At 41.8% G+C, this 139,905-nt stretch overlaps 3 protein-coding genes across 6 annotated transcripts; 2 read left to right on the top strand and 1 right to left on the bottom strand.

Annotated features, from left to right (window-relative positions):
• Positions 1 to 46,612: 46,612 nt before the first annotated feature.
• sirt3 (sirtuin 3) lies at positions 46,613 to 78,531 on the bottom strand. 3 transcript variants are annotated; one of them, XM_060940892.1, is made up of 9 exons: positions 78,504 to 78,526; positions 78,317 to 78,393; positions 77,981 to 78,086; positions 76,627 to 76,788; positions 76,258 to 76,490; positions 69,503 to 69,603; positions 69,211 to 69,372; positions 63,808 to 64,020; positions 46,613 to 47,002 (listed from the first exon to the last, which is right to left on the bottom strand). In XM_060940892.1, exons 2-9 carry the CDS (start codon positions 78,390 to 78,392, stop codon positions 46,979 to 46,981), a joined length of 1,077 nt encoding a protein of 358 aa, XP_060796875.1. In that variant the 5' UTR covers position 78,393; positions 78,504 to 78,526; the 3' UTR covers positions 46,613 to 46,978. The 3 variants fall into 3 exon arrangements, with proteins under 3 accessions (XP_060796875.1, XP_060796874.1, XP_060796876.1); XM_060940891.1 differs by having other exon boundaries at positions 78,317 to 78,531; XM_060940893.1 differs by lacking the exons at positions 78,317 to 78,393; positions 78,504 to 78,526 and adding an exon at positions 76,881 to 77,013 and having other exon boundaries at positions 46,614 to 47,002; positions 77,981 to 78,062.
• A 733-nt stretch (positions 78,532 to 79,264) lies between these two features.
• LOC132899190 (26S proteasome non-ATPase regulatory subunit 13-like) lies at positions 79,265 to 119,590 on the top strand. Its single transcript, XM_060940890.1, has 13 exons — positions 79,265 to 79,451; positions 79,746 to 79,824; positions 86,045 to 86,079; positions 94,322 to 94,377; positions 97,813 to 97,856; positions 97,946 to 98,032; positions 109,391 to 109,562; positions 109,689 to 109,768; positions 109,888 to 110,013; positions 110,129 to 110,191; positions 112,136 to 112,216; positions 116,446 to 116,562; positions 118,191 to 119,590. The coding sequence occupies exons 1-13, from the start codon at positions 79,351 to 79,353 to the stop codon at positions 118,284 to 118,286; spliced, it is 1,137 nt and encodes a 378-aa protein (XP_060796873.1). The 5' UTR covers positions 79,265 to 79,350; the 3' UTR covers positions 118,287 to 119,590.
• Positions 119,591 to 127,269: 7,679 nt separating this feature from the next.
• Positions 127,270 to 135,062, top strand: jph3a (junctophilin 3a). 2 transcript variants are annotated; one of them, XM_060940422.1, is made up of 7 exons: positions 127,270 to 127,651; positions 131,892 to 132,654; positions 132,860 to 132,984; positions 133,078 to 133,482; positions 133,753 to 133,871; positions 134,025 to 134,405; positions 134,637 to 135,062. In XM_060940422.1, the coding sequence occupies exons 1-7, from the start codon at positions 127,270 to 127,272 to the stop codon at positions 134,715 to 134,717; spliced, it is 2,256 nt and encodes a 751-aa protein (XP_060796405.1). In that variant the 3' UTR covers positions 134,718 to 135,062. The 2 variants fall into 2 exon arrangements, with proteins under 2 accessions (XP_060796405.1, XP_060796404.1); XM_060940421.1 differs by having other exon boundaries at positions 133,078 to 134,405.
• The last annotated feature ends 4,843 nt before the right edge of the window (positions 135,063 to 139,905 follow it).

Genomic DNA, 139,905 nt, shown 5'->3' with positions numbered 1-139,905 from the left:
GGCCTCTCTCACATTGGCTAATGTTCATGAATCCACCATCAGGAGAACACTGAACAACAATGGTGTGCATGGCAGGGTTGCAAGGAGAAAGCCATTGCTCTCCAAAAAGAACATTGCTGTTCGTCTGCAGTTTGCTAAAGATCACGTGGACAAGCCAGAAAGCTATTGGAAAAATGTTTTGTAGATGGATGAGACCAAAATAGAACTTTTTGGTTTAAATGAGAAGCGTTATGTTTGGAGAAAGGAAAACACTGCATTCCAGCATAAGAACCTTATCCCATCTGTGAAACATGGTGGTGGTAGGATCATGGTTTGGGCCTGTTTTGCTGCATCTGGGCCAGGATGGCTTGCCGTCATTGATGGAACAATGAATTCTGAATTATACCAGCGAATTCTAAAGGAAAATGTCAGGACATCTGTCCATGAACTTCTCAAGAGAAGGTGGGTCATGCAGCAAGACAACGACCCTAAGCACACAAGTCGTTCTACCAAAGAATGGTTAAAGGAGAATAAAGTTAATGTTTTGGAATGGCCAAGTCAAAGTCCTGACCTTAATCCAATCGAAATGTTGTGGAAGGACCTGAAATGAGAAGTTCATGTGAGGAAACCTACCAAAATCCCAGAGTTGAAGTTGTTCTGTACGGAGGAATGGGCTAAAATTCCTCCAAGCCGGTGTGCAGGACTGATCAACAGTTACCGGAAACGTTTAGTTGCAGTTATTGCTGTACAAGGGGGTCACACCAGATACTGAAAGCAAAGGTTCACATACTTTTGCCACTCATGGATATGTAATATTGGATCATTTTCCTCAATAAATAAATGACCAAGCATAATATTTTTGTCTCATTTGTTTAACTGGGCTCTCTTTATCTACTTTTAGGACTTGTGTGAAAATCTGATTGTGTTTTAGGTCATATTTATGCAGAAATATAGAAAATTCTAAAGGGCTTGCAAACTTTCAAGCACCACTGTATATAGCAGTGCCAGTTATTATGTACACTGACCATGAAGCTCTTCACACTGGCCATTTTTTCAGGTCTACATACCAATAATGTATTTACGGATATGCATAATTTGTCAGCTGCCCTTTACCTGCCTGCCTATAAATATTATTCACAGTGTAGCGGTGGTGATCGTCTTGTGGTGGTACTTCATTGATGCAGCAGAGGTTAAAATAGGGCTGACAGTTGTTCAAATATGTCGAAGGTTTACCTGATAAAATCATTCAAGTCTGTAAGAACAGAGCATCATCTTAGTGTAAGTAATCCCACTGCATTACTTTCTGTGTTCTACTTTTTCTGTATTGGACTGTTTTCAATACTTTATATGCCTTCAAAGACAAACTGTATACTTGGCCATTGAACTGAATGTGCCTAATATTTACCAAGTCCACATTTCATGTGGAGATCATTTTAATTAAAGATGCATATGATGTATACTCATCTGATGACTGATATTTGTTTGCTTTGATATGAGGTCCATGATACTACTCCAGCACAATTTTGGTTTGTAGTAATTAATAACTGATAGTAATTATCAGATTATCAACATGTGGGGTACTTCACTAACGGACTTTAATTAGGACAATTAAATAAGCATTTTATCACTTTTATTACAACCCCGATTCCAAAAAAGTTGGGACAAAGTACAAATTGTAAATAAAAATGGAATGCAATAATTTACAAATCTCAAAAACTGATATTGTATTCACAATAGAACATAGACAACATATCAAATGTCGAAAGTGAGACATTTTGAAATTTCATGCCAAATATTGGCTCATTTGAAATTGCATGACAGCAACACATCTCAAAAAAGTTGGGACAGGGGCAATAAGAGGCTGGAAAAGTTAAAGGTACAAAAAAGGAACAGCTGGAGGACCAAATTGCAACTCATTAGGTCAATTGGCAATAGGTCATTAACATGACTGGGTATAAAAAGAGCATCTTGGAGTGGCAGTGGCTCTCAGAAGTAAAGATGGGAAGAGGATCACCGATCCCCCTAATTCTGCACCGACAAATAGTGGAGCAATATCAGAAAGGAGTTCGACAGTGTAAAATTGCAAAGAGTTTGAACATATCATCATCTACAGTGCATAATATCATCAAAAGATTCAGAGAATCTGGAAGAATCTCTGTGCGTAAGGGTCAAGGCCGGAAAACCATACTGGGTGCCCGTGATCTTCGGGCCCTTAGACGGCACTGCATCACATACAGGCATGCTTCTGTATTGGAAATCACAAAATGGGCTCAGGAATATTTCCAGAGAACATTATCTGTGAACACAATTCACCGTGCCATCCGCCGTTGCCAGCTAAAACTCTATAGTTCAAAGAAGAAGCCGTATCTAAACATGATCCAGAAGCGCAGACATCTTCTCTGGGCCAAGGCTTATTTAAAATGGACTGTGGCAAAGTGGAAAACTGTTCTGTGGTCAGACAAATCAAAATTTGAAGTTCTTTATGGAAATCAGGGACGCCGTGTCATTCGGACTAAAGAGGAGAAGGACGACCCAAGTTGTTATCAGCGCTCAGTTCAGAAGCCTGCATCTCTGATGGTATGGGGTTGCATTAGTGCGTGTGGCATGGGCAGTTTACACATCTGGAAAGACACCATCAATGCTGAAAGGTATATCCAGGTTCTATAGCAACATATGCTCCCATCCAGACGACGTCTCTTTCAGGGAAGACCTTGCATTTTCCAACATGACAATGCCAAACCACATACTGCATCAATTACAGCATCATGGCTGCATAGAAGAAGGGTCCGGGTACTGAACTGGCCAGCCTGCAGTCTAGATCTTTCACCCATAGAAAACATTGCAAAAGTATTCATCCCCCTTGGTGTTTGTCCTGTTTTGTCGCATTACAAAGTGGAATTAAAATGTATTTTTGGAGGATTAGCACCATTTGACTTACACAACATGCCTACCATTTTAAAGGTGCAAATTGTTGTTTTATTGTGATACAAACAATAATCAAGATGAAAAAACAGAAATTTGGAGTGTTTTGGTATTCGCTCCCTTTCGTATGAAACCCCTAAATAAGAGCTGGTCCAACCAATTTACTTCATAAGTCACATAATTAGTTGATTAAAATCCACCTGTGTGCAATCAAAGTGCCGCATGATCTGTCACATGACATCTGTATAAATGAACCTGTTCTGGAAGGGCCCCAACTCTGAAATGCTACTAAGCAAGCAACATGAAAACCACGGAGCCTCCAAACAGGTCAGAGACAAAGTTGTGGAGAAGTACAGATCAGGGTTGGGTCATAAAAAATTTCCCAAACTTTGAATATCCCACGGAGCTCCATTAAATCCATTATAGCAAAATGGAAAGAATATGGCACCACTACAAACCTGAAAAGAGAAGGCCACCCACCAAAACTCATGGACCGGCAAGAAGGGCATTAATCAGAGATGCAACAAAGACACCAAAGATAACACTGAAGGAGCTGCAAAGACCCACAGCGAAGATGGGAGTATCTGTCCATAGGACCACTTTAAGCCGTACAATCCACAGAGCGGGGCTTTTTGGAAGAGTGGTCAGAAAAAAGTCATTGCTTAAGAAAACACATTTGGAGTTTGCCCAGCAGCATGTGGCAGACCCCCCAAACACATCGAAGAAGATTCTCTGGTCAAATGAGACTGAAATTGAACTTTTTGGCCATCATGGGAAATGCCATGTGTGGTGCAAACCCAACACCCTGAGAACACCATTCCTACAGTGAAGCATGGTGGTGGCAGCATCATGCTGTGGGGATATTTTTCATCTGCAGGGACAGGAAAGCTGGTCAGGACTGAAGGAAAGATAGATGGGACTAAATACAGGGCAATTCTGGAGGAAAACCTGTTTGAGTCAGCCAGAGGTTTGAGACTGGGATGAAGATTCACGTTCCAGCAGGACAATGACCCTAAACATACTGCTAAAGCTACACTGGAGTGGTTTATAGGGAAACATTTAAATGTCTTGGAATGGCCTAATGAAAGCCCTGACCTCAATCCAATTGAGAATCTGTGGCATAACTTGAAGATTGCTGTACACCAATGCAACCCATCTGACTTGAAGGAATTGGAGCAGTTTTGCCTTGAGGAATGGGCAAAAATCCCAGTGGCTAGATGTGCTAAGCTAATACAGACATACTCCAAGAGACTTGCAGGTGTAATTGCAGCAAAAGGTGGCTCTACAAAGTATTGACTTGGGGGTTAATACCTATGCACACTCCAGATTTCTGTTTTTTCATCTTAATTATTGTTTGTGTCACAAAACAACAATCTTCACATTTAATGTGGTAGGCATGTTGTGTCAATCAAATGGTGCTAACCCCCAAAAGATCCACTTTAATTCCAGCTTGTGATGCAATAAAACAGGACAAACACCAAGGGGGATGAATACTTTTGCAAGACACTGTAACCTTGGAAATGTGACTTTATGATCAAGGTGAACAATATATATTAAAAAAAAGGTCAAAGTCCCTTCCATGCCAGGATTTGGTCTTCCCATGCAGTCCCAGTACTAACCAGCTCTTTTGAGGCGCATGGGTGCAGCGCCGATCTCCGTTTCTATAGCCCTCGACCTCTTGCCTATACAGCTAGGGTTACAGTGGGGGGCTAGTCCTCTGGTAACTGTGAGTCTTTGACTGCGAGTTGGCCTAGTGGTTAGCATGTCTGCCTCTTGACTGGGAGATCACGAGTTCCACTTGCAGTTGGGTCATACCAAAGATCATCATAAAAATGGTACCTTCTGGCAAGGCATGCTGCAATACAGATGTGAGTAGGGAAGACAAACTCTCATGGAATTATATATATGCTACACATCAAAATATATTCTAGACACAACTGTTTTACTGGGAAATACACCACTCATATTTTTCATACCTACTCCATCCAGGACATGGAGATTCAAAACCGTGACATAAATCTCTCTTCATCACTCGTGAAGAAATTGAAGAATTGTTTTGATAAATTTGAGTACTTGTTGTTTGCAAATGTGTCTATATAGTAAAAAGAAAATTACACAGTGGCTTGAAGATATGAAGTTTATCTTCTCATGTTGAAAAACTCACATTTTTCATGTGAAATACACCACAGATCTGAGTGACATATTTAAATAATATTGGCTGGCTTTTTTCATGGTATATCAGATATATTCCATTCAGCTAGCATGATACTGAATGAGTCGAAGACAAGTAGCTTGTGGGTGCAATCAATTAATTATTGAAATTAAGTGATCAATCTCGTTAAATCAGTCTCATTAAATTTTGAAGGTCAATAATTAAAATGAATCAATCCCATTGAATCGTTTAATTTGACTCATTTGAATTGAATCATACCATAGAATCAGTCTCATTCAGTGAATCATTCAATGAATCGTTTAGTGAATCATTTAGTGAATCATACCATTAATCCTGGATAAATTACCAGACAGCTAGATTATGGTATATTTCCAAATTATTACGATCACTTACCATATTACATAACATATGCACCCTTTCTGAATTCTTTGAGAAGATTGGGGACTTCACATATTGTTCACCAACAAGATGAATACACACAGCTTTGATAAATGAATTTATTATACAAAGATAAAAAAAATGGATAATCAATATATACAAGCAGTGAGGTGTATATACATGTGTGGTGTGTGTGTATGGCCTAGCTTGTGGCTAGCTAAAACAGTGTGTGTTTGTGTGTGTGTAGGACTTGACCATGTGTTTAGCCTCGTGTAGCTAACTACACGTGGTGGAGGCCTAGATTAGCCTTGTGTTGCTAGTGTGTGTTTGCTAAAGGCCCTATGGCCTAGCTAAAGTGTTTGTTAGGCCTGGTGAGGCCTACTGAGCACGTGTTGCTAAAGACAAAGGGAAACTGTAGCTAACCCACTAGCTCATAACCATACTGAATCCACTGAAATCTTAATGAGATCAAGATATATAATAATGAAATTATAATGTTAGTAAGAATAAAAGAGAGAAGCATGCGCAGCCTATCTATTAAACAATTGAGAGAACATAGAACCAAAATAAATCAACACGCTGCGTGTCTAACAGTGTAACAGATAAACCTGGGTTTAAATTCACACTATTTCAAATAAAGCAAATTCCTAAGACTATCCTAATTATGCCCAAATGCCAAAATCTTACTTAATCCTGCCTTTAGCAAGATATGAAGAACTATTCGCCGGTGTAGTTTCGGGCCTCGCCGTGGGAGCACGTGAGCCGCTCGTGATAGAGGCGTAGAAAACTTTCGGGTCCAGCGGAGCACTTGGGTGGTTCCCGTGGAAAGCAGAGGATTCTTGGTCCGAACCTCAGCGTTCATGAGGAAAAGTCTCTGATCAGAATAAGATGCACAGCGCTCTTGAGTTAAAAAGGATTCAATCGCGCTGAGTGATGGATCTTGCAAGAAAGAAGACGTCTTTTTGGGTGGAGAGCGCCTCTTTATACGTCCAGATTCATCGGAAGCCAGACGAGAGAGACAAAGATGGAAGCGTTGTCCCATTGTTTTATGTTTCCTTGTATGATGACGTAGATGATCCCGCCCACGCGTGACGTAGGTCACACGGAAGTGGACTGGGAATTGTAGTTCTGACACAAGATGACGGCATGATACCTACAAGCTGAATGGAATATATCTGATATACCACAAAAAAAGCCAGCCAACATTATTATTATTATTATTATTATTATTATAATACATTCCTTTCGGGTGTTCAACGCGTCTTTCTCTTTCAAAATTCTCTCAAAATCTTCCGTATTTAACAAAGCAAACCAGGCGGCCATGTTTGTCACATCACAGTTGCTCGCTAGTGTGGAAGTTTTACATCTCCGACGTGTGACGTCATGTCTTGACAACCATGCAATATCGTAAACCATATTCAACGCTCATTCTCCACTGGGTAGAGTGACGTAATACACGTAGGATAAGCGATATGCTAAGAATATTGAATGCTATCGAACTAAATGAATGAAACCCGCTAGAAGGGAATAGAAGACAGTTTTATTCCATGGAAAAAGTGTCCTGTATGTATAATAAGTCCCAATATTTCACTCTGATGATGTCACTCCCAGTGTTTTCCCACTGACTAGATGCGTATTGTTAAAATGGCGGACTGGTTCAAAATTAAACTTCTTTTGATTAACTTGCGTATTTTTCTTTATTTATTTGTGTGTGTGTGTCCATATAATATAAAGAACATTGCATGGTGGGGTGAAGAGATGAAGTTGAAAAATATTTTCACTTGTTCACTTTCCTCACTCGTGAAATATACATTCACCATTCAAAGATAAACTTTATATCTTCATGCAACTGTGCAATATCCTCTCTATATTATCAGGTTATGTAAGGAATAAAATATTCAAGGACATGTTGTTATAAGAAAATAAATAACAATGGCTTGGTGTGATATGACCCAACACGAATTAATTTGAGTTAATTAAATGTATGAATTTATATTACATTACATTACATTCAATGTAATGTTGTGGAACATTTATAAAACTATGCAAGTCATTTCCTGTACATTATAACAGCTATAAACAGTCTTTCCCTCACCAGCTTCTCTTTTTTTCTCTCTTTTGAAGATGTATGCTACTGAGAAACCAGAAAGTACAAAGCCTTTTGTAATTCTGAACCTTTTCCAGTGGTGATAAATGTACTGGTTTTTACAAATTACTGACACTGGAGACTCCTTCCATGAACATTAAATAAAATGTCTCTTTATAGTAAGCTTAAGAATGATTATATATTTTCTGTTAAACAACTATGTTTTTTGTATCTGTATTGTATTAGTATTATTATTAGCCTTATATTATGTGTAGTGTCCACCATACGCCTTTCCGCCTGTGGAAGTTGTTGCTATAGAAACAATAACATGCAGTATAAGAACGAGTGCATTAATATAAATGTAATATATTAGTATATTAATATAACCTGGGATTTCAATTCCAGTCAGAGCTGCTTTTATCTAAACTTAACCCTTTTCTGACCCTTTTCAGATTTAAGAATTCTACAACGCAGTGGTATAAGCTTAATAGAGCAGTGGCTACAGTTATCAACAGTCCATAATTATCGACACCTTTTCAGATTTACCAATAAAAACAACTTTACAAAGTTGAGTTTCAGTTACAACAGTTGTTATTGGTTAATTAATCAACCAGAAGACCCGCCTTGCCCTTTGATCTTGTCATCTGATGAGAGCTCATTACCGGAGATGGAAATTTTTTTAGCACGATCAGCAATTTGAGGAAAACCCGGACGTTATCATTGCAGGTAAGCATGGTGGAAAGATCATGGACATGTTTTTACTGATCAATTCACTGATATTTCATGATCTCCTTGTCGAAACCTACTTTGTTTCTGACTGTTTCATTTGACAGTCGCCATTTTGTATCTAAATGCGTGTTTGAGAAGTCACGTGAGGTGTCAATAATAGTGACCACTTTCACTAGTGTCCACCATTATCGACACTCTGTGGAATTAAGTGACATTTACAATGGTTATGGATCTTTGTGTAACATTGTTGAAGTACAACCCCGATTCCAAAAAAGTTGGGACGAAGTACAAATTGTAAATAAAAACGGAATGCAATAATTTACAAATCTCAAAAACTGATATTGTATTCACAATAGAACATAGACAACATATCAAATGTCAAAGTGAGACATTTTGAAATTTCCTGCCAAATATTGGCTCATTTGAAATTTCATGCCAGCAACACATCTCAAAAAAGTTGGGACAGGGGCAATAAGAGGCTGGAAAAGTTAAAGGTACAAAAAAGGAACAGCTGGAGGACCAAATTGCAACTCATTAGGTCAATTGGCAATAGGTCATTAACATGACTGGGTATAAAAAGAGCATCTTGGAGTGGCAGCGGCTCTTAGAAGTAAAGATGGAAAGAGGATCACGATCCCCCTAATTCTGCACCGACAAATAGTGGAGCAATATCAGAAAGGAGTTCGACAGTGTAAAATTGCAAAGAGTTTGAACATATCATTATCTACAGTGCATAATATCATCAAAAGATTCAGAGAATCTGGAAGAATCTCTGTGCGTAAGGGTCAAGGCCGGAAAACCATACTGGGTGCCCATGATCTTCGGGCCCTTAGACGGCACTGCATCACATACAGGCATGCTTCTGTATTGGAAATCACAAAATGGGTTCAGGAATATTTCCAGAGAACATTATCCGTGAACACAATTCACCGTGCCATCCGCTGTTGCCAGCTAAAACTCTATAGTTCAAAGAAGAAGCCATATCTAAACATGATCCAGAAGCGCAGACATCTTCTCTGGGCCAAGGCTCATTTAAAATGGACTGTGGCAAAGTGGAAAACTGTTCTGTGCTCAGACGAATCAAAATTTGAAGTTCTTTATGGAAATCAGGGACGCCGTGTCATTCGGACTAAAGAGGAGAAGGACGGCCCAATTTGTTATCAGCACTCAGTTCAGAAGCCTGCATCTCTGATGGTATGGGGTTGCATTAGTGCGTGTGGCATGGGCAGCTTACACATCTGGAAAGACACCATCAATGCTGAAAGGTATATCCAGGTTCTAGAGCAACATATGCTCCCATCCAGACGACGTCTCTTTCAGGGAAGACCTTGCATTTTCCAACATGACAATGCCAAACCACATACTGCATCAATTACAGCATCATGGCTGCATAGAAGAAGGGTCCGGGTACTGAACTGGCCAGCCTGCAGTCCAGATCTTTCACCCATAGAAAACATTTGGCGCATCATAAAACGGAAGATATGACAAAAAAGACCTAAGACAGTTGAGCAACTAGAATCCTACATTAGACAAGAATGGGTTAACATTCCTATCCCTAAACTTGAGCAACTTGTCTCCTCAGTCCCCAGATGTTTACAGACTGTTGTAAAGAGAAAAGGGGATGCCTCACAGTAGTAAACATGGCCTTGTCCCAACTTTTTTGAGATGTGTTGTCATGAAATTTAAAATCACCTAATTTTTCTCTTTAAATGACACATTTTCTCAGTTTAAACATTTGATGCCATCTACGTTCTATTCTGAATAAAATATGGAATTTTGAAACTTCCACATCATTGCATTCTGTTTTTATTTACAATTTGTACTTTGTCCCAACTTTTTTGGAATTGGGGTTGTAGATGAAGTACTTTTAAAAAACAAAAGTGCTGTGATTTATAATAATTGTTTTTTTCTGATTCATAACAGAACAGAATGTTTATAGAGAATTTGGAATCCTATTGCAATAAATAGAATTACACCAGAATTAAATTCCTAGCATATAAAAAATTACATGCTTGAAATATTCAGATTTTTCTATTCCATTCAGAAAATATTTTTTTGCAGTTTGTTGTAAATAGACATTTTATATTTTGGTTTGAGGAATGACATGCGACCTTTGACCTGGATTTTCATGTGGTTACAATGTCAATTGCCTGTTGACATTTATTGGTAAACTAGAAAACTAGAAATTAATACAAACAGCAACGAATGATTAACAAAATGTGATCTAGGAAAATACTTCGAAAGTGGGTAGAAAGTGGAACAAAAAGATTTTCTGATGCAGGTTAAACATTATCAGTTCATTTCTTTACAAACATGAGAATTACTTCCTCATTTACATAAGCACCGACATCGATATATTTATATAAAATATATTTTGTACTAAATATAAGTCCATGTAAAACAAATTTTGAATAAAAACTGTTTTGTTAACTAAATACCACATGCCGATTTTTTTTTTTAATAAAAAATCATCTAGGGGTCGATAATTGTGGAACGGTGTCGATAACTGTGGACAAAGGTGTCGATACTTGTGGAATGGTGTCACGTGCTTTGATACGCTAAGTAATCAGGAATCAACTCTTTTTTTTTCCAGTGGAAGTTTGAGTAATTATTCATGTACAATTTGCGTATTGAAAGTCTTTTCTACTTTTGCAACGGCCAAAAGATCGTTAAGGTGTCGATAATTGTAGCCACCACTCTATATTGATGATTACAGGACTTTTGCTGATTGGATTAGGCATTGCCCTGGTTTATCGAGGAAATCAGAAAACGGTGGCAGCTGTTCAAAGCCCCATAAACCTGCCCGACATGATTGAAGCAGTGGGCAGAGCTATCGGCACTCAGACTGTGGCTATTCAGAACATTGGAGAAGCTTTCGGCTTTGCAGAGGAAAATGGATTTGAGAGACCAGTCTGGACTATCAGAGTAGTCGTAAAGGAATGCTTCTGCTCGACCCAAAGACCAAACAATCTTATCTGTTTTCAGCTCTCCCAGACAGCACTGGCCTTGGCCAAGGCTGTTGCTGGGACAACAATTCCCCCCGGAGGTCACTGCTGTTAGACTCTCTCGTATTCCTCCCCCCTCTTCCCACCGTCACTGCTTCACCCCCAGTGTGACAAGCGGGTGCGTGACCAGCGCCATCATGGCTGCAGGAGCGGACGGCTGCTTGCTTGTGCTGGGTTACCTCTACCTCCCCACCCACCCACCCCACCCCTTTTTTTACTCCCCACCCTAAGTCCCGAGTTTTCATGTTGTAAAGTGTACTTGTGTTATTTTGTGCTTATATGCTGAGATTTGTTTAATGTTCCCACACTGTACTCCTCACAGGAGCATAGTGTGGGGGTTGCTTTTTTCTCCTCCCCTCTCCTCATGTTACTCTGTATTTTTCTTTTCTCCCTGTCTTCCCATCCTGTCTACTCCCCCTCTGTCAAGTGTGTGTATGTGTGTATGTAAGGACAGGTTGATGGTCAATTTCACTGGTACAGTGATAATAAAGGGTTCATTCATTCATTCATTCATTCATTCATTCATTCATATTCAGTTACATGACTGAATCCAAGACTTGAACTATAACATTTTAGCTGCTCATACTGAGAGGAGAGAAAGCTGAAGGTGAAAAACAGTGAACGTATTTGGGCAGTTCTGACTGGTGATAACTGAATATTTCATTTTCATCAGCATGGCAATTAAACTAAAGAAACAAAAAAAAACTAGCTTGCTAATGATGTTTGAAATCGGGCTTCCTGCAGTACAGGAGAAGGCTTAACATATAATACATCAGAAACTGTCTAACTACTCTATGTCTGACACATTTCTAGTGGAGTGTGTTAAATGACATACCATATACGCTCTCTCTGTGTGTGTGTGTGTGTGTGTGTGTGTGTGTGTGTGTGTGTGTGTGTGTGTGTGTGTGTGTCAGTACAAGACTAGGCACCTTGGCAGAAGCCACACTTTTTCACTTCTTATTGAATAATAGATAAAATGTCTGATCAAGTGAAGCGCTGCCAGTTTGCTGAACTGCCAGGTTGGAGAAAATGTGATTCGAGCCTCATTTCATGGTTTCCTTGCAAATTGAAGAGCTGGAACATGTTCCAGGAGACTTTTGTATGTAACCTTCATCTATCTACAATATTACAATGCTATACTTTTACTGCATTACCAACACAGACATTCCCTGAGAGACGTTTTAGTATCGATTTAGCATGTGTTACTGACACAAAGCTCTCACGTGTTGGCTCCAAGCACCACACCCCAGTACACCATCTCAGCTGATGGGCTAAACCACGTGAGGGGATGGTGCCCACACTGCACTATTGGGCGGATGAGCTGCACCAGGCAGCCAACGGCCAGGGCGGAAGAGGTCTACCAGACCCAACGGCCACGTGAAAAGGAGAAAACCTTCCAAATCCAGAGTGGAGACTCGTAGGCGGTTCTGTGCTTTATGTAAACACCATTCCAGCAACTCCTGCAGCCAAGCTGACACCAAACATCATGCTCCGCATTCCTTTGGACTCCGTCAGTAAGGCCGAGAGGGGGATTCTGATGCTTGGGCCACCCAGGATCTCCATACTTCGGCTCAGGCTTCTCGCCCTGGAGAGGATACTCCAGCCCCGCTGCAAAGCGTGGATACAAATCGGAAGTTGTCAGTTACGGGTTATAAGCCCTTTTAAATTGGCACACAGGAAGGATGCCATGGGTCAACTTTGATGGTGGGAGGGACCATTGAAGTCCTATCGTCCGACTACCGCCCGCCTCAAGCCAGGCAGCCCCTGGCCACTTAGGTGTCGGTCCGCCAACGTCTGCTGCTCCAGAGGGTGCCTGGAGCTCAGTGTTTCAACCAAACATGAAGAGCGGACGGAAACCCAGTACCCAACAGTCACAGTAACATTAAAACAAAGAGAAAGACTCCAGTTTTGCATATTGCTACATGGAACGTGTGCACAATGTGCACAGGCTTCTCCGATGACCTGCGAGGGGTAGATAACATGAGGAAAACTGCAATTATTGACAGAGAACTGTCTAGACTAGACAGAAGCATAGCAGCCCTTCAAGAAACCAGGCTTGCCTCAAGTGGCTCCTTGAGAGAGGAGAACTGCATGTTCTTCTGGAAGGGCAGAGGACCTGATGATCCGCGCCAACATGGAGTTGGATTTGCTGTCAGAAACACTTTACTAACTGCAGTAGAACCTCCCACTGGAGGCACTGAATGCCTTCTCTCCATGTGCTTCAACACTGCTGCTGGACCTGTCAACATCCTCAGCGTCTACGCGCCTACTCTCAACTCCTCTGAAGACACTAAGGACCAGTTCTATGAGCAGCTGAATGAACTGATCACAAGTTGTCAGAAGGATGAGACATTCTTCCTACTAGGTGACTTTAATGCCAGAGTTGGCACAGACCATGAGTCCTGGCCTACCAGTCTTGGCCACCATGGCATTGGAAGGATGAATGGAAATGGACAGAGACTGTTGGAACTGTGTTCTTACCACAATCTCTGCATCACTAGCTCCTTCTTTGAGTGCAAACCACAGCATAAAGTGTCCTGGGAGCACCCAAGGTCTCACCGCTGGCATCAGGTTGACCTGATTATCACCAGGCGCACTGCTTTAAACAGTGTCCTCCTTACCAGAAGCTACCACAGCGCAGACTGTGACACAGACCATACCCTTGTGAGCAGTAAAGTACGCCTACAACTTCGAACTGTGCATCGCTCTAAGCCGAAGGGTTGGCCTCGCATACCGTAAATGTCGCACGTATGTCATTCCCCGACAGAGTCACAGAGTATGTGTCCAGGCTAGACCAAGCTTTCCAGCAAATGCCACATGACGCCCCTGATGCTACAACAAAATGGAAAGTCATGAAAGACGTTATTCACAACGCAGGAATTGCCATGTTTGGCAAGAAAGGCCGGCCTAGTCAAGACTGGTTCAACGCTCACATCTCCACAATGAAGCCAGTAATTGAGGCCAAATGCAGAGCCTTCTTAGTATACAAGAGCTGTCCCAGTGTTCAGACACTCACAGCACTCAGGAACGCTTGAAATACCACTCATCGTGCTGGCAGAGAGTGTGCAAACAACTACTGGCGGCAACTATGTGCAGGGATACAGTGGAGCACAGAGTCCGGAGACCTTCGGGGAATGTACAATGGCATCAAGAAGGCTCTAGGACCAACTGTGAAAAAGACTGCCCCTGAAATCTCTGTCAGGGGAAAAGATCACTGAGCGTAAGGAGCAAATGGCTAGATGGGTAGAACACTACTCTCAACTCTACTCACATGAGATGTCAGTCTCCAACACCGTCCTCAACAGTATGGAAGACCCTCCCATTATGGAGGAACTTGATGAAGTGCCAACTATTGAAGAACTGAAAGCCATCGACTCCCTCCCATGCGAGAAGGCACCAGGTAGTGACAACATCCCACCTGAAGCCATCAAGCGTGGGAAACCGGCCCTGCTTCAGCCACTGTATGAGCTACTCTGCCTCTGTTGGGAGGAAGGGGCCGTTCCCCAGGACATGCGTGATGCAACCATTGTGACGCTCTATAAAAACAAGGGAGATCGTGGGAACTGTAACAACTACAAGAGCATCTCACTCCTGAACATAGTCAGCAAGGTGTATGCTCGGATCCTTCTAAAGAGACTAAAAATCTTGGCTGATTGTGTTTATCCAGAATCTCAGTGTAGATTTAGGGTGGGAAGGTCAACAACCGACATGATTTTCTCCCTCCGTCAACTGCAGGAAAAGAGCAGAGAGCAAGGCCAACCCCTGTACATGCTGTTTATAGACCTTACCAAAGCCTTCGATCTAGTCAGTAGAACAGGCCTATTTGAACTCCTAAAGAAGATTGACTGCCCACCAAAACTGTGTAGCATGGTGGTCTCTTTCCACACCAACATGAAAGGAATAGTCTTGTACGATGGATCCTGCTCAGACCCTTTCTCCATAAATAGCGGGGTAAAACAAGGTTGCGTGCTGGCACTGACACTCTTTGGAATTTTCTTTTCCATACTTCTGTCGCACGCCTTCGACACATCCACAGACGGCATTTATCTGCACACAAGGTCCGACGGAAAACTGTTTAACTCCGACTCCGCTCCAAGACCAAGGTGAGGACAGTACTCCTAAGAGAGATGCTTTTTGCGGACGATGCAGTGCTCGTGGCCCATACAGTGGCTGCACTTCAGAGATTGAGCAACTGCTTTGGCACTGCATGTAAGCTGTTTAGACTCACCGTAAGCTTGGAGAAAACTTGCGTTTGTGCACAAGGGGTTAGCACACCCCCTGCTACCACCATGGACAATGTACTCTTAAAAACAGTGGACAGCTTCACTTACCTACCGTAGGCTCTACAGTTACCAACACACTGTCACTAGACACTCAACTAGACAAACGGATCGGGAAAGCTAATACCACGATGGTAAGACTCACCCAGAGGGTATGGGAAAACAGAGTTCTGTCACTGCACACAAAAATACAAGTATATCAGGCCTGCATACTCAGTGTCTTACTGTATGGAAGTAAGACATGGAGCACATATGTACGACAAGAACGTCGACTGAACGCCTTCCATATGCAATGTCTTCGGCGCATCTTAGGAATTAGTTGGAGGGATAAAGTACCCAACAGTGACATCCTGCAACAAGCAAAAGTACAGAGCATCTACGCCATCCTTAGCCAACGCCACCTTCGCTGGCTAGGACATATCAGATGTATGGAGGATGGAAGGATTCCTAAGTATGTGCTGTATGGTCAACTAATCTCTGGCTCTAGACGAGTTGGTCGTCCAGCTTTACGCTTCAAGGACACTTGTAAGAGAGACTTGAAAGCATACAACATCTCTACAGACATCTGGGAAGTGCAGGCTGAGGACAGAGCTGCCTGGCGCCGAGTTGTGCATAACGGTATCATGGAAGCAGACAAGAGAAGGGGAGAACTTGCAACGGAGAAACAGAGACAACAGAAGATTGTAGCATCAAACGCACCTTCAACTGCACAACACATATGCGCTGTGTGCAACAGGGCGTGCAGATCCAGGAGTGGACTCTTAAGCCACATTAGAAGCCACAACAGAAGTCACACCTCCAGAGGCATACAGATGGTCTCCTGAGACTGGACTGCCAAAGAAGACTGACACAAAACTTCACTTCACAGCCAGGGATGAAAGTGGAGAGAAAATCTGGCTAATTAGCCAAGCTAATCAACAATCTAAATTAATCTTAGTTACTTAAGAAAATAAATTATGATGAGCTAAGATGTATCCAAATACTGTATGATGTGTGAACATGTATGTTAATTATGTTAAATGTAAGACAACATGTTAACTTTTATCTTGGTGCAAGATAACTTAGCATCTACTGTAGAACAAGCAACGGTTTAATAGGCGAGTGTGGGTGTACAGGAATAAACAGACAAATCTTTTACAATAAATAATACAAAAAAATTTAGTCTCAATGAGGCTGTAACACACTGCTGTTGTGTGTGGGTTTGAAATCCGATCAATCCTGTGGGAGGAGTAGCGATTTTTGTGAAATTGCATATGACCCCTGTGTAGCTGCTCCATGACAGGTGGTGCCACCTGGTGAACAATTCTTGTTGGAATATGTCTTTAGAGTCTTCTGAGTGAGTTTCAGTGAAAACGTCCTAGCAGTTTACGAACAGGAATGTTTGGTGTGACGAGTCACCCCAAATTTTCAAACGCCCATAAAATCGTAAATATGGCAGGTGGCACCACCGTCTTGACAACTTTTATACAAAACAACCTGGGGAACATTCTTTGAGTTTGAGCAAAATCTAATCACTCCTGTAGGAGGAGTAGCGATTTTTGTGAAATTGCCCTGTAGCCTCATCCATGGTAGGTGGTGCCACCTGGTGAACAATTCTTGTTGGTATATGCCTTTAGAGTCTTCTGGGTGAGTTTCAGTGAAAACGTCCCAAGAGTTTACGAAGAGTAGCGTTTAATGTGACGAGTCACCCAAAAATTTCAGACGCCCATAAAATCATAATTATGACAGGTGGCGCCACCATCTTGACAACTTTTATGCACACCCACCTAGAGAACATTGTATGCGAGTTTGATCGAAATCCTATCAATCCTGTAGGAGGAGTAGCAATTTTTATAAATTGTGAATGGACGGACGACACGTGATCGCATAAGCTCATGCGACCTGGCCTATGGCCGGATGAGCTAACAACTAGAAGGGCACTTGGTAGAGTGCATACCTCTGCTGAACCACATATTATCAACATCAAAATCAAATTACTTGAACTTAGGATAATACTAAAGCTGTACACCAAATTTCATCAAAATCCGTTCACTAGTTTTGGAGTTACGTTGGGAACAGAGAAAAAAAAATCCTGGATCCACATACATATCTGGATTTACATCAAAATCTAATCAATTGTTCCTTGGCCCATGGCTTACCTTTCCTCCAAATTTCATCAAAATACATTAGCTATTTTTTGAGTTATGTTTGGAACAGGCAAACAAACAAATGAAAAGTTGTGCAGAGCACAATACTTGCGAAAATCACAAAGAAATGGAAGATTTGGAAGAAATGGAAGAAATGGAAGATTTGACCTTGGTGGGGGCGTCGTGGCTTGGGTGGCTGGGGCGTCGTGGCTTGGGTGGCTGGGGCGCCGTGCCGTGGGTCTGGGGACCCGGGTTCGGTTCCGGCCCGGGGTCATTTCCCAGTCCCTCCCCGTCTCTCTCTCCCGCTCGTTTCCTGTCCTGTCTTTGCACTGTCCTATCCGGTGGGGGTGAAAAAGGGCCCAAAAAATATCTTTAAAAAAAAAGATTTGACCTTGGTGACCTTGACCCACCAAAAACTAATGATGTCTTTGTGTGCCCCTAGTGAGTTGTCCTGTGCATTTTGGTGAAGACTGGTCAAGAAATGACAACGAGCACCAACAAACAAACAAATGAAAAGTTGTGCAGAGCACGATACTTGTGAAAATCACAAAGAAACGGAAGTTATGGCCGATTAGGTGTTTTTACAAGATTTGATGTTGGTGACCTTGGCCCACCAAAAACTAATGATGTCTTTGTGTGACCTTAGCGAGTTGTCCTGTGAATTTTGGTGAAGATTGGTCAAGAAATGACGACGCTAGAGCACCAACAAACAAACAGACAAACGGACAGATCAGCATACTTGCAAAAATCTCCGATTTTCGCAAGTAACAAATGGAGGCGAGAACATAACCTCCTCCAACAAAGTCAGTGGAGGTAAATATTTGGAGTTTAGGGTAAAAATTGTGAATTAGCAACAACACTTAACAACAACTAGCAAATCATTTCAGACTGAAGTCACAATGTTAGCAAGTTTGCATTTCATGAGTTTTTTCATATCTAAAAAAAAAAGTTCATTCTTCCATGAAACATAATTCACTGTTTAATGTTTGAAACAACAGAACTGTGAACTACAAACTGAGTTATTACTCAGCTGAAGGAAAGCATTTGCAGAATATTGCCTTCCTTAAATGTAGTTAAGGCATTTAATGTATTTTAAAGGGTACTTACTCTGCATTATGAACACACTGTTTTGGCATTTCATAACCAAAGATGGCTAGACCTAGACTGAATGATGATCATCAGTTACTGGATGTGTGTAACTATTTTTAGCCTTAGATCCATCTTGCCAACTGCACTTGGGCTATTAGTTTTATTCCTTCCACCATTATCTGTCACAGTATAACAGCTTGTTTAATATAATTAGTGTGTTTATGCACGTTTTCACACTTACACAGTGTAAAATAATATCTTGGAACATGAATACCGAGGTACATGTCTCATCTCTCATCTCATTATCTCTAGCCGCTTTATCCTTCTACAGGGTCACAGGCAAGCTGGAGCCTATCCCAGCTGACTACGGGCGAAAGGCAGGGTACACCCTGGACAAGTCGCCAGGTCATCACAGGGCTGACACATAGACACAGACAACCATTCACACTCACATTCACACCTACGGTCAATTTAGAGTCACCAGTTAACCTAACCTGCATGTCTTTGGACTGTGGGGGAAACCGGAGCACCCGGAGGAAACCCACGCGGACACGGGGAGAACATGCAAACTCCACACAGAAAGGCCCTCGCCGGCCCTGGGGCTCGAACCCAGGACCTTCTTGCTGTGAGGCGACAGCGCTAACCACTACACCACCGTGCCGCCCCGAGGTACATGTGTGTGCAAAAATAATCTACAATTAATCTATAGTTTTGATTATTCTAATGTGGTTATTTATTTATTTATTTATTTATTTTACTGAAGCAACCACCCATGTGTAATGACACACAGTGAAAGGGTTCCCCCAACTGGAACGGTCAACTTCTCGAGACCAATGCCCCCGTGTCACCTGCAGAATTCTGGGGCGAAAAAACACCGCGAAAAACAGACCAGAAAACCAGAGATTGGCTTCACCACTGTTTATTCACAGTTTTCTCGCCAAAGATGAAATTTTACAAACAACCTTTTATAACAAATTATAATCTCTCTAAACGGTCTATTGTGTCTGTCGAATATGTGTGTGTGTGTGTGTGTGTATGAAAGGGATGTGTGTGACCTCAGAGAGGGGTGGGTGTAAGATGTGTGTGTGTGTGTGTGTGTGTGGATATCTTGTGCTAAGTCAGCAAATCACATCTTAATTCCAATTCCTTAATTCCATTAAAGACCCACTGACACAACTTTTTACACCACGTAATATGTATATTTATTGTTTTATTGCTGTATTGTGAAATAAAATATCCAAAACTCAACTTGAATAAAGGGTCGTCTTTATAGAAAATCAAGAATTTCAGAGCCGATTTTGTGTTTTTTGCCCCGGCTTCTACAAGCGCCATGAGCCATTTACCCGTTTTTGCCGCTAGGGTGAGTGACGTCACATCAGTGTATGTCGTTCTGGATCACAAGTAATCTAAATCACAAAGTAATTCTTTTTAGAAATATTTTTGGTATGACATCACAACCATATAATTTAGATTCATGAATTTAAATTTACATTTTGATTTTCCAGGTAGATGGACTCTGGTCTTCTTATTTCTTCGTCCAATTTTGGGGTCTGTTTGGCTTGCAGTTTCTGTGAAAAAGTCTCTACAATTCTGAAATATAACAGCCAATATATCAAAATAATTCACAAGCTACATGCATGTGAAATAATTCAAAAGTATTTTGATGAGGCAATAGAGATGCCACAAAACAATTCAATTCAATTTTATTTAACACTTTCATGTACAACATACATGTTAACAACAAAATATTAATACAAAAATAAGAATAACATAAAGAGACAAAAGAACATTTGAACAATTTCATGGCATGTAGAAGTTGAAAACAATGTCTGCATGGTCTGTGACAAACCTCAGATTCAATATTTGGTATAACCTCCTCTGCATGATCTGGCACATGTACACTGGGTTCTGAGTCTTCTATTTCTTGGAGCGTCTAATTTGAAGAAAGTTACATTAGTCTGTCAGTATTTCGATTTCTATAATAAGACATGGAGGAGGGGGTGATGAAAGGAATTTGTTGTAATTTTTTTTATTTTATGGTATAGGAAAAAACATGCCGGATGACATCTATCACTCCACACATATATCATGTATATTATCCTAACTAAATATATGAAACAAGGTATTGGCCTTTCAGTTGTTGTACATTACTGGTATTAGCTGCTTTGGCCTATTGATAAGTAATATGCAATGGTACGCATTTGTGACGTTACAACAAATTTTAAACAACATACATGTATTGAATAACAACACATAGCCACGTACCCTGGCTCGTTCTCTTTTGGCAAAGGCACCACCGGACTTTCGCTTTTTGACCGCCCCTTCGGGGGGTCTGCTGTCATCTGTTTCTCTCAGGGTTCGAATTATAAATTTGACCCTATAGGGTCTCTATACTCGCTCTCCTGGACCAGCGCACTTTTGTGCACTGCAGTGCACAGCTTTCACACACAGGCGCGCGCATGCACGCACGCACACACACACACATACACACACACACACGGTGTTGCATATATATTGTTAAACAAATTATATATATATTGTGTGTGTATATCAGGGTTTGAATTATAAATTTGACCCTATGGGGGTCTCTATTTAAAAAAAAAAAAAAGCAATGCATACTCGCTCTCCTGGACCAGCGCACTTTTGTGCACTGCAGTTCACAGCTTTCACACACAGGCGCGCGCATGCACGCACGCACGCACGGTGTTGCATATACAGTGGTGCTTGAAAGTTTGTGAACCCTTTAGAATTTTCTATATTTCTGCATAAATATTACCTAAAACATCATCAGATTTTCACACAAGTCCTAAAAGTAGATAAAGAGAACCCAGTTAAACAAATGAGACAAAAATATTAGACTTGGTCATTTATTTATTGAGAAAAATGATCCAGTATTACATATCTGTGAGTGGCAAAAGTATGTGAACGTCTAGGATTAGCAGTTCATTTGAAGGTGAAATTAGAGTCAGGTGTTTTCAATCAATGGGATGACAGTCAGGTGTGAGTGGGCACCGTTTTATTTAAAGAACAGGGATCTATCAAAGTCTGATCTTCACAACACATGTTTGTGGAAGTCTATCATGGCACGAACAAAGGAGATTTCTGAGGACCTCAGAAAAAGCGTTGTTGATGCTCATCAGGCTGGAAAAGGTTACAAAACCATCTCTACAGAGTTTGGACTCCACCAATCCACAGTCAGACAGATTGTGTACAAATGGAGGAAATTCAAGACCGTTGTTACCCTCCCCAGGAGTGGTGGACCGACAAAGATCACTCCAAGAGCAAGGTGTGTAATAGTCGGCGAGGTCACAAAGGACCCCAGGGTAACTTCTAAGCAACTGAAGGCCTCTCTCACATTGGCTAATGTTAATGTTCATGAGTCCACCATCAGGAGAACACTGAACAACAATGGTGTGCATGGCAGGGTTGCAAGGAGAAAGCCACTGCTGTCCAAAAAGAACATTGCTGCTCGTCTGCAGTTTGCTAAAGATCACGTGGACAAGCCAGAAGGCTATTGGAAAAATGTTTTGTGGATGGATGAGACCAAAATAGAACTTTTTGGTTTAAATAAGAAGTGTTATGTTTGGAGAAAGGAAAACGCTGCATTCCAGCATAAGAACCTTATCCCATCTGTGAAACATGTTGGTGGTAGTATCATGGTTTGGGCCTGTTTTGCTGCATCTGAGCCAGGATGGCTTGCCATCATTGATGGAACAATGAATTCTGAATTATACCAGCGAATTCTAAAGGAAAATGTCAGGACATCTGTCCATGAACTGAATCTCAGGAGAAGGTGGGTCATGCAGCAAGACAACGACCCTAAGCACACAAGTCGTTCTACCAAAGAATGGTTAAAGAAGAATAAAGTTAATGTTTTGGAATGGCCAAGTAAAAGTCCTGACCTTAATCCAATCGAAATGTTGTGGAAGGACCTGAAGCGAGCAGTTCACATGAGGAAACCCACCAACATCCCAGAGTTGAAGCTGTTCTGTACGGAGGAATGGGCTAAAATTCCTCCAAGCCGGTGTGCAGGACTGATCAACAGTTACCGGAAACGTTTAGTTGCAGTTATTGCTGCACAAGGGGGTCACACCAGATACTGAAAGCAAAGGTTCACATACTTTTGCCACTCACAGATATGTAATATTGGATCATGTTCCTCAATAAATAAATGACCAAGTATCATATTTTTGTCTCATTTGTTTAACTGGGTTCTCTTTATCTACTTTTAGGAGTTGTGTGAAAATCTGATGATGTTTTAGGTCATATTTATGCAGAAATATAGAAAATTCTAAAGGGTTCACAAACTTTCAAGCACCACTGTATATTGTTAAACAAATTATATATATATATATATATATATATATATATATATATATATATATATATATATATATATATATATATATAGTTAAACAAAGGAAGATCGTTGTGAGATAGAGGACAATTCTTCTTCGGACTTAACTTCACATTCGATTTCGCAGGCTGCAAATTTCAGTTTGCGCGCATAATGGTGTGGTGGTGAAGTACAGCCGTACATGTTGTGGTTTAATAACACGTTCAATACAAAGTTATGGCTGCATGGTGATCGGAAATGAAACGAGTTTTATTTATATTTATATGGTGATATAGGCTATTCAAGCTTATTATGGTGATATATGACGTATTTGAGAGACTTCCACAGAAAATTAAGTTTGCTTCTTTCATGGGAGCCTGAGGGAATGGGAGCTCAGCTCCCATTGGCTCCCACGTAATTCGAACTATGGTTTCTCTTTTGACAGATTGATTCGGCCCGGGCCTGTCAAACAACGTCGGCACAGCTGACTCCTCCAACACCAGTGGATAAGTTGGATCAAACGTTCTTCGAGTTCCGGACAACAAAGTGAAACAGTGCTCCTCGAAATGTGCTGAACAGAGACGTGACCATTTTGTTGACTTCCAGTTCGCACGCGTTTTGGAAACGTTTCTTTCCCACTCTTTTGCTATTTCAGGGTGTTTTTTCCAAGGAAAGGAATGGAGTTTCACTCCTTCCGACGTGGTGTTAGAACACCCGTAAGCCACACATATAATCCCTTTTCGGTTAGACGCCATTTAACTTTTTCACGCAAGGAAATCACAACAAAACCACAGCTCAATATCACAAGACTTGTGAGAACTGAACCAACATAGTGACTTGTAAACAAAAACGACACACTGATGTGACGTCACTTCTTGCATCTCTGAATAAGCCCAGGTCAATCTCTGTGCACGAAATTTAAAATTACTTCTGATGTTTAAAACGGACAGTTAAACCAAGAATTAAAACCAGAATTTATCTTTGGAGTCATATATTGTTTGTTTAAAAATTAATACGAAATGACTGTCAGTGGGTCTTTAATATGTGTGTAAGTGAAAATATATCCTGTATACATTTCAGATGTTCTAACAGATATCAACATTTACCTCATGTTCTGATAGAATGTTCCAAAACACGTCTCGAGCAATGTGTCTAGCTTAGACAGAAGGTCACACAGTAATTTGCAAGTTACACAGAATTCAATGCCTTCTAACATACAATATTAAGAATAAGTATTAAGTATTAAGAATTACTGCCTTCTTGGTCAAGAATAAATATTTACAATTATTTATCCTTACAAAGGAATAAAACCTTTCAATATGTGTGTGTGAATGAAACCTTCAATCATAAGCAAAATAATATTCATATCAGCGATTCAGCAATTTCAGCATTTATGCACGTCAAAGCGTGCGAGATATTTTCACAACAATTTTAAACAAGACACCATGCTTATGTCTAGCAAAGAGGAAGGTCAGGTTAGTCTAAAACAATAAAGGATCTTAAAAGCTCTAAAATATTAAATCATAAAGTCTAACAATCCTAAATCACGTGTAGCTATAAAACTAACTTAAATCATGGCTTTAAATCTAACACAGTTTTTGAGCTTCTCACTGAAGTGTGAAGAAAGCAGGTCATGCTTTTGTAGCTCATTAAAACCTGACATATCTGAGAGTCAGTTATCTGTGAAAAGACAAACGCAGGTTTCTCACATCTCAAAGCTCAGCTGCTCCATCGAAGTGCTCCAGATAAATTTAGAGCGTTAGCTTGTGAAGTGCAAAGTTTTTATTGCCACTTGTTAATGTTTGATGTCAATGGTTTATCAGGTTCGTTTAAACTGCTAATACAAAAAGGGAAGTGTATTGAAGGACGTGATCTTAAGATTTTGGGTCTAAGGTAGTCAGTAACAGTGGAAATATTATAACCTGATAAGATGTGAGAGTAAAGATAGGAACTCTCTCTCTCTCTCTCTCTCTCTCTCTCTCTCTCTCCCTCCCTCCTGTAGACGTTGAAGGAATAAAAACTAAGGACATCCACTTCCATCAATGAAGAGTAATAACATCAACGAAACTGACTTCATGTTAAAACTGTTAATGTTATAATCACGTTGTCTGTTATCACCCAAATGAGGATGAGTTCCCTTTTGAGTCTGGTTTCTCTCGAGGTTTCTTCCTCATGTCGTCTGAGGGAGGTTTTCCTTGCCACTGTCGCCACAGGCTTGCTCATTGGGGATAGATTAGGGATAAAATTAGCTCATGTTTAAAGTAATTTAAATTCTGTAAAGCTGCTTTGCGACAATGTCTATTGTTAAAAGCACTATACAAATAAACTTGACTTGACTAAAACACTTGAGAGCATGCTGCTATAATAAAATAATCAACAACAAGGTGCAGCTTGATGCAAAGCGGAGTAACTACTGTCACTGTAACCTGCTACCATTCCTCCTTATACCACAGCAATTTAATTACATTTTATCTTAATTAAAGAATGACCCATCATACCTTTTATCCATTTATAGTTACATTTAATATTATGGAACATCTGTAAAACAAGTTAGTCTCTATTATCACTTATGTTATAGCAGTTATAAACAGTGTTTTAGTTTCCTCACCAAATTTGTTTCCTTTTCTTTCTCTTTTGAAGTTAATAAGGGCATTACATTACATTAAGCAGACACTCTTTTCCAGAGCAATGTACAACGAGTGCAAAAGTTAGGTACATGAAGTACTGAACTTCTAGACAAGAAAGTTCTAGTGCCAAATGAACAAGTAACAACAATACCTTGTGTAATATGCTGTTAAAGTATCAGTATTCAAACAGCCAAGGAAACAAACCAACCTTCTAAAGTACAACGAAATAAAGAACTCAAACGGCTAACCCCAGGCTAGACAGTACACAGCCTGGGTTGGTCAAGAACGAAACAGTTACACAGTGGGCAGGGAAGAAGGGGAGAGGTGCAGCCTGAAGAGGTGAGTCTTCAGTCTGCGCTTGAAGGTGGTCAGGGAGTCGACAGTTCTTACCTCAATAAAAGGGTCATTCCACCAATAGGGAACCAGGACAGAGAGTAGTCTTGAGCGGGCTGGGCAGGAGCAGAGAGGAGGAAGGGCCAGGTGACCAGTAGTAGCGGCGCATAAGGACCTGGTTGGTGTGTAGGGGTGGGACAGACTCTGGAGGTATGCTGGCCCTAACCCCTTGAAAGCCTGGTAAGCTAGCACCAATGTTGTAAATTTGATGCAAACTGCAGTAAGTAGCCAGTACAGGTCGGCTAGCAGAGGGGTGGCATGGGAACAATGAGGGAGGTTGTAGACCAGGTGAGCTGCAGCATTTATAAACCCTAGTTTATATTATTTTGGAACTGTAATTCACCAGCAGTAAGTCAGACCTGTTCCCAGTGCATGTTGGACTCCGGCAGGGCTGCCCTTTGTCACCGGTTCTGTTCATAATTTTTATGGACAGAATTTCTAGGTGCAGCCAGGGGCCGGAGGGAATCCTGTTTGGGAACCACAGGATTTCATCTCTGCTTTTTGCAGATGATGTTGTCCTGTTGGCTTCTTCAAACCAGGGCCTTCAGCATGCATTGGGGTGGTTTGCAGTCGAGTGTGAAGCGGCTGGGATGAGAATCAGCACCTCCAAGTCTGAGGCCATGGTTCTCGACCGGAAAAGGGTGGCTTGCCCTCTTCAGGTTGGTGGAGAAGCCCTGCCTCAAGTGGAGGAGTTTAAGTATCTTGGTAACTTGTTCACGAGTGAGGAAAGGATGGAGCGTGAGATCGACAGGCGGATCGGTGCAGCCTCTGCAGTGATGCGGTTGCTTTACCGGTCCATCGTGGTGAAGAAGGAGCTGAGCCAAAAGGTGAAGCTCTCAATTTACCGGTCAATCTACGTTCCAACTCTCACCTATGGTCATGAGCTTTGGGTAATGACCAAAAGAACAAGATCGTGGATACAAGCGGCCGAAATGAGTTTCCTTTGCAGGGTGGCTGGGCGCTCCCTTAGAGATAGGGTGAGAAGCAAAGTCACTCGGGAGGAGCTCGGAGTAGAGCCGCTGCTCATCCACATCGAGAGGAATCAGCTGAGGTGGCTCAAGCATCTCTTTCGGATGTCTCCTGGATGCCTCCCTAGGGAGGTGTTCCAGACATGTCTCCCCAGGAGGAGGCCCCGGGGAAGACCCAGGACACGCTGGAGGGACTATGTCTCTCGGCTGGCCTGGGAACGCCTCAGTGTTCTTCCCGAGAAGCTGGCCCCGAGGTGTCTGGGGAGAGGGAAGTTTGGGCTTCCATGCTCAGACTGCTGCCTCCACAACCCAGCCCCGGATAAGCGGATGAAAATGAGATGAGATGAGTTGAGATGTAATTCACAAACGAAGACTTTCCAGTGGCGGAGAAATTCACGCCAAATACTTTATCTCTATTACCCCTTTTCGCCCAACAGGGAATGGGTTACATTCTTGTTCTCACACCAAATTTTGAACCGTTCCAATAAATTGGTTCAGAAGCTGAAAAGTTGGTTCCCAGCTGGAACCAAAATATAGCTGGCTTTCCCAGCATGACCCATCATGACATCAGTGAGCGTGTCATTCATTTGGTGAGGAAGCAGAGCACAGTAATGGAGAATGGATACATCTTCAGAAAAAATGGACTGAAAACAAATATCTGCAGTAACAGAACAAAAGCTCTCAGGTAATCAATGCGCACCACCATCTCGCTACTACTGTTTACTCCCATTGTGAATTGTGCAATGCCCTCTGTTCATGACACATCCTTGATTACAACAGTTCCACTCAAACATGGGCTGGTTCACTAGCTGGTACCAAGGTTCAAAGAATCCTAAATGGAACCAGTTTAAGAACCTATTCTCTGTTGGTTGCAAAAGCAGTATGACTGTTACAAATGACATACACTGGAGACTCCTTCCAATTTTAAATAACTGTCTCCTTACAGAAAACATCACCATATCATCAATTAGTATAAATATGGAGGTGATTGGGGCGGCACAGTGGTGTAGTGGTTAGCACTGTCGCCTCACAGCAAGAAGGTTCTGGGTTCGAGCCCAGTGGTCGACGGGGGCCTTTCTGTGTGGAGTTTCCATGTTCTCCCTGCGTCTGCATGGGTTTCCTCTGGGTGCTCTGGTTTCCCCCACAGTCCAAAGACATGCAGGTTAGGCTAATTGGTGGCTCTAAATTGACCATGAGCATGAATGGTTGTTTGTCTCTGTGTGTCATCCCTGTGATGACCTGGCAACTTGTCCAGGGTGTACCCCGCCTCTCGCCCATAGTCAGCTGGGATAGGCTCCAGCTTGCCTGCAACCCTGCACAGGATGGATGTGATTATAGAAAATCATGCGCGCTGATTGGTCGAGAAATTCAGACTATTTCTCAATAATCACCTCAAGCAACTCAACAAAATGGCGGCCAATTGCTTTGTCACTGTGAGGAATAATTAGAAATCATGAAAGATAATGCTGTTCCTAAAAGCACTAAAGAATCAACACAGACTCCTCTATGCATTACTGCAGACCAGGTCAGAGGTCAACTGAGAAAACTTCACCCCAGGAAAGCAGCAGGCCAGGACAAGGTGTGTCCATGACTACTGAAGACCTGTGCTGCTGAACTGGGTGAACCACTCCAATGTATCTTCAACCTCAGCCTGCAGCTGGGGAGAGTGCCAACCCTCTGGAAGACATCATGTATTGTTCCAGTTCCCAAAAAGAATCGGCCCAGCGAGCTGAATGACTTCCGACCGGTGGCACTCACTTCACATCTGATGAAGACGTTGGAGCGGCTCTTCCTCAGCCTCCTCAGACCCCAGGTACAACATGCCCAGGACTGTCTGCAGTTTGCGTAATGGGCAGGTGTCGGTGTGGAAGACGCCATCCTCTACCTGCTACGCTGAGCCCACTCGCATCTGGATAAGGGAAATGGCACAATGAGGATCCTCTTCTTGGACTTCTCGAGTGCCTTCAACACCATCCAGCCCCTATTGCTTCAGGACAAACTGAACAGGATGCAAGTGGACCCCTGCCTGGTCACCTGGATCTCCAGCTACCTCACTGACAGGCCACAGTACGTCAGGCTGAAGGACATCACGTCTGACACTGTAATTAGCAGCACCAGAGCACCCCAGGGCACGGCGCTGGCCCCTCTTCTCTTCACCCTGTACACCGCGGACTTCTGCTACAACTCGGAGCTGTGTCACATTCAGAAGTTTGCCGATGACACAGCCATCATTGGGTGTATCAGTGACGACAGAGAGGAGGAGTATAGGAGCCTGGTGAGGGACTTTGCTGTGTGGTGCAACAGGAACCATCTGCAGCTCAACACCTCGAAGACCAAGGAGCTGGTCATTGACTTTGGGAGGTCCAGACCAAGGTCACGACCATTTCAGATCGAGGGAGTCGAGGTGGAGGCTGTGGATTCCTACAAGTACCTCAGGCTGTGGCTGGACAGCAAGCTGGACTGGACTTGCAACACCAATCACTTATACAGGAAGGAACAGAGCAGGCTATACTTCCTTTGGAGGCTGCGGTCCTTTAACATCTGCAGGAAACTCCTGTGGATGTTCCATCAGTCTGTGGTCGCCAGTGTCCTGTTTTACACCATGGTGTGCTGGGGGGGCAGCACATCCAAGAAGGACACATCCAGGCTGGACAAACTGATCAGGCGGGCCGGCTCTGTGGTCAGCATGAAGCTGGACTCTCTGGTGACGGTGGCAGAGAAGAGGTCTATGGACAAACTATTGAACATCATGGACAATGCCAGTCACCCTCTGCACACTGTCATCAGCAACCAGAGGAGCCTGTTCAGTGACAGAATGCTCCTTCCCAAGTGCAGGACGAACAGACTCAAAAACTCCTTTGTCCCTCATGCCATCAGACTGTACAACTCCTCTCTGGGGGGAGAAGGTGTAACAGGAGGACAGAGGACGCAAAGGAGCAGTAGCCTAGCCTAACAATAAGCAATACTGGACAATGTGCAATATAATGTGCAATATAAAGTGCAATATATTTCCTACTTCCCCCCCACACGCACACACACTTACCCTAACCCCACTTCTCCCCCCCTTTTCCCCTTCCTCTCTTCCCCATATCTTATTCTTTTATATTTGTATATGTAAATACTTAATTTATTTTAATTTATCTAGAAGTTTTTCTCTATTTCTTTTCTCTGTTTATCTGTAATGATGCTGCTAGAATCTTAATTTCCCTGAGGGAACCCTCCCAAAGGGATCAATAAAGTTTTATCTAATCTAATCTCTCATCTAAAGATGCTATGAAGTTTGGTCTAAAACTATTCAAAGGTAAGATGGAATTCTGATTTATTTTATCGGCTTCAAAACAAAGTATTTTATGTGACTTGGCATAGATAAGTGACACAAGTCTGTGCTGCACCTTTATTACATTTGCATGCCACTTTTGAAGTTTGAAATGATTTTTTAATACAATTTTTAAAAAATTTAAATAATCACCTGTGTATTGATACTAAAACAATTATCCACCTCAGGCTCAGTGAATCTCGGTGATTATTATACATCCAGGACACTTTTTCGATAGAATAAAAACATGTTCTATTCCCTTCTAGCGGGTTTCATTCATTTGGTTTGATAGTATGCAACACTGTTAGCATATCACTTATCCTACGTGTATTATGTCACTCTACCCAATGGAGAATGAGCATTGAATATGGTTTACGATATTGCATATTGTCAATACAACATGACGTGACACATCGGAGCTCATGCGAATATCTGATGACAAAACTTTTCTGTTGCGCATGCACACAATCATTTCTTTGTCTGCCGGGAAAGAGAGATGACGAGGCTGATCCAGTGCTACTGCTAGGATTAGCTATGCTATAATGAAGCACTAAATAAATAAACTAAAAACTGAAACTAAAGACATGCTGACTACCTGAAAGGCTACCAAAACTTCATTAGATATTCTTCATGCACAAGCGAAAAACATACCAACGGACATCGAAAAAATGGAAAAGAGACACGTTGGAAACGTAAAACTAGAGATAATGAGATGACAATGAAAGTGACCTTGTAGTTAACTATATAACTGAATCAGATCATCAGTTAGAATGTTTTACTCCCCTTAAAGAAACTGAATTACTTTCATTAATCTCGGCATCAAAAGCCTCAACTTGCGTACTAGATCCCTTACCTACACGTCTATTCAAACAGATAATACCTGAAGTAATTGAACCGCTTCTAAAAATAATAAATTCTTCTCTTATGATTGGCTATGTACCCAAATCCTTTAAACTAGCAGTTATCAAACCCCTGATTAAAAAAACCTGACCTTGATCCCTGTCAGCTGTCCAATTATCGGCCAATATCAAACCTCCCTTTTATCTCCAAGATCCTTGAAAAAGCTGTGGCACAACAGTTATGCTCATATTTACATAGGAATAACATCCATAAAATGTATCAGTCAGGATTTAGACCTCATCATAGCACAGAGACAGCACTGGTTAAAGTAGTAAACGACCTACTGTTGGCGTCTGATCAGGGCTGTGTCTTGCTACTTGTGTTGCTTGACCTTAGTGCAGCATTTGATACCATTGACCATTCCATTCTTCTGGATAGACTAGAAAATGTTGTGGGAGTTAAGGGAACGGCCCTCTCCTGGCTCAGGTCTTATTTAACTGATCGTTATCAGTATGTTGATATAAATGGTGATATTTCTAGACGTACTGAGGTAAAGTTTGGTGTTCCACAAGGTTCAGTCTTGGGTCCACTGCTTTTTTCTCTATATTACCTCTGGGTGATATTATTCGTAAACACTGTATTAGTTTCCACTGTTATGCTGATGACACACAGTTGTATGTCTCTGCAAAACCTGATGAGAGACACCAGCTTTATAGAATTGAGGAATGTGTTAAGGACTTTAGACATTGGATGCTTATTAATTTCCTTCTGCTTAACTCTGACAAGACTGAAGTACTTGTACTAGGACCACATGCAGCTAGAAGTAAGTTTTCTGATTACACAGTGACTCTGGATGGCCTTTCTGTTTCTTCACGTGCAGCAGTAAAAGACCTCGGAGTGATTATTGACCCCAGTCTTTCATTCGAAACTCACATTGATAACATCACCCGGATAGCTTTCTTTCATCTCAGAAATATTGCTAAGATAAGAAATTTAATGCCATTACATGACGCGGAAAAACTAGTCCATGCTTTCATTACCTCCAGGTTGGATTATTGTAATGCCTTACTGTCTGGATGTTCCAATAAGTGCATAAACAAGCTCCAGTTAGTTCAAAATACAGCAGCAAGAGTCCTTACTAGAACTAGAAAATATGACCACATCACCCCTGTCTTATCCACACTGCATTGGCTCCCAATCAAATTTCGTATTGATTATAAAATACTACTATTGACCTTTAAAGCACTAAATGGTCTCGCACCACAGTACCTGAGTGAACTTCTGCTCCTCTATGACCCGCCACGCCTACTTAGATCAAAAGGTGCAGGCTATCTGCTGGTACCTCGTATAGTGAAGGCTACATCAGGGGGCAGAGCCTTTTCTTACAAAGCCCCACAGTTATGGAACAGCCTTCCAAGTAATGTTCGGGAATCAGACACAGTCTCAGTGTTTAAGTCTAGGCTGAAAGCATATCTGTTTAGTCAAGCCTTTTGTTAATGGTGTTTATGAGGTAAAGGTGTAGATCTAGAGGGTCCTCAGACATAGAGTGTTTTGGTAAACTGGGATGTATGGATGCTGTCAGTCCCCACTCGCTTGCTCACTCAAGTTTGTTGACAGTGTAGTGGCTGCTGCTTTATGTCCCGGGGCTCCCTCATGCCTGTGTTACCTTCTGGCTCTCCCCTTTTAGTTATGCTGTGATAGTTAGTTGCCAGAGTCCCTGCTTGTACTCAGTGCAATATGTATACTGTTCCTACTTATTCAGGTGACATTGGGCATACCTAACAACCTGTGTTTTCTTTCCCTCTCCCCCCCCCCCCCCCCCCCCCAAATCTGTCCCTCTGAGTTACATGGAGTCAACAGGAAATCTTTTGGTGGAGAGGGTGGAGACCTTGACTGGCTATCGTAGCCTGCAGGGAATCGGTCGTCAGACATTCTGTCGCGTGTCCCAGACCCGGTGAAATGTAACTGAATTGTCTTGGCCAGCCCTAAGGGTCCCATCTGCATCTCATCATTGCTGAGGAGTGTGCTCCCATCACCCAATCAAGCATCCAGCCAGAGCAGGTCATGATATTTTTTAACCATATTAACATGCCATTGTTGTGTATTATGCCTGATGTCAAGACTCTCGTCTCTGCGAGCCTACCACACAGATTTAATACTTGTGTCATTTTAATTGTGTTTCATTTTCTCTCCCCCCCCAATCTGTCCCTCTGAGTTACATGTTGGTCCTGGGATTGATATGCTGGCCTCTTCTGCCCCTCAGACCTGCTTGATCCATCCTGGTGCCCTGTGTCTGGTCAGAGTTTTATCGCATCGCTCCTGTGAAGGACGGCCCCATGGGGACAGTTGAGGGTTACACCTGGAGGATGCTCTGGACTCTTACAGTAATGCTTTTACGGCTGAGGACTACAGTTGACTTGTTAACTTTAGGACTGCAGTTGTCATGAACAGTTTTGCACTCAAGTTTCCATCAATGAAGAGTTACAACATCAACGAAACTTCATGTTAAAACTGTTAATGTTATAGTCATGCTGTCTGTTGTTGCCCAAATGAGGATGGGTTCCCTTTTGAGTCTGGTTCCTCTTGAGGTTTCTTCCTCATGTCGTCTGAGGGAGTTTTTCCTTGCCACCATCGCCACAGGCTTGCTCATTGGGGATAGATTAGGGACAAAATTAGCTCATGTTTTATGTTGTTCAAATTCTGTAAAGCTGCTTTGCGACAATGTTTATTGTTAAAAGCGCTATACAAATAAACTTGACTTGACTAGATATGGCTTCTTCTTTGAACTATAGAGTTTTAGCTGGCAACGGCGGATGGCACGGTGAATTGTGTTCACAGATAATGTTCTCTGGAAATATTCCTGAGCCCATTTTATGATTTCCAATACAGAAGCATGCCTGTATGTGATGCAGTGCCGTCTAAGGGCCCGAAGATCACGGGCACCCAGTATGGTTTTCCGGCCTTGACCCTTACGCACAGAGATTCTTCCAGATTCTCTGAATCTTTTGATGATATTATGCACTGTAGATGATGATATGTTCAAACTCTTTGCAACTTTACACTGTCGAACTCCTTTCTGATATTGCTCCACTATTTGTCGGCACAGAATTAGGGGGATTGGTGATCCTCTTCCCATCTTTACTACCAAGAGCCGCTGCCACTCCAAGATGCTCTTTTTATACCCAGTCATGTTAATGACCTATTTCCAATTGACCTAATGAGTTGCAATTTGGTCCTCCAGCTGTTCCTTTTTTGTACCTTTAACTTTTCCAGCCTCTTATTGCCCCATCCCAACTTTTTTGAGATGTGTTGCTGTCATGAAATTTCAAATGAGCCAATATTTGGCATGAAATTTCAAAATGTCTCACTTTCGACATTTGATATGTTGTCTATGTTCTATTGTGAATACAATATCAGTTTTTGAGATTTGTAAATTATTGCATTCCATTTTTATTTACAATTTGTACTTTGTCCCAACATTTTTGGAATCGGGGTTGTATAATAATAACAGAGGTGGACAGCAATGAAGTACATTTACTTGAGTACTGTACTTAAATACACTTTTTGAGTATCTGTACTTTACTTGAGTATTTATTTTTTTGGAAACTTATGACTTTAACTTCACTACATTTGAAAGGCAAATATCGTACTTTACACTACACTACATTTCTATCAAGGTCCTCATTACGCGTTACTATGAAGCAGCTTTGAAATTGGATTCTTTTCTTTTCTTTTCTAAAACATGGTTGGCTTTTGTGCAGGTGACACTGAGACAGCTGATCAGTAATCACTAGGGTCACGTCATGCCCATAGACTGTATAAAATCAAGTTCAGTGATTTCTCAGCAGCATTATTTAACACAATCAATTGATGACAGAATGGAAGGAGGCAGTTCTGGGGAATGCATACACTCATGGCTATATCGAGAACCCATGTTTCAGTTTTCTGAAAGGATTAAAGATTCGCTTCGTTTTAAATGTTTGCTTTGTTTGCTGAAAACGAACCACATCATGGCCTACAAAAACTCGCCGTCCGAACTGCAGAAGCACATTGCGGTATAAAAACACTTTAGAGAAAGCTTGTAACTAAGTTGTCTGTGCTTTTAGAGCTAGCGATAACGTTGCAATAGCTATGCAGTCTGGCTAGTCAAATGACTAGCCCACCAAGTTGCCATAGCTTTGTCCACGGTTAACATTTACACATAGCTAGTTAACTTGAACACTGTTAGTTAGCATGTAAAAATGGAGTTACGCTAACATGAATAACTTATCTGAAGTCCTTTCAGAAATACAGTATGTTTTAGCATAATCTTGCCAAATAAACAGTGTAGAAATCTTTCTTTTCTAGTAGCGTTAGCTACCCAATATGATTTCGAGTTTGAAAAGAGTTTGCTAGCATGTCAGATGGAGTTTCACTGACTAGCTAGCTTAATGTTAAACCACCATGATGGCACAGCATGTGTTCATTTTATGAATTCACATTTCTGTCTTTGGTAACGGCGTTAGGTTTTGTAAGCGTTGTGGCAATAATACAACGATGCATTGACAGAAAATGTACTTTTAATACTTAATTATTTTTAAAAGCAAGTACTTCAGTACTTTAACTTAAGTAAAAATTTGACTGTAAACTTTCACTTGTATCAGAGTGTGGCAGCAAGGGGCGTGGTCAAGTGGCGGTCTGTGAATGGAGGGCGGAGTCAGGGAAGGTAAGTGGTGGAGTCATTGCACCTGAGGGGAATTAACCTGTGTTTGTGTGTCTTCCCCAGTGACCGTGCCCTATAAGAGGAGAGGGAGCGCGGAGGAAGGGGGCTACTCCCGAGCTGGATACCTGTGTACGTGCGTGCATGCGTGTATAGTTAAAAGCTGAAAAGCTATAATAAACAAGTTTTGAGAACTCAGTTCTGGCCTGCCGTGCTTCTGTGCTCCACCCACCTAGAACACTTGCTACAGTGGTGCCGAAACCCGGGATGGAGCGCAGGAGAGAACAGCCCCATGGAGTCCTCCCCCTTCAAGGACCTGATCCATGCCCTCGTCATGGCCCAACAGAGCCAGCACCAGGCACTGGTTGCCCTCCAGGAAGAACAGGAGCAAAGGTTTGAGGCCCTGGTGCTGGCGCAGCAGGAAGATCGCCGGGCGTTCCGGCACCTACTCACGTCGGCGGGGTCCACCACCTCCACTGCCGGGGGCCCTTCCCACCTCACCCTGACGAAGATGGGCCCGCACGACGACCCCGAGGCCTTCCTCGCTCTCTTTGAGCAGGCAGCAGAGGCGTGGGGTTGGCCGGTGGAACAGCGCGCGGCGCGCTTCCTCCCCCTGCTCACAGGCGAGGCGCAGCTGGCCGCGCTACAGCTCCCCGCCGACAGCTGGCTGGTCTACGCGGACCTCCGCAGGGCCGTCCTCCAGCACGTGCGTCGCACTCCGGAGCAGCAACGGCAGAGCTTCCGCGCGCTGCGCCTGGAGGAGGTCGGCCGACCGTTCACGTTTGGCCAGCAACTCTGGGACGCCTGCCGCTGGTGGCTGAGGGCCAACAACTGCAACACCGAGATCATTGATCTGGTGGTGCTGGAGCAGTTCGTCGCTCGACTTCCAGAAGGAACCGCGGAGTGGGTCCAGTGCCATCGCCCGGCGTCGCTGGATCAGGCCATTGAGCTGGCAGAGGACCAGATGGCGGCCATTCCAACAGCAGGACAGCGTGTCTCCCCTCCCCCCCCCTCCCCTCTCCCTCTCTCTCCCCTTCTGTTCCTCTCACTTGCCCCATTCCCCCACCGCAGAAGTGGGGGCCGGCTCCACCCCAGCCGGCCTGCCGCACCCGCGGTGTCCTACTGTTTCCTACTTCCATGTCTGTGTCTTCCCCCCCTCAGGTGAGTGATATCCGGAACACCGGTGCAGAGAGAGAGCCCGGGCCGGTGTGCTGGCGCTGTGGGGAGCCGGGGCACCTCCAGCATCAGTGCTCGGCGATGGAGGTGGGCACAGTGGTCCGGATCCCCGATGCGCCAGGAACCGCCCTCGATCAGGCCGGAGCGTATCGCATACCGGTGAGTATCCAAGGGGATACGTATCAGGCTTTGGTGGATTCCGGCTGTAATCAGACCTCAATCCACCAAAGCCTGGTGCAAAACAAGGCATTGGGGAGAGCACAATTGGTGAAGGTGTTGTGTGTGCACGGGGATGTTCACAACTATCCTTTAGTGTCGGTCCACATTCCGTTACGAGGGGAGAAATTTAGAGTTCAGGCGGCAGTTAATCCTCGCCTCACCCCCTCTATAATTTTGGGGACTGATTGGCCGGGATTTCAGGATTTAATGACGCACTTAGTGAAGAGTGGGTCCTGCTGTAGTTTAGCGGGGGGAGGTCCCGGAGTGGCGTTGGCGGGAGCAGCTGTCACAGAGCCGTCTACGTCGTCACCACGTCAGAGTGAGGAGCATCAGGCTCCTCCTCCCTCTCTCGGGGAATCCCACACGGATTTTCCGTTAGAGCAATCGCGAGTCGAGTCTCTGCGGCATGCGTTTGACCAAGTGAGAGTAATCGATGGTCAAACGCTCCAGCCAAACGCCACCCTGTCCTTCCCCTATTTTTCCATTATTAAGGATTGATTATACTGAGTGATGCAGGACACTCAAACTAAGGAACAAATAACCCAACTTTTGATCCCAAAGAGCTGCCGGGAATTGGTATTCCAGGCGGCTCACTTTAATCCCATGGCTGGACACTTAGGGCAGGATAAGACACTAGCCCGAATAATGGCCCAGTTCTATTGGCCAGGGATTCGCGGCAATGTCCGTAGGTGGTGTACGGCTTGCCGCGAATGCCAGTTAGTAAATCCAGCGGCCATCCCAAAAGCGCCTTTGCGCCCTCTACCATTAATCGAGACCCCATTCGAAAGAATTGGGATGGATCTTGTCGGGCCATTAGATCGGTCAACACGAGGGTATCGCTTTATTTTAGTTCTGGTGGACTATGCAACGCGATATCCGGAAGCAGTGCCGCTCCGCAATATCTCCGCACGTAGTATTGCGGAAGCGCTCTTCCACGTTATCTCCCGAGTCGGAATCCCCAAAGAGATTCTGGCTGATAAAGGCACTACGTTCATGTCACGCACACTGCGCGAACTGTATGGGTTATTGGGAATCAAGCCGATCCGCACCAGCATTTATCACCCACAAATGGACGGCTTAGTTGAACGGTTTAATCACACCCTCAAAAACATAATTAAAAAAATTGTAAGCGAGGACACACGTAACTGGGATAAATGGCTTGAACCCCTGCTTTTCGCAGTGCGAGAGGTCCCACAAGCCTCCACGGGGTTCTCCCCGTTTGAATTATTATATGGGCGTAAGCCACGCGGCATCCTAGATGTGCTGCGGGAAAATTGGGAGGAGGGACCTTCCCCGTGCAAAAATGAAATTCAATACATTATTGACCTGCATGCAAAACTCCACACACTCACACACCTAACCCAGGAGAATTTGTGGCAGGCTCAAGAACATCAAGTCCGCCTGTACAACAGGGGCACGCGCCTTAGGGAATTCACACCGGGAGACAAAGTACTCGTGTTATTGCCCACGTCGAGTTCTAAATTAATCGCCAGGTGGCAAGGACCCTTTGAGGTCACACGGCGAGTCGGGGACGTCGACTATGAGGTAAGGCGAACGGACAGGGGTGGGGCGTTACAGGTATACCACCTCAGTCTGTTAAAACGTTGGAGCGAGGAGGTCCCCATGGCCCTGGTGTCAGTGGTTCCTGAGAAGGCAGAGCTGGGGCTGGAGGTTCAAAAGGGAAAATTGGCATCACCCACCGCTCTGGTCCCCTGTGGAGCCCACCTCTCCCCGACCCAGCTCGCGGAGGTCGCCTGGTTGCAAACAGAATTTTCTGACGTGTTCTCGCCCCTGCCTGGCCGCACCCACCTCATAGAACACCACATTGAGACGCCCCCAGGGGTGGTAGTGTGCAGCCGCCCTTACAGACTGCCCAAACACAAGAAAAAGGTGGTTCGGGAAAAACTCGAGACCATGCTCGAAATGGGCATTGTTGAGGAGTCCCACAGTGACTGGAGCAGTCCGGTGGTCTTGGTTCCCAAGGCCGACGGGTCAGTCCGGTTCTGTGTGGACTATATAAAAGTCAACGCGGTGTCTAAATTTGACGCATACCCAATGCCTCGTATTGACAAGTTGCTCGATCGACTAGGCACGGCTCGTTTTTATTCGACACTGGATTTGACAAAGGGATATTGGCAGATACCCTTGACTCCACTATCCTGAGAGAAAACGGCCTTTTCCACACCGTTTGGCTTACACCAGTTCGTCACACTTCCGTTTGGGCTGTTTGGGGCGCCCGCTACATTCCAGCGGCTTATGGATAGGGTCTTCCGCCCCCACGCCACCTATACGGCCGCGTACTTGGATGACATTATTGTTTATAGTAATGACTGGCCGCGGCACCTAAAACACCTGAGAGCCGTCCTGGGGTCGCTGAGGCGAGCGGGTCTCACAGCCAACCCGAAGAAGTGTGCGATTGGGCGGGTGGAAGTACGGTATCTGGGCTTCCACTTGGGCAATGGGCAGGTGCGTCCCCAAATCAATAAGACAGCAGCGATTGCAGCCTCCCCGAGGCCCAAGACCAAAAAGGGGGTGAGGCAGTTCCTGGGGCTGGCTGGCTATTATCGTAGGTTTATACCTAATTATTCGGATGTCACCAGCCCGCTGACTGATCTCACTAAAAAGGGGGCACCAGATCCGGTCCAGTGGATGGAGCAATGCCAGCGGGCTTTCTCTAAGGTAAAGGCTGCACTGTATGGGGGGGGGGGCCACTGTTACACTCCCCTGACTTTTCTCTCCCCTTTGTTTTACAGACGGACGCATCGGACAGAGGGCTGGGGGCTGTGGTTGGTAGAAGAGAGCAACTGGATTTGCTTGAAGATTCTTGAAGACGCTTCGCCTCTCATCTGAAAGGCCTCCCCAGCTCCGTCCGACCAATAGAGAGTATCAAGCATTCATCCTCTCATGGATCATCATAGAATCCAAATCAGAATGCTGATGGCTGCATTGTAGGTGGCTGATAAAAGATGTCTTAGACACCCACCTCTGTTCAGTGATGGTCGTTCCAGGTTGACAAAAATGAACGATCCTCTCTGGCTAAGATGTCTGCCAGTTTTCTGGAAGTCCTCTCATACTCCCGCACCAGTCGAAGGGATCTCATCCCAAAGTGCGTAGAAACATATCTGTGAAGATACTCAGTCATCCAGGTACATAGTAATCTGTGGTTGGTAGAAGAGAGCAACTGGACTTGCTTGAAGATTCTTGAAGACACTTCGCCTCTCATCTGAAAGGCATCCCCAGCTCCGTCCGACCAATAGGGAGTATCAAGCATTCATCCTCTCATGGATCATCATAGAATACGAATCAAAATGCTGAATGTCTGTAAATGGAGGGCGGAGTCAGGGAAGGTAAGTGGTGGAATCATTGCACCTGACGGGAATTAACCTGTGTTTGTGTGTCTTCCCCAGTGACCATGACCTATAAGAGGAGAGGGAGCACGGAGGAAGGGGGCTACTCCCGAGCTGGATACCTGTGTGTGTGCGTGCGTGCATGTATAGTTAAAAGCTGAAAAGCTATAATAAACGAGTTTTGAGAACTCAGTTCTGGCCTGCCGTGCTTCTGTGCTCCACCCACCTAGAACACTTGCTACACAGAGTAACATTTGACCAGTGGGATCTGTACTTTGACTTAAGTAATGAAGTTGGGTACTTTGTCCACCTCTGAATAATAATAATGGCTGGCTTTTTTGTGGTCTTTTTTTTGTCTTCGACTCATTCAATATCATGCTTGCTGAACAGAATATATCTGATAGACCACACAAAGCCAGCCAATATTATTTAAATAATAACCTTGACTTCATCTCAATTATTATTCACCAATATTCACTTCACCTTCAGTGAATAACTGTTAATTATAGCTTGTTAAACAGCAACAGATTTATTATTAGTCTTAAATTACACTGAGTATCTGCCATAGAAGTCCCTGTGTAAATTGTTACCATAGAACTGATAATGTATTAAAATGACCACATTGTTATACACCTGTGATTTGGAACCAGAACAGCTTATGAGAGCTTCTGTTCTACGATAAATCAACACCTTCTCAACCAGCATCAAGAATTCAGTAGTGCTCTGGTTTAAGCACTTTTTCAACTGCCCTTTTGATCTCTTTCCTCCAGGAAAATCTACCAAGACACACTCTTTCCTCAAACTACACACTCACTGAATGGACAGATTGAAGAAGGTGATAGCATGTGGTGGCAGCATTCCTCACAGTTTAAGCTGTCTTCCTCAAATCCCAGTGATGTCCAAGGAGCTTTATCTCAAAGTAACAGAAAGAAGAACTGGTGATATTTATTGGTGTATGGACATTTTTTTTAATATACTGTTGAGTGCAAAAGTTTGCATCCCTACTTTGAAATGAACTAAATAAAATACCTTTAATGCCAGTTACATTATACTATACAGATATCTCTTCATTTTTACAAGTAAGAAAAAAAAAGATCAAAAAGTATATTCACCTGGAATGCTTTTCAATTAACAGGTGTGCCTCGTCAAAAGTTAATTAGTGGATTAATTTCTTGCCTTTGTAATGCGTTTGAGGTCAAGCATTAAATAGCATCCATCCATCCATTATCTGTCGCTGCTTATCCTGTCCTACAGGGTCATGGACAAGCTGGAGCTGACTATGGGCGAGAGGCGGGGTACACCCTGGACAAGTCACCAGGTCATCACAGGGCTGACACAGAGACAAACAACCATTCACACTCACATTCACACCTATGGTCAATTTAGAGCCACCAATTAACCTCACCTGCATGTCTTTGGACTGTGGGGGAAACCGGAGCACCTGGAGGAAACCCACACAGACACGGGGAGAACATGCAAACTCCACACAGATAGGTCCCCATCGGCCACTGGGCTCGAACCCAGAACCTTCTTGCTGTGAGGCAATAGTGCTAACCACTACACCACCGTGCCGCCCATTAAAGAGCAAATAATAAAAATACAAATAATAAAATAGCCCTATTCAACAACTGTAGTAATCCATACTACAGTATATTATGTCAAGAACTGCTCAACTAAGTAAAGAGAAATTACGTCCATTATTAGTGAGACATGAAGTGACTTAATTAACAAAAATAACGAACAGCCATTGAGTTAGAAGTTGTGTCCAGACTTTTGACTGGTACTGTAATGAGATATTATCAGTGCAAACTGATACATCTGAATGTGAGCTACATGTGGACTTTCATTGCACTTTAATCCTCTTAAATTTTATACTGTGTTGTTTTGGATTTTTGCAAATCCCTTCTTCCAATATTTAACGTGTTACTGCTTCTGTTTTTTCCTTTTCCCAATGACCGATTTCACTTATCATCTCTAAGTCTTCTGAAATATTTAATATATTTTATCCCTTTCTGAAGCTCTGTGAAAGGGGCAATATGTTCCATTTTAGTTTTTGTGATTTGTACTGACTCTTAACTAACTAAAAAAGCCTGTATGAACTTTTCATGCCTTAAGTAAAAAAATTTTTAAACAAGACCATCAATGACGGCATAGCTCACTTTGGCCCTGTCTAGTCCAGAAGGAACAATCTAAAGTGGGCCACCTTGCGCAATAAATGTTGCAAGCTATATACACTATATAGAAGCCAGGCTTATAGTACTCGAGTCCAGGACTCGGACTTGAGTCCGACTCGTGCCCTAATTTTAAGGACTCGTGACTCGACTTGGACCTGAGCACTGATGACTCAGACTTGGACTCAGACTTGTGCATTAATTGCATTCGGACTTATAAATTGGAGACAAGGACTCGGATTTTTTTCTTTAATTTTTGTAACATGCCATAATAATTTGGCATAAGATATTTATATCTACATTAATTTTGTACTAATTTCGTACAAGAGTGTCACACCTGCGTGTCTTGGCGCATGCATCAGATAGACTCTCAGGCACGCTCTGGACAGCACACGCGCCATGCAGACTCTTGTGCGCACACTGTAAATGACTCGCACTTGCACAGGATTAAGGCGCAATCAGCACGCCGATATAAAACTGTGAAAACGCACTTACTTTGCAAAGTATTGAGTTGTGTTGCTGACACGTTACCGAGCCTTATTTCCTTGTTTGGGCTCCTGATCCCTGATTTCCTGTTTCTTGTCTTTGATTCTGCCAAGTCTACAATAGCCTTTTTGTGCCTCACTCAACTTATTGCCCGTTTCACCGTTTTACGATTTTGCCTGCTGTTCTGGATTGTTTACCGTCTTCACTTGTATTAATAAACACACCTTCTGCACTTACATCCGTCTCCCAACCATCTCTGACAAAATACTTCACACTCCCTGACAAAGAGAAGCACATTCACCTGTTCATACGTCATGTTCAGAAACAAACTAATGTTAATGACGCTAAAACAGCCACCATCAAATGGTGCAGAAGGAGTCTTGTTCTCGGATCAGTAGTAGACTCGACTCGAATTTTTTTTTAAATGACTTGGACTTGAACACTGGGGACTCGAGACTAGATTCGGACTCGAGGTTTAGTGACTCAACTACAACACTGATACAAGCTACGGTATATATACAGTAGAAGCTATATCCACCCTAGGAATACCAACCCATTTGCCAGAAAGAATCCAAAACGGTGAGGAATTGACCGAGAAGAAGCAATTTTTTTTAACTGCTCATTAAGGCTTAATTAGTCCATAACTTAATTAATAATTATAATTAAGCAAATCTGGGTCGAAGTTATATGCACCCTAGGTACAAGTACCCCTACCTTCTTGCCAGAAAGAGTCAAAATCAGTGAAGAATTGAGGGAGAAGAAGCAATTTGTGTGGAAACTGCTCATTAGGGTTTAATTACTCCATATCTTCATTATTAATTGCAATTATGCAAATTTGGGTAGAAGCTATATGCACTGCAGGCAGACCTACCTTCCTGCCAAAAAGAATATAAATCGGTGAAGAATTGAGAGAGAAGAATTGATTTTCATGAAATGTGGACAACGCCAGATGGACGATGGACAACACATGATGGCATAAGCTCATTGCCTGTCAGCCAGACAAGGTAATAATTAGACAGACACTTTAATCAAGCACATTCAAATAAATTAACTAGAATGGCCCAAATTACAAATAAAGACTTGCTGACTGAGATAATTAATTGCTTTAATATTTACATTCTACACCATAATATTTGTGATTCAGTAGGAAAACATCATTAAATAAACGAACACAGATTTCTATTTTTCATGCAGAACACAAGGGAGCACAAACTTTTGCACTTTATCTCCATACAGACTAAAACAGTGAAAAAGTGATGCAATGAAGCAGTAAAAAATGTGCACAATGTACAGATAGATTACGCATCACTTGCTTCATTGCATGGCTTCAGTATTTTGCTCCTTGAAGTGACAGAAGTAGAGCTCCTGTTTGGTTTATTTTGGTTTTTTAGGGCAGTGCTGCAGATTTTGCTGATAGTGAGCTTCTTTTCTGAGTCCTTCCTAAATATAGGCCAAAATTCTGCCATGGGAGGGAAGAAAAATACAGAGCAACAACACAAAATTGACACCTTTTGAATGCTTTTAATATTAATAAGTAGGAATAAAAATGTTCAATCACCTGAAAAGAAAACCACGTTCAAACAGCTCATAGTTCATACCATTTACACAGATCAGCCATAACATTATGACCACTGACAGGTGACGTGAATAACATTGAATATCTCATTACAATGACACCTATCAAGGGGTGGGATATATTAGGCAGCAAGAGAATTTGAACACCATCAGAAATTCATATGCTGGGATGACCTGCAGAATAGTCCATGGAGGGCAGCTCACTGATGCCTTTGAGGTGAGAACTGGAGTTCATCAGGGGTGCCTACTCTCGCCTTTCCTCTTTTTGCTGGCTGTTGACTGGATAATGAACACGTCAACAGCACACACAAGAACAGGACTTCAGTGGACCTGGCACTTCTGTCCCATACCTGTCAACAGATGCAGGAGAAAACAAACAGAGTGGCAACCACCTCGGCTCAAATAGGCTTGAATATTAACAAGGGGAAGACCAAGATCCTGAAGGTCAACACCACAAGCAGTGACCTGATCAAGATGGAAGGAGAGGTGCTGGAAGAGGTGGAAGCCTTTACCTACCTGGGCAGTGTCGTCGACAAGCTGGGTGGAACCGATGCTGATGTGAAGGCACAGATAGGCAAAGCAAGAGCAGTATTCCTTCAGGTGAAGCACATTTGGAACTCAAAGGAACTGACTCTGCAAACGAAGATCAGGCTGTTCAACGTCAAGTCGGTTCTTCTACATGAAGCAGAAACCTGGAGGACAACTGTGGCAACAATGGAAAAAGTGCAGACTTTTATCAACAACACCAGTCTGCGAAGGATCCTCCGGATCCACTGGCCGAACACCATAAACAACCAGGACCTCTGGCAGAGAACCAACCAGCTTTCTGCGGAAGAGGAGATCCTGAGACAGCGCTGGAGGTGGATCAACTACACACTCTGCAAGCCAGCCTCCAACATCACCAAACAAGCACTCACCTGGAATCCCCAAGGCAAAAGGAATAGAGGATGGCCCAGAAACATGTGGTGCCAAGACCCTGAAGCTGACACCAAAAGAATTGGATACACCTGGAGCCAACTAGAGTGGATAACCCAAAATTGAGATGCCTAGAGATCACTTGTCGGTGGCCTATGCCCTAGGAGAGGTAGAAGGCGTAAGTAAGTAAGAGAATTTGAAGAGTTCCTGAAGTTGATGTGTTGGAAGCAGGAAAAATGGGCAAATGTAAGGATCTGAGTGACTTAGAAAAGGGCCAAATTGTGATGGCTAGATGACTGGGTCTGAGCATCTCCAAAATGGCACATCTTGTGGGGTGTTCCTGGTATGCAGTGGTTAGTACCCACCAAAAGTGGTCCAAGGAAGGACAACTGGTGAACCGATGACAGGGTCATGGGTGCCGATGTCGCATTGATTCGCACGGGGCACGAAAGCTAGCCCATGTGGTCCAATCCCATAGAAGAGCTACTGTGGCACAAGCTACTGAAAAAGTTCATGCTGAAACCTTTCTGTTTTAGCCAGCACGATCTTTTTCAGCAGTTTGTGCTACAGTAGCTCTTCTGTGGGATTGGATCATATGGGCTAGCCTTCAACACCCATAACCCTGTTGCTGGTTCACCAGTTGTCCTTCCTTGGGCCACTTTTGGTAGGTACTAACCACTGCATATTGGGAACACCCCACAAGATGTGCCATCTCTGTAGAGATGCTCAGACCCAGTCATCTAGCTATCACAATTTAGCCCTTGGTCCTTATGCTTGCTCATTTTTCCTGCTTCCAACACATCAACTTCAAGAACTGGCTGTTCTCTTGTTGCATAATATATCCCACCCCTTGACAGGTGGCATTGTAATGAGATAATCAGAGTTATTCACCTTTCACCTGTCAGTGGTTATAATGTTATGGCTGATCAGTGTATAATTCCCTATTAATATTAAAGCTATAAAACATTTATTAAGGCTAGAAAGGGAGTCTAACACGGTGAGCTGAGGCTCCAAGTGCCATGTTCATCACAGCGCAACTCCATCACGATTCTTAAAGTGCCACAGGCGTCAAGCCGAGACATCACAGCCACAAAATGACTGAGAGGATGCGAGAAATGAGGCTGGTCTCTTATGTCCAGATAGTCATTCCTCACTCTTCTTTGAAGCCTGCAGAAGAAATGGAAAACACTGTAGGTTCTTTGATATCGGACAGGCCTCTCTCATTTTCTGAGTTTCACAGCCATTATGCTTTTACAAGGATACGTCCGGAGTGAGGTGAAGCTGAGCCTTCAGATTCTGCCCCAATATCAGGAGCTTTTTGTTTTAAATTTGTGTTTATATATTTTTTTAAAGATGCATTGTGCTGTAAAGTCTGTCAAATTGTGCTAAGTATATATTCAATAAATTAACTGGAACTCTAACAGAATAAACTATTATTATTATTATTATTATTATCTCATCATCTCATCTCATTATCTCTAGCCGCTTTATCCTGTTATACAGGGTTGCAGGCAATACAATAATTAATTTAACGATGAAAACATGGAGATTTTTTTTTCCTCTTTTAAAACCTTTTTTTTAATTTAAAATCTGGTTACTTTCTGCAAGCATGTATCTAAAAGTTTGATATCTAACATACTATATGGTTATACATATTTTATCCCTTATAATAATTTACTTTTATTACAAAATATTGAAATGATAATTTAAAAGATAATTCAAGAAATTAATTGACAGTTTTTTTTTACTGAAGTACCAGTACAGAAGTTAATATCACTAATGCTTTTTATAACTGTTTATGAAACACTATTATAAAAATGAAAATATTGCAAGATAAAATCAATCAATCAATTAATCAATCAAGTGCAGTGAAATTCAAAGTTTAATTACTAATATTACTTGGTGTGTGTCAATAAAAAAAAAAAAAACACACATACATATATATATATATATATATATATATATATATATATATATACATATATATATATATATATATATATATATATATATATATATATACACACACACACAGGGTGCGATTTGTCAAAAAACCAGAAGGGGGGATGGTTTTTTTTTAATCATGAAACGTCACAAAATTAAGGTAACAATAGGCTAACAGCTCAATAACATCCGATGATATCAAATGAATAACACTAAATGAAAACGAACACTAAACCAGAGATAGTAAATTCATCTTCCTATCTCTCTGACTAAATACACGAACACTAACACAACAAAGTTCGCATTGCTTGTCGCGTTGCTGTGATGTTTCTCTCCCTCCGGATTAAATGGACAGTGACTCGAAAATCACTAAAATACATGAATACTAAATGAACAGTTTGCTCTGATGGCGCAGTTCACATTGTGCGCAGCACCCACGTGCAATGAACTGGTGCTACAGGTGCTCTAGCCCCTGCCCCTTTTCTGTTTGCTGTCCAAAGTGCCCTTTTCATAGGGACTGTTTTTTTAATATTTGTAAAAGATAAGTTAGCTCCAACATCAATATTCGCTACAATTTGACAATAATATATGAAATTATAGATTTATAAAATAACGTTTTTCTATGTAAATGCAGGCATCAATCTGTGACGTCATGCATTCAGTGAACCTCCGTGCAGAAAGCGCATGCAGGCGGTTGACAGTGGGAGACAGTGCGAGGAAAGGCATGGTAAGGTCACACTGAAAGTCTCCTTTCATTTCTTATCTGAACATGCAATATTGTGCAGCTTAGAACACAACAGTAAATGCGTAGGGTTGTTTATCATTTAATGAAGCCGCCTAGGCTATATTTAAACCGTTTGCTCCATCCATTTCATTAACGTGGCAGATTCGGAAACTTTAGTTTGAACGACGGCGTTAATAACATATTCTAGCAGCTTCGAAAACTTAAGGCTGAATAGTTTTGAATAAAGTTAACTTGTGTGAAAAATTTGTTAAGTGCCCTTTTTTGAATGTTGAGCCCCTGCCCCTCCAAAGGTCTTTGCACGGCCCTGGTGCGCAGCTTTCTGATTTAAAGTGTTTTTTTCTCATCCTTATACTTCCTGTTTCATGGACTGTAACGGATTTGCTTATTTAGTAATTTTAATACAGAATTTACTTTGAAATTATAATCAGACACTCCAACGTCCCCCCTAAAAAAAAAAAAAAAAACGGCCGTGAAAAAGGCGGCATCCGCCAAAAGGCGCACTGTTTGCATCCCTGCATGATAGAACGCAAAGATATTGTTATTATCTACAATGTATCTATTTGCTGGGGACGTTCGTGAACATCAAAGCTGCCACTTCGGGTCATTTTGAAAGTGAGTGCAATGTAGACCATAGAAAACTGTGTCACAACATGCCTGTCATGTCAACTTTTTTTTTTGGTTTGTTTGTTTTATTGACGGGGTTGTCCCCGAGGATTTTTTTTCAGCAGAGATAAAAACCAGAGGGGGGGATGATCCCCCCCCATCCCCCCCAGCAAATCGCACCCAGTATATATGTGTGTGTGTGTGTGTGTGTGTGTGTATATATATATGGGGGGCGGCACGGTGGTGTAGTGGTTAGCACTGTCGCCTCACAGCAAGAAGGTCTGGGTTCGAGCCCCGTGGCCGGCGAGGGCCTTTCTGTGTGGAGTTTGCATGTTCTCCCCGTGTCCGCATGGGTTTCCTCCGGGTGCTCCGGTTTCCCCCACAGTCCAAAGACATGCAGGTTAGGTTAACTGGTGACTCTAAATTGACCGTAGGTGTGAATGTGAGTGTGAATGGTTGTCTGTGTCATGTGTCAGCCCTGTGATGACCTGGCGAGTTGTCCAGGGTGTACCCCGCCTTTTGCCCGTAGTCAGCTGGGATAGGCTCCAGCTTGCCTGCGACCCTGTAGAAGGATAAAGCGGCTAGAGATAATGAGATGATATATATATATATATATATATATATATATATATATATATATATAAATAAAATTCTCTCTCTCTCTCTCTCTCTCTCTCTATATATATATATATATATATATATATATATATGGTGGGACAATAAAATCTGATACTACTACTGAAAATGGTTATTTTTCTTTTTTTTCTAATTCCAATGCAAAATATTTCATTACTAATTATAATATTATTAGCCATAAGTTGAGTGAAAAGTAGACTCATTAGTGTGCACTCAAGCTGGCCTGGACTCGATAAGTTTGTTTCAAATGAGATAATGCATTCGATTAAATGCATCAGAGTATCACCTGAACATGTGTTTCAATGGAAGGGAAGCGACTCAAGAATATCTGAAGTAACTTGTTCAAGATCACAAATACTATATATTCAAGATATTGATTGTTTCCTTTTTCTTGTTAAATTTCTTTATTTCCAGTTTAAATGAAAAAAAAAAAAATCCCAGATTCAGATATACAGTGCCTTGCAAAAGTATTCATACCCCTTGAACTTTTTCACATTTTTCCACCTCACAACCACGAACTTAAAAGTTTTTTTATTGAGAGTTTGTGATAGACCAACACAGAGTAGCACATAATTGTGAAGTGAAACGAAAATGATAAATGGTCTTCAAAATTTTAAACAAATAAAAATCTGAAAAATGTGGTGTGCATTAGTATTCAGCCCCCTGTACTCTGATATCTCTAAATACAATCCAGTGCAATCAATTGCCTTCAGAAGTCATCTAACTAGTTAATAGAGTCCTACTGTTTGTAATTTACTCTCAGCATAAATACACTTGTTCTGTGAAGGCCTCAGTGGTTTGTTAGAGAACACTGAAGAACAAACCGCATCATGAAGACCAAAGAACTCACCAGACAGGTCAGGGATAAAGTTCGGAGAAGTTTAAAGCAGGGTTAGGTTATAAAAAAATATCCCAAGCTCTGAACATCTCAAGAAGCACTGTTCAATCCATCATTCAAAAATGGAAAAAGTATGGCACAACTGCAAACCTACCAAGACATGCCCGTCCACCTAAACTGACAGAGCGAGCAAGGAGAGCACTGATCAGAGAAACAGCCAAGAGGCCCATGATCACTCTGAAGGAGCTGCAGAAATCCACAGCTCAGGTGGGAGAATCTGTGCACAGGACAACTATACCTAAGTCGTACACTCCACAAATCTGGCCTTTTTGGAAGAGTGGCAAGAAGAAAGCCATTGTTGAAAGATAGGCATAAGAAGCCATGTAGGGGACACAGCAAACATGTGGAAGAAGGTGCTTTGGTCAGATGAGACCAAAATTGAACTTTTTGGCCTAAATGCAAAGCGCTATGTGTGGCGGAAAACTAACACTGCTCATCACTCTGCACACACCATCCCTACTGTGAAACATGGTGGTGGCAGCATCATGCTATGGGGATGCTTTTCTTCAGCAGGGACAGGGAAGCTGGTCAGAGTTGATGGGAAGATGGATGGAGCTAAATACAGGGCAAGCCTGGAAGAAAACCTGTTGGAGGCTGCAAAAGACTTGAGACTGGGAAGGAGATTCACCTTCCAGCAAGACAATGACCCTAAACATACAGCCAGAGCTACAATGGAACGGTTTAAATCAAAGAATATTCATGTGTTAGAATGGCCCAGTCAAAGTCCAGACCTAAATCCCATTGAGCATCTGTGGCAAGACTTGAAAATTGCTGTTCACAGACGCTCTCCATCCAATCTGGCCGAGCTTGAGCTATTTTGCAAAGAAGAATGGGCAAAAATTTCAGTGTCTAGATGTGCAAAGCTGGTAGAGACATACCACAAAAGACTTGCAGCTGTAATTGCAGCAAAAGGTGGCTCTACAAAGTATTGACGCAGGGGGGCTGAATACTAATGCACATCACATTTTCCAGATTTTAATTTGTTTAAAATTTTGAAGACCATTTATCATTTTCATTTCACTTCACAATTATGTGCTACTCTGTGTTGGTCTATCACACAAAGTTTCAATAAAAAACGTTTAAGTTTGTGGTTGTAAGGTGGAAAAATGTAAAAAGTTCAAGGGGTATGAATACTTTTGCAAGGCACTGTATACAGATTGTACATACTGTGCAAAAGTATTAGGCCTCCTATTTTTTTCATATAAACTTTGTTATAGATTTCTATTTTATGACTTCTACGTTATTGAGTAAGTACAAAAACATTTTAGAGTCCAAACATTCTGTGGCAGCAGGGGCGTGGTCAAGCAGGGGCGTGGTCATTTTTTTCATATAAACTTTGTTATAGATTTCTATTTTATGACTTCTACGTTATTGAGTAAGTACAAAAACATTTTAGAGTCCAAACATTCTGTGGCAGCAGGGGCGTGGTCAAGCACCGGTCTGTGACAGGAGGGCGGAGTTGGGGAAGGTAAGTGGCAGAATCGCTTCACCTGAGTGTCATTAACCTGTGTTTTGTGTGTTCTCCCCAGTAAACCGCCCTATTTAAGGAGGGAGAGCGAGAGCAGAGAGAGACCCGGACGAGACGCTGTGTGTGTGTCTCTCGCGCTATTTTGAAAACAGTATTGTAACCCTGAAAAGTGTGGCAATAAAGCCGTTAGACAAACCTGATCTCTGTCCTGCCGTCCTCTGTGCTCCACCCACACGCGATTCTCGCTACAGTGGTGCCGAAACCCGGGATCGTGGAGCACCTGTCCTGCAGCCCCATGGAATCCTCCCCGTTCGCGGACTTGGTCCACGCCCTCGCCACGGCTCAGCAGAGCCAGCACCAGGCGCTCGTCACACTCCGGAAGGAGCAGGAGCGCCGCTTCGAAGCCCTGGTGCTGGCTCAACAGGAAGACCGTGAGGCGTTCCGGCGCCTCCTCGCGTCGGCGGGGTCCACCAGCGCCCCGGCCGCGGGCCCATCTCCCATCACCTTGACTAAGATGGGCCCGCAGGACGACCCCGAGGCGTTCATCGCGTTGTTCGAACAGGTCGCCGAAGCCTCGGGGTGGCCGATGGAACAGCGCGCGGCGCGCCTCCTCCCCCTCCTGACGGGAGAGGCGCAGTTAGCCGCACTACAGCTCCCCGCCGACCACCGGCTGGCCTACGCCGACCTTCGCCGGGCTGTCCTCCAGCGCGTGGGGCGCACGCCGGAGCAGCAGCGCCAGCGCTTCCGCGCGCTGCGAATGGAGGAAGTCGGCAGCCCGTTCGCGTTCGGCCAGCAGCTCCGGGACGCCTGCTGGCGGTGGCTGAGGGCCGAAGATCGCGACGCCGAGGGGATCATCGACCAGGTGGCGCTGGAGCAGTTCATCGCCCGCCTACCCGCCGGAACCGCGGAGTGGGTCCAGTGCCACCGCCCGGCGTCGCTGGATCAGGCCGTAGGACTGGCGGAGGATCATCTGGCGGCTGTCCCGGCGGCAGGACAACGGATGTCTTCTTCTCTCTCCTCCTCTCTCTCTCTTCCCCCTCCTCCCGTGTCCCGTCCTCGCCCCATTCCCCCACCACGGAGGCGGGGGCCGGCCCCACCCCAGCCGGCCCGCCGCACCCGTGGTGCCCTCCCGTTTCTCCCTTCTGTGTCTGTCTCTCCCCCCCCCAGGTGAGTGACCCTCAATCCACAGCTGCAGAGGGGAGGCCCGGGCCGGTTTGCTGGCGCTGCGGGGAACCGGGCCACCTGCAGCAACAGTGTGTCGCGATGGAGGTGGGGGCGGTGGTGCGGATCCCCGACGCGCCAGAGGCTGCCCTCGATCAGGCCGGAGCATATCGCATACCGGTAAGTGTACAAGGGGCGACCTATCAGGCGTTGGTGGATTCGGGTTGCAACCAGACCTCGATCCGCCAAAGCCTGGTGCAAGACGAGGCATTGGGGGGAGCACAAGGGGTGAAGGTGTTGTGTGTGCACGGGGATGTTCACTGCTACCCGTTGGTGTCGGTCCACATACATTTCAGAGGGGACAAATCTATAGTGAAGGCGGCGGTTAATCCTCGCCTTACCCACTCTTTAATCTTGGGGACTGATTGGCCGGGATTCCGGGGGTTGATGGCACACCTAGTAAAGAGTGGGTCCTGCCGGTTAGCCGGGGGGGGGTCCCGGTGTCGTTTTGGCTGGAGCTGCGGTCGCAGGGCCGTCTACGTCATCTCCGCGACAGAGTGAGGGGCCCCCGGCTCCTCCTCTTTCTATTGGGGAATCCCTCGCGGATTTCCCACTGGAACAATCGCGAGACGAAACTCTGCGACACGCGTTTGACCAAGTGAGAGTAATCGATGGTCAAACGCTCCAGCCGAATGCCACCCCGACCTTCCCCTATTTTTCCATTTTAAAAGATAGGTTATACCGAGTGACGCAGGACACTCAGACAAAGGAGCGTGTCACCCAGTTGTTAATTCCAAAGAGCCGTCGGGAATTGGTATTCCAGGCGGCTCACTTTAATCCCATGGCGGGACACCTCGGGCAGGATAAAACACTCGCCCGGATAATGGCCCGATTCTATTGGCCGGGGATTCGCGGCGACGTCCGTAAGTGGTGTACGGCGTGCCGTGAATGCCAGTTAGTAAATCCAGCGGCCATTCCAAAAGCGCCCTTGCGCCCCCTACCATTAATCGAGACCCCGTTTGAACGAATTGGGATGGATCTCGTCGGGCCATTAGATCGGTCAACACGAGGGTACCGCTTTATATTGGTTCTGGTGGACTATGCAACGCGATACCCGGAAGCGGTGCCTCTTCGCAATATCTCCGCACGTAGTATTGCAGAGGCCCTCTTCCACGTCATCTCCCGGGTCGGAATCCCGAAAGAGATTCTGACTGATCAAGGCACCTCGTTTATGTCACGAACACTGGCCGAACTGTATGGGCTACTGGGTATTAAGCCGATCCGCACCAGCGTGTATCACCCACAAACGGACGGTTTAGTCGAACGGTTCAACCGCACCCTCAAGAATATTATCAAAAAATTCGTAAGTGAGGACGCACGTAACTGGGATAAGTGGCTCGAACCCTTGTTGTTTGCAGTGCGAGAGGTCCCCCAAGCCTCCACGGGGTTCTCCCCATTTGAATTACTGTATGGGCGTAAGCCGCGCGGCATCTTAGATGTACTGCGGGAAAATTGGGAGGAGGGACCTTCGCAGAGCAAAAATGAAATTCAATACGTTATGGGTCTGCGCGCAAAACTCCACACGCTCACCCACTTAACTCAGGAGAATTTGCGGCAGGCCCAGGAACGGCAAACCCGCCTGTACAACAAGGGCACGTGCCTTAGAGAGTTCACTCCGGGAGATAAGGTACTCGTCCTGTTGCCCACGTCGAGCTCCAAATTAATCGCCAAGTGGCAAGGGCCCTTCGAGGTCACACGGCGAGTCGGGGACGTCGACTATGAGGTTAGGCGAACGGACAGGGAGGGGGCGCTACAGATCTACCACCTCAATCTGCTGAAGCTCTGGAATGAGGAGGTCCCCGTGGCGTTGGTGTCGGTAGTTCCGGAGAAGGCGGAGCTGGGGCCGGAGATCCAAAAAGGGTCATTGGCATCTCGCACCTCTCCGGTCCCCTGTGGAGACCACCTCTCCCCGACCCAACTCACGGAGGTCGCCCAGTTGCAGGCCGAGTTTTCGGATGTGTTCTCGCCCCGGCCCGGACGCACCAACCTCATAGAACACCACATAGAGACGCCCCCGGGGGTGGTAGTGCGTAGCCGTCCTTATAGATTACCCGAACACAAAAAAAAGGTGGTTCGGGAAGAACTTCAGGCCATGCTCGAAATGGGCATCGTCGAGGAGTCCCACAGTGACTGGAGCAGCCCGGTGGTCTTGGTTCCCAAGGCCGACGGCTCGGTCCGGTTCTGTGTGGACTATAGAAAAGTCAATGCGGTGTCTAAATTCGACGCGTACCCAATGCCTCGTATTGATGAGCTGCTTGATCGACTAGGCACGGCTCGCTTTTACTCGACACTGGATTTGACGAAGGGATATTGGCAGATCCCCTTGACTCCATTATCCCGGGAAAAAACGGCCTTTTCCACACCGTTCGGCTTACACCAGTTCGTCACACTTCCGTTTGGGCTGTTTGGGGCGCCCGCTACGTTTCAGCGGCTGATGGACCGGATCCTCCGGCCCCACGCCACCTATGCGGCCGCTTACTTAGACGACATAATCATTTATAGTAATGACTGGCAGCGGCACCTGCAACACCTGAGGGCCGTCCTTAGGTCGCTGAGGTGGGCGGGGCTCACTGCCAACCCGAAGAAGTGTGCGATTGGGCGGGTGGAAGTACGGTATCTGGGCTTCCACTTGGGTAACGGGCAGGTGCGTCCCCAAATTAATAAGACAGCAGCGATTGCGGCCTGCCCGAGACCCAAGACCAAAAAGGGGGTGAGACAGTTCCTGGGGCTGGCTGGCTATTATCGTAGGTTTATACCTAATTATTCGGACGTCACCAGCCCGCTGACTGATCTCACTAAAAAGGGGGCACCAGATCCGGTCCAGTGGACGGAGCAATGCCAGCGGGCTTTCTCTGAGGTAAAGGCTGCACTGTGTGGGGGGCCACTTTTGCACTCCCCTGACTTCTCTCTCCCCTTTTTGTTGCAGACGGATGCGTTGGACAGAGGGCTGGGGGCCGTTTTGTCCCAGCAGGTGGGGGGAGAGGACCGCCCAGTGTTGTACATCAGCCGGAAGCTGTCAGTGCGTGAGGGGCGCTACAGCACTATCGAGAAGGAGTGCCTGGCCATCAAGTGGGCGGTCCTCGCCCTCCGTTACTACCTGCTGGGGCGCTCTTTCACCCTCTGTTCGGACCACGCGCCCCTCCAGTGGCTCCACCGCATGAAGGATGCCAACGCGCGGATCACCCGTTGGTATCTGGCGCTCCAACCTTTCAACTTCAAGGTGGTCCACAGGCCGGGGGCGCAGATGGTCGTGGCGGACTTCCTCTCCCGTCAAGGGGGGGGGGAGTCGGCTGCAGGCCGGACGGGCGCCCGGCCTGAGTCGGGCGGTGGGGGTATGTGGCAGCAGGGGCGTGGTCAAGCACCGGTCTGTGACAGGAGGGCGGAGTTGGGGAAGGTAAGTGGCAGAATCGCTTCACCTGAGTGTCATTAACCTGTGTTTTGTGTGTTCTCCCCAGTAAACCGCCCTATTTAAGGAGGGAGAGCGAGAGCAGAGAGAGACCCGGACGAGACGCTGTGTGTGTGTGTGTCTCTCGCGCTATTTTGAAAACAGTATTGTAACCCTGAAAAGTGTGGCAATAAAGCCGTTAGACAAACCTGATCTCTGTCCTGCCGTCCTCTGTGCTCCACCCACACGCGATTCTCGCTACACATTCATTTTCCAGCACAAAAGATCAACTGTGAGCTACTGCTCACTTACGTACAGTGGTGCTGGAAAGTTTGTGAACCTTTTAGAATTTTCTATATTTCTGCATAACTATGATCTAAAACAACATCAGGTTTTCACACACATCCTACAAATAGATAAAGAGAACCCAGTTAAACAAATGAGACAAAATATTATACTTGGTCATTTATTTATTGAGCAAAATGATCCAATATTACATATCTGTGAGTGGCAAAAGTATGTGAACCTCTAGGATTAGCAGTTAATTTGAAGGTGAAATTAGAGTCAGGTGTTTTCAATCAATGGGATGACAATCAGGTGTGAGTGGGCACCCTGTTTTATTTAAAGAACAGGGATCTATCAAAGTCTGATCTTCACAACACATATTTGTGGAAGTGTATCATGGCATGAACAAAGGAGATTTCTGAGGACCTCAGAAAAAGTGTTGTTGATGCTCATCAGGCTGGAAAAGGTTACAAAACCATCTGTAGAGGCTCGTTCGTAGTGAGACCTTGAGAAAAGTGCTATAGCTTACGCTGACGAAGTCTCTGTCCCAAAGTAACTGTTTCCACTCTCCGTGTCCGTGTGCCTTGCAATAAATCCACTGGAAACGTCTTGAAAGTTGAACTTTAATCCTCGTTTAACTATTACAAAGGTTCTAAGATGCAGAGAGTCGGTGAGTAAATATCAGAGAGTCAGAGGGTCAGAGAGTCAGGTAAGAAAAACTGTTCGCTTCCACGGCTTCTCGAGATCTACCCTGAGAAGCGCGAGACCATTCTTATATAGCTGAATGACTTCTAATTCTAATTCTTGAGAAGTGTAAGACAGTTCTAATTCTTGTTCTAATTCTTCACATATGAATTCTTAAGAAGCGTGAGACAGTTCTAATTCTTAACATATGAATTCTGATTCTAATTCTTTTAACCTTGTCACATATTATTCATCATCTTAATCATGACATAAACTACTTATATGAAATTACACACTCAAATGAAATTATATATACCATGTAACATAAATTGTAATTCACATCTATATGAACTCCACCTTGGCCGTTACACCATCTTTAAAGAGTTTGGACTCCACCAATCCACAGTCAGACAGATTGTGTACAAATGGAGGAAATTCAAGACCATTGTTACCCTCCCAAGGAGTGGTCGACCAACAAAGATCACTCCAAGAGCAAGGCTTGTAATAGTCGGCGAGGTCACAAAGGACCCCAGGGTAACTTCTAAGCAACTGCAGGCCTCTTTCACATTAACTAATGTTAATGTTCATGAGTCCACCATCAGGAGAACACTGAACAACAATGGTGTGCATGGCAGGGTTGCAAGGACAAAGCCACTGCTCTCCAAAAAGAACATTGCTGCTTGTCTGCAGTTTGCTAAAGATCACGTGGACAAGCCAAAAGGCTATTGGAAAAATGTTTTGTGGATGAAAGAGACCAAAATAGAACTTTTTGGTTTAAATGAGAAGTGTTATGTTTGGAGAAAGGAAAAGACTGCATTCCAGCATCAGAACCTTATCCCATCTGTGAAACACAGTGGTGGTAGTATCATGGTTAGGGCCTGTTTTGCTGCATCTGGGCCAGGACGGCTTGCCATCATTGATGGAACAATGAATTTTGAATTATACCAGCGAATTCTAAAGGAAAATGTCAGGACATCTGTCCATGAACTGAATCTCAAGCGAAGGTGGGTCATGCAGCAAGACAATGATAACAGTCTGAAGTTATCTCAGATCATTATCTCATCTCATTCAAAATATGTCTGAGTAATAATATGCACCTCACCACACTACTGTATTAAACGTACATTCACATCAACTACTGCACAGAGCTTTATAAATGATCTCCCAGAGTTATCAACTTTGATTGGGTCACTGTCAGCCCCTGCAGAACTTGATCAGGCAACTGAATGCTTAGAGTCAACGTTCCGCCATACCTTAGATAATGTAGCTCCTCTTAAAAGGAAAATGGCCAGAGACAAAAAATTAGCACCCTGGTATAATGATGACACTCGCACATTAAAACAGACCACTCGAAAACTGGAACGTAAATGGCGTCAAACAAAATTGGTAGTGTTCAAATTAGCATGGAAGGAGAGCTTCCTAAAGTATAGAAAAGCTCTTAGTGCTGCTAGATTAACATATCTCTCCTCCCTAATAGAGGATAACAAAAATAATCCTAGATTCCTATTTAATACTGTAGCAAAATTAACCAGGAATAAGTCCACTATAGACACATGCACACCTGTAGTATGTAGTAGCAATGACTTCATGAAATATTTAAATGACAAAATTGAGAATATCCGACAAAAATTCTAACTACTAATTTAAGGTCAGACAATGTAGGTGACCCTGTAGTTAACAATATAACTGTATCAGATCAGCAATTAGAATGTTTTACTCCCCTAAGAGAACTGAATTACTTTCATTAATCTCAGCATCAAAAGCCTCAACTTGTGTACTAGATCCTTTACCTACATGTCTACTCAAACAGATAACACCTGAAGTAACTAAACTGCTTCTAAAAATCATAAATTCTTCTCTTACGATGGGCTATGTACCCAAATCCTTTAAACTAGCAGTTATCAAACCCCTGATTAAAAAACCTGAACTTGATCCATGTCAGCTGTCCAATTATCGGCCAATATCAAACCTCCCCTTTATCTCCAAGATCCTTGAAAAAGCTGTGGCACGGCAGTTATGCTCATATTTACATAGGAATAACATCCATGAAATGTATCAGTCAGGATTTAGACCTCATCATAGCACAGAGACAGCTCTGGTTAAAGTAGCAAATGACCTACTGTTGGCGTCTGATCAGGGCTGTGCCTCGCTGCTTGTGTTGCTTGACCTTAGTGCAGCATTTGATACCATTGATCATTCCATTCTTCTGGATAGACTAGAAAATGTTGTGGGAGTTAAGGGAACGGCCCTCTCCTGGCTCAGGTCTTATTTAACTGATCGCTATCAGTATGTTGATGTAAATGGTGATATTTCTAGACATACTGAGGTAAAGTTTGGTGTTCCACAAGGTTCTGTCTTGGGTCAACTGCTTTTTTTTTTATACATGTTACCTCTGGGTGATATTATTCGTAAACATTGTATTAGTTTCCACTGTTATGCTGATGACACATAGTTGTATGTTTCTGCAAAACCTGATGAGAGACACCAGCTTTATAGAATTGAGGAATGTGTAAAGGACATTAGACACTGGATGCTTATTAATTTTCTTCTGCTTAACTCTGACAAGACTGAAGTACTTGTACTCGGACCACATGCAGCTAGAAGTAAGTTTTCTGATTACACAGTAACTCTGGATGGCCTTTCTGTTTCTTCACAGCAGTATTTAAAGACCTCGGAGTGATTATTGACCCCAGTCTTTCATTCGAAACTCACATTGATAACATTACCCGGATAGCTTTCTTTCATCTCAGAAATATCGCTAAGATAAGAAATTTAATGTCACTACATGACGCGGAAAAACTAGTTCATGCTTTCGTTACCTCCAGGTTGGATTATTGTAATGCCTTACTGTCTAGATGTTCCAATAAGTGCATAAACAAGCTGTAGTTAGTTCAAAATGCAGCAGCAAGAGTCCTTACTAGAACTAGAAAATATGACCACATCACCCCTGTCTTATCCACACTGCATTGGCTCCCAATCAAATTTCGTATTGATTATAAAATGCTACTATTGACCTTTAAAGCACTAAATGGTCTCGCACCACAGTACCTGAGTGAACTTCTGATCTTCTATGACCCGCCATGCCTACTTGGATCAAAAGGTGCAGGCTATCTGCTGGTACCTCGTACAGTGAAGGCTACATCAGGGGGCAGAGCCTTTTCTTACAAAGCCCCACAGTTATGGAACAGCCTTCCAAGTAGTGTTCGGGAATCAGACACAGTCTCAGTGTTTAAGTCTAGGCTGAAAACATATCTGTTTAGTCAAGCCTTTTGTTAATAGTGTTTATGAGATAAAGGTGTAGATCTGGAGGGTCCTCAGACATAGAGTGTTTTGGTAAACTGGGATGTATGGATGCTGTCAGTCCCCACTCGCTTGCTCACTCGAGTTTGTTGATGGTGTAGTGGCTGCTGCTTCATGTCCCGGGGCTCCCTCATGCCCGTGTTACCTTCTGGCTCTCCCCTTTTAGTTATGCTGTCATAGTTAGTTGCCGGAGTCCCTGCTTGTACTCAGCGCAATATGTATACTGTTCCTACTTATTCAGGTGACATTGGGCATACCTAACAACCTGTGTCCCCCCAAAAAATCTGTCCCTCTGAGTTACATGTCGGTCCTGGGATCGAGATGCTGACCTCTTCTGCTCCTCGGACCTGCCTGATCCATCCTGGTGCCCTGTGTCTGGTTGGAGTCTCATCGCATCGCTCCTGTGGAGGACAGCCCCATGTGGACAGTTGGGGGTCGCGCCTGGAGGACACTCTGGACTCTTGCAGTGGTGCTTTTGTGGCTGGGGACTGCAGTTGACTTGCTGACTTTAGGGCTGCAGTTGACTTGCTGACTTTGGGACTGCGGTTGTCATTAACGGTTTTGCGCTCGGGTTTCTGTCGGTGGGGCATTTTTAGCATCAGCGAAGCTGACTTTATGTTAGGACTGTTAACTTTATAGTCATGTTTTCTATTGTTGCCCAAATGAAGATGGGTTCCCTTTTGAGTCTAGTTCCTCTCGAGGTTTCTTCCTCATGTCGTCTGAGGGAGTTTTTCCTTGCCACCGTCGCCACAGGCTTGCTCATTGGGGAGAGATTAGGGATAAAATTAGCTCATATTTTAAGTCGTTCAAATTCTGTAAAGCTGCTTTGTGACAATGTTTATTGTTAAAAGTGCTATACAAATAAACTTGACTTGACAACGACCCTAAGCACACAAGTCGTTCTACCAAAGAATGGTTAAAGGAGAATAAAGTTCATGTTTTGGAATGGCCAAGTCAAAGTCCTGACCTTAATCCAATCAAAATGTTGTGGAAGAACCTGAAGCGAGCAGTTCATGTGAGGAAACCCACCAACATCCCAGAGTTGAAGCTGTTCTGTACAGAGGAATGGGCTAAAATTCCTCCAAGTCGGTGTGCAGGACTGATCAACAGTTACCGGAAACGTTTAGCTGCAGCTATTGCTGCACAAGGGGGTCACACCAGATACTGAAAGCAAAGCTTCACATACTTTTGCCAATCACAGATGTGTAATATTTTTATAAATAAAATTTTTATTTTATTTATAAAAAATATGTAATTTTTTTTATAAAAACAATATTTTTGTCTCATTTGTTTAACTGGGTTCTCTTTATCTACTTTTAGGACTTGTGTGAAAATCTGATGATGTTTTAGGTCATATTTATGCAGAAATATAGAAAATTCTAAAGGGTTCACAAACTTTCAAGCACCACTGTATGCTCCCGCTTATATCAGAATGCAAGCAATCAAATGAATAGGACACTTATTATTAATGTTGAATTAAAATAATTAACCCTGAAACAAGTAAGTAAACAGCAGTGTTCTCCCCAGGGATTTCAAATAGCATCCTGGTAAACTGTCATTCTGAAATAGCATTTTGCTTCTGAAATAGCGTCAAAATCCATCTTCTCTCATCTCATTATCTCTAGCCACTTTATCCTGTTCTACAGGGTCGCAGGCAAGCTGGAGCCTATCCCAGCTGACTACGGGTGAAAGGCGGGGTACACCCTGGACAAGTCGCCAGGTCATCACAGGGCTGACACATAGACACAGACAACCATTCACACCTACGGTCAATTTAGAGTCACCAGTTAACCTAACCTGCATGTCTTTGGACTGTGGGGGAAACCGGAGCACCCAGAGGAAACCCACGCGGACACGGGGAGAACATGCAAACTCCGCACAGAAAGGCCCTTGCCGGCCATGGGGCTCGAACCCGGACCTTCTCACTGTGAGGCAACAGTGCTAACCACTACACCACCGTGCTGCCCAAAATCCATCTTATATGTTCCGGCAGTCGGTAAACAGGAAGTTGATGTGCGACAGACCTGAAAACGGTATACACAGTATTGAACCCCAAGCTGAAGTTTGGTACCAAGCAGCTATGATTTATGGTTGCTGTGACAAAGGGTGTTTCGGACAGATGGAAATACGGATGGATGAATGGACAGAGGCAAACCAATATACCCCCGCTCTGAAGGAATATAATTAAATGTTACAGAAAAAAAATTGTTTGTATCTGAGCAGCATAAGAGAGCACTTTTCAGATTAAAAAAGAAAACATAATGAAGGCTACTGGGTTTTGGGGCAAAATGAAGAAGCAAGTGTGACAGTCAAAGTGTCCAGAAGAACTGTGGCTGGTTCTGTAAGATACTCAGTAAAACCTACAGCTCATTTCCTTATCAAACTGCACTCATTGTACCGGAGACTACTACTTTTTTTTTTTTAAGCAAAGGGTCGTCTCACCCCAAATACTGACTTTGTTTCATTCATTATGGCTTACTGCTTATAGTATTTTTTTAACTGTTGAAACATTTCATTTCATTATTTTTAAACCATTTTTGGTCTACAGCATTTTTTTTTAACATGTGCCTAAGACTTTTGCACAGGACTGTACATATATGAGATACACAGGTTAGGGGTGTGACTCAATGGCCCACTGGCCATTGAGTCACAATGTACTCTGGTATTTCTGGGATTTGAACTCTCTTCTAATCACTAGTGTAGAATCTGAAGTCCTGAGATACCACTATCCATACATACTGTATCCTGCATATCTATACATGTAAATTCAGATATATAACCAACATTATTGAGCATTACTCACCTTCTGACCTTCGTCAGCCATCAGAGCCTCCAGCTCAGGGGTCCAGCCCAAAGCATCTGTCAGTTTCTTCACGCCGCCCACTACATCACCCAGCTCTGCCACGTCACGGTGCCGTGAAGAGCCCCAAGCAAAGGGTCCCACCAGGTCACGATTTATAAGGAGGCGAGACACAGAAGCTCGCACGGCTCCAGATAAGCTGGCAAATGGCTCCACCTGCAGATCAGCAGCAAAGAATAAGGACTAAACAGTGACATCTGCTGGTCAAACTGAGTAACCACAGGGCAGTACTTCTGCCAAAAATGATTAGAGTTAGATCAAAATACAAAGTTGGCCACTTAAAACTCAACAAATGTTTTTTTATGATTATTTTTATATTAAAATAAAACACTGTGTGATAGTGTGGTACTTGTATTGTGAATTTGTTCAGATTCTACTGTGTATCTGGTTTTTTAAAAATATATAATAGCCATTTTAATTCACTTCCACTCATTATACAGGAGCATAATATTTAAAATTTAAACAATTTTAGGTTTTTTTCCAGTTTTTTAAGAAGTCCTCAATATGATATGCAATTAAAAATATCTAAATATCTGATTCACACTTGGAGCTACACAAACAAATAAACAAACAAACAAACAAACAAACAAACAAACAAACAAACAAACAAGTACAGAGAAATAAGAATGATAACAACGGCAGGATTCAGACAAGAAATACGATTTGACAAAGCTATATTACTGATTAAGTTATAAAAATAACTGGAAACAATAGTAGATTAGTGTCTTACTATTAGAGTACAAAAAATAATTACAGAAGAAAAAAAAAAGTGGAGCAAAACATTCGGCCAGAAGAAAATTATGAAATAAAAATTTTAAAAATACAATAAAACGATATTATATACAGCTTTTTATATCATATTACACACACCCACTTTAATAGGAACTTGTTCTTGATTCGAAGATCCCTGTTCTTGGCTACAGGAGTGGAACCCAATGTGGTTGTCTGCTTTTCTGTTCAACACATTTGTATGCTGCTATGAGTTACGATATCCTTCCTGGCAAAAAAGCTCAAACCAATCTGTCCATTTTCCTCTGCCCTCTCTTATCAACAAGGCGTTTGTTTCCACCCACAGAACTGTCGTTCACTCAAAGTTTTTTTTGTTTTTCGCACCATTCTGTGTAAACTCTAGAGACTGTTGTTTGTGTGTGAAAACCCCAGAAGATCTGCAGTTTCTGAAATACTCAAACCAACACCCATGCCACAGTGAAAGAAAGTCACACTTTGAGATCACAAGTTTTCCCATTCTGATGTTTGAACGTTGTGAACATTAACTGAAGCTCTTGATTTGTATCTGCATGATTTAATGCACTGTGCTACTGTCAAGGAACTGGCTGATTAGAGAACTGCATAAAACAGCAGGTGGATAAGTGTTTCTAATAAAGTGACCGGTGAGTGTATATTACACATAATATAACAATATAATACAATGATAAAGTAAGATTAAAAAAACAGAACAAAATACAATAAATAGATACTATAAGATAAATAAAGCCTATGTAAATTAAAATGAGTATTTTAAATAAAAGAAGAACAACAACTATCTTATTTATCACACGTACACGTTTGAAATTGAAAAAATGAAATCTGCATTTAACCCATCTGAAGCAGTGAAGACACACATGCATACACACATAAGCAATGAGCACACACAGCGCCTGGGGAGCAGTTGGGGGTGAGGTGCCTTGCTCAAGGGCACTTCAGTCTAAGGCCGCTCCATGTTAACCTAACCACATGTCTCTAGATTGTGGGGGAAACCGGAGCACCCAGAGGAAACCCACACAGACACAGCGAGAACATGCAAACTCCACACAGAAAGGCCCCCGTTGGCCGCTGGGCTCAAACCCAGAACCTTCTTGCTGTGAGGTGACAGTGCTGACCACTACACCACTGTGCCGCCCACAGGTAATAAAAGGTAATAAAACAAAGTAAAGCAAAATCTCATCTCATCTCATTATCTCTAGCCGCTTTATCCTGTTCTACAGGGTCGCAGGCAAGCTGGAGCCTATCCCAGCTGACTACGGGCGAAAGGCGGGGTACTCCCTGGACAACTCGCCAGGCCATCACAGGGCTGACACATAGACACAGACAACCATTCACACTCACATTCACACCTACAGTCAATTTAGAGTCACCAATTAACCTAACCTGCATGTCTTTGAACTGTGGGGGAAACCGGAGCACCCGGAGGAAACCCACGCGGACACGGGGAGAACATGCAAACTCCGCACAGAAAGGCCCTCGCCGGCCACGGGGCTCGAACCCAGACCTTCTTGCTGTGAGGCGACAGCGCTAACCACTTCACCACTGTGCTGGCCGTAAAGCAAAATCTAATATTAATTCCATGCAAAACAAATACATATATATATATATATATATATATATATATATATTAGTGCTGTCAAGCGATTAAAATATTTAATCGCGATTAATGTCGCGACTGTCATAGTTAACTCGCGATTAATCGCAATTTAATTGCACATTTTTGTCACACGAAAAACCATTGTAATTCTCTTATCAGCATAAAAAAGTGAATGGGCTTGTTTTGTACCAATGTTTTTCTTATGGCAAAGCATAACATCTTGACACAGCCACTGCAAACTGAAACCTAAACTGAGCACCGTGGCTCTTCGTCCCGAGACTAACAAGAGAACCATGAGTGAAGTAATCTACTGCTTGAGTTAGTCTATCAGAGAGACAGGTTACAGAGTGACGGTAGGCTTGACATGCTTGATTATAATATAAAGTACACTATTATATTAACTTTAAGTTGTTCGTTGATAAATATTGCATTGAATCTGATCTTTACTGTTTCAGCTCACTTAACACATTTTGTACTTTTACACTTTTTGCCCGTTGATGCGTCGCGCTGTCCAATCAGAGGCGGCCAAATTTGCATATTACAGGAAGGATTTCTGGGATAGCATTGAGTTTACAGTTCAGAGGGATCTGGCTTCTTTAGACGCTGTCTTCTTAAAACTGAATAAATATTTAAAAAGAGCCAAATGAGCCAGTCTTCTGAACGGCTCTTTTCAAAGAACGGATCACAAAGATGCGGATCCCATCAAAGAGCCATAAATCCCATCTCTACTAGCGCGCCCTGCCCGCGCTGGTTCTTTGGGGGAGGAGGGCAGAGGACTCTGGCTGTGCGGGGTGTGGCATTACAGTCTAGCTGCTATGCAAAGTCTCTGTTCCAAGTTCCTGGCAGTTTCAAAAGCTTATGAAAAACCTACATCATGTCACAGAGCGTTAATCTCGCGATAAAAAAATTATCGCCATTAAAATTGAGTCAAGTTAACGCGTTAATAACGCGACATTTTTGACAGCACTAATATATATACACACACAATATATATATATATATATATATATATATATATATATATATATATATATAAAAAACTTATCAGAAATAAAATCTAAAAAAAAAGAAAATCAAACCTTATGACCTAAAATATATATATACATATATGTTTTTTTTTCTATCCACATTCATAACTATTGATCAGTCCTGCACACCGGCTTGGAGAAATTTTAGCCCATTCCTCCATACAGAACAGCTTCAACTCTAGGATGTTGGTGGGTTTCCTCACATGAACTGCTCGCTTCAGGTCCTTCCACAACATTTCAATTGGATTAAGGTCAGGACTTTGACTTGGCCATTCCCAAACATTAACTTTATTCTTCTTTAACCATTCTTTGGTAGAACGACTTGTGTGCTTAGGGTTGTTGTCTTGCTGCATGACCCACCTTCTCTTGAGATTCCGTTCATGGACAGATGTCCTGACATTTTCCTTTAGAATTTGCTGGTATAATTCAGAATTCATTGTTCCATCAATGATGGCAAGCCGTTATGGCCTAGATGCAGCAAAAAAAGGCCCAAACCATGATACTACCACCACCACGTTTCACAGATGGGATAAGGTTCTTATGCTGGAATGCAGTGTTTTCCTTTCTCCAAACATAACGCTTCTCATTTAAACCAAAAACTTCTATTTTGGTCTCATCCGTCCACAAAACATTTTTCCAATAGCCTTCTGGCTTGTCCACGTGATCTTTAGCAAACTGCAGACAAGCAGCAATGTTCTTTTTGGAGAGCAGTGGCTTCCTCCTTGCAACCCTGCCATGCACACCATTGCTGTTCAGTGTTCTCCTGATGGTGGACTCATGAACATTAACATTAGCCAATGTGAGAGAGGCCTTCAGTTGCTTAGAAGTTACCCTGGGGTTCTTTGTGACCTCGCCGACTATTCCACGCCTTGTTCTTGGAGTGATCTTTGTTGGTCGACCACTCCTGGGGAGGGTAACAATGGTCTTGAATTTCCTCCATTTGTACACAATCTGTCTGATTGTGCATTGGTGGAGTCCAAACTCTTTAGAGATGGTTTTGTAACCTTTTCCAGCCTGATGAGCATCAACAATGCTTTTTCTGAGGTCCTCAGAAATCTCCGTTGTTCGTGCCATGACACACTTCCACAAACATGTGTTGTGAAGATCAGACTTTGATAGATCCCTGTTCTTTAAATAAAACAGGGTGCCCACTCACACCTGATTGTCATCCCATTGATTGAAAACACCTGACTCTAATTTCATCTTCAAATTAACTGCTAATCCTAGAGGTTCACATACTTTTGCCACTCACAGATATGTAATATTGGATCATTTTTCTCAATAAATAAATGACCAAGTATAATATTTTTGTCTCATTTGTTTAACTGGGTTCTCTTTATCTACTTTTAGGATGTCTGTGAAAATCTGATGATGTTTTAGGTCATATTTACGCAGAAATCTAGAAAATTCTAAAGGGTTCACAAACTTTCAAGCACCACTGTACGATTCGATTTTGTGTAATAACTGTTTAAAGGTTCAGTTAAAAGTATCTAAATAGATAGCTAAAAATAAGGGGCAAAACTGGAGGGTTCGGTTTATTCTGCAAATAACATCCCAATAATCTGAAAAGATAGGAAACGTATTTAAATATTTTTTGTAAATATTGTTATTTTTTTTAAAAATGAAATCATACTTTGTTTTACATGAAAAAGCATACCTTTGTACGTGGTGAAATTAAAATCACCTCTTGTTGGTGCAGTCAAACCGTTTGACACTACAATGGCCTGACGGACATTTGGGCCGGTCCAACTTTAAGAGACGACAGATTTTCGGTCTGTGAGGGATTTTTTTTTTTCTACATTTAATTTTTTTTAAAGCGAGATTGCAACCTCACAACATTCTCGGAAAAATTTCTTTGCCGCAAAAAAACAAACAAATCATGAGCGCCAGCAAATGTGTGAAAGCAAACTCAGAAGGAAAAAGTGTTAATAACGTGCCAACAGTGGCCTCTCTCACCTCTAAAGACGTCCCCATTACAATCAGTAAGTCTGCCATGGGGAAGTCAGTGAGGTAGAGGAAAAAGTGCTGCGGCAGCTCTTCTCCAAAAAACACGATGTCAGGCTTAATGACTCCTTTACACTGAGAGCAGTGAGGCACTGTTCCTTCCATTATGTCACTCTAGGAAAGGAAAAATATTTCAGAATCGTCAAACGTGATTCAGGAGGAAAAAGGAAAGAAGTTATTTTATTGTTATCTTGCTTTATTACATGATTGATTGATTTATCTGGTGCATAATAATGACACTCACACGCAGGTCTTCTCCTTGGTATTCTCGACGACAAACTGTGCATGTGGCTGTTGCAAATGTCCCATGTGCCTCCACTAACTTCTTAGCTGGGATTCCTGCCACTGCCAGAAAAAAGATCCAGAATGGCCAGAAAGCATGGCAAATATATTCACATCCCCAAAGAATGTCTCGAATAAATACAAACAAATGACCATCCCAGATTATATATGAGTGATTGACTGATTGATAGATTAGATAAATTGTTCTCCATCTCCAAAATTTGTCCTGTCCTTTTAATAAATATGAAGAAATTTGTCTTTTTTTTCCAGAATATTTGTGCTGAAATTGTTGGCAAAAAATGAATGTTTTTGGAAGAGAATTCCCATCCAACTGTTGCTCTGTCTCCTTGTCCCTGAACAAATATGACCAAATTATTTTTCCTAAGAATTCATTTAAAATATTTTTTCATTTAAAAATATTGACACCCCATAGATAGATAGACACACACACACACACACAGTGATGAAAATGAGCCCAGAGAGCATGGAGTCGGATTTGCTATCAGCAATAAGCTAATCCAGATGGTGGAGTCGGGTCCAATCAACTCAGAACGAATCATGCACATGAGACTAAACACTCAATCAGGCATAACTAACCTGCTATCTGCCTATGCTCCAACTCTGACCTCCAGCTCCGATGCTAAGGACACCTTCTACAGCCAATTCGACAATGCTATCAAGCGAATCCCAAAGAATGAAGCATTGATCCTTCTTGGTGACTTTAATGCAAGAGTGGGCGACAACTAAGGTTCTTGGACCATCTGCCTTGGGCACTTCGGAGTTGGAAAATGCAACAAGAATGGCCAAAGACTGCTGGAACTTTGCACTCACCATCACCTCTTCATTACGAACACTTTCTTTGCCATGAAGATGCATCACAGGTTCTCATGGATACACCCTAGATCAAAATGCTGGCATCAACTGGACCTTATCATCTCTCGTCAAGAGCACCTTAACAACTTTTGGATCATGAGAGCATATCACAGTGCTGATTGCGACACTGATCACTCCCTTGTCTTCTGCACCAACGTCCAGACTTGTCCTAAGAAACTGCACCATGCTAAGCATTCTGTCAAATCTCGCATCAATACCGCTGCCACCATCATTCCCGAGAATGTCTCATGCTTCAACAACATCCTAAGCGATAAACTCAAGGACTGTCAAGAGCTCGATATTAAAGACCACTGGGAACATGTCAGGGACGCAACTCACACTGCAGCACTACAGGCTTTTGGGACAAAAAAACCTAAAAGCCAAGACTGGTTTGACGCAAACATTGTGATCCTCCTACCTCTAATCGAAGAAAAGAGAAATGCACTGCAGAACTACCAGAGAAACCCTTCATTAAGTACTCTGGAAGCACTTCGCAGGGCCAGGAGCCGCACAAAGGAAGAATGTAAGACCTGTGCTAACAACTACTGGATGAGTCTGTGTGCTAAGATTCAGTCAGCTGCAGATACCGGGAACATCAGGGTTATGTTCGAGGACATCAGGAAGGCCATAGGGCCTCCACAGACAAAGCATGCCTCTTTAAAGTCATCCACTGGGGAGATCATCAGTGGACAAATCCAAGCAGATGGAAAGTTGGGTGGAGTACTTATCCGAGCACTATGGCTGAGAGAATCTTGTTTCAGCTTCTGCTTTAGACCAGATTGGTAGGCTCCCTATGCTGCTCGAGTTGGACAACATCCCCACCAAAGAAGAGTTCTCCAAGGCCATCGGTGACATATCATCTGGCAAGGCTCCAGGACTAGACGGCATTCCGGCCGAGGTATTCAAGTGCGGCAGGAGCAGGCTGCTTGACGCTCTTCATCACTTGCTCTGCAGGTGCTAGGAAGCGGGAGCAGTCCCCCAAGAGTTAAAAGAGTCCATCATCACAACCCTGTACAAGAACAAGGGCGACTGCAACAACCGTGATAACTACCGTGGTATCTCATTACCTTGCATTGCTGGAAAGTTGTTCGCTAGAGTCGCTTTTTATCGCCTCAAAAAGCTTGCAGAGAGGGTGTATCCTGAATCTCAATGTGGCTTCCATTCCATGCACTCGATAGTAGATATGATCTTACTGAGACAACTCCAGAAGAAGTGCCGGGAACAACAACAGCCACTCTTTATCGCATTCATTGATCTGACTAAGGCATTTGACTCAGTCAGCAGAGATGGTCTTTTCACGATCCTGCCCTTAATTGGCTGCCCTCCAAAACTCCTGAGTTTTGTCAAGTCCTTCCACGATGAAATGCAGGGCACTGTATAATTCGATGGGTGCAGGTCAGACACATTTGACATCAAGAGCGGCGTGAAACAAGGGTGTGTGTTAGCACCAACACTCTTCAGCATTTTCTTCTCTGTTCTCAAACACGCTTTCGGGCCAGCTGATGAAGGTGTTCTGCTCCAAACTAGATCGGACGGGAAGCTCTTCAAACCAGCACGCCTCCGAGCAAAAACCAAGGTTCACCAAGTACAACTGCGCGACATGCTCTATGCCGACAATGAGAAAGAGCTTCAGAACCTCCTTGGCCGCTTCTCCAAGGCCTGTGATGACTTCAGCCTTACCATCAGTCTGAAGAAGACGAAAATCATGCACCAAGGAGTCAAAGCTTCCCCAGCTGTGACCATCAAAGACTACACATTGGAAGTCGTCTCGCAGTTCACTTACCTAGGCTCTACCACCTCAGATAATGCCTCTCTTGATGCTGAGCTTGATAAAAGAATCAGAAAGGCTGCAACCAATATGGCCAAACTTGCCCCTTGTGTGTGGGAGAGCAAGAAGCTCACCACTACCAGCAAAGTTGTGGTTTATCACGCTTGCATCGTGAATACCCTGTTATATGGCAGCAAGTCCTGGGCCACCTATGCTAGTCAGGAGAAACGCTTGCACTCCTTCCACATGAGGTGTCTATGTCACATCCTATCTATCTCGTGGACAGACAAGGTCACCAACAGCGAAGTACTTGAAAGAGCGGGCATCCCCTCAATATACACCCTCCTTAGACAATGTAGGATGAGATGGCTGGGCCATGTATGGCGAATGGAGGATGGTCGCATCCCCAAGAACCTCCTGTATGGAGAGCTGGCATCTGGCTCAAGACCTATCAATAGACCAAAACTACGTTTCCGAGACGTCTGCAAGAGAGACATGCTCGCAATCAGTCTCTCAGTGGACAACTGCGAACGTCTTGCAGCAGAATGTAGCATTTGGAAGACAGCTTGCAGAGAGGCACTTGTAGCAGGGGAAAGAAAGCTCAATGATGACACCAACACAAAAAGAACCAGGAGAAAGACCACTGAAAGAGCTCAATCGACAACAGCCCACGTCTGTCCTACATGCCATCGTGTCTGTCTCTCTAGGATCAGACTAGTAAGCCATCATAGGAAATGTGCGAAAAGTACTTGAACGGTTGCGACTCATGTGCTTGTCATGGACTTTGTCCAACGGCTGCCGAAGACGAAGACACACACACAGTGTGTGCGTGTGTGTGTGTTTTGCTGGGAAATACGCCAATGTATGCTCATCTGATAACTGATATTTGTTTGATTTCATATGAGGTCCATGACACGACTCCAGCAGCACAATTTTGGTCTCACCTGATTGTGATGTAGTAAATGTGGAGCACTTCACTAACTGACTTTAATTAGGACAACAAAATAAGCATTTTATCATTTTTATCCACAACCCTGAAAATCTGACTTTATGATCAAGGTGAAAGATATATACGTATATATATATATATAATGAATCTATCAAAATATATTATATGGACACGAGTGTTTTTCATACGAGCTCCATCTGGGACATGGAGACCCAAAACTGTGATACAAATCTCTATATGTCACTTGTGAAGAAATCAATGAATTGTTTTGATAAATTTGGGTACTTTTTGTTTGTGAATGTGTCAATATAATAAAAAGAAAGTCACACATTAGGCGGCACGGTGGTGTAGTGGTTAGCGCTGTCGCCTCACAGCAAGAAGGTCCTGGGTTCGAGCCCCGGGGCCGGCGAGGGCCTTTCTGTGTGGAGTTTGCATGTTCTCCCCATGTCCGTGTGGGTTTCCTCCGGGTGCTCCGGTTTCCCCCACAGTCCAAAGACATGCAGGTTAGGTTAACTGGTGACTCTAAATTGACCGTAGGTGTGAATGTGAGTGTGAATGGTTGTCTGTGTCTATGTGTCAGCCCTGTGATGACCTGGCGACTTGTCCAGGGTGTACCCCGCCTTTCGCCCGTAGTCAGCTGGGATAGGCTCCAGCTTGCCTGCGACCCTGTAGAAGGATAAAGCGGCTAGAGATGAGAAGTCACACATTAGCTTGAAGGTATGAAATTTATCTTCTTGTGTTGAAAAACTCATATTTTTAATACAAAATATATTGCAGATCTGAGTGACATAATTCCCAATATTTCACTCTGATGATGTCACTCCCAGTGTTTTCCCGCTGACTAGATGCGCGTTGTAAAAATGGTGAACCAGTTCAAAATTAAAATTCATTTGATTACCCTGCATATTTTTTGTGGATGTGTCCATATAATATAAAGAACATTACACAGTGGTGCGAAGATATGAAGTTTATCTTCTCGTGTTGAAAAATATTTCACTCGTTCACTTCACTCACTCGTGAAATATACATTCACAACTTGAAGATAAACTTCATATCTTTGCGCCACTGTGTAATATCATATATATGTACACACACACACACACACACACACACAAATTGCTATCCTTGGAAAACATTTTTCCTTTTTTATATTACTCTCAAGTCTCCAGAAAAAAAAAATCCTGTATTGTGTAAAACTGATTATCTCTTTTTTTCCAAAAGACCTTTTTTTTTTTTTTTAAATAATACTCGAGCGGCGGCTACAATTATCGACACCTTAACAATCTTTTGGCCATTGCAAAAGTAGAAAAGACTTTCAATACGTTAATTGTGCATGAATAGTTACTCAAACTACCACTGGAAAAAAATAATTAGTTGATTCCCGATTACTTAGCGCATCAGATCACATGACACCAGTCCACAAGCATCGACACCTTTGTGCACAGTTATCGACACCATTCTACAATTATCGACACCCAGATGATTATTTATTAAAAAAATAATTGGTATGTGGTATTCAGTTAACAAAATATAGTTTCTATTTAAAATTTGTTTTACATAAACTTATATTTAGTACAAAATATCTTTTATATAAATATATCGATGTCGGTGTTTACGTAAATGAGGAAGTAATTCTAATGTTTGTAAAGAAATGAACTGATAATGTTTAATCTGTGTCAGAAAATCTTTTTGTTCCACTTTCTAAGTATTTTCGTAGATCACATTTTGTTAATCATTCGTTGTTGTTTGTATTAATTTCTAGTTTTGTAGTTTACCAATAAATGTCAGACAAATGACATCATAACCACATGCAAATCCAGGGCAAAGGTCACGTATCATTCCTCAAACCAAAATGTAAAATGTCTACTGATATTGTAATATGTGGTAGATATTTACAACAAACTTCAAAAATATATATATATTTTCTGAATGGAATAGAAAAATCTGAATATTTCAAGCATGTAATTTTTTATATGCTAGGAATTTAATTCTGGTCTAATTCTATTTATTGCAATAGGATTCCAAATACTCTATAAACATTCCATTCTGTTATGAATCAGAAAAAAACAATTATTATAAATCACAGCACTTTTATTTAGATACAAAATGGCGACTGTCAAATGAAAGAGTCAGAAACAAAGTAGGTTTCGACAAGGAGATCATGAAATATCGGTGAATCTGATCAGTAAAAACATGTCCATGATCTTTCCACCATGCTTACCTGCGATGATAACGGCCGGGTTTTCCTCATATTGCTGATTGTGCTAAAAATAATTTCCATCTCAGGTAACGAGCTGCGTCATCAGACGACAAGATCAAAGGGTGAGGTGGGTATTCTGGTTGATTAATTAACCAATAATAACTGTTGTAACTGAAACTCACGTTTGTAAAATTGTTTTTTATTAGTAAATCTGAAAAGGTGTCGATAATTATGGACTGTCGATAATTGTAGCCACCACTCTATTTTCTTGAAAGAACATTCGGGGCAAAATATTAACACCCCAAAAGAATATTCAAAATACATAGAATTTGTAATTTTATGTGGGGAGGTCATTTCTTTCAGTCTTTAAAACCTATTTTTGCATTTGACTTTGAAATATGAAGTTGTACATAATCAGTTTACCATCACCATGGGGATCTTCAATAAGCTTTAAGAAAAATTAAGCAATAAAAGCTACCACTAAATACAATAAGGCACAATATTTCTACACTTCCCCTCAGGGTCACTAAGTAAGTAAGTAAGTAAAGTAAGTAAGTAAGTAAAGTAAGTAAAGTAAGTAAGTAAAGTAAGTAAGTAAGTAAAGTAAGTAAGTAAAGTAAGTAAGTAAGTAAGTAAGTAAGTAAGTAAGTAAGTAAGTAAGTAAGTCTACCTATCCATCTTTAAAGAATTTCACTCTTTTAATACAAACCATTAAAAGGACATTACAAGGACAATCCTCCAAGCTCATTGTAAATTAGGTGATAATTATCATGTTGTTTTGAACAATGTTCTCTAAATGTTCTCTTGTTTGACATTATGTCAATCAGTGCATGTGCTCATCATTTTATGGGTCTCTATTGTCTCATTTTTCAAAAGGGTGCCAATAATTCTGAAGCTAACTGTCCATCAAGAGACTAAGAAACTCACTTCTCTCCAGTCCATCGATGTTTTGGGTGTATATCCTAAGCAGCTGGCCTTTGTCATGAAGCAGCCGGATGAAGTAGTGCGTCAGATTGGGATGATAGTTACCAGGATACAACTCTTTAGCCAAGGCAAAGAAAGGTTTCGGGTTGTAACGGAAATAGTTAATCTCAAATATGGCCTCAGCATAGGGAAGGTTGTACTTTTGAAGGTTGTCATAAAGGCCACTTCCAGGTGATCTGTCATAAGAGATGGAGGAAATTAGCAAAACGGAAGCAAAATTTTTGTGTCAAAGCCATTTTTCTAAAACTCAGTTGCCAATATGATTGGACTTGCTATAATCATGTTATAATCAGGGATTTTTCAGATAGTTACCTGAAATCTGGAATTCCACTTGGAGTACTTATCCCTGCTCCAGCCATCACTACAATCCTTTTGTACTCTCGTTCTCTGATTCCCTTCGCTATGTCCTCTAAAGTCATATTCTGTTTGCTGCCACCATGGCCTCCTCCAAAAAGCCTTCTATAGAAGCTTGACCTATACCATGAATATTGTCATATTAAACAAGAATAAAGGCACTGCATGACATGCTTTTGTCCTTAATGGACAAAAATATGTGGAGAGCTGACCTTCACATTCATATGTGGTTCTTCTGTCAAACTGTTGCCACAAATTTGGAAGCACACAACTGTCGAGAATGTTGTATCCTGTAGCATTACAGTTTCCCTTCACGAACTAACCTGTTCCAGAATGACAATGCCCCTGTGCACAAAGCAAACTCTATGAATACATGGTTTCCCAAGGTTGGTACAGAAGAGCTTGAGTGTCATGCACACAGCCCTGACTAACTAATGCTCTTGTATTAGTGGAATAAACACAAATCCCCATGACCATACTCTAAAATCTAGTAGAAAGACTTTGCAGAAGAGACGAGGGTTTTTTGTTTATTTAATATAATGTGCTATGGTGAACAACAGCCACAAGATGTATGACTAGGTCATGAACTAACATAGGCAACAAAGCACTATAATAATAAACCAAAAGGGCCAATCAATGGTTCACAGCAGCCAAGAAGTTCTCCTTATGAGATCACAGTATGGAAAGCAAATAGTCATGAACACGAGTTTTGAAAGACTGAACGCTACTACGCTGCCTGGAAGTCTATTCCAGATATGGACCGCAGTGTGGATGAAGGTCTTGCCTGTGAAGTAGGTTCCTGAGATTGGTGCAGCAAGTGCATGAATTGGCATAGACAGGCTAGTGCGAGTTGCATGTCTGATCACATACGGCTGAGGAGCTATCCTCTTCAGGTCTGGTGAGCATGAGCTAGTGTGCAGCTTGTAGATCACAGCACTAGCAGCCACCGGATGTCTATGATGTAGGGAGGGGATGTTTAGTTCCAGTCTGGCCTGTTGTTCATTCACACCAAGTATTATAACCACAATGGTTAGAGAAGCAGCTTTGAGACCAAAAGGTTGCTTGTTTGATTCCCTGGACCAGCAGGAATGGCTGAAATGCCCTTGAGCAAGGCACCTACCCAGGTTGCTCTGCGTATATTGTACGTCGCTCTGGAAAAGAGCATCTACTAAATGCTATTAATGAAATATACTGTAACATAATGCAAAGAGGGAATTTTATCTGGAATGGGATGTTCAGCAAGCACATATGGACGTGATAGTCAGGTGTCCATAAACCTTAGGCCATATAGTGTATAGCTGAAACTACTTACTGACATCCCCAAACACCTGAGTGTCCATGTCTCTCCAGGTCCAGCTTCTGAACACGGAAAAACCTGGCTGAAATCTTCCTAGGACCAAAGTGTATCCTTGAGAGACCTAAAAGGTATTTCCCAGTAGAAACACAGCAAACATTAAGGTTTAACATGCATGCATATTAATGGTGCAAATATGAAATAATGAAACGTTTTATTACAATTTATGCCATTTTTTTCAGACTGCAGATGATTAAGAATATTGTTTAGGAGCTGAAGATGGTCTCTCATATATTATATATAACACTACAAGGTATTGAAAACCCCTGCATACAATAATGTACATAAATCTACCTTTGCCTGTAAATATTCCTCCATTACTTTTGATATTTATAGTACAACTTCTCGGTAAAATCAGCAACAAGGTCATGCTGTTGGGTTTAACAAAATAATGCTAATAAATCCAGGATATTAAAACTTTTATACAATATGTCAGAACAGATAAACACACTAATTAATATCATATAATCTATAATAATACAGTATCACTCTGATCCAACAACAGTGTTATGGTCGCTCCAATGACACAGACACCTTTACCGTAATGCACGAAATAAATGCACACATAATGCCATGAAAAGTCAATTAACAGCAACAACGACATCAAATTTACATCATTATTTCAAAATGATGTACTTTTTTACGTACTCAATTCTATAACAGCAAGCGATTTTAATATATCTTTTCTAAATTTTATTATTCAATATTTTATATTTTTTAATGCGCACTTATTATGCTGTTGTAGGTCAAACCTTGTCTAGTGAAACAATCCGGCGCCATGTTTATTTACATAATCTGTAATGATATTTAATTAGATAATAGATAAAATAATGCATATAATTATGCTCATTTTGAGATTTTTTTTTTTTTTTACTAAAGTATTTTTTCATCGAGGACGCATTTCGTAGATTGGTTCCTCCTTCAAAGCGGAAGGAGGGTGACTTTTATATTATAGAACGGAAACGATTTGACTGGTTGTGTTTCAATCCTCATGCTACAGCACTAAAGAGTGCGTTCAATTAACGTTCTGGTGTCCATACGTACTATTTAGTAGCCTGTGTGGTGCTGTTTGGAACAGAACCGTTTCTGCAATTGGGTAGCGTAATCCCATTTCCTGTGCTATGATTGGCTAATACGTCTCACTCACAGTGACTGACAAACTACTAACCAATGGTAGATCAGAAGGCGGGATTTGGCGTAATACTTGAAGGGAAAAAAAAAAAATAACGCCGGTGACAGCACAGGAAAAGATACAGTATTAGTGTTCATCAGATTCCAACACTCGTTATTTTCAATCAATTAATTAATTAAAGACCGATTAAAAAAATATGAAAGATGTCCCGGGATATCTGGTTCTTCAGCAAAGCACAAGCTCTAGTCCTGAAATGGCGGCGCAGTGGCACGCGCTTGAAGATTTGTACAACAGAAAGTAAGGTTGCTGGTTAGCATTAGCCAAATACCGTCACAGGTTTTTAGCAAGTCATTGTTTTTCCTCCCACTGTATGTCACACAAAAATAAAATTACTCACTTTTTTGGAATAAAAAAAATGGCCTGTTTTTACATATTATTATGTATAATAGTTTATATCATATAGATACTTTTATGTATAGATATATAATATAAAGTGTCTTTACTAGTCAATATAAAGTCACAGTGGCTGGAAAATTCATTTTAAAAAAAACTATCTTTTACCTTTTAATGTCTGTTTTTATTAACTGTTAGATTGTGGCATCAGTTAACTCTGAAGTTGACGGAGTTTGTGAAAGACCCTTATTTTAAAACTGGAGACACTCTTATCCAGGTGAGGCTGCGTTACCATGGTGATCAGGTGTGTGTGTGTGTGTGTGTGTGTGCTCGCGCATGCGCGTGCTTTTATATACTACTGGGAACCAAATGTCCCCACAAGGATAGTAAAATCTGACAATTTCGACCTTGTGGGGACATTTGGATGGTCCCCATAAGGAAATTGCTGTTGTCTCATCTCATTATCTCTAGCCGCTTTATCCTGTTCTACAGGGTCGCAGGCAAGCTGGAGCCTATCCCAGCTGACTACGGGTGAAAGGCGGGGTACACCCTGGATAAGTCGCCAGGTCATCACAGGGCTGACACATAGACTACGTTCAGACTGCACCCTGAAACGACCCATATCCGATTTTTTTGCCCATATGCGACCTGTATCCGATTTGTTATTGACAATCTGAACGACACAGATCCGATTTTTTCACATGCGACCCAGGCCGCTTGGATATGTGGTCCTAAATCCGATGCATATCCGTTATTTTCACATGCGACTGCAGTCTGACCGGACAGGTCGCATTCATGCGACCTACACGTCATCAACAAGATACAAACGTCACTATTCTGCGTTGGCTAATCCCGCCTCTTTGGTGGAAAACAACAACATTTGTACAGTTTTCAGAATTTAAATAGACTTTTATAGAATTGATCAAGCTAATGGTGGATTTGGTAGGGACCTGGATGTTAAATCATCCTGTATTACAAGATTATAAGATTGTTCTGGAAATTTCCAGTAATTTGACACCTTCGGTCTCATTAGTCTGCTGCCCACATTAATCAGATTATTGTGTGAGTTCCGCCGCCGCCACAAAAACCACATCGCCAGGTCTCGCCTCATCTCCATGCTTTACTTGCAAACTTGAAGAGTGCGCTTTTTTTTGTTTACGTATTACGTAGATGTGCTTATTACGTGTCAAGTTGCGCATGCGGGACACTTTTGGGTCGTTTTCCGTTCATATTGGAGATCGCATACAAGTCTCATATAATTGGTAATGTGAACGGCCTAACAAAAAAATCGGATTTCACAACAAATCGGATATGGGTCGTTTCAGGTTGCAGTCTGAACGTAGTGATAGACAACCATTCACACTCACATTCACACCTACGGTCAATTTAGAGTCACCAATTAACCTAACCTGCATGTCTTTGGACTGTGGGGGAAACCGGAGCACCCGGAGGAAACCCACGCGGACACGGGGAGAACATGCAAACTCCACACAGAAAGGCCCTCGCTGGCCACGGGGCTCGAACCCGGAACAAAAATTTAAAAAAAATAAAAGAACCAAAAAGTTTCCTTTTCATTACTGAGGTTAAAGCTCATAGGCAGCGGTTTTTAATTTTATGCACATTTGAAACCTTATATGTTAAAACATCCTCTGTAATTTTCTTCTGGTCCCAAGAAGTATTGTTAATAAGTAATAATTAAAATAAGTTAGCGCGGATCGCGGCGAATTTCTGTTTGGCAATTTTCGTGACCACTCGGCGCGTGACGTCATTCAAGACAAACAAACCGCTTGAGTTGAGTCCACTTCCATTTAGGCCAAAAAAATAATACTTTGTTTCCTGTTACCCGATCCCCTCTCGGTCTACAAAACGTTCATGCGATGCACACAGCGTGGTTGTCCCTGGTCATAGACCAACGTCCGTACGTTATTCATAGTGCAAGTGTCTCTTGCATCATAAACGGCCGATTGTACGCATGCGCGTGACTATCTCTAACAGGAAGCAACGAAAGTGGTGGTGGTTTGTGTGCTGAAAGGTGCATGTCTTGCACATCGCAAGCGTCGCTAGAAAAAGAGACATTTAAAGACATTGAAGATTTGTTAGCTTGTACCAGTAGTTCTAGAGTAAATATAGAAATCTTCTACGTGAAGCATCGGTTGACACACCGACAACAAACAGCACTCACTGTGTTGCTGTCAGAGTTCGAGTACTCTTGCGGGACGCCAGTAATACCCCCCGAACATTTTCTTGCCTTAGTTTGTGGTGTCAGAATGCCTCTCAACTGTGCAGATCCTGTTGAAATAGCCTACTATAGCAGTGGATTTGGAAGAACAGACGTTTGTCCATATTGTCTTAAAGACTCTGTGTTAAACCAGATCTGAGAAAAATATTTAAAACAGTTATTGAAGTATGTGGCGAGTGCCTTCAAAAAGGCATAAAAGACATTTGCTACAGGCCGTATGGGAAGTAGACATTGAACAGCTGATCTATACAGTTCAACGCATATGTTCAGTGTGAGAAGTTTGTGTATGGTTCGAAATAAATCTTTGAAAAGTGTTCTTTAGTGTTTATTTCTAAAAACAGAATACCTGCAAACATGCATTCAAACAGAATGCTGAGTGGGTGGGTATTGTGAATATGGGGGAAAAACAGCGGTGATAGCCATGGAAACATTTTTTCCCAAAAAAAAAAAATCCCTACCGACCTACCCTAATTTTTCAAGGCATGTAATAGGAAACAAACAATTTTTTTGTTTGGCCTTACTTGCATTGCCGTTCGGCTTGAGTGCAGACGTGCGTTCGGGAATTCCCAAAGAAAAAACATGCCTTACTGTTGTGCAGTAAACTGTAACAACGGGACCAGTTCAGGAAGAAGTTTTTACCTTTTTCTGAGAAAGGAGAAGAGGCGGAGAGAGTGGATTGTGCGCGTGAAGCGAGAGGGTTGGCTTTTTCCAAAAGAGGAGAAGAGGCAGAGAGAGTGGATTGTGCGTGTGAAGCGAGAGGGTTGGCTTTTTCCAAAAGGGGAGAAAAGGCAAAGAGAGTGGATTGTGCGTGTGAAGCGAGAGGGTTGGCTTTTTCCAAAAGAGGAGAAGAGGCAGAGAGAGTGGATTATGCACGTGAAGCAAGAGGGTTGGCTTTTCCCGGAAGAGTCGGAGAGAGTGGAATGTGCACATGAAGCGAGAGGGTTGACAGCTGGGTAAATACGCCACTCTGTGCTCCGATCACTTCGACGACGATTCATTTTTGAAGAATCCCCATCTGTTGGAGAGTTTAGGTGTCAGTGTCGGACAGAGAAGGCTCACGCCTGACGCTGTTCCAACAAAATTTGAGCACAAAATCAAGCAGTCAAAGAAGAAACAGACCAGCAACGCTCAAGCAAAAAGGAGAAGATTGGAGGTAAACATTTTTACCTTTCACCTTTTTCATTTAAATGCTCGGTAGTTGAAAAAAAAATCATTGATAGACGAGATGAGATGTCAGGCCCGATATATTGACACCAGGAAATACCGCGGATGGCAGGCTAATGTGGCCTACCGGCGCACTGTCAAGTAATCGTTACCTATATCCACTATGGCTTCACAATGGCCATAGGTTCATACATGTATGGTTTCACCTCTCAATGTTCAATTTGGAGAGTGCGTACTTCAAAATCGCTATCGCTTTCAGACATTTTACACAACCTCTCACGACCAAAGTCCGTACACGTGTGCTCAGTTCGCAAGTAAACACAGAGCTGCTCCCAGTCTGTTTGCCTTGAATGACGTCACGACGACGGCCCCCTGGCGGTAAAAGTGCGCGTAAGTGAGATGTAAACAAACCTTTTGGAACTTGCGCAAACCAGTATGTTTTAACCGTTTTATCCAATTTTAGGGTGCAAATTAGACACTAGGAAGATTGAATTTCCTTTTTGGGTCGTTCTTGTAGAAAATAAAGTTGATGTTCTATGTTCCACCTCTGACCCTTGCCTATGACCTTGAAGTGCAGGTACAGCATTAATTAACTGCAATAATAATGATGTCAGTGGAAGGTCCTCACAAGGAGAGTGAAACAAACGTGTGTGTGTGTAAGAAAATCACACGTTGGCTCAGAGGCTGACACTCATCCACAAATCAGTGAATAAGTTACAGTAATTGCCCTGGACACAAACTAATACCGAACTCCGCCATCTACACAAGGAGTATTAACAAGAGTCATCAGGAGATGACATATCCCTCCGACCCCGACATGAAACCCCACTCCAAATTTTCCTAAGTTGAATTGGTTGCCATGGAAACATGGAAAAAATAAAAATCATAGAAATCCCAAAATTTCAAAAGGCACAACTCCTCTAGTCGCTCAACATAACTGTCAGGTTTCATGAAAAAAAAATCCTAATAGTTTTTGAGTTATGCTCCGGAAATTAAATGTTTACAGATGGACAGACAGAGCGATAGCTATATCCCGCACATTATATGCTGGGGGGATAAAAAGGAAGAACACAGCCAACTCGTTTGACAAAATATAAGCTAATAAGGATTGTTACAAATATTCACTTTTCCCAAAGACATTTGCACAATGAAATTGCCTCCCGGGAAATGTTAGAGATGCCCTCCCACCATCGACACCTTTAAATCCAGACTGCCGACAGTTGATCTGGATAACGTCGTCCAAAAATCCCTGTTCAAAAATTAATATCCTGCTCAGTCGACTTGCGCCTGCACGTTACATCCTATCTGTGGAGTTTATGCAGTAGCCCACCAGAACCAGATATGAAGTTTATCTTCTTGTGTTGAAAAATTCATGTCCCTGTTTACTTCGCTCACTTGTGAAATATGTTTACTGCTCGAAAAGAAACTACATATCTTCACGTGACCATGTAATATCCTGTATATATTTCACGCGTGAGTGAAGTGAACGAGTGATATATTTTTCAACACAAGAAGATAAAATTCATATCTTCGCACCGCCGTGTAATGTTCTTTATATTATATGGACACATCCACAAAACAATACACACGTTAATCAAAATAATTTTAACTTTGAACCGGTTCGCCATTTTGACAACGCGCATCTAGTCAGCGTGAAAACTCTAGGAGTGACATCATCAGAGTGAAATATCAGGAATTATTATGCATACAGGACACTTTTTCGATGGAATAAAAACACGTATTCTATTCCCTTCTAGCGGGTTTCATTCATTCGGTTTGATAGCATGCAATATTGTTAGCATATCGCTTATCCTATGTATTACGTTGCTCTACCCAATGGAGAATGAGCGTTGAATATAGTTTACGATATTGCACGGTTGTCAGTGCAACATGACATTACATGCCAGAGCTGATGTGAATATCCAATAAGAAAACTTTTCTGCTGCGCATGCACAGAAGCATTTCTTTGTCAGCCGGGAAAGAGAGAAGACGAGGCTAATCCAGTGCTAAGATTAGCTATGCGATAATTAAGTACTAAATAAATAAACCGAAAACTAAAACCGAAGACACGCTGAACACCCGAAGGCTACCAAAACTTCATTAGATATTCTTCACGCATATTTACAAGTGAAAAACATACCAACGGACATCAAAAAACTGGAAGAGAGACATGTCGGAAGCGTAAAACTTCCACGCTAGCCAGCGACTGTGACAATTTGTAAACAAACATGGCCGCCAGGTTTGCTTTGTTAAAAGTGGAAGATTTTGAGAGAATTTTGGCTGCCAGGTCGCTCTGTTGTGTGTAGCTGTTGATGTTGATTTTAAAAGTAAGTAAATAAATTACAGAGGGAAATGAATACTTAAGTATGTGTGAAAAATACTGTAGTGAGCTTGCAGCGTGGAAGAAGAGTCTGGAGACAGAAATCTTAGTTTCTCAGTCGTTAGCATGTGATACTTGCTTTCGATAGCACTGGCTTGACCGCTTTATTAGCATTCACTAACACTACTGATGAACGCTACACTGGCTGGAAGGTGACTTCACTGCTGCGCTGACAGCGCGGAGTCGCGGGTAAGCTACCATTGACCTTCGAGAAGGCCAATATGAAGAGAGTGTGTATGTATTATAATAATAATAATATTGGCTGGCATTTTTCGTGGTCTATCAGATACATTCCATCCAGCTACTCATCTTCGACTCGTTCAGTATCATGCTAGCTGAATGGAATATATCTGATATACCACTCAACACCAGCCAGTATTATTTAAATACGTTACTCAGATCCACGATGAATTTCATATAGAAAAATACAAGTTTATTGACACAAGAAGATAAACTTCATATCTTCAAGCCAACGTGTGATTTTCTTTTTATTATATTGATACATTCACAAACAAAAAGTACCCAAATTTATCACAACAATATTGATTTCCTCACAAGTGAGGAGGTTGGAAAATATGTTACTCAATGTCCCGGATGTAGTTCGCATGAAGAATACGAGTGGTGTATTTCCCAGTAGAACACTCGTGTCTATATAATTTTTTTTTTTGTGTGTGTGTGTATATGTGATTCACATCTAACTTTTTTTCTTTGCAGCTCTATGAAAACTTTCTCAGTGATTTTGAGCACAGGTAGGACGAACATGTAGATATCTCCTTTATAGAGAAAAGTCAGTCGTCTGTAATCCTGTTGTCCCTGAACGACACTCCCTGGAACATTCTTTTTTTCCCCTGAATTAATGCGCATTTAAAATAAATAAATGGAGATAATGAATAATTATTTAAAAATCATTATAGAGATAATTACATCATAATAATGAGAACATTCTTCTTATAAGTGATTTTTTTTTAATACTTTGTACTGCATAAAAAGCTTGCTTACCCAAGCTTTCAACTCTATCCAGAGTCTTCGTCAGGGGGAAATGACGTCACTTCGAGCATGCATTACGCATGCCCGAAAGAATGTTGTCCCAAATATCTGGAAGCTGGTACCGGCCCCCGTCTCGGTTCAGGGAGGGCTTGAGGGTTCTGATGTAGATGGCTTCTCGTGCACCTCGTTTAAACCAGTCCGGCTCCTGGTCTAGAATTTTCACATTGTCTAGCTGTATCCTGTGTCCCATGCGGTGTTTGTGAATATGTTGCGATACCTCTGATGATATCGAACTTGGGCATCTATGTTCCATGCACAGTATCTAGTTCGAAGAGATCGTTCGGTTTCACCAACATAAGAAGCATTACACTTCTCCTTGTCACTCCCCTCACATTGAATGAGGTACACAGGCAGTGGTGGCTCCTGAATTTTTTTTCAGGGGGGGCAATTTTCCCCCGTTATGTCTACACGGACCATAAATGTCCACAGGACTGAAGTAAATTGACCTAGGTAGCAAGTCAATTGGCCGAACTTGTTTTTGCCTGGTAAATTCAGATATCAATATAGACAATATCTCTTCTCTCCACTAGGTGGCAACACTGAACAAGTTAAAGGTGGCAAACTAAGGTAGCCTAGTAAACTAGACCCACCCGCCTAGCGGCCAAAAATATTTTTGCCTATGAGTGGGTCTAGCCTCGGACCATATCAACAACACACCCCGGGCATCAAATCGTGCCCGCCAATCACAACGCAAGGTTTTTGTTTGGATTCTTTGGGCGGGCTTTTGCAGGAGTGACGACAAGGCTGCGCGACGCTGGAGAAAGCACAACAGGAATGGCTACGGCTATTGAACAGCGCTCGTTTGACTTTGCTTTGGAATCAGTTTTAGAAGAATTAGACTTGGAGTTTTCGTTGAAACATGAGCAGGAAGAGGCTCTCCGCTCATTCCTTTTCAAGAAGGACATTTTCGCTGTTTTGCCGACCGGCTATGGCAAAAGTCTGATCTACCAGCTGGCTCCGCTTTCTGTCGCTCTGACTACGTCACAGTCACTGTTGTGCTGATTGGTCAGAGCGTTGGCCTATACGCACAGAGACAGTTTGAAAGACAACGGGTTGTTCCTACCCACACCCTTCGGAAATGTCTATGACCGAGACCAGACTAAATATTCACATTTAGTTTGGCTTGCCAGGCTAAAACTAAGGAAGATTTGCTTTGAAGCCTTCAAAGCAAAATGTTTGGCATCACAATCAATTAATATTACATTACTCATTTATTTTCTCATATTTTTCCAGTATTCTATAATAAGTAGACACAAATTCTTAATTATAAACATATTCTAATTTCTTCATTCTAAAGAATACAATTAAAGTGGCAGGATATAAATCCAAAACAAGTGTTTATTTAAGTTTTGAAAAAGATGAAGAAAAGCATAACCATCAAACAAACATGTGCAGCATAATTATGTGTTTTTTATATGGAATTGCACCATTTTAACAACAAATAATAAGTAATTCTAAATAAATTCTGCAGTTTTTTTCCCAAGAATTCCTCCAGAAAGCCATGCCTTAAAAGGAAATTTAAAGTATTACAAGCATGTCAATGAACACAAAAGGCTTTAGTTATTTAGCTATATACACACAAGGTTACACAAGGTTTTGTAGTCAGTGCAACTTGGCTTAACAAGTTGGAAAAAAGGTAAGGTGCTGCTGGCTCCAATGAACACACATACTGTACAATATATAAAAACTGAAAATATGCTTAATTTACACCAAGTCAGAGAGAACTTGAGGCTACTGAAATATTCCAAGCATGGCAATGTTAAACTGCCATTGGTAAAACAAAAACATGGCAATGTTAAACTGCCATTGGTAAAACAACTGCCATTGGTACACACACACACACACACACACACACAAAAAAAAAAAAAAAAACCTTTTGCCTAGTAAATTCAAATATCAGATATCACTGTACCGTCTGCTGTGCTGCTTCCAGGGTGGAAGAGAACGCAAGGGTAGCAAAAAAGAGCATTGACTACATCACAGCCAGCTAGCCAAGTTTTCCGGTGGTACCAGTTCTTGTTAAAACCTCTTGAGTAGGTCTTCTCCCCCTTCGTAGACACTTGCTTGATGTTTAAATTCGGTCTAGGAGGTCCTAGCTGTTTGATTGCCGTTTTCTCCTCATTGGTACGACGACTAAAGGGAACTTCTTTCAGAGACGCTATCGTATTGTTGCACTCAACACTTGCCATCTTCTTCATAGAATGTTCACACATTTCCCGCGCAAGTTGCATTTTCCAGCCCAAAATTATGTTCAAAACCCGCCAAAATGCACTTAAAACCAATTGGGCGGGAAACCGCCCAATCTGGCAACACTGCGCGCGACAGGCGTATGACAAAAGCACGCTGCTTGTGCTAGCACATAAAACCTAATAGAAAATGCATTGGGAGCATGATTTTTCGAAAAAAACGTACGTACCATTAGTGTCAATGGGAGATTTTGGGGCAAATCTGAACCTGACAGAAATCGCACCAAAAGGGCGTGGCTATACCAGGCGCGACCTTAGCCTGATTGGACGATAGCATTACTGTTGCCGTGGTAATAGGAGTAGATAAAAAAAAAAAAATCTCCCTGTTTGGGAGTGCGTCGCCCAAATCGCCCCTATTAACGAGCCGCCAGTGTACGCAGGTCCACATCGTTCACTAGCAGGAGTAGGGTCCTTAGGCCTCACCAGCAACTGTCGTAAAGTGCTGGAGGGCTTGAAATGCAGTTGTACCCCATACTCCAGAAACACCCGTCTTAGCTCCTCTGGCAAGTTTTTAACATACGGCAGTGTAACATGAGAAACAGTTCTGGGTTTGGCTGTCACACCCTCCTGTGTTTCTACCATTGGTTTGGGCTTCCTACCAGACTGTTTTAGCACCCGTGTCGGGTAACCACATCTACTAAGGGCCTGATTGATGTGGTGCAGTTCTTTAGGCCTGTCCTCCGGGTCAGAAACCACAGTGTTAGCCCTGTGGTACAGGGTTCTGACCACCCCTAGTTTCTCGTCGAGCGGATGATTTGAAGAGAAGGCTAGATACTGGTCTGTATGGGTTTCCTTACGATACACTGAAGTGGACATAGTTCCATCAGAAGCACACCTTGACAATGTGTCTAGGAAAGGCAACTCCCCATTTTCCTCCTTCTCTGTGGTGAACTGTATGTCTGGGTCAATGGAGTTTATATGCATGGTAAACATCTGGGCGTGTTCCTTAGCTAGCTTCGTGTACGTGTCATCCACATACCTGAACCACCACCTGGGTGGGTGGGGTGCCGTGGATAGGGCTTTCTGTTCAAAGTCCTTAATGTACAGGTTACATGGTATCAAAGACACGGGTGACCCCATGGCAGCCCCATGGACCTGGTGGTAGAATTTGGATGGATGGATGGATGGATGGATGGATGGATGGATGGATGGATGGATGGATGACTTTATTCATCCCCAAAGGGAAATTAAATTGTCATAGCAGTCCGGTAAATTTGAACACAATAAAAAATACAATGAAATAAAATAAAGTACTAAGGTCAAAATAAAATAACATACTGAGGTCAAGAGAATAAAAAACCCCCACAAAATATAAACAAGATATACACATACCTTAAATAATATACTATGAATATGTACATAGAATGTACAATAGGATGCGAATATTGCAAAAATATGATATATAATATCAATACGGATAATATTCCCACATCACATTTCCCATAGTAAACACTAAATATACGTTATACTATGTTATATGTGATGCAGAGGGTGACAGGTAGAATTAGTCCAAATGTGTGATCATGGCTCTAACAGAGGTAGATGAGTTGTAAAGTCTGATTGCCGTGGGTAGGAATGATTTCCTGTATCATTCCTTGGAGCAGCGGAGTTGAATGAGTCTGTTGCTGAAGCTGCTCTTTAGCTTGTCCAGTGTTTTGTGGAGGGGGTGAGAGGGATTGTCCATGATTGCCAACAGTTTTGTCAGAATCCTGCCCTCACCACCCCCTCCAGGGTGACCAGTTTAGAGCCAACAACAGACTCTGCCTTCCTGATCAGTTTATTCAGTCTGTTGGCGTCCTTTGTCTTGATGCCCGCACCCCAGGACACCACAGCAAAGAAGATGGTGCTTGCCACAACAGACTGATAAAATATCTGCAGCATCTTGTTGCAGACATGAAAGGACCTGAGCCTCCTCAGGAAATAAAGCCGACTCAGGCCCTTCTTATAGATGGTCTCTGTGTTGGTGGACCAGTCCAATTTGTTGTCCAGTGTAACACCCAGATACTTGTATGAGGCCACCATATCCACATCCGTCCCACTGATGCTGACTGAAGACAGCAGGGGCTTGTTCCTCCTGAAGTCCACCACCATCTCCCTTGTCTTCTTCACGTTCAGCTGCAGGTGGTTCTCCCCACACCACTTCACGAAGCGGTCGACCAGGTCCCTGTACTCAGCCTCCCCCCCACCCCCACCCACCCTCAATACACCCAACAATCGCTGTGTCATCAGAGAATTTCTGCAGATGACACGACTCAATGCAGTACTTGAAGTCTGAAGTGTATGTGGTGAAGAGGAAGGGGGACAGCACAGTTCCCTGAGGGGCCCCAATATTACTTATCAGACGACCAGACACACAGCTCTTTAGTCTCACAAACTGTGGTCTGCCCGTCAAATAGTCATCAATCCAAGTGACGAGGGGAGCACCCACCTGCATGTCCTCCAATTTAGCCTTCAGTAGTCTGGGCTGGATGGTATTGAAAGTGCTGGAGAAATCGAAGAACATGATGCTGACTACAGTGTCGGGTTTGTCCAGGGAAGAATAGGCCTTCTGCAACAGATAGATGATTGCGTCATCAACCCCAACATGGGGCTGATATGCAAACTGCAAGGGGTCTTGTGATAGGCGCACCAGCGGTCTGAGGTGTGCCAGGACCAGTCTCTCCATTACCTTCATGATATGAGAAGTCAGTGCCACCGGCCTATAATCCTCCAGTGCAGCAAGACGTCCTTTTTTGGGCACTGGGACCAGGCAGGATGTTTTCCATAGTACTGGCACTCTCTGAAGGTGTAGGCTCAGGTTGAAGAGGTGCTGGAGAACTCCACAGAGCTGGCTGGAACATGCCTTCAACACGTGAGGGCTGATGCGGTCCGGTCCCACAGCTTTCCTCTGTTTGAGCCTCTCCAGCTCTCTCCTCACCTGACTGGATGTGATGTGTAGTCCAGGCTGGGGAGTCGGGGGTATTGTAGGGTCTGAGGTGAGAGTCAGCAGCAGATTGGAGGTTGGAGGTGATGAGGGTAATGCAGAAAGGTGTCTGCTGCAGGAGGTGGTGGGGGACTGGGGGGGCTTTGGGGATATCCTAGGAGCGTGGGGTATGAAAAGGTTCTTGGTGAGTGTCTGTGAGGGGGAAGGAGGTAGAGGTGGCTGGAGTGGTGTATGACAAGAGGTAGTGGGAGGAAGTGGGGAGTTGTTACTTGGAGGATCAGTAGGGGGGCAGCTGGAGGAGGGGGGGTTGGAGTTGAACCTATTGAAAAAGATGTTCAGCTCGTTCGCACGTTGTTCGTTCCCCTCAGCTGCACCCCCACCTCTCCCCTGGAAACCAGTGATCTCTCTCATCCCACCCCAGACATCCCTGATGTTATTTTTCTCCAGTTTGTGTTCCAGTTTCCTTCTATAGTTGTCCTTGCTCTCCCTGATGCTGTGTTTAAGCTCTCTTTGTACCCATTGGAGTTCTGCTCGGTCCCCTGATCTGAAGGCCCTCTTCTTCTCATTGAGTACGGCCTTCAGGTCACTCGTTACCCACAGTTTGTTGTTTGGGTAGCAGCGGACCGCTTTAGTGGGGATGATGATGTCAATGCAGAACCCAATGTACTCCGAGACACAGTCAGTAAGGCCATCAATGTCCTCACCGTGTGGCTCATACAGAGCCTCCCAGTCTGTGGCCTCCAGTGCTCCCTGCAGTGTTTCCATGGCCTCAAGAGACCATTTCCTCACTGTCCTCACCGTGACCGGGTGCTGCTGAACCACAGGCTTGTATAATGGAGAGAGCAGGACTAGGTTGTGGTCTGACCTGCCCAATGGTGGCAAGGCAGTGGAGCTGTATGCATCCTTAACATTTGCATACAGCAGGTCTAGAGTCTTATTTTCACGGGTGGTGCATTTACCTTGGAACGTGAAGTACATGCAACTGACACACAATTCGAGCAGTTTCGTCACTTTTTCTGGAGACGTGTTGGTACGTTCATTCAGGGTGGGGTCCCCTTGCAGGCGGCGGAGAACAACATACAGGGCCTTATCGACTGGTACACTCATAAACAAGGCACTAGCATCATAGCTACGAAGCTCTTCATCAGAGCTTTTTTTTTTTCTTTTCCGTTTCTGGTTGAGAGTACGTCGTGTGCATTCTGGCTGCCGCTTCTCACCGGAGCTTTTTTTATTTTATTTTCTCTCCTTTTTTATTTTTACTTTTTTTCTTTTTTGTGTGTGTTTTGTGTAGTTTGATGTTTGAGTGTTTTGTCCGCCGCTTGTGGTGTAGCTCCGGACCCAGTTTTGGGCATCGGTCCCCTCCAGGCCTTGGTTTGCTGTGGGTGATGCCTGTGCTTCCAGCTGTGGACTGCAGTGAGCTTGTTGCTCATTTTGGCATCGTGGTTGTCCAGCGCTCTGTGCTTTAATGCTTGGCGTGATGTTCCGGGTGATGTTGCTCGGTGGCGTCGCGGTGGCTGTGCAGGCGGTTTGGGACATACCAGCGCTCTGCATGGCGGTGCTTCTGTGCTTGCTTTGTGGATCCATGGCGTGGTGTTTGAGTGATGTTGCTGGTGGCGGCACGGTGGCTGTGCTGGTGGTGTGGGACTTGTTTTCGTGCGCCTTTTGGTGAGACTGTGGCTGCTACACCACTGGAATTACATCCTGACCCCTATTTGGTGGACTTTTTTTTTTTTCCCTGCCTATAATTGTAAAGCGTCCTTGGGTTTTAGAAAGGCGCTATATAAATTGAACCTATTATTATTATTATTATTATTATTATTATTATTTATCAGGGTCCACCACACATTAGCCACAAAACTGTTTGGAGTTCTTAATATGGTAGGGGGTCTTGCCCACTAAAGGTGACAGTATGTCTGCTACATACCTAGCTGAGTTGTAGGAAATGGATCCTATACTGCTCACAATAGGTCGGAGTGGCATGCCATGCTTATGTATCTTAGGTAGGCCATAGAACTTGGCTGGACAGTCAGTGGTAGGATACAGCCGGCGGTGCAGATCACACCTTACATTCCAACAATTCTCTGAGAACCTCTGCAAACCGTCTCTTGTAAAGATTGGTGGGGGTCCCTTTTTAATGGCTTGTAAGTTTTCTCATCTTGTAACAAGGCATTACATTTGGATACATACTCATCAGTGTCCAAGATGACAGTACACCTGCCCTTGTCAGCTGGCAAAATCTTAATATGTTCATCCTTGGAAAGTTGTTTGATGGCCTTATGTTCTTCTGGGGTAATATTCTGTTCAATTTTCCATGTCCTTGCACGTTTCACCGCCCCCAAAACCCGAGATCTCAGTTCATTAGCGTCCCTTGATTTCAAAGCACGGCTAGCACATTCAGTAGCAACTACTACGTACATCGTGAACTGGCACCTTCTGCGCCGTGACTGCGAAGTTCAGCCCCTTGCTGAGCACAGAAAGCTTCCAGATATTTGGGACAACATTCTTTTGGGCATGCGTAATGATGTCATTTCCCCCTGACGAAGACTCTGGATAGAATTGAAAGCTTGGGTAAGCAAGCTTTTTATGCAGTACAAAGTATTTAAAAAAAATCACTTCTGATTACAAAATTGGCTGCATAGATGAAACTTTTCGACATGATTCTTCTTATGTTTTTCAAAAAAATATTCACTATTGTTACTTTTCAAAAAGCGGACTATATTTTTGATTTCTTTGCTCATTTGTCACTGCACTGATTATTTGATTGTATATTTCCAGAATAAACCCCCTGTCTCTGGTGGAAATTATTCTCTATGTTATCAGACAAATCACAGGTGAGTGTAAACCCTTTTTCTTGGATAAGAAACTTTTTTTGTCTTCTATTTTATTTTACTTTATCAGCTCACTGTTATGTGGTGTGGCTTAATTATTTAGTGAACAGTTTTATGCAGTTGCTTTAAAGTGAGGCAACATAAAGTGAGTCCAAACGTAGAGCCAATAAACATTTCAAGAAACTGACCAAAAACAATGTATATAGAGTATTTCATATTTCGGTGCAAAGCTTGGAATAAGGCCCAGAGCTCAGGAGTGTCCTCTCCCTGTGATTTATATAAAAAGAATCTCAATTAACTATTTATTTATCTAGAAATTACACAAGGATATACTATTTTAAAAATCCCATACACCCACGGCCCCATAAAAAGTGACATAAAATTCATTAAGAGGTATAGTTTTTATTTTCCTCCAATTATACACTCACTGGCCACTTTAATAGGAACTTGTTCTTGATAATAAGATCCCTGTTCTTGGCTGCAGGACTGGAACTCAATGTGCTCTTCTGCTGTTGCATGCTGAGATGCTTTTCTGTTCACCACAGTTATAAAGAGTGATTTATGAGTTACTATATCCTTCCTGGCAGCTCGAATCAATCTGTCCATTTTCCTCTGACCTCTCTTATCAACAAGGCGTTTGTTTCCACCCACAGAACTGTCGCTGACTCGCTCAGCATTTTTTATTTTTCCTCACCATTCTGTGTAAACTCTAGAGACTGTTGTTTGTGTGTGAAAACCCCAGAAGATCAGCAGTTTCTGAAACACTCAAATCAGTCTATCTGGCTCAAACCAACACCCATGCCACAGTGAAAGAAAGTCACCTTTTGAGATCACAATTTTTCCCGTTCTGATGTTTGAAGTGAACATTAAGTGAAGCTCTTGATTTGTTTCTGCATGATTTGATGCGTCGTGCTGCTGTCAAGGGATCGGCTGATTAGAGAACTGCATCAAACAGCAGGGGTATGGGTGTTCCTAATAAAGTGGCCGGTGAGTGTAAGTCCTGTTGCGTGTTATTTGTTACATAATAAATGTAAGTTCATGTAGAAATGATTACATGGTTATATTTCCCAAGCTTTAAACAGTACCAGACCGCAAACTACAATTCAGGATATAAAGAGAAATAAGGTTGATAATGCTAATAGTTGAATAATTTACATAATTGCAAAGAAGGTGGAATATCAATCACCTCAGACTGCAAGACATCTACAAAGACATGTACATGCAAACACACTCAGTGAAAGTCCTGGCTTATTTTATATATATATATACAGTGGGGCAAAAAAGTATTTAGTCAGCCACCAATTGCGCAAGTTCTCCCACTTAAAAAGATGAGAGAGGCCTGTAATTTTCATCATAGGTACACTTCAACTATGAGAGACAGAATGGGGGGAAAGAATCCAGGAAATCACATTGTAGGATTTTTAATGAATTAATTGGTAAATTCCTCGGTAAAATAAGTATTTGGTCATCTACAAACAAGCAAGATTTCTGGCTCTCACAGACCTGTAACTTCTTCTTTAAGAGGCTCCTCTGTCCTCCACTTGTTACCTGTATTAATGGCACTTGTTTGAACTCATTATCAGTATAAAAGACACCTGTCCACAACCTCAAACTGTCACACTCTAAACTCCACTATGGCCAAGACCAAAGAGCTGTCAAAGGACACCAGAAACAAAATTGTAGACCTGCACCAGGCTGGGAAGACTGAATCTGCAATAGGTAAGCAGCTTGGTGTGAAGAAATCAACTGTGGGAGCAATTATTAGAAAATGGAAGACATACAAGACCACTGATAATCTCTCTCGATCTGGGGCTCCACGCAAGATCTCACCCTGTGGGGTCAAAATGATCACAAGAACGGTGAGCAAAAATCCCAGAACCACACGGGGGGACCTAGTGAATGACCTGCAGAGAGCTGGGTCCAAAGTAACAAAGGCTACCATCAGTAACACACTACGCCACCAGGGACTCAAATCCTGCAGTGCCAGACGTGATCCCCTGCTTAAGCCAGTACATGTCCAGGCCCGTCTGAAGTTTGCTAGAGAGCATTTGGATGATCCAGAAGAGGATTGGGAGAATGTCATATGGTCAGATGAAACCAAAATAGAACTTTTTGGTAAAAACTCAACTTGTCGTGTTTGGAGGAGAAAGAATGCTGAGTTGCATCCAAATAACACCATACCTACTGTGAAGCATGGGGGTGGAAACATCATGCTTTGGGGCTGTTTTTCTGCAAAGGGACCAGGACGACTGATTCGTGTGAAGGAAAGAATGAATGGGGCCATGTATCGTGAGATTTTGAGTGAAAACCTCCTTCCATCAGCAAGGGCATTGAAGATGAAACGTGGCTGGGTCTTTCAGCATGACAATGATCCCAAACACACCGCCTGGGCAACAAAGGAATCCCAGGCGGCGAAGAAATGTCTTCGTAAGAAGCATTTCAAGGTCCTGGAGTGGCCTAGTCAGTCTCCAGATCTCAACCCCATAGAAAATCTTTGGAGGGAGTTGAAAGTCCATGTTGCCCAGCGACAGCTCCAAAACATCACTGCTCTAGAGGAGATCTGCATGGAGGAATGGGCCAAAATACCAGCAACAGTGTGTGAAAACCTTGTGAAGACTTACAGAAAACGTTTGACCTCTGTCATTGCCAACAAAGGGTATATAACAAAGTATTGAGATGAACTTTTGTTATTGACCAAATACTTATTTTCCACCATAATTTGCAAATAAATTCTTGAAAAATCAGACAGTGTGATTTTCTGGATTTTTTTTCTCATTTTGTCTCTCATAGTTGAGGTATACCTATGATGAAAATTACAGGCTTCTCTCATCTTTTTAAGTGGGAGAACTTGCACAATTGGTGACTGACTAAATACTTTTTTGCCCCACTATATACATACACATATATATATATATAATCATCTCGTTATCTCTAGCCGCTTTATCCTGTTCTACAGGGTCGCAGGCAAGCTGGAGCCTATCCCAGCTGACTACGGGCGAAAGGCGGGGTACACCCTGGACAAGTTGCCAGGTCATCACAGGGCTGACACATATACACAGACAACCATTCACACTCACATTCACACCTACGGTCAATTTAGAGTCACCAGTTAACCTAACCTGCATGTCTTTGGACTGTGGGGGAAACCGGAGCACCCGGAGGAAACCCACGCGGACACGGGGAGAACATGCAATCTCTGCACAGAAAGGCCCTCGCCGGTCACGGGGCTCAAACCCGGACCTTCTTGCTGTGAGGCGACAGCGCTAACCACTACACCACCGTGCCGCCCTATATATATATATATATATATATATATATATATATAAATAAATAAAAAAGTGTTCTTAATATGTTTGTATCATTGTAGAGGTCTTTAAATTATCATAACATCGATGCACTGTCTCATATTCACTTATATTTCCACTTCATCCTCGACAGACCCAAATGATGCAATTACCTTTCTTGAGAAGACCAAAGAAAAGGTAAGAAACAGATTTATTATCTATCTGTCTTTATAGAACAGCAGAAATCTCAATTCAGTGACGGTTTCTGTGTTATCATTTGTTGACAGGTGAAGAGCAGTGATGAAGCTGTGATCTTGTGCAAAACAGCTATCGGGTGTCTAAAATTAGAGATCAATGACCTCGCTACAACAAAGGTACATTAGAACAAGAAGACCTGGAGAAAGGAATATGGAAACGATTAAATAGGTATCATTAGGATATTGATAGCTCAGGGATGGACACGTTTGTGAATAAGGTTTTAACAGTGGAGGTTGTACTCTTTGCATGTGTTTCTACACCTGGAATAATCTTGTAATTTTCAAAGGATAACATTTAAAAACAAGTGTTGCCAGGCAAAACAAACATCGCCCGGTAGCATTTATGACGAATGTGAAGGAAGATATTGTGATAAAAATAGGTACGCTATGGGTACATGATCCCATGTCCATAGAGTAAATATAGCATATTTATTTTTTTCGTGGTCCGGTTTCCATCAAGTCCTGCGCTCTGATTGGCTGGCGAGCGGGTCTGTATCCTACGGTACGGACCTCGGTTACGGACCTCTGGCGTCTCGCTCGTTCACAACAACAACAAACATAGTTGCAATTTTTGTCAACATTTATCTTTTTTTATAAGATTTATTTATAAGATTTTTATCAAAAATCTTATACATTTTTTCCAGCATTTCTCAGCATAATAGCATTAATTTTACAGCATGGATAGTGATGACAGTCTTCACAGCGAAAGTGAGTTTTACTACTCTGAGGAAGACAAAATAAAAGAAAGCATTTCAGGAGAAAGCTAATAACCTCTAACTGTTGCTAACGCCGAGCAAAAACATGGCTGAATCCTGAATGACTCCTATTTGTATAAATAGGGGACTACATAGGCGGCAAAATGTAGTTTTTGTCCTGCCATGGAAGTGCACTTGTATACTGAGGAGGAAGCCATTTGCATTACAGCCATGAATGAGGATTCAAAATAGCATTAATTTTACAGCATGGATAGCGATAACGACAGTGTTCACAGCGAAAGCGAGTTTTACTACCCTGAGGAAGACAAAATTAAAGAAAACATTTCAGGAGAAAGCTAAAAACCTGTAACTTGCTAACGCCGAGCAAAAACGGCTGAATCCTGAATGACTCAATTTTGTATAAATAGGGGACTACATAGGCAGCAAAATGTAGTTTTTTTCCTGCCATGGAAGTGCACTTGTATACCGAGGAGGAAGCCATTTGCATTACAGCCGTGAATGAGGATTCAAAATGGCAGCTCGGCTCGGTTTTCCCTTTCAGGCGCTCTCATTTTCTGTTAGAATTTGGTAAAGAAAAAAATAAATGTATTATTTACCAGCTTAAGGTCGGTCCGTATGGTGAAATACCGTGACCTCGGCCTTGAATACTGACCTCGGCCCAGAGGACCTTGGTCAGTACTTTCAAGACCTCAGTCACGGTATTTCACAGTACGGACCTCCCAGCTGGTAAATAACATATATTTATTTTTTTCACGGTCCAAATCCTGCGCTCTGATTGGCTGGCGAGCGGGTCCGTATCCTACGGTACGGACCCCAGTTATGGACCTCTGGCAACTCGCTCGTTCACAACAACAACAAACTTAGTAGAATTTTTTGTCAACATTTATCTTTTTTTATAAGATTTATTTATAAGATTATCAAAAATCTTATAAATCTTTGCCAGCATTTCTCAGGAGAATAGCGTTAATTTTACAGCAATGGATAGCGATAACGACAGTCTTCACAGCGAAAGTGAGTTTTACTACCCTGATGAAGATAAAATTAAAGAAAACATTTTAGGAGAAACCTAAAAACCTCTAACTTGCTAACAGTTTGATCTCATTAGTTAATGAGGCCCATTTTGGACCATGTTATCCTAGTACATAATATTACGTTAGGTAAAAACTTTAAACCAGTGCAATCTCTTCTTCAAAGTTTCACCAAATGTCTTTATTTATGCAATATAAAGGTCATACTACTGTATAACTTTGGTCGAGCAAAAACACCGAGCAAAAACATGGCTGAATCCTGAATGACTCAGTTTTGTATAAATAGGGGACTACATAGGCAGCAAAATGTAGTTTTTTCCCTGCCATGGAAGTGCACTTGTATACCGAGGAGGAAGCAATTTGCATTACAGCCGTGAATGAGGATTCAAAATGGCGGCTCGGCTCGGTTTTCCCTTTCGGGCGCTCTCGTTTTCTGTTAGAATTTGGTAAAGAAAAAAATAAATATATTATTTACCAGCTTAAGGTCGGTCCGTATGGTGAAATACCGTGACCTCGCCCTTGAATACTGACCTCGGCCCAGAGGGCCTCGGTCAGTACTTTCAAGACTTCAGTCACAGTATTTCACGATATGGACCTCCCAGCTGGTAAATAATATATTTATTTTTTAAAAAATATTATAAAAATATTTATAAAATATTATATTTGATCATTTATTTATTGAGGAAAATGATCCAATATTACATATCTGTGAGTGGCAAAAATATGTGAACCTCTAGGATTAGCAGTTAATTTGAAGGTGAAATTAGAGTCAGGTGTTTTCAATCAATGGGATGACAATCAGGTGTGAGTGGGCACCCTGTTTAATTTAAAGAACAGGGATTTATCAAAGTCTGAGCTTCACAACACGTTTGTGGAAGTGTATCATGGCACGAACAAAGGAGATTTCTGAGGACCTCAGAAAAAGCGTTGTTGATGCTCATCTGGCTGGAAAAGGTTACAAAACCATCTCTAAAGAGTTTGGACTTCACCAGTCCACAGTCAGACAGATTATGTACAAATGGAGGAAATTCAAGACTATTGTTACCCTCCCCAGGAGTGGTCGACCAACAAAGATCACTCCGAGAGCAAGGCGTGGAATAGTCGGCGAGGTCACAAAGGACCCCAGGGTAACTTCTAAGCAAGTGAAGGCCTCTCTCACATTGGCTAATGTTCATGAGTCCACCATCAGGAGAACACTGAACAACAATGGTGTGCATGGCAGGGTTGCAAGGAGAGAGCCACTGCTCTCCAAAAAGAACATTGCTGCTTGTCTGCAGTTTGCTAAGGATCACGTGGACAAGCCAGAAGACTATTGGAAAAATGTTTTGTGGACGGATGAGACCAAAATAGAACTTTTTGGTTTAAATGAGAAGCGTTATGTTTGGAGAAAGGAAAACACTGCATTCCAGCATAAGAACCTTATCCCATCTGTGAAACATGGTGGTGGTAGTATCATGGTTTGGGCCTGTTTTGCTACATCTGGGCCAGGACGGCTTGCCATCATTGATGGAACAATGAATTCTGAATTATACCAGCGAATTCTAAAGGAAAATGTCAGGACATCTGTCCATGAACTGAATCTCAAGAGAAGGTGGGTCATGCAGCAAGACAACGACCCTAAGCACACAAGTTGTTCTCCCAAAGAATGGTTAAAGAATAATAAAGTTAATGTTTTGGAATGGCCAAGTCAAAGTCCTGACCTTAATCATCATCATCATCTTTATTTGCCAGACTCAGGGTCCAAGTACACACACAGATTACACATGCCCAATATAAAAACAGACAAACAAACAAGAACATAGACAAATACAAACAAACACCATCTCATCTCATTATCTCTAGCCGCTTTATCCTTCTACAGGGTCGCAGGCAAGCTGGAGCCTATCCCAGCTGACTACGGGCGAAAGGCGGGGTACACCCTGGACAAGTCGCCAGGTCATCACAGGGCTGACACACAGACACAGATAACCATTCACACTCACACCTACGGTCAATTTAGAGTCACCAGTTAACCTAACCTGCATGTCTTTGGACTGTGGGGGAAACCGGAGCACCCGGAGGAAACCCACGTGGACACGGGGAGAACATGCAAACTCCGCACAGAAAGGCCCTCGTCGGCCACGGGGCTCGAACCCGGACCGTCTTGCTGTGAGGTGACAGCGCTAACCACTACACCACCGTGCCGCCCCAAACAAACACCAATCAATTAAAAAAAATAATAATTCTTAGAAAAGACATTCATACCAGTACCTCCACATTGCTGACGGTACAAATTACACTATAGCTGGGATTGGTCAGCACCGTTATAATGTAATTCTGTGACATGTTTAAGCGACATATAAATTTATATATCAGGTTCCTCAGTAAAGCTTTAACCTCCTAAGGCCCAAGCTGTTTTTTAACATGCATTTTTTATTTCTCTTTGCTATTTGGGCTTATTAGAACCTGATTAGAATAAAAACTAAGCATCATCTTTTGATAAGATGTACTTTTAGAGAAAAAGTATGTCCGCATATGTGGATTCTTGTTCCGAATTTCCATAAAGTGCTGTCCACGCATGTGACCGCTAAGCCCTAGGAGGTTAAAGGTGCTGACCCCTGCATTACAGAACAGGACACGAACACTACAGCACCTTGGTCTCCTGAGTAGGATCCTTAAACAGTCATTATAGGCTACCTGTACCTTCTGTAGACTTGCCTTTTTAAACTTTGCCCATAATCCAATCGAAATGTTGTGGAAGGACCTGAAGCGAGCAGTTCATGTGAGGAAACCCACTAACATCCCAGAGTTGAAGCTGTTCTGTACAGAGGAATGGGCTAAAATTCCAAAAAAACAAAGAAACCCCACCGAAAACAATACCTCATCCCGCTTAAGCCCACTGCACACCTTCCCGATTTGCTTATGATTTTGTTAGACCGATTAAATCGCTTGCGAATCGTAAATGTGTGCGGGAGCACCTCGTAGCTGATTTCATCGGTTCTCGATTGCTCGGTTCAGATCAAACTGGTCTTGATATTTTCGGATGCGATCTCCTCGTACGCAACACAATCGGTAGTGTGTGCATTATTACTATGATCTCATCGGTTATGATAATTTTAAACAGCCAATTGGAGTGCCAGGATTGATCCCAGTGGACTGCAGACCAGGAAGCACAAATTGTGTCACTTTGGGAAGCGTCCACCTGTCTTTATGACATTAGTTCACCTGATTACAGCAAACGGGAAAAGAGGAACGAGGCTATGGCTGTAATTGTGTCAGCTTTGAAAATGCCTGGTAAAGTATTCTTGCATTGTCAGTGGTACAGAAATCACTTGTCCGGAATCCTGGAACAAGTTGAATTTTAAGAACGACTGAACGAATTAGAATCAGTTCTTATTATTGATTTGTCTAGTTGGGATTATTATCCCTTTTTGATTCTAATATTCAAAATTTAATACTTCTCGTATGTATGTGTGTGTGTGTGGGGTTTTTTTTTTTGTTTGTTTTTTTGTACTATCATGTGATATCTTGAACACGTGACCATCTATTTGGGCTGAACATGTACGATGTCTCACAAATGTGCGCAGGGAATTTTGAACCGATCAAATCGGGCCCGTATACTCGTAACTGATCGCCTGACACACGAAGCCCTGATGAAATCGGGAAGGTGTGCGTTGGGCGAGGTAAAAAAAAAGCGGGCGAGGTAAAAAAAAAAAAACTTGCAATATTGCCTTGCGATAAATCAGGCTAGTTTCTTCATTACAGCTTTATGTTTAATCTTCCAACCTTGAAATTAGCTCCGCCCCATTCTCCAACCTTGAAATTAGCTCCGCCCCAGCCAGATCTTAAACTGTATTTTCATTCAAATTATTTTTTATGCCGTTTTGATTGACTGAGTGAACTGCAAATAACTGCCTACAAATAACAGTCTGCTCATACGCAGTTACTTCACACTTTTGAATGATTTGTTTTATCATTCAAAGGGGGCGGGACCACTGCGACAAGGGCCAACAAGTGTTACGGGCATCATGGTGGGCAGGACGTGTGATAAAACAGTGATTACATCTGATTTCTTTGTTATCGTTTGATTCTTCGCATGAACTTTATAATCAGTATTTTAAAAAAAATAGTAATGTGAATGATAATTATTGAACTCGGTTTTCACAAAATATCGTGATTTGTTAGTGGCGAGCGAGCAATTATTTGCCGATGCCAAGTTCAGTAATTGCTTACTGTCTATTATTTTGATAATTTCTTCATTTAAATTAAAACAAAGGGGAAAATGTACAAATAAACTGCAAAATATGTAGAATCTGATTAGAAATAATGTTTTAAATCATGGTTTTAACCATAACGTTTGTGATTTTATCGTCACTCAATTCTGTGGGCCAGTCAATCACGGGGGCAGTTTTGGAAAGATGGGTGTTATTTTTGGGGCCAGGGCTCAAGGAGTTTCAAATAAAGTCATTCAAACATCTAATCCACCTACATAACCATTAGAGCTAATCTTGAAAAAAATGGACTATTATTTAATGCACATTTATATATAAGTGTTGCACCATGACATTGGATCGTAGTGTGGGCGGGGCTTATTTCATTCACGCACTATGAAAGCACATTGACACAAAGGCGCTCGTCAGTCCAACATTTGTCAGAGATCAGCAAAAATCAGGCTTTGACAAATGTGTAGACATGAGAACCTGAAAAATCTGCGAAGACAGTGCAGATGTTTCAATCCAGTTTCTAACGCTTTAGTGAAAAAATACAAAGGCGACTGATGTATTGTCTTAATCAGCAACTTGCAATGCATTGCTATATATTCTCTCTCTCTCTCTCTCTCTCTCTCTCTCTCTTCTGCTTTGAATATTCTGTCGGTTTATTTTGTTTTCCTGAATGTAGCACACAAAAACAGGAAGTACGTAGTATGCTTCAACATTGGCTGTCAATGTCATTTAGATTATTCAGTATTTTTTACTGAATTTAACCTTAAGCACTACAACTCAATTCCCTTCACTACAACTGGGAATAATGTGTTTGGAATAATGTTCATTTTAGATCAGCATTGCATAGCATTAACAGTATTTAAGATTTTATTATCTCCGTGCACCATCTGTCATAACAGTATGCCATCACATCACTAATTAGAAAAACATCTGGTTTAAATATTCAGATGTCACTGAAGGCTGCCATTAGCTGGATCAGATGTTTAATCTTGCACATTGTGTTAGATTATGAAACTGAGGTCTGCAGGTGGGCGTCATGCCGGTGCAGCGGGTGGTGCTGCTGCCTCACCGCTCCAGGGTCCTCGGTTCGATCCTGAGCTTGGGTTACTGCTTGAGCTGAGTTCTGCATGTTCACCCTGTGCCTCTGTGGGGTTTCTTTGGGGTTTTCCAGTTTCCTCCCACCTTCTAAGAATATGCTGGTGGTGGGCTGGCAAGACTAAATTTCCCTAAGGTGTGAATGTGAATTATCTGGCAGTGGAGCTGGGCAGCCATATTATTCTGTTTATTCTGCTGAAAATGATTTGTTGCTTGAAAACCATTTCATGTACAGTATTTGTTATCTTACACAACCCAGGATCCGATGTAGAAAGGATCACTGTGCATTGTGGAGGATGTTAGTGAGTTTGGTTTTGAGCGTATGGGAATAATTATTCAAGTACATTCTATAGAAATGTTGAATATACACTGATGTACGTTAAAAGAGGAGATGAAATCGTAGTCTCGATCTCAGCATACAGTTAAATAAATTAAAAAACAATCTGGCTGTGTGCAAGGGTTGGGTGATGTGAATAAAATAACTTAACAATACTTCAAGATATTACTACCACACACACAGGGCTCGACATTAACTTGGTTAATTTCCACCTGCCCCCCAATATTATCACTTGCCCCCTATTTCGCGAGTACTACTTTTTTTTTTTTTAGGAAAACCATAGAATAGTTGTGAATTGCAACATTAAGTTAAGATCACACACTGAGTTGAAGTTTGGTTATTGGTTACTTTTTACTTGTAACTGACAATAACAATTTTATCCAAAATAGTTTTTCCTGCCTTAGTCGATTTATTTCCATTTCACATGCATGCAGCTCTTGTAAAGTTTGGTGTGTTTGTGTAGAACTCTCTCTGACTGTAGGTTCATTACTCGATAATGTAGAAATCATAAAATAGAAATCTATAACCAAGTTTGTAGGAAGAAAACAATAGGGTGCCAAGACTTTTGAATAGTACTGTGTTTGAGAATATTTATATCGGGGGTTTTTGTTTGTTTGTTTGTTTGTTTTTTTGTTGTCCACCTCTAGGTTAAAAAAAAAAACCTGCGCTGCATCATGACAGACAGGATAATGTTTGAGTTTAAAATTATTGTTTAGTGTGTAGGTTGTGGATGTTTTATACAGACCTGGCAACCTGAAACTGAATCAGTGCAGCCAGTTTGTCATGACACAGCTTGTTTTTTTGTTTGTTTGTTTGTTTGCTTGTTTGTTTATTTGGTTTTTTTAAAATAACCTAGAGGTTGATGATGTAACCAAGATATATAAATATTTTAGACAGGACTGTGTTCCTCTGATAACAGAAACAAAGCTCTCTCTGTTCTTAATCTGTTCTGTTCTTTCAGGATTTATCACTCATGTCGCTCTTTGTTGAGTTTTTTATGCCCGAGTTGTTTGAAACCAATCTGGGTTTTCTGTCGAATAAGGAAGCGGCTTCACCTGTAAGAGAATCAAACACTTTCATGAAGGAGCTGACTCGAATGCAAGCAGAAAAAAAATAAAACGAGATTCTTAAACTCTTCCATCCTCACTTCCGACTTTCTGTTTTTGTAAAATACATTTTAAATACAATTGTGAATTCCTCTGGAGTTTTCAGGCTGAGCTCCTCTCCTCGTATTCTTTAACCACTCGTTTCCTTGTTGTTCTTGAAGCATTTGCTTCTATTTGTTAACATTTTGTAATATCTCAGAAAATAGTATTGTGACATCACAATCTCAATAGTATACTGTCATATAAGACCCGACCGATAAATAGGCGTGCTGATATGAGCTAATTGCTGATAAATTCGTATCAGCATTTATAACGGCTGATAAATAACAGGTAAAAAAGAAACGGAGAGATAGAAGATGGATCCTTTAACCATGTTATGAGTTGTTGCATAGTTTGTCCACCAGACGGGACGCTGCAACTCCACTGTTCCCAGCATGTTTGGAACACCAAAAATCACAACAGTCAGCTGACCCAAGTGGTCAAACAGAGGAGCAGTGGCATGTCAAACAGATGAAGGCAGTCAGGGATCTAAAGTATCAGTTTCAGTTATATATGTAAATTAATGAGATATACAAACAAATTGTATTTTTTTAGATTTAACTGAGATTTATTTGTACATTTCTTATATATTATGTAAAATGAGTAAAGTATTTCATAGTTATATTAACACTGCATGCAGTGTCTTGCAAAAGTATTCATCCTCCTTGGTGTTTGTCCTGTTTTGTCGCATTACAAGCTGGAATTAAAATGGATTTTTGGAGGGTTCGCACCATTTGATTTACACAACATGCCTACCACTTTAAAGGTGAAAATCTTGATTTGATTTATTCGATCATAATGTAAAATGAAGTACAAAATACATTAAAATCAGGATTACACAAGAAAGCGCAAGCACTTATTTCCATTGTGGTCCCATTAAAACACGTAAAACAGCAATGGCAACGTTATGATTTGACTTAATATTGACTCACTGTACTATGAAAATGGTGAAAATAATAATAACAACAACCATATAATAATAATAATAATAATAATAAATTGACTTAAATTGACTAGACTAATAGACAATGAAAATGCATTGTATAGACTAGACTGAAATTTGATTATAAAATTTGATTTCAAAAAGTATGACTAATACCTGTGGATAACAATTATAAAGTAAAATGTTGTATATATTAATAGTAAATATTAAATGATGATTAAATGATGATAAAGATAATATAATAACAAATAATAATGACATTAAGGAAAAAACAGCAAAAACACACAAACAATAATTAAGATGGAAAAACACAAATCTGGAGTGTGCATATTCACACACGCCCAAAGTCAGTACTTTGTAGAGCCACCTTTTGCTGCAATTACACCTGCAATTCTCTTGGGGTGTGTCTCTATTAGCTTACCACATCTAGCTACTAGGATTTTCGCCCATTCCTCAAGGCAAAACTGCTCCAACTCCTTCAAGTTAGATGGATTGCGTTGGTGTACAGCGATCTTCAAGTTATGCCACAGATTCTCAGTTGGATTAAGGTCTCTTTTACTAGGCCATTCCAAGACATTTAAATGTTTCCCTTTAAACGACTCCAGTGTAGCTTTAGCAGTATGTTTAGGGTCATTGTCCTGCTGGAACGCGAACCTTCATCCCAGTCTCAAATCTCTGGCCGACTCAAACAGGTTTTCCTCCAGACTTGCCCTGTATTTAGTGCCATCCATCTTTCCTTCAGTCCTGACCAGCTTTCCTGTCCTTGCAGATGAAAACTATCCCCACAGCATGATGCTGCCACCACCATGCTTCACTGTAGGAATGGTGTTCTCAGGGTGCTGGGTTTGTACCATGCATGGCATTTCCCATGATGGCCAAAAAGTTAAATTTTAGTCTTATCTGACCAGAGAATCTTCTTCCATGTGTTTGGGGAGTCTGCCACATGCTGTTGGACAAACTCCAAACGTGCTTTCTTCAGCAATGACTTTTTTCTGGCCACACTTCCATAAAGCCCCACTCTGTGGAGTGTCCAGCTTAAAGTGGTCCTATGGACAGATATTCCCATCTCCGCTGTGGGTCTTTGCAGCTCCTTTAGTATTCTCTTTGGTGTCTTTGTTGCATCTCTGATTAATGCCCTCCTTGCCCGGTCTGTGAGTTTTGGTAGGCGGCCTTCTCTTATCAGGTTTGTAGTGGTGCCATATTCTTTCCATTTTGCTATAATGTATTTAATGGTGCTCCATGGAATATTCAACGTTTGGGATATTTTTTATAACCCAACCTTGATCTATACTTCTCCACAACTTTGTCTCCGTCCATCTGTCTCAGTTACATCATCCGTTTTCAGTTAAATCGTGTCTCCTCTCTCAGTTCTCAATGGATTTCAGTTCTGATTGATTGATTGATTTGAAAGAACTAGTCCTTCTGCACAAAAGTTGGTCATTATATTGTCAATTTTGTCGCTAACAAAGTAGTAATTAGGTCAACTTAATACATTTTCTTCTGACTAGAATTGTATCTCCTCTCATTTATCATGTGAATTCAGTTCTGATCGTTGTTTTGGGTAGATCTTCTTCTCTCGGGGAACAAAATTTAGTCCTTTGTTGTTTTTCCTGTTGTAAACAATTTGTCTTGGAGTTTGGTCCTCTCTCACATCATCACATTTCAGTTCTGTTTGATGTTTTGGTCGTCATGGTTGTTTTGATGGCAGGCCAGATGAGCTACTATGTCCTTGCTGTTCTGGTGGTTTTGTTTTACAAGCTCTGAAAAAAGTAACAAAATCACCCATGTCAAGCCACATCAGCATATGAGATGATATGAATGCTAACAAATATTTTTTCACATTTCTACAATCCTGCCCTGGTTATTATTCATGTCTAAATGTGGTTAATAAATGTATCACTGGGAAAACAACCAGATCCTTACACAAGAGGAATCCTGATTTAGTGTTTTTTGTAAATTAGAGCCTGAGAGTTTTGGTTCTCATTGATTCAGTGTTGCATCATTTGCAGAAACTGATAGAGGAAGTGGAGGAAATGCTGAATAATTTGTCTGGTGTAACATCAGTCCATGGGCGTTTCTATGATTTATCCAGCAAGTACTATCGATTTGTGGGAAACCACGCACTGTACTACAAGGATGCACTGCGATATCTCGGATGTGTCGACATAAAAGATTTATCTGGTAAGTCATGTAATTATTTTGTATTGTGGAGACAGAAAAATGCAATCAGATGTTTGACGTTAATTAGTATATGACCTTTAAATTCCACATAAACTTGTTCACGATGCTTTGTTTTCACATTTTCAGAGACAGAGAAACAGGAGAGAGCGTTTACACTGGGGCTCGCGGGACTGCTCGGCGAGGGAGTGTATAATTTTGGAGAGCTTGTAAGTCCCTTGCGTATTCTTACCATGCCTCAGTTCCACAGAGAACATTGTCTCACTGCTTTTCACAATGATCAGTGCATAATACAAGCTGTTGGGTTATTTATTTTTTCTTTTGTCAGCTGATGCACCCAGTGTTGGAGTCTTTAAGAAATACAGATAAGCAGTGGCTTATAGAAACGCTGTATGCCTTCAACAGCGGCAACGTCGTCAAGTTCCAGGCTTTAAAGTCAGCCTGGGGTCAGCAGGTCAGCAAGATTACACTTTCATTAAAAAAAAAGTGCACTAGTTTGTTCCTTGTAGCAGTATAATAGTGTGTTCATGTTTTGTAAAAGTCATACAGAAAGAATTTTTGCATTGCAGCCAGATCTTGCAGCTCATGAGGTCAAACTGATGCAGAAGATTCAGCTCCTCTGCGTAATGGAGGTGATTTGTCCTTAAATGAATCCTTCAGCGGATTTATTCTCAAATGTATTTTAAGTAAAAATAGTTTCAAAAAATCAAACTTTCATTTTCGGAGACCAAATGGTTTTTAAGAAAAATGAATTTCCGTTAAAATGCCAGATGGGTTTTTTACACACTACACACACTTTCTGTAGATCATGTAAAAAAGATTTTGCAGCGCAAAGTCTCCTGTCTGATCCAGTTTCTGTCGGTGACACTTTGCCACAGCTGAGCAAGCACACTTTGCATTTTCTCTGTGGAAATGCAGTCTAGTTCCAGCTTGTTATCCCCCGCTGGCCGAAAGGCCCGAAGAGGGATTATGTCGTGGCGATGTCCGGCCGTCTCTCCCTCCCTCCCTCCATCCTGGGAAGGGTGCTCACATTCTGAAATCAACTCCTCTCACAATTTTTTGAGGTATTTCACAAAACCTGGCAGGATTCTTTGTTATATGTCGGTAATATGTACAGTATATTGTAATTTCGTTCTATTCAGTCACATTTTACCAGAGTTACAGCCCTTGATTAACAAAATTATAATTTGACAATTTCATGAGAGTATGTTTTCCTTCTGAAATCAACTCCTCTCACAATTTCTGGAAGAATTTCACCAAACTTGGCAAAAGGCATTGTTATACGTCGGTAATACGCATATTGTTATTTTGTTCAATTCCAGGGCTCAACATTAACTTTTAAACCCGCTTGCCCTGGGGGGCAAGTGGGTGTAAATTTCCACTTGCCCCCCAGTATTATCATTTGCCCGGTCGGGCATGTCGGGGACATATCCCACTTGCCTGAATGCATGGTTCACTTGCCCCGGGCAATCGGGCAGTCCTTAATGTCAAGCCTTGAATTTGGTCGCATTTTACCAGAGTCATGGCCCTTGATTAACAGCCTGGTACTTTCACAATCTCATGAAGGTGTGCTTGCCTTCTGACAACAACTCCTCTCACAATTTTTGGATGAATTTCTCGAAGCTCGGCAAAAGGCCTTGTTATATGACGGTAATACGCAGATTGCGATTTAATTTCATTTGTGAAAATTTTACCAGAGTTTTGACCCTTGATTAAATAACTTGTACTTTGACAATTTCATGAGGGTGTACGTTCTTCTGAAATCAACTCCTCTCACAATTTGTGGAGGAATTTCACCAAACTTGGCAGAAGGCTTTGTAATATGACAGTTATACGCAAATTGAAATTTTGTTTAATTTGGGCAAATTTTTACCAGAGTTATGCCCTTGATTACTAACAAACTTGTACTTTGACAGTTTCATCAAGGTGTGCTTGCTTTCTGAAATCAACTTCCCTCACAATTTTTATTATCCCCCACTGGCCGAAAGGCCCAAAGGGGGATTATGTCATGGCGGTGTCCGCCCCAGGAAGGGTACTCACCTTCTGAAATCAACTCCTCTCACAATTTTTGGAGGAATTTCACAAAACCTGACAGGATTCTTTGTTATATGTTGGTAATACGCATATTGCAATTTTGTTCAATTCAGTCGCATTTTACCAGAGTTATGCCATAGTTGCCAGCAGGCGAGATTGTGCTCTCAAAGCACTCTTGTGCTTTCTTTTTGGCATCATTGTGGCATTTATATGCTACACAATAAAGTATACTTATTTAAAAGCTGATAAATTTGGTAAAAATACTTGTAAAACTAGCAAAACTATGATGTAAACAGAGAATGTAAACAGCTGAGTTGCTCCAAGCGACCACTCCCTGATGTCATCGTATACGTCAAGCCCATCTGGCAAATGAATTTTCTTTCAAATTTCTCAAACACGATTTAGTCTCCGAAAATGAAAGTTTGATTTTTGAAATCTTGAGAATAAATCCGCTTCCCTTTAAATTAATTAAAATCCTTTTTTTTTTTCTAGATTTCTATTTTGAAAAGTTTTTTCATTTTATTTCTTTGTTTCCCTTCTAGATGACTTTTACACGGCCCACCAATAACAGACAGCTGTCCTTCCAGGAAATTGCCCAGAGCGCCCAAATCCCAGTGAACGAGGTGATCAGGGTTAAGACAACAAACATCGCAGACAGCATGCATAAATCGATTCAGAAATATTTGACCTACGTGGCTTCGATATACACACAGAGTTGATACACTTATCTAAACTAATGTTCCTGGATTCTAAAGAAATTCAAGCAGCACTTTTAGGATGGCTAGACCTATATTTAGACCTTTTCCATTGTAACACAGAACAGTATTTAAGCTCAGTATACAGTACACTGTTCATATCCATTTGTCATTGTAAGCACTTGAAGAAAAGGAAGGCCACAGAAAGGCCTGGAAGGATTTTTTTTTATATGCCAGATGTATCATATGCTGTCTGATGATTGTCTCTTACTGTAATCATTGCCATCAGCTTAATCTGCAGTAGCAGCTGGGTGTAATGGTGTAATGTTAGCCAGGAGGTAATTATTTAAGAGTAGACCCACTACTGCTGACATTTAACTCCATTAAGAACCTTCTATAGCACTGCAGGCTGATTGGGCTCGCAATACACACAAGTCACGTAAGAAAATCATAAAAAAATACCACATTTTGTTTTCTGTCAAATCTTCATTTAGTCTAATTATAATATGATTTGAAAGCAATTAAGCATTTTGTAATAATTATTAATAATTAATTCAATTACATTAAGCATTACGGTATTTTAAGCATTGGTGCAAACCTGGCATATACAAAATAAGCTGTTAAATACAGTCGTGAGCTTGTTTGGTTTTTTTTTATACCACTGATTTATTCAATTATTAATTATAGACTATTCTTCAATTGTCAATTCCGATTGATCAGAAAGGAAAGTGTTGATTAGTTTTCTATAACAGCATCTCTGAAATGAGCACAGGCTCCATGGTAAATCGCAGTGTAACAGCGCTTGACGCCTGGACAGTGAGGAACCAGAGGCAAGCGCACTTTTAATTCAGGGTGTACTTTTATTATTTTTCACTTTTCAGCAGGCTCGTATTACTCAAGTCCAGGACTCGTGCCCTAATTTTAAAGACTCATGACTTGATTTGGACTTGTGCGCTGATGACTCGGGCTCGTGCATTAACTGCATTTGGACTCGTAAATTGGAGACGAGGACTCGGATTTTTTCATTATTTTTTGTAACGTGTCATCATAATTTGGCATAAGATATTTATATCTACACTAATTTTTGTACTAATTTTGTGCAAGAGTGTCACACCTGCACGCCTTGGCGTATGAATCAAATAGACTCTCGGGCGCGCTCCGGACCAAGCGGACTCTCGCGCACACCGTAAACGACTCGCAGCTACACAGGATTAAGACACAATCAGCGCGCCTATATAAAAACTGTGAAAACACACTTACTTTGCGAAGTATTGAGTTGCATTGCTGATACGTTACCGAGCTTTATTTCCTTCTTTGGGTTCCTGATCCCTGATCTCCTGTTTCTCGTCTTTGATTCTGACGAGTCTACGATAGCCTGTTTGTGCCTCGCTCGACCTATCGCCTGTTTCAGTGTTTTACGACTTTGCCTACCGTTCTGGATTGTTTACCGTCTTCACTTGTATTGATAAACACACCTTCTACACTTGCATCCGTCTCTCAACCATCTCTGACCGAATACTTCACACTCCCTGACAAAGAGAAGCACATTCACCTCTTCATACGTCATGTTCAGGAACAAACTAATGTTAATGGCGCTAAAACAGCCACCGTCAAATGGTGCGGTTGGAGTCTTGTTCTCGGACTTGACTCGGATCAGTAGTGGACTCGACTCGAAATTTTTTTTATTGACTCGGACTTGAACACTGGGGACTTGAGACTGGACTCAGACTCAAGGTTTAGTGACTTGACTACAACACTGTTTTTCATTGACTACTACCCTAAACACACACGTTGGGTAACACAGCTCTCTCTGTCCTCTCTCTCTGTCTGTCTTGCTCTGTCTTGTTACTAGCTGTCTGAAAGACACACAGAGACGCACGTTAATAGACAGCCAGTACTTAGACACAGGTATAAGGGCCCGGTCCCACAACACCAATAACTATAACTCTGACTATCCCTCTGCCTGAATTTAGTTCCAGTCTGGAGCAGTCACACCACAACTATAATCCCGACTATAATATCAGTTGGTCCTGCCACTCAGGTAAATAAATGCATGCAACTTAGGAATAGTCATGGAAGTTTTTTCCAAATAGTAGCACATTATTCCGGGTCATACTGTACAACTTGGACTTCAAAATAACCCATGCACACACTCCGGTGGTTGATAAAATACAGATAGGTCACGGATTATGGAAATATGATAAAAAAGGATACAAAATACAGAGTGGTTACGGATTTTAATACAGATGCATCACAGATGCTAATAATTTACGGATCGCTCACAGACGTTTCAGTATATTACAGACTGGTTACCGATTTCATACAGATGATGCATCGCAGTTAAAAAATGAAAAAAATCTAAAACAATTAAATGTTTGGACTGCTGAAGTTCATAATTAAAATATTTTACCTGCATTTATATGTTTACTTTATTAATTTACTATTGATATTTCATGGGGGGCGGCACGGTGGTGTAGTGGTTAGCGCTGTCGCCTCACAGCAAGAAGGTCCGGGTTCGAGCCCTGTGGCCGGCGAGGGCCTTTCTGTACGAAGTTTGCATGTTCTCCCCGTGTCCACGTGGGTTTCCTCCGGGTGCTCCGGTTTCCCCCACAGTCCAAAGACATGCAGGTTAGGTTAACTGGTGACTCTAAATTGAGCGTAGGTGTGAATGTGAGTGTGAATGGTTGTCTGTGTCTATGTGTCAGCCCTGTGATGACCTGGCGACTTGTCCAGGGTGTACCCCGCCTTTCGCCCATAGTCAGCTGGGATAGGCTCCAGCTTGCCTGCGACCCTGTAGAAGGATAAAGCGGCTAGAGATAATGAGATGAGATGATATTTCATGGAAAAATCACATATCCGTGAATAAAAGATCTGTGCTTTGTATTATATTTTTTATTTTCCATGAATCCATATTCCATGACTTCATGATGCAACAAGGATGTACAAAGATGCCTGGGGAAAAATAACACGTGCTCAGACAACATCACATGTAAACAATTCCAATTGGTCAGATGTTTTATCGGATCAGGTTCAGGCTGGGAAAAATGGCTCCAGAAGCAACCTCACCGATACGGATAAACCCAGCACTGGGCTAGAGGCATCGTTATCGATCTGGTGTGACCACCAACCACATAAACTGCAGGGGACCGGTTTATTTATAGTTATCGTTATTGTTATAGTTGTAGTTATAGTTATTAGTATTGTAGGACCAGACCTGGTGTAGTGGTTAGCACTGTCGCCTCACAGCGAGAAGGTCCTGGGTTCGAGCCCCGGGGCCGGCGAGGGCCTTTCTGTGTGGAGTTTGCATGTTCTCCCCGTGTCCGCGTGGGTTTCCTCCGGGTGCTCCGGTTTCCCCCACAGTCCAAAGACATGCAGGTTAGGTTAACTGGTGACTCTAAATTGATTGTAGGTGTGAATGTGAGTGTGAATGGTTGTCTGTGTCTATGTGTCAGCCCTGTGATGACCTGGCGACTTGTCCAGGGTGTACCCCGCCTTTCGCCCGTAGTCAGCTGGGATAGGCTCCAGCTTGCCTGCGACCCTGTAGAACAGGATAAAGCGGCTAGAGATAATGAGAATGAGATGAGGACCAGACCTGAAGTCGTCACGTGTTACCTGCTGGTTCAGTCTGACTCCTCGCCGTTCACAGCCGACGCTCGACCACCACCTCACTGCCACACACAGGTTTATATTAATCTGCTCATTCTAATATATCATTTCTATAGTAACAGCTTACACAGGGACTTTTATGGTGGGCTATGTATATAATGTACAGTAATAATAATAAACAGATAAAATCGTATTGTTGTTTAACCAAGAAAAACTTTGAGATGGTGCAGCTTTCTGTAAGTAAATGTTTATTTGACATCGATGGAAAGAGTCTCCAGGGTCAGTGCTTTGTAACTTAATCGAGAAGAGGGCTTAACTTGTTTCACAGACATTCCACAATATTAAATCTAACTGGGAATGGATTTTTAAAAAGTATTACGTCATTCTTTCATGAAAGAAAATGCAATCATTGGCAAACTGGTGTGGTATAAGAGGAATAAAGCACTTCAGGGATGTACTGTTTTTGGAAAATGCTCAACTTCCGGGTACAATAACTGAGCACTTTTTCGTATTTTTTGGTGAGCGTCCATGTGTTTCGATCATGTGTGCAGGTGGAGCTGCTCGTGATGAAAGCACTCTCAGTTGGATTGATAAAAGGGAGCATTGATGAAGTGGATCAGACTGTTCAGATGACATGGGTTCAGCCAAGAGTACTCGATTTACACCAGGTAACGTTATTACATCACTTTATTTTTATCTTCAGTTTTCTGTAACGTAGGATTTTTTTTTTTGACACTACATGGCCGAAAGTATGTGGACACCTGACTATCACACCCATGTGTGTCCATTCCAAAACCTAACACAGAGTTTGCCATTATAATAACCTTTACTCTCTGGGATGGCTTTCCGCTAGATTTTTGGAGCGAGGCTGTAGGGATTTGTGTTCATTCAACCATTAGTGAGGCACTGATGTCAAGTGAGAAGGCGTGGGGCTCAGTGAGTGTTCCAGTTCATCCCAAAGGTGTTCAGTAGGGTTGAGGTCAGGGCTCTGTGCAGGACACTCAAGTTCTTCCACTCCAGCTTTGGCAAACCGTGTCTTCATGGATCTCGCTTTGTACACAAGGGCATTGTCATGCTGGACCATGTTGGGGGAAATTGTAATGCTGCTGCAGCGTACAAAGATATTCTGTACAACTGGGCAATTCTTCAGCAAAGAGGCCAAAATTCTGAAATTATTAAGATTGCCTTAATTTGTCAGTTCAGTGATATTGCGAAAGTATGGAATCCAAGGCAAAATGTACTGAAAACCATATTTAAAAATCACCACCCCAATTATAGCAATGTCACTTCAGAGAAATCATGGTTTGAATTTTAAGAAATGAAAGTTCAGTTTTTCTGACGTAATTCCGTTCTTTCCTCATAAAAGCTTTTGCGTTCAGAGTTAAACGTAGCCAATTTTTCTATGCTGTTTTACCTCTGTCCGTCCGTCTGTCCATATCTCCGTATTTCCGTCTGTCCGAAACACCCTTTTTCTCAGCAACCACAAATCATAGCCACTTGGTACCTGGTACCAAACTTCAGCTTGGGGTTCTCTACCATGTATACTGTTTTCAGGTCTGTCACACATCGACTTCCTGTTTACCGACTGAATGTATTTATGAAACATATAGCGTGGATTTACAAAATTTTTGTAACACTTTTCTCAGTAACTATGAATCACAACTGCTTGATATTTGGTAGCGAGCTTCAGCTTGGGGTTCTATACCATGTATACCGTTTTCAGGTCTGTTGCACATCAACTTCCTGATTACCGACTGAATGTATTTATGAAACACATAGCATGGATTTACAAAATTTTCATAAATCCATGCTATGTGTTTCATAAATACATTTATGAAATAGCATCCGACTCGGACTTTCAAGAAGCAAAATTATGTTTCAAAATGACAGGGTACCAGGTTGCTATTTGAAATCCCTGAGGAGAACACTGCTCTTTACCTACTTGTTTCAGGGTTAATGATTTGTTGAAGTCAACATTCATAATAAGTGTCCTATTCCTTCGATTGCTTGCATTCTGATATAAGTGAGAGCGAGGGGATACGTAAGGGAGCAGTAGCTCAGTTGATCTTGTTAGGGTCAGAAGATACCCCATACAGTGTGAAATTTATTTCATACCTTTATCTTGAGTACTGCAACTAAAAAGTTACCACATTTTGCTGTGAATGTAATTCAGTTACCAAAGAACTACTTATGTGCTTCCAGCATTAGGGAAGAACCATATACGGGTGTGACGGTGAGGTGTTCGTATACTTTTGGCCATAGAGCGTATATAAAGAGCCGATTTTGTTTCTCTCAGATTAAGGGCATGAACGAGCGGCTGGACTCGTGGTGTAAAGACGTGAAGAACATGGCGGTGTTAGTGGAGCAGCAAGCCCAGGACATCCTCACTTAACACTACGTATCATTCCTATCAACACTCATCTTTCCACTATTCCTTTTATTTTTCCTGTGTTTACACTTTACCCTGGCAGTGAGGTCTTAATTTCTACAATTAATGTGAGCATATATTTAAGTTATTCCACAAAATCGAGTCATACACAAGGTGATAGCGGCTATCAGCCATGTACGACGAGATTGAGTGGAATAACTGTTTTATTCTAGCCACATTCACTGGATTTTGAGAAACAGAGCATTTTTATTTTTATTTTTTTGCAAATTCGATAAATAAAAACTTTATACAAAGCGTCCGACAAAATCATCTCCGCTTAGAATGTAAACAAACCGGCGAAATGACAGGAGCAATTTGTGAAAAATGGGGTAATAATAATAATTCTTGAAAAAAAAAATGTTCTTACCATCAAATACTTTCATTCTACATTTTGTTGGGGTTTTTTTTTGGTATTTTGGGGGTTTTGTTTTCGAGTAGTGTTTTTATTTCGTCCTCGGTTGGTTCAGCAAAATGCTCCGCCATTTTGTTTTTTTCTACTCACGGTATATGAACTGATAGCCTCGTAGTAGAGTAGCCAATCAGAGCACACGATTGCTCATATCCAGTGAATGTGGCTAGAATCTGTGCTATTTAAGCTTTGTGGGATTTTTTAATGTTTTTTTTCTAGATACATTCAATTAATAGAATACCACCTGACTCAAATATCTATGTATCCGTTCCTATGATCATTATCATTCCTGAGAATGCAATTTCAGTCAAGAAAAAATCCTTCCATTCTCCGAAATAGTCTTGTGAATTAAAACACTGTGTAAAATGGCTGTCAGGGATTTCAGATATACAGTAATATTGCTCAAACAGTATATCAGTATATCTGTTCTTGCTCTAGATGGATTAATAAGTGTTATACTTTATGTATTGTGCATATTTAAAGCTTGTCCACAACAGAATAGTACAACCCCGATTCCAAAAAAGTTGGGACAAAGTACAAATTAAAAAAAAAAAAAGGGAATGCAATAATTTACAAATCTCAAAAACTGATATCATATTCACAATAGAACATAGACAACATATCAAATGTCGAAAGTGAGACATTTTAAAATTTCATGCCAAATATTGGCTCATTTGAAATTTCATGACAGCAACACATCTCAAAAAAGTTGGGACAGGGGCAATAAGAGGCTGGAAAAATTAAAGGTACAAAAAAGGAACAGCTGGAGGACCAAACTGCAACTCATTAGGTCAATTGGCAATAGGTCATTAACATGACTGGGTATAAAAAGAGCATCTTGGAGTGGCAGCGGCTCTCAGAAGTAAAGATGGGAAGAGGATCACCAATCCCCCTAATTCTGCGCCGACAAATAGTGGAGCAATATCAGAAAGGAGTTCGACAGTGTAAAATTGCAAAGAGTTTGAACATATCATCATCTACAGTGCATAATATCATCAAAAGATTCAGAGAATCTGGAAGAATCTCTGTGCGTAAGGGTCAAGGCCGGAAAACCATACTGGGTGCCCGTGATCTTCGGGCCCTTAGACGGCACTGCATCACATACAGGCATGCTTCTGTATTGGAAATCACAAAATGGGCTCAGGAATATTTCCAGAGAACATTATCTGTGAACACAATTCACCGTGCCATCCGCCGTTGCCAGCTAAAACTGTATAGTTCAAAGAAGAAGCCGTATCTAAACATGATCCAGAAGCGCAGACGTCTTCTCTGGGCCAAGGCTCATTTAAAATGGACTGTGGCAAAGTGGAAAACTGTTCTGTGGTCAGACGAATCAAAATGTGAAGTTCTTTATGGAAATCAGGGACGCCGTGTCATTCGGACTAAAGAGGAGAAGGACGACCCAAGTTATCAGCGCTCAGTTCAGAAGCCTGCATCTCTGATGGTGTGGGGTTGCATTAGTGCGTGTGGCATGGGCAGCTTACACATCTGGAAAGACACCATCAATGCTGAAAGGTATATCCAGGTTCTAGAGCAACATATGCTCCCATCCAGATGACGTCTCTTTCAGGGAAGACCTTGCATTTTCCAACAAGACAATGCCAAACCACATACTGCATCAATTACAGCATCATGGCTGCGTAGAAGAAGGGTCCGGGTACTGAACTGGCCAGCCTGCAGTCCAGATCTTTCACCCATAGAAAACATTTGGCGCATCATAAAATGGAAGATACGACAAAAAAGACCTAAGACAGTTGAGCAACTAGAATCCTACATTAGACAAGAATGGGTTAACATTCCTATCCCTAAACTTGAGCAACTTGTCTCCTCAGTCCCCAGACGTTTACAGACTGTTGTAAAGAGAAAAGGGGATGTCTCACAGTGGTAAACATGGCCTTGTCCCAACTTTTTTGAGATGTGTTGTTGTCATGAAATTTAAAATCACCTAATTTTTCTCTTTAAATGATACATTTTCTCAGTTTAAACCTTTGATATGTCATCTATGTTCTATTCTGAATAAAATATGGAATTTTGAAACTTCCACATCATTGCATTCCGTTTTTATTTACAATTTGTACTTTGTCCCAACTTTTTTGGACTCGGGGTTGTATTTCCATTAAACAACTTGCTGGTTGGCCTAAGGTACTGTTCCTTGTGAAAATCTATTGTGTAACTATATTATTGACATTTCTCATATCCCTACGTTGATGTAGTGATCGAAATCATTTGCAGTCCTTTGCTGTGCAAGTCAAGATTATTCTGCTGCTAATTGTAAATATCTGAAATATATTACAGGGTTAAAATAAAAATATATTCATCTGTTAAGCTGATCAGAATTTAGACCACTGATATACAGATGAGTGACAAATTAAAGGGAAAAACCCCAGCTGTTCTGCAGTTTGGGGGGCATTTATTTTTTATTTTACTATTCTGCTTCAGAAAAGTATCACTCTGTCTGATTGCGTTAATCTTCTGATAAACCATCTGATGTCTATCCAAATGGGTGTGGTTTCTTCCAGGATGACCCCGCCCCTATCCACAGAGCTCACTGTATGCTAACTTGAAGATTAAAACAATGTACACCATATGTTACGGCCTTTATACTCACCAAATCTCAACCCACTTGAACTCTTTGGAGATGTTGGAAGATGTGTAGAATCTACGTCAGAGGACACAGTATTGACCCTGACACTGTTCTGGTGACTCATGGTGGTCCAACATCTTGCTCACAAACTTTTTAAACATTGATTTTTCTTTTAATTCGTCACCCACCTGTAAGGCTTCTGATATGGCTGCATATTGTCCACCACTTGCATTAGTGACTAAAGTCAAACTTATAACCTGTAAGTCTGTGTATGGTTTTTATTTCATTTCAGTTTACACTGGAACAAGTAAAACTCAATATTCAGTTTCATGTTCTTGTAAATTATGAATTTTTGATTATGGTTTCAACATGTATCTAAAACACGTATCAATATAATTGTAAGATGATGATGATGCTCGTATGCCAGATAAAAGTAACTAATCCAAGTTATTAAAGGGGCCGTCTCACCCGTCCCAGACTCCAGTTTGCTCTAGTTTTTGTTTTGAAATCACGTGTCTGCTACTTCTCTAGCTTTCTGTGCTGTGAGGCAAAACCTCTGCTAATGATCCCTTCAAAACCATTCTCAAACTTTTTCTTCATCCATGCATCATCCGTAAAGGTTTTGAATAGAGTATGTCTGATATTTTCTTTCCTTCGTGGCTTGCAAGACGGATAACGCTACTTCTGGTCCATTACAACGGACTAAAAATGGAATGGATCGGTTGAAATATAAATACTTTGATAAAATATCTTGAATTTCACGTTACAATTTATGCTCTATGGCTTAGGATGTCGCTGGATTGTTGCAGATTGTTTGTTTTTGGAATATCAATAGAATATCCATTTTACGTGGATGCAAAAATGGCGACTCGCTACTTGGCGCAGAGGATTCTGGGAAGGGTGATCGAGCCCCTTTAAATCAGTACTGTGCAAAAGCTTTAGGCACTTCATTTTTTCAGTACAAACATTTGTTATAGATTTCTACTTTATGACTTCTACATTATCGAGTCAGTGCAAAAACATTTTGGCGTTCCAAACATTTGTTTTCCAGCACAAAATTAAACGGTACTGAAAAATGTTTTTATGTTAGTAAAGAAAGCGGCACATTATGTAAAGGACCAAGAGACAAAAATAATAATGAAGGCTACTGGGTTTTGGTGAGAAATTAAAAAGCAAGTGTGACAAAGTGTCCAGAAGAACTGTGGCTGGTTCTGCAAGATGCTCAGTAAAACTTGCCAGATAATTTCCTTACAAAACTGCACTAATTGTAGCCAGGATGAGAACTTTTTATTTATTTAGTTTTAAGTGAAGGCTTGCCACACCAGATATTGACTTTGTTTCATTTATTACAGTTTACTGCTCTTTTTTTAGTGTTGTTTAATGTAGAAATGTTTAATTTAGGGGCGGCATGGTGGTGTAGTGGTTAGCGCTGTCGCCTCACAGCAAGAAGGTTCTGGGTTCGATCCCTGTGGCCGGCGAGGGCCTTTCTGTGTGGAGTTTGCATGTTCTCCCCGTGTCCGCGTGGGTTTCCTCCGGGTGCTCCGGTTTCCCCCACAGTCCAAAGACATGCAGGTTAGGTTAACTGGTGACTCTAAATTGACCGTAGGTGTGAATGTGAGTGTGAATGGTTGTCTGTGTCTATGTGTCAGCCCTGTGATGACCTGGGGACTTGTCCAGGGTGTACCCCGCCTTTCGCCCGTAGTCAGCTGGGATAGGCTCCAGCTTGCCTGCGACCCTGTAGAACAGGATAAAGCAGCTAGAGATAATGAGATGAGATGTTTAATTTAATAATTATTTTTGAAGGTATCTTTTTTCTACACAATAAAAACAAAACAAAAACTTTAGATTACCGTAACACCTCCATAATTCTTAGATGTCAATGTAGTCAAATCCAGAATATTTGGCACACTTGAGGAGAATGTGACGAAAAGCATTGTACAAAATAAGCATTACACACAGTGAACCAGCTTTTTTTCCCCACTGACGGAATTTGTTAAAAATTACTTGCTTTTCCATTTATAAATCATTCTCAAAAGAAATAATGTCAAATATTTACTTTTTTTCAAAAGCGTTCTTATTTGTAGCCAGAAATAATTATTGTATTTGAACAACTGTGTTGCTTCTTTTACTCAAATATGAGTTTGTTTACATGTAAAATTACTTTTTTCTTTATTTTATTCAGGGAAGACTTCACAAAATGTGAATTGGGTGTGTGCCAATAATTTTGACACCATTTTTTTTTTTTTTGCAGTGACAAAATGGATTTTACATGTGCACAGACCCATATTTGTTCAAAGGAAGTAAAATTTCAAATGGAACTATAGATTCTGGCTACCAGTAAGAACAATTTATTTTAAAGGGTTTTTTTTTTTTCTTCCAAGAGAAATGACAATTTGTTAGCATTTGTTTGGAATTTATTTTAAATATTGTGTGAAAATAAAAGTATTATACGTGTTATTTCTTAAATATTAGTTTTTGCTGACCATTACGAATCTTGCTACCTAAACTAAAATCATTTTTTTTCCCGAATTGTGAAAATGATTTTGCTCTTGCTCAGAGTTGCAGAACAGTTTCTGTTTGCCTTTTTTTTTTTTTTTATTAATAATCAATAATGTTATATAACTTAATGAATTTATGACTGTGGTCAGATGTCTATGTAGAACACAGTTTATTCTATCCACATTCACTGGATATGAGCAATCAAGCGCTCTGATTGGCTACTCTACTACTAGGATATTAGCTCATATACCATGAGTAGAGAAAAATAAAATGGCGGAGCGTGTTGCTGAACCAACCGAGGACGAAATGAAAACTCTACTCGAAAACAAAACCCCAAAAATACAGAGGAAAAAAACAACAAAAATATGGAATGAAAGTATTTTTCAAGAATTATTATTATTATTATTATTATTATCACATTTTTCACAAATTGCTCCTGTCATTTTGTCGGTTTGTTTACATTCTAAACAGAAATTATTTTTGTCGGACGTTTTGTATAAAGTTTTTATTTATCAAATTTGCAAAAAATAAAAAATGCTCTGTTTCTCAAAATCCAGTGAACGTGGATAGAATAAAAGAGTTATTCCACTCGATCTCGTCGTACATGGATTATAGCCAACACGGTGCTATGCGCCTTATCGACCATCAGCTCATGTACGACTCTATTTCATGGAATAAGTGTTAATTACACCAAAATATTTCCAGTGACGCAGTCTATATTTGTCTTACGCTAAATTATGTGAAATATACAGTATTTATGTGTTCTGATTGTTGAAAGTAATAATGATGTCAATTTGAAACCTGGTCTTGCTCAGTCAGTCCATGTGACCTTTGTTGGGTTTGACCTCCGTGACCTCTGGGGGAAACTTGCATTTGCAGATTTTTTTTTTTCCTGAAAAAAAAAAAAAAGATTTAAAAGCAGCATTGCAATGTTGCATTAAGTCTTCAGCACTGTTGGCACATTTTATTGGTGCATTTTTCTTTTTTTACTTTCTTTTCCAGTGCTGTGCAAAAGTCTGAGTCACATGCAAAGAAATGCTGTAGAGCAAAGATGCCTTTACAAATAACGAAATTAAATATTTCTATCTTTAAAAGTGTTATAAAGAGGAGCAGTAAACAGGAATACATGAAACAAAGTCAATATTTGGTGTGAGATGAACCTCTGCTTTAAAAAAAAATAGTAGTCTCCGGTACAATGAGTGCGGTTTTCTGCGGAAATGAGCTGTAGGTTTTACTGAGCATCTTACAGAACCGGCCACAGTTCTTCTGGACACTTTGACTGTCACACTCGCTTCTTCATTTTGCACCAAAACCCAGCAGCCTTCATTACGTTTTCTTTTTTAATCTGAAAAGTGCTCTCTTATGTAATATGCTGCTAATACAAACATTTTGTAATAAAGATGTCATAAAATAAAAATCTTGAATAAAGTTTATTCAAAAAAAATAGGGTTTGTATGCCTTTTCCACAATCAAACAGTACAATACAATAATCTTTGGTTCCTAAAATGGGGTTTTCATACCTAATTTACAAGTGCTATAAAAACATAATTATAATTGCAGATAATATAAAAATAAATGAAAATGTACATCCATTATCTCTAGCTGCTTATCCTGTTCTACAGGGTCGCAGGCAAGCTGGAGCCTATCCCAGCTGACGACGGGCGAAAGGCGGGGTACACCCTGGACAAGTCGCCAGGTTATCGCAGGGTTGACACACAGAGACAAACAACCATTCACACTCACATTCGCACCTACGGTCAATTTAGAGTCACCAGTTAACCTAACCTGCATGTCTTTGGACTGTGAGGGAAACCGGAGCACCCGGAGGAAACCCACGTGGACACGGGGAGAACATGCAAACTCCGCACAGAAAGGGCCACGGGGCTCGAACCCGGACCTTCTTGCTGTGAGGCGACAGCGCTAACCACTACACCACCATGCCGCCCCTAAATGAAAATATTCTAAAGAAATATATTGAAAGGAGTTCTCAAAACCCAGTTAGAGTACTATTTACAAATATTATCAAACTTAACACAGTTGTAGTAATAATATGCAATTACAAAAGAAGAAAATGGCCACTAGTTAGGATGGTGTGGACGAGGGTCATGTTATTTATGTTAACGTATAATCAAAAATATTAAGTCCTTGTTTTTAGCGTATGGATAAACCAATAAACGGCTCCTTTATTCTCTGATTTATTCCTTAATGACGAAATTGGTTCTGTTCTAGTGCCAAATCATTTTATTTCCCTTATAAAACAAATTATTTGAAAAAAAAAAACTGTATAAATATTAAAATGACTTAGAGCACATATGTGATACAAAAAAGGTGCTGATTTCATGAAGCGGAAAAATGAAAGTTGTTTAATATCTAGGCTTTAAAAAAAATCAGCAGCATTGACGTAATATTCACGTTGGTTTATTTTGGCGTTAAGTGATAAATAGTTGACTAAAATGTTGACGTCAGAGTATATTAGTATTGTATATGTATATACATCCTGGCTGTGTGGAGATGCTGCATCCTTCTCAGCCTCTTTCCCTTTAAGAGCAAGGACAAGAGGAGCATCAGTGGGGGAGGGGTATTGGCTGGGGTGGAACAGTCCAGTAATGAGCACATTCTGAGCATCATATGGCTTAAGACAATATAGCATCCGTTTCTTTATATGTCTCTAAACCCCCCCCAACCCACACACACAAAAAAAAATAGACGGGGGCGTTGGGGAGGGAGCAGGATCACTTGGACATTCCTATCTTTTTTTTGAATCACAGTCTTCCAGGGAAGGAGCTTCACCTCTACATCACAGCAGGAGCACAGAGAGAGAGAGAGAGAGAGAGAGAAGCAGGAGCAACGGGAGAAATGCTGTGCCAGATAGGTCTTGATAGGTGCATGTCTGATGAAATGCTGCATTTTTGTATTTAAAGCATGATCTAGAACAGAGGCCTTCATCTCTTCCAGGCTCCTAATAGACTGTTGCCATCACTGGTGCGGTACCTTGGTGGTGGTGGTGGTGAGTGGGGTGCGATGTAATGTCTGGTTGAGCATATCAATGGTGCTGTTGCTGCTGTGTGGATCTGTGTGATTGTGGGGGGGGAAAAAAACAGGCCTTGTTTGCATCCACGCAGGGAAAGCTGATGAGATCCTCTGCCCAGCGGGGCCGTGTGGAGAGAGACAGAGAAGTACACCATCTGCATGCCCATGGGAAGAAGCAGGCGTAATAAAGGCATCCATTACCACAGGCCTGACACAGACAGTGAGGAGCTTTAACATTGGGATAAGAGCCTGATTAGTTGGTTTGCATCCCCTTTTCCATTTTGCCTTGAAAGATCCTTTTGTCTCCCTGACGAGAAACGGGAAGGAAAGCTGCTTTCGCATTACTGTTGATCACGGTCTTCCTCGTTCATTTCGTTTCGTGCTTTCTCTAACATTCTGAGGATTTGCCAAAACCTGTTTCATGCATGTCCACTGGAGGCAGGTTTGACTTTGATGATGGGGGGTCGTACTGTGGAGGGTGGGAGCAGGGCAAGGCTCATGGCCGAGGGGTCTGCACAGGGCCCCAGGGCCAGGGGGAATACGCAGGGACCTGGAGCCATGGATTTGAGGTTCTTGGAGTGTATACCTGGCCCAGTGGGAACAGTTATAAAGGAACCTGGGCGCAGGGGAAAAGGCACGGCATCGGTGTGGAGACCAAAGGCAAGTGGGAGTACAAGGGGGAGTGGACGCAAGGATTCAAGGGTCGCTATGGGAGGCTGGAGAGCATCGGCAGTGGGGCTCGTTATGAAGGGACCTGGAGTAATGGCTTACAGGATGGTTATGGGTCTGAGACGTACTCTGATGGAGGTGAGAAAAATGAACGACACTCTTATTTCTTGCTTCTCAAACCCAAAGTTGTTCACTCCATCTAATTTTTAACTCCATATTCACGTGTATATGTTTCTAGGTGTGCCATTTTTTTTTTATATGACTGCACGCTGAGTAAGCGAGTGGGTGGGTGAGGGTGTTCATATATATGTATGTGTGTGTGTGTGTGTCTAACATAGTAAAAATCTGCTCTTTCCAATTATGTAACACTGCAGTCTGAATGGTTATGTGATCTAGTGCAAAATAGTGCATGGTTGTTGGTTTGTTTGTTTGTTTTTTCAGTCGTATAATTACAAATTTAGAAGAGCACAAATGATAATAGCTGATGTTTGAAGTGGTCTATCACCACTCCACCATCTCATCCTAGTTCTCCAGCACCATCCACACCACACACGCCTCTGTACAGTCAATCACCATGGAAACCCAAAGGCAGCAGGTCATTGGGTCACCAGAGACTCCAGTGTTCTGAAATCGGATTGGACCAGCTGCCATTTGCGTGATTCACTCCCTCGTGGGCCACAACTTCCGTCCGTTCGTATGTGAATGCGGAAAATAGTAACTACATTTAGGATTACATTAGGGCAGGCATGGGATTATAAAAATGTACTCGCTGCACATATATGACAGTTAAGCCATACAATTACATCGCTTATGTTGCTGTTCACGTTTGGTTAAGTCATTAATGACACAATCTATAGAAAATGAAGGATACATTTTTTTGGGGGGGGGTGAAGATGGTAGTTTACTATACATGTATCTAATTAGAGAAAATATTGCCTTCATGGATTTATAATATTTTTTATTCTTATGGATTCCTAGAAGTCATTGAGAATATCAGATTATGCAAAAAATAATTACTATTTTAGAGTGTAACCCACTCTTTTTGGGTGTAACCATGCTTCCAGTACAGCATCTTGGACAGCTTCTGGTTTCACGCCATGCCACTTCTGGGTTGACGTCACACAAAATAAGAATGGAGTAATTTCATTGGCTGCCTCGTCACACTTACTTATCCATTATTTTTTATTAAAAAAAATCAATATGGAGAAATCCGCACCATCCATTTGTAAGGTTCATGATTTTGCCTTGTTGCAGCTCTTCAACTGTAAATTGGAAAAGGTCGATACGAATTAGCTGCATTAGGGAAATTGTACTTTTCACATTAATAGTAATAAATGTAAACCAACCAGTGGTATTTGTTACATTGATTAGAGGTTAAATTATTGTTCAGTGATTTAAGTTGCAAAGATAATTATCAATACGAAAGGAATAATAATTATTAATTTCTGATTTTATCCATTCAATGATAATTTAATATCCAACTTAAAGCTGGTTATTCAGCAACCACACTGAATTATTTTTGTAATTTCATCAACAGCATTCATTCATTCATGTATAATCAATATAGAGAAATCCAGAGTATCCATTTGTAAGCTTCAACGAAATGAATATGTAAATTATCTCCACCGAATAGCTGCTTTAGAGAAACTGTAATTTTAATTTTAATTATAATAAAATGCAAAGTGACCAGTGGTAGATGTTTATTAGAAGCTAATTTATTATTCAGTGGTGTACTGTGTAAGGTGTTAAGATAATTGGTATGAGTACTGAAAGTATAAATAAATAATTGCTGATTTTAAAAAGCCAAGCATACCATTTGAATATGCACATAAAATTGAAGATGCACATAAAAATATTATTTGGCAGTTACTATGAATCATTTTGTAGTTTCACTGATTGTGCTTGCTTGCTTATTTATTTATTATCAATGTAGAGAAATCCATACCATTGATTTCTAAGGTTCAAGATTTTTTTCCTTTCTCCACCTTCTCAACTGTAAATTATCACTACAAATTAGCTGCTTTTACATAAATTGTCATTTTCACATTAATAATAATAATCATAATATAATAAAACAACTAGTGGTATATGGTAGGTGTTTATGTGAAGCTAATTTATTGTTAAATGAATTACGTTGTTAAGATAACTGACAATACAGAAAGCATAATTAAGTGCTAATCTTAAAAGCTAAATATGCTAATTTAATACACAAAGTAAACCAATCAGTGATTATAGAGTAGCTGGCAAATTTACAAGCAAATTTACTATAAAATTAAGTTGTGGAAATGATTAGTGATTCAAGAGAAAGTATAATTGACACTGCTTATTTTAAAAGCCCAATACACCATTTAGCAAATATACATATAGACATATAATATGTTAATAAGCAGGTTGCTATTATGAATTATTCTGTAACTACAGTGAAATGATGAGGAAAAATCAGTGGTTACATGCTCCTGGGAGTTTAAGGGGTTTATATATATATATATATATATATATATATATATATATATATATATATATATATATATATATGCACACACATACACGCACATGCACAAGGGTAAGTCAAAAGTTCTAAGACAAATGAAAAAAAATCTTTATTTATGAAAATAACAAAGCTATTTCTCTCCAAATCCTCCATTTAAGTCTGAACACTTCTGTAAGCGATGTTTCCATCAGAGAATTCCTTCTTTGTATTCCTTTTTTAAATTCTTTTGAATTCCTTTTGAAATTACAACATCTGTCTTAGAACTTTTTGACTTACCAGTACCAGTCAGAAATTTGGACATGCCTTCTAATTCAGTGGATGTTCTTTATTTTTATTAATTAAAAGACACGGTCATTTCTCTTTACTTCGCTGAGCGGTTCTTGACATAATATGGATTACTACAGTTGTTGAATAGCGCTATTTTATTATTTGTATTATTTACTATTTGAACTCAAACCTATTAAGAAGGCAAGAAACTCATCCATTAATTAACTTTTGACGAGGCACACCTGTTAATTGAAAAGTATCCCAGGTGACTACCTCATGAAGCTGGGTAAGATAACACCAATAGTGTGCAAAGCGTCATCAAAGTTTGATTCAAGGTGGACACTTTGAAGAATCTGAAATATGAAATGGGTTTTTTTTCACACTTTTCTGTTTACCACATGATTCCATGTGTTATTTCATAGTTTTGATGTCTTCAGTATTGCTCTACAATGTAGAAAATATAAAATACAGAAACACCTATGAATGAGCAGGGGTGCACAAACTTTTGACTGCTACTGCATACTGGATGTTATTTATGTGTCAGATCTGAGAATGAGCTAAATGGTGCATCATAGTGATGAAAAGATACACAAATGGGATTTAATCCAGTTAGAAAAGATCAGAGTCTGGGTTTTTCGGAAAAAAGGAAAACAGTGTGACATGCTGAATGTGTATATGGAAAATGAACTACTGAAAGATTATTGAGTATCGAGGCAAACAAATTGCAAATATTTAACAGTTATTCCACAAAATCCAGTCGTACATGACCTGATAGCTATAAGCCATGTATGAAGAGACTGAGTGGAATAACTGTTTTATTCCATCCACATTCACTGGATTTTGAGAAATGGAGCATTTCTATTTTTTGCAAATTCGATAAATAAAAACTTGATACAAAACGTCCGACAAACTAATTTCCACTTAGAATGTAAACAAACAGGTGAAATGACAGTAACAATTTGTGAAAAATGCTATAATAACAATTATTGAAAAATAAAAAAAGATATGTCCTTACCATCAAATACTTTCATTCCATATTTTGTTGATTTTTATCCCCCGCTGGCTGAAAGGTCAATAGGCATATTGCAATTTAGTTCAATTCAGTCAAATTTTTTCGGAGTTAGGGCCCTTGATTACCAAACTTGTACTTTCACAATTTCATGAAAGTGTGCTTGTCTTCTGAAATCAACTCATCTCACAATTTTTGCAGGAATTGTCCGAGACTTTGCAAAAGGCTTTGCTATATGTCGGTAATACTCGTATTACAATTTCGTTCAATTCGGTCACATTTCACCAGAGTTATGGCCCTTGATTACCAAACTTGTACTTTGACAATTTCACGAGGGTGTATTAAGCACTTATAGTACAGATATAGTTGCCAGCGGGGGACATTGTGCTCTAGAGCACTCTTGTTTTGTATTTTTGGGGGTTTTGTTTACGAGTAGAGTTTTTATTTCATGCTTGGTTGGTTCAGCTACACGTTCCGTCATTTTGTTTTTCTTTACTCACAGTATATGAGCTGATAGTCTAGTAGTAGAATGTGGATATCCAGTGAATGTGGATAGAATAAAGTGTATTGTGGCCGTTGTTTGATTTACGACATTATGTCTTCTCTGAAAGGTACCTACCAGGGACAATGGTTGAGTGGTATGCGACATGGCTATGGGGTGCGTCAGAGTGTGCCTTATGGCATGGCTGCGGTCATCTTCTCCCCTCTGCGCACCTCCATAAACTCACTCCGCTCTGAACACAGCGAGGGAGCTCCAACACCTGATGATGGCTCTGCTTTGAGTGGGGTGGCCGGGAGCCCGGTGGGGCGTGGAGGCTTTGTGCTTTGTGCCCAAAGTGATGCTGACCGGCAGCGAAAAAGGAAAGGGCGTTTCCGGCAGTCCATCCTGAGTGGCCTGAAATTACGCCGTTCTGAGTCCAAAAGCTCCCTGGCCAGCCAGCTAAGCAAACAGAGTTCCTTCTGCAGTGAGGCAGGCATGAGCACGGTCAGCTCAGCTGCGTCCGACATCAACTCTAACGTCAGCCTCGGGGATGGTGAGACAGGAGCCAGTGTAGATGCCACAGTCACTGAGACATACGTGGGGGAATGGAGGAATGACATGCGAACAGGTTGGGGGATCAGTCATCGCTCGGATGGGCTGCGCTACGAGGGCGAGTGGTTTGGGAACAAGCGGCATGGTTACGGCTGTACCACCTTTCCTGATGGAACAAAAGAGGAAGGCAAATACAAGCAGAATGTTCTGGTGAGTGGCAAGAGGAAGAACATAATACCACTGCGCACCAGCAAAATTCGGGAGAAAGTGGACCGTGCCGTTGAAGCCGCTGAGAAGGCTGCAGAAATTGCAAAACAGAAGGCAGAGATAGCATTGTCCAGGTATGCACTCAGTGGGTTCTAACTCCTCAAGTTTCATCTTTAACCATTAACCAAGGCTATATTAAGAGTAAACATATTGTTTGTGGAATTTTTAAAATAGTTTTAGCCAAGTAGAGATTTGATTTTAAATTACCTGCAACTTGCAAAATGAAGTAAAATGTTGTGCTGAATGCTGTATAACCTTTCTTAATGCCGTTTGATGCAGAACGAGCCATGCCCGAGGAAAAGTTGAGGCAGCTGAGGGAGTTGCACAGAGGGCCCTGGAGGAGTGTCGTCTGGCCCGGATTATTGCCAAAGAACTCTCCCCTTCCTTCCATCATTATGGAAATGGTCAGTAAATCTAAAGGTCCCTTTACAATATTACGACAAGTCTGTTCTGATGTACCATTGTCTCACTAACAAAATGTCATTGCCATCCACTAGGACTGGAATGCCAAAGACCAAAGCGTCAAGACAGAAAAGAGAAAGAGGTGGAAGTGATCTCAACTGGGACAGACAGCCCAGAGCTCTGCACACCAGACACAACACCTCCAGCCCAGACCCCAGACCTGAGTCCTGTCCTGAGCAACCCTCCTTCACCTCCATGTACCCCACCATCTCATCGCGCCAGAAGCACCTGCTTCATGCGTCAGAGTGCTGTGGATGAACAGGGAGGGGCAGAGATTCAGGTTCTGGTTGAAGGAAGAGGCACGGACAATGGAAGAGGTGGAGCACATAGTTGGACTACAGACATGTATCCCAACCGACGGGGAAGCAAAGGAGACAGTAGCCGCTCTACCACACCATCCCTACTGGAGGAAGAGATCGGCCACATCAATGGACATGAGCAAAACTCCTCAACACATCACTCATGGGAGAATGGCCCTTCCAATCACAAGCCCATTGAACACATCTCCTCAGATAAGGGATGGGATCACATGCCATCCAATCAAAAGTCCTGGAAGCATGCATCCTCAAATCACAAATCCAGGGAATACACAATCTCCAAACATAGAGAATGGGAGCATATTCCTTCAAGTCACAAACCTATGGACCACAACTCTTCCAAGATCAAACCGCAAGTGCACACATACTCCAATCACAAAGCCTCGGGTCATAATTTGTCCAATCACAAAACCCATGAGCATTCGTCCTCCAATCACAAGCCAAAGGAGTATATCTCCACACATGTAAAACCACAAGACCGCGCATCCTCCCACTACAACCCTCGAGAGCATGTACCTTCTTATCGCAAATCACATGAGCATGTCCACTCCAATCACAAACCAAGTCAGACCTTTACCAATCATACAGCTGGTGAATCCAGTCTGAATGACTACCAGCCACCAGAACAAGGAGCCAAGAGCTCCAGTCTGGGTTGGACTGTTGAGAACTCTTCACAGTGGATCCCCTGCCACTCACAGCTGCCTGAGAAGGACAAGGAAAAGCTGGATGACTACCGGGTGGAAATGAGGTTCCAGCCTCTTGACTCTGTTTCGCAGCAGCACTTTGGCTCAGGCATGGAATGTCCAAGTCTCCAAGGGCACAATTCGCAGACACTACGTCAGCGGAATCATGAAGGAAAAGAGTGGAGTCTCGCAGCCAGGGAAGGATCCATGGACTCTGTGCAGATGCTGGACAACCTGAATGTCGGGGTGGATTTGGAGGAATGGCCGTTGCACAGGGATGTCACCCTTTCTCCCCCTTTAACATCCTCTCCAATCACTCTAGAAAATGACGGAGAGCATCTGAACCTGGTCAAAACAAACTCAGTAAGTATGGAAATTGATTAATATTCCTTTTGTGAGCATGAATTTGCAATGAGGCACTTGGATGGATGGGTCAGTGGAACTAACACTTAGAGAATTACAGTAGTACAGTATTATACTGAATCATCACTGATAAGATCATTTTCCTGATGTCAAATGAGTCATTTATCATCAAGTAATGATGTCAGGCTTCAAGGAAGGGCTCATTGTAATACTTTCTTTTTCTTTCCACAGGGCTCCAGCTCTGTCCTGGTGGTCATGGTGATTTTACTCAACATTGGTGTAGCCATTTTATTCATTCATTTCTTTATTTAAACACAATGGCCTAGAGAATGTTAATAACAGCACTTACTATTATGAAAAAGTAAGATATGCACATGCTGCACACTTAGCATCACTTCTGTATGTAAGGAACCCAGAATTTACATTAGTCAAGCCCATGTACACTGGAAAACACCATGTAAATTGTAAGTTTAGTTCGTGGTTCCATTAATGATATATTTCCATTATTATCCATTAGGTATCTTTGCTTACTTTTTTCCTTCTCCATCATAAAGGCCCAGTAACAGTATTCTTTAGGAATAAAAATATTGCACATATTTAGGTTTTGAAGATACAATATTGCCTGATATAATTTGTCATGTCTTTCCGCTCGTTAACAAAGTTATTTGTTTTCCTTTCGAGTGCACATCTGGCCTGATTTTTTTTTTTTCTGAACATTATGATTGTATAGCTTAGTGAGATGGTCTTGTGGTCTTGTGTACAAAGATGTTCTAACGCATGTGAGATGGTCAAGTGCACATGGCACTCATATGTAACTAGTCAGTCCAAGACGACACACTCCCCTCGAATATCCCAGGGTACTGCCCTATAGGACCGCTGCAGCCACTCATCAGTTCATCCATCGAAAATCTCGCATCTCCATCCTCACACTCTGTAAGTCAGACGTAAAGGCTATCTTAAAGGGCTTCATCATGATACGTTTTCATCTGAATACAAATTCACAAGTGTGTAGTGAACGGGGATAATCCTGCGACGTTCTTCCTTCCTTCTCGAATACGAACCCCTTTAGCACCATCACTGAATGTCAGCACAATTCAGTCCATCGCTTTGTTTGTTTTACTTCACACCAAACTACTACATACACAACTATGCCAAACATGCATCATACTTCCTGTATGACCTGAACCATAGCAGAGGTACATCGATGGTTGAGTATTCTGGCTCATGCTTTGTAAAGTTTGAGACTGTTACCTTTTGACCACTGCTTTCAATATTTTATATATATATATATATATATATATATATATATATATATATATATATATATATATATATAAAATATAGTCTTTTAACTGTTTGCAAGATATCATTGATAATGCTGAGTGCCTTTTTTTAATTGAAGAAAAAAAAAATCATCCCAGCAAGCAGGCTTTGTACAAAGTGACGACATATACACAAGTCGTGTAAGGAGGCATGGAACCATCTGTCTCTCTTTCTCTCTCTACTCACCTTTGAACTGAATGGGTTGGCTTTAGAACACTAAGCCCGTGGAAATTTTTACAGCATGTTTGTTGGCCTGTATTTCTTCTGCTGTTATTCTGTGTGATTTTTCTGCCTGTCTCTCTGTCCAGCAACTTTAGGTGACAATAGGGACTGAAAGCAGTGTAAAAAAAAAAATGCCAGCTTGTTTCTCAGTGGGACCTGACTGAAATCATCTCAATTAATGAATGATAAAACTGCTACTGTATATTTTATACTACTCATCCAGTGACATCATCATGTTGTGGAATCATTGCATGCCCGAGCATGCCCTTTCTTACGCAATGATTTATGAGATGTTTCCAAGTTATGTGGAAAAATTAATAAAATGTTTGAGGTTATGAGATTTTCTACAGGTTTTTTGTTTTTAAATAAAAAAAGAAACGAAAAAGAACAAGACTGTCAACGGCGGCGTAGCTCATTCCCGCCCCGTCAAGTCCAGAAGGAATGATCTAAAGTGGGCCACCTTGCGCAATAAATGTTGCAAGCTACAGTCATGTGAAAAAGAAAGTACACCCTCTTCCAGTTACACGGTTTTACCAATCAAGGCGGCATAAAAAAAATCATCTGCTCTTTACCCGGTCCTAAAATTATGCAAATCTAACCTCAGGTGTAAAGCAACACAAAACAGATTCCACCGTGTCATTATTTATTTAACAAAAATTAAGTGAAAATGCAGACTCCATGTGTGAAAAAGTAAGTACACCCCATGATTCAATAGCTTGTAGAACCACCTTATGCAGCAATAACTTGAAGCAGTCATTTTCTGTATGATTTTATCAGTCTCTCACATCATTGTGGAGGAATTCTGGCCCACTCTTCTTTACAATATTGTTTCAGTTCATTCATGTTTGAGAGCATTTGTTTATGCACAGCTCTCTTAAGGTCCCACCACAGCATTTCAATTGGGTTGAGGTCTGGACATTGACTTGGCCATTCCAACACCTTGATTCTTTTCTTTTTCAACCATTCTGCTGTAGATTTTCTGGTGTGCTTGGGATCACTGTCCTGTTGCATGACCCAATTGCGGCCAAGCTTTAGCTGTTGGACAGATGGCCTCACATTTGCCTCTAGAATACTTTGGTATACAGAGGAGTTCATGGTTGACTCAATGACTGCAAGGTGCCCAGGCCCTATGGCTGCAAAACAAGCCCAAATCATCACCCTTCCACCACCATGCTTGATGGTTGGTATGAGGTGTTTGTGCTGATATGCTGTGTTTGGTTTTCACCAAACATGGCACTGTGCATTATGTCCAAACATTTCCACTTTGGTCTCACCTGTCCAAAGGACATCGTTCCAGAAAGCTTGTGGCTTGTTCAGATGCATCTTTGCAAACTTAAGCTGTGCTGCCATGTTCTTTTTAGATAGAAGAGGCTTTCTTCTGGCAACCCTTCCAAACAAGCCATATTTGCGCTGTCTTTTTCTAATTGTACTGTCATGAATGTTAACATTTAACATGCTAACTGTGGCCTGTAGAGTCCTAGATATAGTTCTTGGGTTTTTTACAATTTCTCTGAGCATTGCACGGTCTGACCTTGGAGTAAATTTGCTGGGACGTCCACTCCTGGGAAGATTGGCAGCTGTCCTAAATGTTTTCCACTTCTGAATAATCTTTCTCACTGTAGAATAATGGATTTCAAATTGTTTGGAAATGGCCTTATAACCCTTCCCAGACTGATGTGCAGCAACAATTGCTTCTCTAAGATCAGTGCTGATGTCTTTCCTCCTTGGCATTGTGTTAACATGCACCCAAGTGCTCCAGACCAGCAAACTGCCAAAACTTCTGCTTTTTAAGAGGTGGCCACACTTGCTGATGCTCAATGAATCAAATTCATTTGATCAGCAACACCTGGCTGATAATTACCTTCATAATTTCTATGGAAGCAGTAAGGGTGTACTTAATTTTTCACACACTGCTACTGCAATTTTGGCTTACTTTGTGTTAAATAAATAATGACAGGGTGAATATGTCATGTGTTATTGGTCATCTGAGGTTGTATTTGCATAATTTTAAGACCTGGTAAGGACCAGATGATTTTTTTTTTTTTATTAGGTCCTGACACTTAAAACCTAGACTTGAAAGAGGGTGTACTTTCTTTTTCACATGACTGTATATGCACTATATACACGCTATATATAGAAGTTATATACACCCTAGGAATACTGACTTATTTGCCAGAAAGAATCCAAAATGGTGAGGAATTGACTGAAAAGAAGCGATTTTTGTTGAACTGCTCATTAAGGCTTAATTAGTCCATAACTTCATTAATAAATGTGAGTAGAAGTTACAGTGGTGCTTGAAAGTTTGTGAACCCTTTAGAATTTTCTAGATTTCTGCATAAATATAACCTAAAACAACATCGGATTTTCACACAAGTCCTAAAAGTAGATAAAGAGAACCCAGTTAAACAAATGAGACAAAAATATTATACTTGGTCATTTATTTATTGAGGAAAATGATCCAACATTACATATCTGTGAGTGGCAAAAGTATGTGAACCTCTAGGATTAGCAGTTAATTTGAAGGTGAAATTAGAGTCCGGTGTTTTCAGTCAATGGGATGACAATCAGGTGTGAGTGGGTGCCCTGTTTTATTTAAAGAACAGGGATCTATCAAAGTCTGATCTTCACAACACATGTTTGTGGAAGTGTATCATGGCACAAACAAAGGAGATTTCTGAGGACCTCAAAAAAGCGTTGTTGATGCTCATCAGACTGGAAAAGGTTACAAAACCATCTCTAAAGAGTTTGGACTCCACTAATCCACAGTCAGACAAATTGTCTACAACTGGAGGAAATTCAAGACCATTGTTACCCTCCCCAGGAGTGGTCGACCAACAAAGATCACTCCAAGAACAAGGCGTGGAATAGTCGGCGAGGTCACAAAGGACCCCAGGGTAACTTCTAAGCAACTGAAGGCCTCTCTCACATTGGCTAATGTTGATGTTCATGAGTCCACCATCAGGAGAACACTGAACAACAATGGTGTGCATGGCAGGGTTGCAAGGAGAAAGCCACTGCTCTCCAAAAAGAACATTGTTGCTTGTCTGCAGTTTGCTAAAGATCACGTGGACAAGCCAGAAGGCTACTGGAAAAATGTTTTGTGGATGGATGAGACCAAAATAGAACTTTTTGGTTTAAATGAGAAGCATTATGTTTGGAGAAAGGAAAACACTGCATTCTAGCATAAGAACCTTATCCCATCTGTGAAACATGGTAGTGGTAGTGTCATGGTTTGGGCCTGTTTTTGCTACATCTGGGCCAGGATGGCTTGCCATCATTGACGGAACAATGAATTCTGAATTATACCAGCAAATTCTAAAGGAAAATGTCAGGACATCTGTCCATGAACTGAATCTCAGGAGAAGGTGGGTCATGCAGCAAGACAACGACCCTAAGCACACAAGTCGTTCTACCAAAGAATGGTTAAAGAAGAATAAAGTTAATGTTTTGGAATGGCCAAGTCGAAGTCCTGACCTTAATCCAATCAAAATGTTGCGGAAGGACCTGAAGTGAGCAGTTCATGTGAGGAAACCCACCAACATCCCAGAGTTGAAGCTGTTCTGTATGGAGGAATGGGCTAAAATTCCTCCAAGCCGGTGTGCAGGACTGATCAACAGTTACCGGAAATGTTTAGTTGCAGTTATTGCTGCACAAGGGGGTCACACCAGATACTGAAAACAAAGGTTCACATACTTTTGCCACTCACAGATGTCATATTGGACCATTTTCCTCAATAAATAAATGACCAAGTATAATTTTTCATCTCATTTGTTTAACTGGGTTCTCTTTATCTACTTTTAGGATTTGTGTGAAAATCTGATGTTTTAGATCATATTTATGCAGAAATATAGAAAATTCTAAAGGGTTCACAAACTTTCAAGCACCACTGTATATGCACCTTAGGTACCCCTACCTTCATGCCAGAAAGAATCAAAATCGGTGAAGAATTGAGGGA

This window comes from Neoarius graeffei, chromosome 15 (assembly GCF_027579695.1).
Source record: "Neoarius graeffei isolate fNeoGra1 chromosome 15, fNeoGra1.pri, whole genome shotgun sequence".
Lineage (NCBI taxonomy): Eukaryota > Metazoa > Chordata > Actinopteri > Siluriformes > Ariidae > Neoarius > Neoarius graeffei.
The sequence above is the reverse complement of the archived record's forward strand: the minus strand, read 5'-3'. Positions and strand labels throughout refer to the sequence as shown.

Bases quoted from the DNA above. Each gene is read 5' to 3' on its own strand.
- sirt3 (XM_060940891.1), bottom strand. From the start codon at position 78,392: ATGACCTTGTTGCTGATTTTACCGAGAAGTTGTACTATAAATATCAAA. The intron at 78,087-78,316 runs GTAGATTTATGT...AATACCTTTTAG, and splicing joins AGGAATATTTACAGGCAAAG to GTCTCTCAAGGATACACTTT. The intron at 76,789-77,980 runs GTAAGTAGTTTC...TTCATGGTATAG, and splicing joins TCAGGTGTTTGGGGATGTCA to GTCAAGCTTCTATAGAAGGC.
- LOC132899190 (XM_060940890.1), top strand. From the start codon at position 79,351: ATGAAAGATGTCCCGGGATATCTGGTTCTTCAGCAAAGCACAAGCTCT. The intron at 109,769-109,887 runs GTAAGTCCCTTG...TTCTTTTGTCAG, and splicing joins TGTATAATTTTGGAGAGCTT to CTGATGCACCCAGTGTTGGA. The intron at 110,014-110,128 runs GTCAGCAAGATT...TTTGCATTGCAG, and splicing joins AGTCAGCCTGGGGTCAGCAG to CCAGATCTTGCAGCTCATGA.
- jph3a (XM_060940421.1), top strand. From the start codon at position 127,270: ATGTCCACTGGAGGCAGGTTTGACTTTGATGATGGGGGGTCGTACTGT. The intron at 127,652-131,891 runs GTGAGAAAAATG...CTTCTCTGAAAG, and splicing joins TGAGACGTACTCTGATGGAG to GTACCTACCAGGGACAATGG. The intron at 134,406-134,636 runs GTAAGTATGGAA...TTCTTTCCACAG, and splicing joins ACCTGGTCAAAACAAACTCA to GGCTCCAGCTCTGTCCTGGT.